The sequence below is a fragment of the Sphaerodactylus townsendi genome, linkage group LG05 (genome assembly GCF_021028975.2).
Source record: "Sphaerodactylus townsendi isolate TG3544 linkage group LG05, MPM_Stown_v2.3, whole genome shotgun sequence".
NCBI lineage: Eukaryota > Metazoa > Chordata > Lepidosauria > Squamata > Sphaerodactylidae > Sphaerodactylus > Sphaerodactylus townsendi.
This window is the reverse complement of record NC_059429.1, coordinates 119,427,944-119,549,839: the sequence shown is the minus strand read 5'-3', so window position 1 is coordinate 119,549,839 and position 121,896 is coordinate 119,427,944. Positions and strand designations below refer to the sequence as shown.

The 121,896-nt window shown below is 45.1% G+C and overlaps 4 protein-coding genes across 7 annotated transcripts; 1 reads left to right on the top strand and 3 right to left on the bottom strand.

Moving 5' to 3' along the window:
- Positions 1-266: 266 nt before the first annotated feature.
- Positions 267-39,569, bottom strand: CASS4 (Cas scaffold protein family member 4). 2 transcript variants are annotated; one of them, XM_048497736.1, is made up of 6 exons: positions 39,359-39,569; positions 13,064-13,477; positions 8,193-8,297; positions 5,236-5,382; positions 1,906-3,231; positions 267-845 (listed from the first exon to the last, which is right to left on the bottom strand). In XM_048497736.1, the coding sequence occupies exons 1-6, from the start codon at positions 39,392-39,394 to the stop codon at positions 432-434; spliced, it is 2,442 nt and encodes an 813-aa protein (XP_048353693.1). In that variant the 5' UTR covers positions 39,395-39,569; the 3' UTR covers positions 267-431. The 2 variants fall into 2 exon arrangements, with proteins under 2 accessions (XP_048353693.1, XP_048353692.1); XM_048497735.1 differs by lacking the exon at positions 39,359-39,569 and adding an exon at positions 36,397-36,554.
- Positions 39,570-44,112: 4,543 nt separating this feature from the next.
- Positions 44,113-67,262, bottom strand: CSTF1 (cleavage stimulation factor subunit 1). 3 transcript variants are annotated; one of them, XM_048496040.1, is made up of 8 exons: positions 66,090-67,261; positions 64,882-65,064; positions 63,114-63,309; positions 61,806-62,083; positions 59,254-59,451; positions 56,494-56,884; positions 50,418-50,462; positions 44,113-44,625 (listed from the first exon to the last, which is right to left on the bottom strand). In XM_048496040.1, the coding sequence occupies exons 1-8, from the start codon at positions 66,207-66,209 to the stop codon at positions 44,366-44,368; spliced, it is 1,671 nt and encodes a 556-aa protein (XP_048351997.1). In that variant the 5' UTR covers positions 66,210-67,261; the 3' UTR covers positions 44,113-44,365. The 3 variants fall into 3 exon arrangements, with proteins under 3 accessions (XP_048351997.1, XP_048351998.1, XP_048351999.1); XM_048496041.1 differs by lacking the exon at positions 50,418-50,462 and having other exon boundaries at positions 66,090-67,262; XM_048496042.1 differs by lacking the exons at positions 64,882-65,064; positions 66,090-67,261 and adding an exon at positions 64,408-64,556.
- A 214-nt stretch (positions 67,263-67,476) lies between these two features.
- AURKA (aurora kinase A) lies at positions 67,477-82,836 on the top strand. Its single transcript, XM_048497901.1, has 10 exons — positions 67,477-67,573; positions 68,782-68,841; positions 71,657-71,778; positions 73,271-73,380; positions 74,001-74,082; positions 74,727-74,918; positions 76,384-76,522; positions 78,474-78,622; positions 79,997-80,171; positions 82,170-82,836. The coding sequence occupies exons 2-10, from the start codon at positions 68,788-68,790 to the stop codon at positions 82,359-82,361; spliced, it is 1,215 nt and encodes a 404-aa protein (XP_048353858.1). The 5' UTR covers positions 67,477-67,573; positions 68,782-68,787; the 3' UTR covers positions 82,362-82,836.
- A 6,268-nt stretch (positions 82,837-89,104) lies between these two features.
- On the bottom strand, positions 89,105-102,173 carry FAM210B (family with sequence similarity 210 member B). Its single transcript, XM_048496044.1, has 3 exons — positions 101,571-102,173; positions 90,710-90,885; positions 89,105-89,341 (listed from the first exon to the last, which is right to left on the bottom strand). Exons 1-3 carry the CDS (start codon positions 101,895-101,897, stop codon positions 89,125-89,127), a joined length of 720 nt encoding a protein of 239 aa, XP_048352001.1. The 5' UTR covers positions 101,898-102,173; the 3' UTR covers positions 89,105-89,124.
- Between the last annotated feature and the right edge of the window lie 19,723 nt (positions 102,174-121,896).

Sequence of the window (121,896 nt, the reverse complement as noted above, 5' to 3'; positions counted from 1 at the left end):
AAACAGCTACAGTACTAATGTAGGTGGAAAAACTGACACATACTCTTTAATAAAAAGGAGCCTCTCAGTCACAGCTAGAAGAAGAAGAGTTGGATTTACACCCAGCTTTTTTCTACTTCAAAGAGTATCAAAGCAGCTTACGAACTCATTCCCTTCTCCACAACAGCCACCTTGTGAGGTAGGTGGGGCTGAGAGAGTTCTGAGAGAACTGTGGCTAGATAACAGTCACCCAGCAGGCTTCATGTGGAGGAGCAGGGAAACAAATCCAGTTCAGCAAATTATAGAGTCCATTCCTCAAGTGGAGGAGTGAGGAATCAAACTCGGTTCTCCAGATTACAGCACTCTTAACTACTACACCACCCTGGCTCTCTAATCTCAGTTGCTGCAGTCACAACACTGCATATCCTCAGGACACCAGCAGAAAGGGCACTTCATTCTATCATTGCTTGGAACTGCTGTGTGTATTTAGATAGCCCATCAGCTTGATATTGAAGTTCCCTTGTGGCCTCAGCACTTGGATATTGCATAGCAGCATTTTTGGTGGCAACGGCCACAGTCTTCAGAAGACTGCAAAACTTGCTGCTGTAGCATAGGACCTCATTCCGCGTGGTCTTCTCCAGGGCTTCCTGACACAGGGCGTCCACCAACTTTTGGCCCACCATGATGACCAGTTTGCTGTGCGCTATGAAGCTTTCTGGGGCTTGATTTCTGTTCAGACTGTCTTGGAGAACGCCAATAGCTTTCTGAACAGCGCCGAAATACAGTCTGCAGAGATCAGAGAGCTCCATTTTCTTGGCAGGATCCTGCTTGCTCAGAACGTTAGGCTCCATTTGAGACGGGGAACCCTAGAGAGGGAGAAATGAAATAAGAAATAAATGCATAGGTCTTGGTGATGGCTTTGTTTATCAACGATATTGTGTTTCAACAGAAGACAGGTCCAAAAGCAATATTGCTAATATTATTGATAAATTAGGTTGAAATTGCTGTGTCCTTGGAGTTCAACTGGACAGCTCTTACCAGTCTGAACGTGGCCAGTGATGCACACCCAACCTAACCTACCTCTCTGGGTTGTTGTGAGGATAAAATGAAGGAGAGGAGAATAATGTAAGCTGCTTTGGAGCCTCACTGGGGAGAAAGATGCGGTATAAAGGAAGTAAATCATAAATAATAAAGACAAAATGCAGTTATTATTGGCTGTTGTGGGTTTTCCAGGCAGTGTGGCAGTGGTCGGGTAGTTTTAGCTGCCAACGTTTCGCCTTTATCTATGGCTGGCGTCTTCGGAGGCATGTCACTGTGGGATGCATTTCAAGAAATATATCTAATCATAATATGCCTCTGAAGATGCCAGCTATAAATATGGGTGAAACGTCAGAAGCAAAAACTATCAGACCACTCTTAACCACTGTGGTACGAGCTCCATAGGACGCTGGTTTGGGTGAAGGGCTCCCCCCCCCCCCACCCCGACTTCCAGGGCTTTTCTTATGTTCTTAAGGAGTTTTAGGTAGGATTCCCAAAGTTCTGAAACTCAGGATCAAATCAGACATGATGCTGGGAGTCACACCAATGTGCTCCCAAGCACTGGTTTCATTGCTAAGGTTTTTAACTCAGCAATTCCTCAGATTCCTTTCATATCTTGTCTGTTCCCTTATAACACTGGAACGATTAATGCTTTGGAGTTACTTATATTATTCACTATGGGAACAGCATGCCACATTCCCCCTTAACATATTTTAATGACATTTTTGTACTTACAGGGTTATTACAGAAAAGTAAAATGTGGGTTTCCCTTTTGCTTGTTTCTAATGTGTTTGGGAGGTGTTAGATTTTCTGGTTTGATTTATCAGGAGTGGGGTGATGGATGTGTTTTCCATGTATATTTGCTTCTATAATCAAAGCATCACTGACCAGTATCTGCACATAATCACAGTCTTCAGTAACTTCTGCTCTTGCCCTCTCCACATTCAAGCTGTTTTCTTTCGATTTATCCAAAACGTTCCTTAGAAGCGAATTGTCTTCCCTTCGCCGTTCAAGGCTGTCCTTCGCCATTCTGCGTCTCGGCTCTTTGCCGTTCGTTTCCCGGCAGGTCTTTCTGAAAAGGAGCTTCCCGTTTGCAATGACTATAGAGACAAATCTCTTGATGTCGTCTGGGATGGTGCGGGCCACCATAACAAACCGATCCAGGTCATCCGGGCTGCTCTGAGGTTTTTGAATCACCAGGACCTCGAGTGACCATGCGCATTTATTCAACGCTTCTCGCATTTCCACCAGAATCTGAAACGAGGCGGTGAGGATGCTGAGCTGTTTTGTGATTCGCACCCGAAGCTTGCTGTCAGAGGCCCAAGCAGCGTTTTCCTCAATGGTGTGAGCAAAATCCAAAAATTCTCCCAAGGAGACTTTGATGTGATCGACCGCACGATGGATTTCCTCTATGTTCCCCTCTAGATGTTCCTGATACCTCCACCTGCTGCTCACAAAGATCATGAGACTTGCAATGGAACTGGACACACTGTGCTGCAGTTGGGTCAAAGTTTCTATGGCCGTCTCAAGTTCCATGGTTGGTTGTTTGCTGGGTTCATCCGAAGATGACGACGGGCTGGATGAGAAAGACTCGGTGGAAGCGCTGGAGGACGTTGATATGGTGCTGGTCCGGCTCTCGACACTTGAGACAGACAATCTGTCTTGGTTTGATTTGGCATCTCTTGGTGAGTGTGAAGAAAAATTGGAAATGTCTCTGGAATTATAGCTACATTTTTTAACCCCATTCTGTTGCGGGGAAGCAATTCTTTTTGGAACATCGTAAAGTGTCTGCTGCTGGTCCTCCTTTTCAGTCCTGGAGGACACAGCAGCTGGAAGGACATGGTAGTTCCTATTTTGACGCACAACTAGAACGTCATGTGTGGATGGTACATCATATAGAGGACTCTCTTGAAGGCTTAATTTCCTTTGGACAGGTGGAACATCGTATAATTGTGGATTTGTTGATTGACATCCACTGTTGATTGGTGGGAATTTCTGTGTGTCAGACTCAAGCCTCGATGGAGGGATGTCATAAAACATGTGTTTATTTGATGACTGGCCCTGTGGAGTTTGTTTTAAACCTGTTTTTTCAGGTATATCATAGATCCAGTCTGATTTACGAAGGTTTGGCAATGTATTGTAATGACTCAAATGCTTTCCTGCTTCTATAGCTTTTCCAGGATCTCTTGAAGCTGTGGGAAGTATGTCATACACCTAGAAGACGGTGAAAAAGAAGCCCAATTATATACAGAATTAGGAATATATCCAGATTTTCCTCTAAGGCCACAACCCCAATTCTGTGTGGCTCTGCTTCTCTGTCACCCTATTAGTCCTATTGTTATTTCCCTCACTACCCACAACTGGCATTCAGAGGTATAGTGCCACTAAACAAAGAGAATGCATTTAGCCTAAACTGCCTGATGGGGTGGTTGTAAAAATAAAATGAAAGAACAAAAATTGATATTTGTGTTCCTGGGCTCCTTGGAAGAATAGCCAAGGAACTGTGGTTAATGTAAGGTGGAGTCTAATATACACTGTGGATTTGTCCTGTCCTCCATAAAGCTATCCACGGAAGCTGCCATCACTCACTGTGGCACTGAGTTCCACAAGTTGATTTAAGTATTGTGTGAATAACTTTCTTAATTATCCAACCTGAATCTACTGCCCATCAACTTCATTAGGTGTCCCCAAATTCTGGGATTACTGGCAAGGAAGACAACATTATTTTTCTCCATTTTCTCCACATCAGTTGTAGAAGAAGAAGAAGAGTTTGGATTTGTATCCCCCCTTTCTCTCTTGTGGGAGACTCAAAGGGGCCTACAATCTCCTTTCCCTTCCCCTCTCACAGCAAACATCCTGTGAGGAGGGTGGAGCTGAGAGCGCTCTGAAGTACTGTGACTAGCCAAAGGTCACCCAGCTGGCTTGTGCTGGAGTGCACAAGCTAATCAGGTTCATCAGATAAGCCTCCACAGCTCAAGTGGCAGAGCAGGGGAATCAAACCCTGGTTTTCCAGATTAGAGTGCACCTGCTGTTAACCACCACACCACACTGGCCCAACGAAATTTAAAGCAAGTACTATGCATTTTACACAGATGACACAACACTGCTTGCAGAGATCGAGAGCGATCTGAGACAGTTGATAGTGAAGATCAAAACTGGAAGCGAAAAAATGGGCCTCCATCTCAATATGAAGAAAACAAACATCATGACGACAGCTAGCATAGATCGGGCCCAAATTAGCATTGACAATGAGGACATTGAGTGTGTCCAAGACTTCATCTTCCTAGGCTCAAAAATTGACTGTAATGGAGAAGTAATTCCTGAGATAAAGCGGAGAATAGTATCAGGATGTAGTGCAATGCTGAGCATGGATACAATTTGTAAAAGCAGAGACATCAGCATCAATACCAAGCACAGGCTAGTCCAAGTCATCATCTTCCCCATAACGATGTATGGGTGTGAAAGCTGGACTATAAAGAAAGCTGACAGAAGAATAGATGCTTTCAAATTGTGGTGTTGGCGAAAACTACTGCGCCTACCATGGACAGCTAAGGTGACAAATGCAGAAGTCTTGAGCCTCATAAAACCAGACACATCACTAGAAGGAAAAATAACCAGGCTCAGACTTACATACTTTGGTCATGTGATGCAATCAAATTCACTAGAAAAATCTATGATGCTCGGACTTGTCAATGGCGGGAGAAGACCTGGACGCCAAAGAACACGATGGCTAGACACCATAAAAGCTGATACAGGCATGAGCATCAACCGGCTGAAGGAAGCAGTACTTAATCAAAAAATGTGGAAAGAGTTTGCATATCGGGTCACCAAGGGTCGAGAACGACTGAATGGATAACATAATCACACTATGCATTAGATATAGAGCAGTTGAAAATTCCCCACAAGTCTTTAATGGCATACTACACGCACCTGGGAGAAAGACCATTTCATTCTGTAGCTCGATATCTGTGATAGCTGAGTCTCCCTGGATACTCAAACTACTCAATGCAGGCTCCTGCTTAACCCCAGCCGCCAGCTTCTCACCCTGAAGATCTTAGATGGAGATCCGGGCTGAAATGGAGTTCAGCCAACCACAAACACCGCCCTGGCCCTTTGAGGAGTGCAGCTCTGTCGACAGAGATACGGACAGTAGAGTGTAGCTCTGCTGATAGAGCTATGGGCAGGCTTTTGACTTGCTCTCCCCCAAGTCATACTTACATTACTCACGGCTGGTTCCTGTGTACAGATGCTTGTTTTTTGCACATTCAGTGGGACATTATAAAGCCGCGGTGACTCTTCCAGGCAATTTTCTGCAGAGTGAAGAACTTGGGAGCCCTTTCTGGATGAGGGCGGAGTGGCAAGGCCCTAATCAAAAGGGTAAAAAATTTAATCTTTCCAGCAGGAATAATATATCCTTTAACCCATTCACAGATACAAGGTGTTATTTATTTGGTTGTGGATAAATGCCGTAACTTTTCCCAGTCAAAAGTAAAACAAAGAAATGAGAGCACAGAAGTCACTGTTCCAGAACTGGCCCAAGGTCACCCATACGTTTAAGCATAAGCATTTTATTGTCATTGTGCACGCACAACGAAATTTACAGCAGCATTCCTCGATGCACACAATTTCAGACTCATACCCCATTCTCACTTTCCCCCTTCCTCCACCAGTCCCTACACAGCCCCAAACACATCAACACGAAGCCATGGAGTTCAGCATAGCCACAGCTCTAGAGTAGAAGCTGTCTCTAAGCCTCTTTGTCCTAGTTTTGATAGACCTGTATCGTCTGCCAGATGGTAACAGTTCAAAAAGAGAGTGTGATGGATGAGACGGGCCTCTCAGAATATTTTGGGCTTTCTTTAGGCTTCGGGAATTATAGAGTTCTTCCAAGGCGGGGAGAGGGCAGCCGATAATCCTCTGTGCAGTAGTGATCACCCTTTGGAGCGCCTTCCTATCTGCCACTGTGCAACTGGAGAACCATACACAGATGCAGTAGATACCTAACCCAGGTTACAACATAGTATGCTACTTTAGTCATGAAATATATTTGTCCATATTTTCATCCAGCTGTTTTTCCATTGCTGCCCTGGATAATTTTTGCTGTCATCAATACATTCATAAACCGCTGAAGAACTGTTTCCCTCGTACTTCCTTTCAAACACCGTAGCCAACAAGCCTGGATTAATAATCCAGAACCAGTAATTTAAATCAATGAACTCTAGGCAAAGCCTGTGAAATCAGGACTTTTGCAAGAAGGCTCTAGATCAGTTGTTCTCAACCTTCCTAATGCCACAACCCTTTAATAGTTCCTCATGTTGTGGTGACCCGCGACCCTAAAACTTATCCATTTTACAGATGGAGAACACTGATGCAGAGAGTCTTAGGCGACCCCTGTGAAAGGGTCCTTCGACCTCCAAAGGGGTCGCGACCTACAGGTTGAGAACCACTGCTCAAGTTCTTGATGAAAAATATGGTTGTGCACATTAGACCATGAACAGTCAGCATGGTGTAGTGGTTAAGGTAGCAGACTAAGACCTGGGAGACCAGGTTTGAATCCACTTGTGCCGTGGAAACTTTCCCGGTTCAAATCCCACCTTGTGCCAAATTCCACTTGTGCCGTGGAAGTTTTCCGGCTGACCCTGGGCCAGTCATACACTCTCAGCCCTGACCCTGGACAGTATTTGGATGGGAGACCTCCAAGGAATACCAGGGGTGTGACATGGAAGTAGACAATGGCTAATCATCTCTGAATGTCTCTTGACAATCCTGCAGGATCACCATAACTCAGATGTGAACTGATAGCAAAAAAAAGTTAGACCATAGAGTTGTAGTGAAAGAAGATGGCCCCTAGATGGCAAAATGGTCTAATGAACAGAACTTCAGATAAAATAAACAGCAACAGCACATGGGCTCCCACCAAATCAGTAACAGCCAGCGTGGTGTAGTGGTTAAGAGCAGTAGACTCTTAATATAAAGAATCGGGTTTGATTCACCACCTCTACATGAGTGGTGGACTCTTAACTGGTGAACTGGATTTGTTTCCCCACTCCTACATTCCTGCTGGGTGACCTTGGGCCAGTCACAGTTCTCTCAGAACACTCTCAGCCCCACCTGCCTCACAGGGTGTCTCTTGTGGGGAGAGGAATGGAAAGGAGTTTGTGAGCCACTTTGAGACTTCTTACAGGAGAGAAAGGTGGGGTATAAATCCAAACTCTTCCTCTTTACAGATATTGCCTGCATTTGCTTATGCCTATTGACCAGAAGGGTTCTGGGAGTTCTGTGTTAGATGTTAAGTAGCCAATCAAACAGCCAAGTGGGCAAGACCCATTTTGGCCCACCCATTTTCTAAAACTGCCTGGTGACCACCAAGAAAGGAGGTGGGAACCATGGTGCCCTGAGAACCATGTTGATGATTCCTACTCTAAAACATGTTGTTGATAGTCACAATTATGCCAGATTAGCTGAGAGCATCAGGGAATCAGTGGCTACCAGTGTCAGGGACAGTCTCCTGTCCTCCCTGGCATCACATGATTCAGGCCCCAAGGCCACACCTGGGCAGAAGGACATCCTTTCATATATACCTATCTATCATGTGTTAATGGACCTTTTGTTCTCAATTGCTGTGCTTGGTAACATAGCTAAGTAGGCGACCTCACCAAGGGCCTCCGGAAGGGGGGAGGAAGGAGGTTTCAGGCAGAAGACTATCGCTCGGTTTTGAGACACTCAAAACTCCACAACAAAGCTTTTCACACCTTGTTGTTCTATCAATCTGCGGGAAGATGGGAGGGGGTGTTAAAGCAGGAAAAGAAGGGAATAAATGTGTTTGCAGGAGCCAGGATCCCCAGATCTGGCTTCCTGTCACTTGAGTCCTTGCTGACAACCCAATAAAGACTTCTGATTGTATATCCAGAGTCAAATTTATTGATCGTTGTACCAAGACCTAACAACTAGCCATGGAGACAAAGAGGAACCCGTGCACCAGTGCCAAGAGGTAATGTCAGAGGAACACCTTGTCCTCTGTGCCCTGCTGTTGCCTTCCACTGGTTGTCCACTGTGCGAGACAGGATTCTGGACTATATGGATCACTGATCTGATCTAGCAGGGCTCTTCTTAATTATTTTTTAATCTGTCCACTGCTGTCAGAGGTTATCAGCCCCCAAGCTAAAGAGACTCACCTGTGAGAATAAGGCCCTGTGGCGCTGTGGTGATGGGACATCATATATATCACTTCTGTTAGCCAGCGCGAAGGCCCAGCTTGCTCTAGGAAGCGTAAAGAGGTGCTGAGAAGAAAAGAAAAAGGAAGACTTACAAGTTTTTCAAAAGCGGTCGCTATTGTTGAAAAAAAGCCTTTGGAGGGTTTCATTAGCCTCCCGTCAATAGTCACCTGACCCTGCCAGATGGTTCCCAACCTCAAAAACATGCTCCGGGTCTGCTTTGTGAAGTTGAATTTCCTTTTCACACAATAATCCCCTCCTGGTAGCTTCTGTCTGACTGTTGTGCCGAGTTACTGATGTGCGAAAGACAGGCTCACACAAGAGGTAAAAGAAAAAAAAAACCAATAACCTCTCCTGGCAACTGAACAGGCAGGGCTCAAAGAAGACGACAAGGGACCCGATTTGCTCACAGTTAGGAACTGCAAAGTCAAGGAAAGGAATATCTATTCCTATTTAATCCTGCAAACATTCCTTCCTTAATACAAATAGAACTGTGGTGATCTTGGTTGGTCAAAATTATACCCTAGTCAGAAAGACCTGAATAATGAATTTAACGTAGCGCAACAAATGCCTCACTGGGCTTCAACTATAAGCCATAAGATGGCATGCAGAAAAACAACCTGCGTGTAATGCACCAGACTATAAATAAATTACAACTAATGAGAACTCCGCATAGAGTTAGGAGAAAACAAAGCCTTAATTATAGGCACAAACAAAATTTATCTGGGGAACAAGTGTCCTCCAATGCTCTTGTTGCAATTAGAGCCAGAGCCTCTTGCAATTTGCAGTGCCTTTACAACTGGGAAAGTACCCCTTTGCAATATAGAAGAACGAACACCAGTACAATCCTGTACAGACTTAAATGCTGTCTAATGATGTATAAGTGCAAACAATCACTTCAGATGTGTACACAATTTCGCAGAAATAGCTTCATCAGGGAGAACAAATGCATGCAGGCCTGGCTTACTTCCCAGGGGAAATCCTCCTGGTAGCCCAGCCCAGAGGCATAGCTAGGGAAAATGGAGCCCGATGCAAAATCTGAGTTTTGCTGCACACACCCCCCCCATGTTCATTTGTGTTTTTTTTAATTTTTAGTGTTTTTCAGTTTTCAGCCTGCAGGGGGCACAGTTTTTAGGCTAGCAGCATAACATTTTCAGGGAATCTTTAGGAGACTATCCTGATGATACCAGCCAGGCTTGGTGAAGTTTGATTCAGGGGGTCCAAAGTTATGGACTCTCAAAAGTGTAGCCCCATCTCCTATTAGCTCCCATTGGAAACAATGGGGGATGGAGGCACCCACTTGGGAGTCCATAACTTTGGATCACCTAACTTGGGTGAGGAGAGTCCCCCGAAAACTCCCTGAAATTTTGGGCATGCTGGCAAGGGCTGATGGGAATTGTAGTCCATGAACATCTGGAGAACCGCAGGTTGCAAACCCTCTAGTAGAATTATCTTAGAATCTGGTAGTATACATAACATAAACATAAATAAGATGAATCATGTTTTGCCAAAATAGGTTACATTTGGGAGACGATGAAGGCTCAGTTACGACAAAATGCCTCAAGCCTGCAGTGTGGCACATTGAGATCTTCTTGCCCACCAGAGTCATGTTGGAATCGGGCCTTAGCTTTTCAACCAGACAGACTCTGTCCAGCTGCTCAGGGAACAGCTGATTGTCCACCAGCTGCCTCAGAGCAATTCAGTCCACCCTGTTTCTATTCCTGCCCTCAGCTGGCCTGTTTGCCTTCCATATCCTTTCAGTATGGTCTGTGATACCTCATTTGGGCACAGTTGTTCTTCGCAAGCAGCAACTGCGACACAGCGCAGGACGCAATCCTAGCAAAGCCACAGTTCTAAGCGTTAACATCTGAAAGATCTGACTGCATCAAAGTACTCATAAGCTTCAGAGGGAGATAGCTAGGAGCACTGCTGTTCCTCATTAGCTTTATCAGTCACTTGAGAACACATGAACCATCTTGACACTTCAGACTAACATTGATCTCATTCAATGACCTATCTCCATCAACAGCCAGCGAAAAGCTTCTGGAAAACCTCAAAAGGTCTGCTCCCGACAGGAGATGAATGTAAACTACTTGAGGTACCCATTAGAAAGAAAATCATTGTACAAAAAGTTAAATTAATAAACCACAAATTAGCCACTCAATACTGCCTCTGAATATGGAGATCCTGCTTCTAAGCCTTATTTTTCCTTGACTATCTGGTAATTTAACACTGGCCTTTTCCGCACAAGTTGGTTAAAATGTTTCAAGAACATTTTCCAACCCTCCCCCAATCCCCACCCCTTTTATCATTATGTTTGTCTGCAGTCACTTTCTCCAAATGCTTCATGGCTGCTGCTGTGAGGGTTTTTTTTACATTTTTATCTTTTGCTTATCCGTGTAAAGGATGCTTCATAGATTCACCTCTTCAATGCTCTGTAGCTTCCGTTAATTGATACTTTGTTAATTTACCCAAACAGCCAAAAAAAATATCCCCCATGAAATGATGGAAAATAAAGAGGCGAGGGGGAAAAGATCAAGGACAGGAAGAAATGGCACCAAGGGAGAAGTTGAGCGATGGCGCAGAGGGGTGGAAAACATTTTTGAAATGACTGCACAGCAAGAGAAGATATCTTCAGTGGTGTACCTAGGCAAACTGGAGCCCTGGGCAAAACCTGAGTTTGATGCCCCCCCCCCCGCCCATGTGCAGCCACCCTTCCCCACCGTGACCAAACAATGATTTTTTTTCCACCAGGTCATTTCAAAGTCACCATCACATTATAGAACATGCCCCAACTCACAAATTTGAACACAGCAATGGGCCATGCCACACAGCAGAAATAATTTGTGGAAAACATTTTCAAAATGTTTTCAAAATGTTTTTATTACTGCTGTGAAAACATTTTATGGTGTTGTATCCAGTCCCCCCAATTGGGGGAAACAGCATCACTTTCAATGTCATTTAAACTGGGGACCCCAGATTCTCCTTTTAAGGTGGATTTAAAAGGAGAATCTGGGCTCCCTAGTTTAAACAAGTGATGCTAGAATCCACCCCTAAACAGCATTATTTTCAACTAGGGAGCCCAGATTCTCCTTTTAAATCCATCTTAAAGGGAGAATCTGGGGTCTCCAGTTTAAACAACATTGAAAGTGATGCTATTTTGGAGTGGATTCTCCCCCACCCTGAAACAGCATCACTTTCGATGTTTAAACTGGGGACCTCAGATTCTCCCTTTAAATCCATGCCAAAGGGGGTGGATTTTTAACAACAACAACAACAACAACAACAAAAACAATAACAATAACAATAATAACATAACCTTTATTAGGCATTGCGAGAATAAAAGAAAGAAAGGAAACAAGCATTGGCAGGAAGGGGGTGGATTTAAAAGGAGAATCTGGGAAAATTTAGGGGGTGCCTGCTGTCAGGGGTGCAATTATTTAGCAGCACCAAAATTTCAGAGTATCTTTGTGAGCCCCTATTGATGATAGCACCCAGGTTTGGTGAAGTTTGGTTCAGGGGGTCCAAAGTTATGGACCCTCAAAAGTGTAGCCCCCATCTCCCATTAGCTCCCATTGGAAACAATGGGGGATGGGGCACTCCTTTGGGAGTCCATAACTTTGGATTCCCTATACCAAACTTCACAAAACCTGGGTGATATCAGCAGGAGAGTGTCCTGAAAAATCCCTGAAATTTTGGTGCTGGTAGCCTGAAAACTGTGCCCCCTGTAGGCCAAAAACAGAAAAAACACTGAAAATACAAAAAATCCCACAAACGAACCTGCATTTTTGGCGCCCACCACAAGGGGGAGCCCTGGGCAACTGCCCACTTTGGCCAATGGGAGGAACGCCTCTGGATATCTTGAAAATGTTTCATGCAAAAGAATTGTTGTAAAAAGGGTTTCAGGGAAAAAAAACGTTTTCAGGTTAGAAATAAAACCTTTCCAAAACTTACATCTTGTTTCATTGTTATGCTTTATATTTTTTAAGATATAGCATCACTGAGGAGCAGGCTTCAGTTCATAGCTAATTTACACATCAGGCAGTGGCAAACTCAGTCCTAGCCTGGCCCATTTTTCTTTCTCCCTCCTGACCTTGTGACTCACCTGCAGGAGAGTTGCAGCCCAGTTTTGGGTCCCCACCTGCAGTTTGAGAACTTAAGGCCTAGTTAAGAAACAAACTACTTTTATGGTGCTGGAATTCCAAGATGGATTTCCTATTGTGTAATTTGGTCTTTTAAAAACCTTCGGTTGGATCCGGACTACAGTCTGTGCAAGAACAAAGATTTCCATCTTCGGAATGTGATTTTCCCACCCACCTCCTGTGGCAACCTAAAATACCCCCCTGCCAAATCTGTTTTGGAGGTAGAGTGGACTCCCAGGAGCAGGATTTCAGGCAGGCAGTTCAGGCTGCCACAAGAGGAGGGAGGCAGGAAAATTGCACTCTTTGGGAAGAAATCCTTGTAATGTCTACTCTACATCTAAGTCATGGGGGGGAACAGCAGCTCATTGGTTGGCAGCTCACTGGTTGATGCTCACCTTCCTTGAATGCAGAAGATCCCACATTCCATCCCCAGCATCAAAATGGATCAGGAGATTACAGATAGCCAGCCCTGGGTTGGCATCTGGCAAGTCTTTGAGAGGAGGGTGTGGCATTGCTGTTGGCCAACAGTGGCCCCAGAAGTGCCCCCAGAAGTGACATCAGTTCAGAGAGGGAAGGGAAACCCTATCCACATCTCTTTATAGCTCTCCATGAATGCTATTTGTGGCTCACGGTTACTTCCTCTTTTGAGGCATTGTTTTTCTCTTTTGAGGCATTGTTTTTTATCTTTACCTGGTTTGATGAGCTCTGAGCTTTTTCACTGAGCAATCTGGCTGCCAACGCTGGCACTTGGTACGTTTCTTGGTTCGGCACAGAAGAGGAACGAGGTTTGATCCAACTGTCCATTCTCTCGTAGACTGGTGCTGCTCGGGACGGAGACTTGTGCTTAGAGGGAATCTGATAGATGGTTCCTGGGGCGGTCTGAAGGCCTTGTGAGTCATGTAGGGCGGAAGAGGCTTGTGAAGGCACCAGAAGCTGGAGACGATTTGCAGGAGCAAGGCCTTGCTTCCCAAGGTGGGAACATTTCCACCATCCTTTGTTCCCAAAGGGATCCTGCTCCAGAACTGTCAGGATGTCTCCTCTGCGGAAGGCGAGCTCATCTGGACACTCCGCTTTGTTGTCATACAATGCTTTTGCCAAGGCGTTCTGGGGAGAAGAGGGAACATACAAGGCAATAAATGGGTTGTTCTGTAGCTACCAATGTTCATATAGAAAACCCTACCTAACACAAAATTTGAGCCATGGTCAGTGGCGTATCTAGGGGGGGGATAGAAGGGGCATACAAGCCAGGCAACAATTTCAAATGTCACTCGGGGATGCATTTGGCTGATCTCCCCGCCCTCCCACCCCAGGAGAAAGCAGGGCTTGGCATGGCAGCAAGGTGCCCAACCAGCTCCACCCCACCCCCCAAGAAGTAAGCAGGGTCCAGCAGCCCACTCTTCTGTGGGTGGGGAGGCAGCCACTTCCTGGGTTCCAAGGAGCTGCTTCTTTCTTCCCAGCAGAAGTGAAGGTGGCCCACAAGTCCAAGAGGAGCCTTGGAGTGAAGCAACATGTTAAGGGGCACCAGAGAGAGCAAAACATGGGGCGGAGGAGAGACCCAGCCAGAGTGAGCCAGCATGGAGGGAAGGAAGCTGCCCGCCCACCTCCCCCCTTGACTGCGTGGGCAATACAGAGAGCCAGGGAAGAAGAGCAGGGAGGCTGGCAAGCAAGAGGCACGTTTGTTTGGTCACCTGCAACTGCGGAGGTGGGGTTGGAAGAGCCTGACCACCAGCCAACCTGGCAAATTATCCCTCCCATGCAGCAGCCATTTTGGCTTTTTTGAGGTTCCCCCCAAAAACATCTTAGCAAAGCATGTTTGGGACCTATCGCAGGAAAGGTCGAGAAAGTCTACTAGGCACACAAAGCGCCACAGTGTTGTGTGGAAGAAGGAATTCAAACCTATTCGGAAGTGGCGTGCATCAGTTTACAAGCTGCTGTGGGTTAATGCAAGTGGACGTTTTTGTTTGTTTGTTTGGGCCTGCCGATTTGGGCAACAAGTGGGAGGAACTTTAATAATCATTTCTGGACCTCTGTCCCTTTTGCATTTGAGATAGCAAGCAAGCTACTCCTGGTGTAATGGTGTGTGTGTGTGGGGGGGGGGGGGAAACAGGGCCAGAGCAAAGGCTAGAAGGAAAAGTTTTGCAAGCCATCTGTTGCAGGTTCCTGGGGTGTCAGCGCTCCTCTAAGGGTGAGAAGGAGCCATCAACTGAGAAACCACAGCAACCGGTAGAAGCAGCAGAGACTAGTGCACGGGTCTGCAACCTGCGGTTCTCCAGATGTTCATGGACTACAAATCCCATCAGCCCCTGGTCATGCTGGCAGTGGCTTATGGGAATTGTAGTCCATGAACATCTGGAGAGCCACAAGTTGCAGACCCCTGGGTCACTAGTGACTTTTAAGCCCGCCCCTTTCATCACATCAACTTCATGGCCCTGTCTATCAAAGTCACTATTGCCTACAGTAGACATTTCTGTGTCTGGCAGTAACTCTCCAGGGTCTCTGCCAGAGGTCTTTCATATAATCAACCATCTGACGTTTTAAATTGGAGATGCTGGGGATGGTGGGACCTGCTATGTGCCAAGCAGATGTTCTGCCACTGGCCACAGTCCCTTCCTCGAAGGCTGCTGGTTGATGATGTTACTTTCCCAGCGAAGCATGATACTTTTCTGTTGCATCCTATGTATATTATAGTACTATTATCAGGTTTCCTGCAGCTTATTTCCTTCTCTTCTTTCACAAGAGCCCATCCCCCAGCAATATTGGTGCTAGGGATCCTACTGTTAGCACTAAAAGCTGCAGGGACATTGCATGACTCATTTTGAAGGTACTGCCCTCATCCCTGGTACTTAAACTGCCGTCGTGCTGATGGTGGTTTGTGGTTAACGGAACGGCATAGCCGTTCCTAGAGGTGAGAAAACGAGTAAAGAAATGAGGGAGGGAGCAGACAAACCAGCAAGGGAGAAGCACCGCAAATGGTTTCTGTCGTGTGCAAAGAAGCCCCAGAGTTCTGTGAAAAAGAGAGTTACGACTGTAGCCTTACAGAATAAGGTTTGGCAAAGGCCTGACCGGCTCTTGGATGTGTTATTGGAGGGCTGTATTATCTCCTTTTTTCCTCATGATATCTAACATGGGAATTCATCCCCTGACCTGGATAGCCCAGGTCAACCTGATCCTGTCAGATCCCAGAAGCTAAGCAGGGTCAACTCTGGTGAATATTTGGAGGTAGACCTCCAAGGAATACAAGGGTCTTAACCTACTGCATCTGTGTATGGTTCTCCAGTTGCACAGTTGCAGATAGGAAGGTGCTCCAAAGGGTGATCACTACTGCACAGAGGATTATCAGCTGCCCTCTCCCCTCCTTGGAAGAACTCTATAATTCCTGAAGTCTAAAGAAAGCCCAAAATATTCTGAGAGATCTGTCTCATCCAGCACACTCTCTTTTTGAACTGTTACCATCTGGCAGACAATACAGGTCTATCAAAACTAGGACAAAGAGGCTTAGAGACAGCTTCTACTCTAGAGCTGTGGCTATGCTAAACTCCGCGGCTTCGTGTTGATGTGTTTGGGGCTGTGTAGGGATGGGTGGAGGAAGGGGAAAGTGAGGATGGGGTATGAGTCTGAAATTGTGTGCATCGAGGAATGCTGCTGTAAATTTCGTTGCGCATGCACAATGACAATAAAATGCTTATGCTTATGACGTGGAGGCAGGTGATGGCAAACCACCTCTGGACGTCCGTTGTCTTGGAAACCCCACCAGTCAGATGTGACTTGATGGCAACAAAACAAAACACAAACAAAACACAAACTTGAGTCCAAGGAGATAAAGTGAGATAGCAGAATGGTAGAACATAGCCCAGTGGGTTGGATCTTGTAAATCTACTAGCTGTGGCACCACCCCTATCCAGTGTAAGGACCCTTCCATTATTGCAGAAGCTACTTTTGTGGGAGGGAAATTAGCAGGATGGATCTGAGGGACTCAACCCAAAGGGTTGAACTGACTAGCTTCACAAATTCACTTGCCATTTTTCTATCACCCCAATGCAACTGGGGATTTATTTTGGAAGGCTGAGTGCTACTCCACTAAATAACTCCCCAACTGCATTAATCTAACCACTGGTGTAAAAACTGGGAATGGCAAAGAATCCTTCTGAAAGTCCTCCATGAGTGACTTGATGTCCTGTCACCACTGTTAAACAAAGGCCCCTTCCGCACATGCAGAACGCTGCACTTTCAACCCACTTTTAATGTACTTTGCAGCTGGGTTTTACTGTGCAGAACAGCAAAACCCACTTGCAAACAATTGTGAAGATGGATTGAAAGTGCATTATTCTGGATGTGCGGAGAGGGCTGAAGACTTAAATTTCTTCAGTGTAATTTCTAACGGGCTCTCGGTTTTAGAAACTTGAATCGACCGTGTGTAACATCTATCATACTGCAACCCTTTAATTACGTTAGTTCATTTTCTTGCGCTTCAGACAGCTGCTTCCTTGATTAGCTGTAATTTTCCCCGCTTCATCACACTTTTGTGTATCTTTAGCTCACGAGGGGGTGGCTGGATCTCTGACCTCCCCCATCATCCATTATGAGCAATGGCCTCATCTGTTCCTGTCCCTTACTCAGGCAATCATATCTGAGGTATGGCACTAAGCCTCTTCTTATTTTATTTCTATTGCTTCATATGTACCCTGTCTTGTCCCTAATGGAAACCCAATGGCAGCTTACATCCTTTCCCTCTCCTCCATTTTCTCTTCATAACAACCCAATGAGGTTGATTAGGCTGAGCATCAAGATCACCCAGCAAGCTTTTTAACCTCACAACAACCCTATGTGGTAGGTTGGGTGAAGCTACCCACAAACTTCCATAGCCAAGGCGGGATTTGAACCTGAGTCTCCCAGACACTAGCCAGAGGTGGGATCCAGCAGGTTCTCACCAGTTCCCAAGAGTGAGTTACTAATTATTTGTGTGTGCTGAGAGGGGGTTACTAATTGGGTCTGCTTTTCTGTTAGAAATTCCATTAGATCCAAAAATCATAAAGTCCTGTTGTTTCCTATGTGGCTGGTTAGCGAAGGTAGAAAACGGGATAATTCTCCCTGTTGGGCTGTTTTAAAAAACATGTTTTAGAAATATGGTAAAGTTCCTTGTTTAAGGAAAGTTTAAGGAAAGTATTTCTTTTGATTTCTAGAAACAAAATTAAGTATTTGAAAGTATTAAGTATTTGACAGGCAGTCAACTAGAGGAGAAGTAGTTGTTTCTGTTGGCAGTAGATGATAGGACTTGCTATAATGAGTTTAAATTATGGACAGAAAGATACCAGCTGGAAATTAGGAACTTTTTTTTTACAGTAAGAGTTTTTTACAGTAACAGATGAATTATTAATGCCCTGCCCCCGGAATGCCCCGCCCAGCCCCATTGGCGCTACGCCACTGTTTGAATCCCACCACCTTGGGAACCTGTTACTAAAATTTTTGGATCCCACCTAGCTCAACAATATAATGTTAATCTTTAAGGTCCCACTGACCTTCTGTCTTACCAAATTCAGATAGCTATATAAACTGGCCCACTGCAAACACTGACTGCATTTCTACCAGAGAAGAAGATATTTTTATACCTTGCTTTTTTTCCCTATAAGGAGTCTCAAAGCAGCTTACAATCATCTCCACCCCCCCCCCAGCCAAAAGGCAATTTGTGAGGTAGGTGGGGCTGAGAGAGTTCTGAGAGAACTCCGACTTGCCCACGGGCACTCAGCAAGCTTTATATGGCGGAGTGGGAAAACAAACCTGGTTCAGTGTATTAAGAGTCCAGTGCTCTTAACCACTACACTGCACTGGCTCTCCCAGTGTAACTGTAATATAACTTATGTGTGTGTTTTTAATGTAATATATTGGAAACTGCCCTGAGTTTGTGAAGGGAAGGACGGCATACTAGATAGATAGATGGAGGGATAGTTAGATATATAAATACATACATAGTGGAGAACAGAAAAAATCTATCTGAAAAGTGTGAACTTAGAAAGCTCATGGTCTACAGCAAATTCTTAATGTAATGCAGCTCACATGGAGCAAGGGTAATACACTGCCCTGCACATGCCAACACTACTTACAAACCCAGGGCAGGAATGGGGTGTGTGTGCCTACTCAGTCCCAGAACATCTCAAACTGAACAGTACACCCACAGCCAGTCCTGGTCCATTACACCACCAGAACTCCACTCTGAGCTAAGAGTTTATTCCCCTCTAGAGAGTCAGTCCTCCCCATGATACAAATGGCACCAGGAACGGGAGGCTTGTGTTTTTAACCCCTAACATTTGCTGAGAGATGACAGCTGCGCGTGGGATATATGCAGAAGAAACGTGTTGGCCGGCTCAGAGGATAAAAGCAGCCCATTGTTGACAGCGTCAGTTTCTTTTCCAAGGAAGGTCTCAGAACAAGGGAGCACTTATGATGCCTGGAGTTGCGACACCCTCCCTTGCCAACCACCCCTGCAGCTGTCAAGAGACAGACAGCAGCAGCCCTGGTGATCTCCTGCAGCAATTGACCGTCAACCCACCTGTCTCTTCTGACCAAGCCAGCGTCATTTTTGATGATTCAAAGCAGGCCCTGAACTAATGACTGCATTTGGAGGCTTTTCACAAAGTGTACCTCATACGCCCACCTTGCATTTGATTCACCCTTAATGGAAAGGATCTTGTGACTGGGAAGTATGACCAAGACCATCCAATTAGATGGCTCGAACGACAACAACAACAGACACGTCTTTGGGGAAGGGGGCCAGCGGTGGCTTTTGACCATAACAACTACGTGGAACCTCCATCCGCAGAGATAATACCCAGGCTATGGTTGTCATCTCCAGGTTGGAAAACTCCTGGAGATTTAAGGGCGGAGCCAGGAGAGGGTGGGGTTTGTGGAAGGGAGGGACTTCAGCAGGGTATAAGACCAGAGAATCCTCCCTCCAAAGCAGCCATTTTCTCCAGGAGAACTGATCGTGGCCATCTGGAGGTCAATTATATTCCTGGAGATGTCCAAGTCCACTTGGAAACTAACAGTGTTCCTCTGAATAGCAGCTCTTGGGAAGCAATAGCAGTTTTGGTCCATCTGTGCCCCACCTGTGGGCCACCTAGAGCATTTGTCTTGGCCACTGTGGGAACAGGACATGGGCCCATGGTCTGATCAAATAGGGTTCTCCTTATGTCCTTATCCCTAGCATGTTCGTGGACACATGCAGAGGAATTAGTGTTGCTGAAATTTGCCCCTTTTAAAAAATGACTAGATTTGACTGCACATCAAATCAGGAAAGGACTTAAAACTCTGAATTACGTAGATAAGGGCTGCATGACGTGGAAACGTCAAAGTGTTCCATTTTGTAGTTCAGTATTATAAAGGAAGTTCACAAAATGGTACTGTCCTTTGTGGGGGTCAGAGTCATGTTATTTATTATTTGCTGCATCATAGGAAATATGAAATAAGGGAGAAAAAGGATGATGGGAGTGGAAGACATAGAAGTTCATGAACTTCTGCGTGGGTTGGAGGAAGTGGGCGAAAAAAATTTCTCCCTCTCCCGTAAGGCTAGAGGTCAGGGGCATCCAATGATGGGCAGTAGCTTCAGGATAGACAAAGGGATGTACAACTTTACACAAAAAGAATAATTCAACTGTGGGATTGCAGTGGCAGTGGCTGTCGTGATGGCCACTAACACAGGTGGTTTTTAAATGGAATAAGACAGATTCTTGCAGGATAGGACCATTAATGGTCACTATCCACACTGACTAAAGGGAATCTCCACATCTGGAGGCAGCAAACCTCTGCATAACAGGCCTAGGAGGTAACATCTGGGGAAGGCTTTGGCTCCTATGTCCAGTTTGTTGGTCCTCCAAGGTGTCTGGTTGGCCTCTGTGTGAAACAGAATGTTGGGCTAAATGGCTCATTTGTATTTATTTATTTTGTTTTATTTATATATATCAGACCAGCCTACTGGCCTGATCCAACCGGACTGTTCTTATAATTTCAGCCACTTGCTGGTGGAGCAAATAACTCGAGTGCAGAAGATGCCAGCAGTTCAAGCCCACATGTCTTGTTAGAAAGTTCTGGTGCCAGAGAGAGAGCTTTCAGCACTCAGTTTGGCAGACCAATGCACTCACAAAGACCTCTCCGAGTTCAGTGGCATACCTAGGGGGTGGCCTGAGAGGGCCTGAGACACAGGCGCCCCTTACCTGGGTCATGGTGGGGGGCATTTGGCCACCTGAATGCCACTGCTGCTCGCTTGCCCATCTGCCCTGCTTGCCCGCCCTGATCTCTGCTGGCCTGCTAATTGCCCAGCTGGAGCTCAAGTACTGTCTTGCCTTCTGCCTGCATGAAATAGTATGGAGGAAGGTTCAGCCGCTTCAGGCAGTGCCACATGCAGGGGCCTTTTGTGCCTTGACTGTGGATCCGGGGCCAAGGAGGAAGGCAGCACTCCCTCGAGTGGAGGCAGTGGTGGGATCCAAAAATTTTAGTAACAGGTTCCCTCACCAGCCCCCCGATTTTTTGCACCAGGTCATTTCTAAATCTTCATCACATTATAGAAAATGCCCCAACTCACAAATCTGAACACAGCAATGGTGAAACACACAGGTTCTTTGATAGAGACTGGTGAGATAAAAGGTACGAAAGGCTGAGAATCAATGAATTGCAGTACCTGGAAGGGATTAACCCAGTTCAGGGAGTTACATTATTAGTCGCAATTGCTCTATGGAACCTTCACATTCAAAGGCAGTATGCCTCTTTGGGAGGCGAGGGCATGGAGATGGAAAAGTGGACCCAATTAGTAACCCCCTCTCGGCACACACAAATAATTAGTAACCCACTCTCGGGAACAGGTGAGGACCTGCTGGATCCCACCTCTGGGTGGAGGTGACCAATTCTCGGTGGCCTGATTTCTCTGCAAGGACTGTAGTTGGGGGAGCAGTGGTGCACCTTCAGTGTGGGGGGGGAGGACAATTTCAGAACTTGCCCCCAGGTGTCATTTTCTGAAGGTACGCCACTGCCCATGCTGCAACGACATTCTACATGGACAGCATGCTAGCAGTCAGCAAATTACAGGGTTCAAAACTACACTGTCTCTTCTGTACCAGTCATCCAAAAAAAAACCCACGCTCAGTTCTTGGACTATGTCTTGATGTACCTGATGACACATCTATGCAATGGACTTCAAATGGCATTAAAATTGCAGAGCTGTCCTAAACGGAGTTAATTTTATTATTTGTTTGTTTGTTTGTTCAATTTATATACAGCGCTCCTCCAAGGGGTCTGGGTGGTTCACAACAATTAAATACATTAAAAACATGAACAGCTAAAACATTTCATCCTCACAAAGTTAAAAGAACCATAATTTGTTGATGGCGTCAGAAAGAAATTATTTTTTCCCCCTCCTTCTCTTCCTTGCACCACGGGAGGCCAGATGTTAACATATGGTGAAATTTGATGTTACCCTGGCTGGCCAAAAGCCTGGCGGAACAGGTGGTCCATTTTGCAGGCCCTGCAGAAACTCTGTATGTCCCGCAGGGCCCTGATCTCACCTGGGAGCCTGTTCCACCAAGTAAGGGCCAGGGTTGTAAAAGCCCTGGCCCTTGTAGAGGCCAACCGGATCACTTGGGGGGCAGGGATCACCAACAGGTCCGCCTCTGAGGAGTGGAGGGGCCTGCAGGGCAATTTGGGGTTTACCCTGGTGGCTCCATCAATCAATAGGTTTATGCATGTGTAACCCTGTTTAGGATGGTACCGCCACTCACAAACATTATCTCATTTCACCAAACACAAACACAAGCAAATCACACCGGATTTGATTCTACTAGGTCTGATCCTAACTCAGTGATGGCGAACCTTTTCGAGATCGAGTGCCCAAACTGCAACCCAAAACCCACTTATTTATCACAAAGTGCCAACGCGGCAATTTAACCTGAATACTGAGATTTTAGTTTAGAAAAAATGGTTGGCTCTGAGGCGTGCGTTACTCGGGGGTAAGCTTGGTGGTAGTTGTTGGCTTGCTTTGAAGCAACCGTGCAACTCTTCCGTGAATCACAACCCTAGGAGGGTTTACTTAGAAGCAAGCCACATTGCCAGCAACTGAGCTTACTTCCAGGTAAAGAATCGTGCTTTAGTTCTTCGCATGAAAATCAGTGGGGTTTAACAGCACTTAACAGGGTTACCTACACTGCTTCACCAAAACTAGGTCTTAGGTTTGATGCTAATAATCAAGCCCAGTGGCCCAGGCCAACCAAATGTGTGTGGAGGGAGGGACAATCCCCCCCCCCCACATGACGAACTCTATTTGTGCGTGCCCACAAAGAGGGCTCTGAGTGCCACCTCTGGCACCCGTGCCATAGGTTCACCATCACTGTCCTAACTCCTTCCTTATCCAAGCCATATTGTGCAAAGGCATTTATTTGTGTGCCAGATTCTGTTGGCCTTGACCCCAAGAGGCCAACCAATTGTGGTTCATCCCAATGACAAGGCTTGTCTCTCATTCACACACAAAGAAGGCCCGCAAACCAGCTTCCCTCCCCTGCTGTCCCTGCTATGGAAGCCAATCAATGAGTCACGGCCCAAAAAGGAAGCCTGTGATGAAACCCAAAAAATTACTCCAGATCAGCGTAGTCCAAAAATAGGGCTTACAGCACAGGACTTTCCAAGCTTCACTGGTGAAAAATAGCATTTGCCCATCATCCAAACCTTCAGTCCCAGATTTGACTGGTTATTTCAAATCCATATAGGAACGGCAGCCATCCTTTGCACTGGGGGCCACTTGTGCCTGCATGCAGAGGCATAGCTACAAGGGGACCAGGGGGTGCGCATTGCACTGGGCTCGCGCCAGGGGGGGGGGGCAGCAAAAATTTCAAGTTTGTTTTTTGTATTTTTAAGTGTTTTTCAGTTTTTGGCCTGCAGGGGGCGCAGTTTTTAGGCTAGCAGCACCAAAATTTCAGGCAGTTTTCGGGGGACTCTTTTGATGATACCACCCAAGTTAGGTGAGGTTTGGTTCAGGGGGTCTAAAGTTATGGACTCCCAAGAGGGGTGCCTCAATCCCCCATTGTGCCCAATGGGAGCTAATAGGAGATGGGGGCTACATTTTTGAGAGTCCATAACTTTGGACCCCCTGAACCAAACTTCACCAAGCCTGGCTGGTATCATCAGGATAGTCTCCTAAAGATACTCTGAAATTTTGATGTTGCTAGCCTAAAAACTGCACCCCCTGCAGGCTGAAAGCTGAAAAAACACTAAAAATTACAACCCACGGATGACAAAAGCCATTTTACAACTGCACTCGGGCCATTTAAAAATGCCGCAAGGCCCAGTGAGTGAGAACCCATTTCAGAAGTGAAGCAAGCCTGCACCATTTCGGGTGTCAGTTGAGACAACTAGACATTCAACACCAGGTGTCATTTGGGACAAAATTGACTCAACACTTGAAGTCACTCAGGCCGTTTCTGCACAGCCAATTACAATGTTGTGCCATTGGTGTTTTTGGCAACGCTGCAGCAATGGAGCGTTTGCATGGCCGGCCGCTGTGTGGACAGGTAGTGCAGCAGCTGAACTGCGGCGCTTCACACAGCTGCACTTCGCAAACGGCATTTTTTCCCCCAGGGTAGTCTTCACAGGTGCTTGGCACCAAGATGGGCCAGTGTGGGCCACCAGAGTGGGAGGTGGGCTCTGTGGCACCAGTTCCTGGCGGGCACTTCGCACAACACCGGCTGCAGAGCGCCGTTGTTGAAAAGACTCGCTCGTTTAGCGATTTCAAATACACCGGTGTGAGGCCACTGGAGTGTTGCTGCATCTCTGTCCATAATGCTGTTTTTACCGTCATTTTACCAGCTTTTTTTTTGCCCTTGCGGAAACGGCCCATGTCCCCTTCCTTATACAGCCCCCATCCCACCTGGTTTTTGTTCATGCAGGTGCCATGATCCCCAGCTTAAGTCTTTTCTGTATGGTCAACAAGGACCCCCCCCCCCCGCACCTATTTTCAGCAGCAGAACGGCTGGTTGCCTTCAGCCCAATGTCAGATTGTCTTGACTATCTTGTAACAGGAAGTAACAGTACAGATTTTACTCATCACTTTGTTGAAACTGCTGCATTCATTTCCAGGAGTCAAAATGTGAGAACCTGAAAAACTAGAGAACACAGAAGATAAAACTGTAAAACTGAGCTGTTCCACCGGGCCTTTGGTGAGGCTGGCCGCTGAGTCCGCCCTTCTTTGTTGCTCTTTACAGCTCCATATGTCATCTGCTGATTGAATATCGGTCAGTCCCCTCCCGGGGGGTTAATGCCGGAAATCATCTACTTAGTTTAATTGTGGAAGATTACTGCTGCTAGTGTTTTAATGCTTAATTTATTTATTGTTTTAATTGAAACTATTTGATATATTTAAGTGATTGATTGTTTTGTGAACAATCTATTAAACTGAATAATCTATTAACTTGAATAATAATTGAACAATCTATTAAATTGAATAAATAGCAACAACAACAACAACAACAACGATGATGATGATGATAATAATAATAATAATAATAATGATGATAATGATAATGATGATGATGATGATGATGATGATGATGGTGATGATGATGGTGATGATGATGGTGATGATGATGGTGATGATGGTGATAATGATGATAATGATAATAATGATGATGATGATGATGATGATGATGATGATGATGATGATGATAATGATAATGATAATGATAATGATAATGATAATAATAATAATAATAATAATAATAATAATAATAATAATAATAATAATAATAATAATAATAATAATAATAATAATATAAAAAAAAACAAGGTCCAGAAGGTTGGTGAGAATGATGAAAGAAGCCCATGATCATGATGATCATGTTGAACATATGAAGTTGACTTGTACTGTCTGCTCGGTACTGTCTACTCAAATTGGCCAACCAGAGATCTTTCACAGCACCTGCTCTGTGATCCTTTTAACAGGTGATCCCAAGCATTGAACCGTTGATCTTTTGCACACAAAATCCTGCCACTGAGACACAGAACTGTCGTCTGCCTAAAGCTAGAATTGCAAAGGCTGAAACTAACCAAGACATGGCGCAATCCAACCTGAGTCATATCAAATGAGTACTCTAGGGCACTGCCAGTCTTGGAAATTACCACGGGAACCCAAGAAATATCTTTGATTCCCCTAGGAGAGCTTTAGTCACTGCCCCGCCTCTGTTCCGGAGCAGCTTTTAATTTTTCCCTGTCTATTAATAAAGGATGGTAAGCACTTTTCAAGCCACCTCCTCCTCTTTCATTTCCTTCTTTGAGGTTAGTCATGATGACTCATAGCAGTAGAAATACGTGCTTTTGCAGCAGAAATCCTTGGTCAAGCAGCCCAAGTCTTGGTGGCCATCCTATTATCACCTTAAAACACTCACATTTGGGGGTTTTTTTGCAAGCATCCTTGTTGAACGCTTTTTACCTGCCAAACCTGAAACACCTGCTATGAGGAAGGGCCCTGGCTCAGTGGGAGATCGTCTGCTTGACATGCAGAAGTTCCCAGGCTCAATCCCTGGTATTTCGGGTAAGGATTGGGCAGGAGCTGCTGTGGAAGACCTCAGACCTTGGAGAGCTACTGCCAATCGGGGGTAGACAGTAGCGACCTTGATGAAACAATGGCCTGATTCAGCAGAAGGCAGCTTCACTTGTGCGCTTGTGGGTGCGTATGTGTGTGTTCACTGGGAGGACCGTATTGATGGGGCAAACAGTGTGTGTGTAGAGGACAAGGGGGAGTTCATTCTCTTGCCTCTTGGTCAGAGCCCCAATACTGTATACACCCAACTGTTTTTTGTTTATTTGTATGTTCTGCAGTGCAGAAGCGTACCTCCTATGGCGACGTGGGGGCACCTATGACACTGGGCGCACGCCTGTGAGGCGCCCAGCAGGCTCCTGCCCACCCCCACCCCCCCGCCCACCAGCCAGTCGGCTGTCCCCTCTCATCCCCCTCATTCACCCTCCCCCAGTAGGCTCTGAGGCTTGACTTCTGGCAGCCAGCCTCCATGACTTTATTAAAAGGGCAATTCTCCAAAGATTGCTTAAAGATCGTTTTTCCCTTTAAGCAATCTTTGGAGAATTGCCCCTTTAAGAAAGTCTGGCAGCCTGGAGCCAGCCTGGGTAACTCCGGGGCGGCTGCTGGGGAGAAGGGGCTATGTGAGTAAGCTGCGGCGCTTATCATGAGTAAGTGGGGCTCCGCTGTGCCGGGGCCCGGAGGGTTTTTGGTGTCCGGGCGCCATTTGGACCCGGTACACCTCTGCTGCAGTGTAGTGTAGTGGTTAAGAGAAGATGAACTCTAATATGGAGAACCGGGTTTGATTCCTCATTGCTCCACGTGAGTGCAGATTCTTATCTGGTAGATGAATTCAGTTGCTAACCAGTTGCTTTCTATACTGGCTCCAATACTCTATTCAAAGGAGTTATTTAAACCAGCAAAGAAATTATGAGAATCTGGGGAGACGCTAGGTTACAACCTTTTTGTAGTGACAAAGAAAACTAGGGTCGTTCCATGTGTAGTTATATACTACAACAATTTTGTCATGGTTTCAATAAAAATTCGGGAAAACTATGAGGAGTTTGGGTTCAGGTTTTATGGTGACAATGGCCAATTATGCACAAGATATCTACCGCATCTATCTACGGGGACAAATGTCCATCACTGCAAGATTTCTTGTATGGACGTATTTCCTCAAGCCCCACTTTCATTTTCATTTTTTTAAACTGGGGGGAACTTTATTTTTTTCCAATTTCCAGATTTTTCTGCAGATTTAAGGGATTTCCTAAATCTGCAGAAAAACCCATTGGGTAATGTCCTGTGGATTTAGGTATCTGTTGGCAAAAAACAAGTGTAGGAATTAGATATATACATAATTCTTAAGTGCACATATGACATATTTCAAGGATATACGTATTGATTAACGTGAAGTATTTAGCCAACAATAAATATACTGTAAGGTGTTTAATTAAAATAGAACTTGGCATCCTCACTATTATTGACTTCAAACTTGATGTTCAAATATTCTGGTCGCACTACCAGTTGTTACTATATGGAAGTGGTTATGACCAAACAATATATTTCCTTTGGTTTACTACAGAACTTATTTTTCTACATTGAACTCCTTTCCCTTCCCCCCTCAGCCATTGCCCAATTCTTTTAGGGTATAGAAGTTTGCAGCTCTTTCTCTTTTATATTCTAAGTTGTAAATGATGTAACTTAAGTTGTTAAAGGAATAAAATAAGTTTTGGTTGGAAAGGGAACTATGTGCAATCTTGTGTTTACTCTAGCCTAAGCCTACCAAAGTCAATGGATTTAGACAGGAAATTTCCATAGGGCTGCTCTTAAGTATTACAGATATTTCAGTTGCCCCCTAAAATTCCATTTCTTCTAGGGGAGAGAAGGAAGGGAGAGCCCCCATGGTTTAAAAACTTCAAGAAGTGCTACAAATAACTAGGCATGCCTGTTAAAATACAGGCCCCTGTAGGCTGAAAAAAGGGGTCTGACTCTTAATTTTGGGGGCTTCCAAAAAGTCAAATAAAACTTACTAAGGCCTCTTTTATCTGAGTGGTGGGATGTGTGGAGTGAAAAAGATAATGACCCAGATACCAAATTGTACATCACATTCAAGAGTTCATGCTTGTACATGGAATTCCAAGCTTGAAATCTTGACCTTAAGAGCAGCTGTGATGGGTGAGGCCAATGGTTTATCTAGTCCAGTGTCATGTTTCATACAAAGGTCTACCAGCTGCCAGTGGAAGGTCCACAGCAGAACAGGCAGAACAGGCTGTAAATCAGAAGGCTTCTGATTCTGAACATAGAGAGTGCAATTAGTCAGTGTGGCCACCATAACCTGCCCATCTACATCCAAACGATGTCTCTGCCTTTAAATCTGTCATGCAAACACCCTATTTGCTATTATCAACAGAAAAACATTTGACTGGTCCAGAGGCATTACTACAAAATGGGAAGCAGAAGCTATTTAAAGACATGTTACTGAGACATGTTTATCAGCATCCCATAGTACAGGGATCCACAACATGGTTTCCGTGGGCACCATAATGTCTGCCAACCCCTTTCCTAGTGCCTGCCAAGTGCTTCTGATTGCCCACTGGATATTTGATTGGAGGTTAAAATATTTACTTTGGCAGTAGTTTGCCACCACAGCACAAGGATCTTTATTGGGATTGAAGGTAAGATGTGGCAAACATTTCGTGGCTGTGCCCATCCCCCAGTATCAGAATTCCAAAGGTTCCACGGGCTCAGAGAGGTGAGGATCTCTGCTGTCAGATGTCTGTAGGATGCTTAGCGGAGCACAGTTGTGCACAGTTGTGACTGAGCACAGTTCAAAGGGCACAGTTTGTGACTAGCTGTTTGTGTAAGGTGACCAGATTGTCACCTTTGTAAACCGGGTCCTAAATGGGCGGCCGGGCGGCTGGGTGCGCATGTGCACGCAGCCGCAGGAGCGCACTGCCTTCTGGGGTACTCCCGTTTCCTGGCCTGTGACAGGGCGGGAAATGGGAGCGCCCCAGAAGGCAGTGCGCTTCTGCGGCCCCGTGCGCGGGAGGCTGCCGCACTGCCTTCTGGGGCGCTCCCAGTTTCCCGCCCTGTCACAGGGCGGGAAACCAAGAGCACCCCAGAAGGCAGTGCGCTCCTGCGGCCGCATGCACAGGAGGCTGCCGCACTGCCTTTTGGGGCGCGCCCCAGAAGGCAGTGCGGCAGCCTTCCAAAAATTGGGACGGTTCAAAAAACCCATGGGATGCGGGACAAATTGTTTTAAGGTGGGACTGTCCCGCCAAAAGTGGGACGTCTGGTCACCATTTGTTTGTGCCCCCAGCACACTGAGAAGGCAAAGGAAAGATGGAAGCCATATGACAACTACTCCCTGATGAAATAGCCTTGGATTAGCTATCAAGGGACACTAGAAACTCTAATATAACATCCCAGCAACACAGAGGGAAGTCTGTTACACACAGTGTGTAACAGACGTGATATATCTCTGAAGATGCCAGGCGAAACATTAGGAATAAGATCTACCAGACCACGGCCACACAGCCCGGAAAACCCACCACAACCAGTTGAATCCGGCCATGAAAGCCTTCGACAATACCCTTAACATTATGCTCTCAACAAGAGGAAACACATTTGAACGCTGCCCAAAATAATTATTTTCATTGGACAAGTGAAACTACGAACACATGAAACTGCCTTACTGAGACCACTGAGTGAGACCTTTGGTCCACCGCCTGGCCCTTTTAATTGGAGATGCTGGGAATTGAGCCAGTGCCATTCAGTCAGATGCTCTCCCACTGAGCCATGCCCTATGAGGTATGCTTATGGTGCACTGACAATCTCACAGAGCAGCAGCGGTTCCCAACCTTTTTTCATTGACAATCATATCCCTCAAAACAATCATATCCCTTGGCAATCATATCCCTCAAACTGCCCTCATTTTTTGAAAAAAACCATTGCATAATTTTTTCCCATAACTCCAAATGCTCTGGTGTACACACCTGGGTGTACGCATTCCCCAGATTGGAAACCACTGTAATAAGCTCCTCCAATAACCTGAGACTGAACCACCCAAATGTACAAGGTTCAGTTTCTAGACCAGGTGTCTGCAACCTGTGGCTCTCCAGATGTTCATGGATTACAGTTCCCATCAGCCCTGCCAGCATGGCCAATTGGACTGATGGGAATTATAGTCCATGAACATCTGGAGAGCCACAGGTTGCAGACACCTGGTCTAGACATTACATAATTATCATGTACTCTTGTCACAAGCCTTGAATACTTTTCTGTCACAAGACATACTCTTCTGTCACAGTCCTTGAATAGTAGAAGTCCTCTAATCCAGTGGTTCTCAACCTTCCTAATGCCGCGACCTTTTAATACAGTTCCTCATGTTGTGATGACCCCCAACCATAAAATTATTTGTGTCTCAGTTCCTAAGACCATTGGAAATATGTGTTTTCCAATCGTTTTAGGCAACCCCTGTGAGAGGGTCGTTCGACCCCCAAAGGGGTCGCGGCCCACAGGTTGAGAACTGCTGCTCTAATCAAAACAGGTTCATTATTGGCAAGAATAGACTTTTCCCCTGGGACACAAATCATGGCCCCACTGTCCTTATATCTACACCAAGGCAGAATTTACGAACACTGGGTCTTACTACAGGGAACTCGCTGGGAGCTCATTCATGATTTGTCATCCAATGTGTCATATTTATTTATCTTTTAATAGTTCACTTTCTCACAGGGACTCAAAGCAGATTATTTATTTATTTATTGGATTTGTATCCCACCCTATCCCCAGAGGGATAAATCGAGTCAATGCAATCAGCAAGATGGGAGGGACATTCAATAAACAACAAAATAGAATTTGGTTTGTAGAACCCCGACCAGAAGGCTAAAAAAACCCACAACTGAAGCAAAACATAAGTGTCTACATAACACATTAAATAACACAGAAATCATATCACAGGATCCAGCTTGTAGGAAACAGAAGTATAGACCGTGGTCCCTAACAATGTATCCAAATAACTTTGAGAAGCATTTTGTACAGTGCTGCCCTATTGCCTGCATAAAAAATTGCCCTTGAATAATTCAGCTTTGCATACCATCAACGGCTGACAATACCTTTGTATTATCTGTATGAGACAAAGATCAGTCTCTGCCCAAAAGAATAAACAGATAGACACAAATCTGACGTCAAAAATTGCCACTTTCAGAATCCACTGGAATTTTTCATCTTACACCTCACTTTTCTCCCCAGTGCAGACCCTAAGAAGCTTACACCATTGTGCACCCCTTCTTCAGGTTATCCCCACAACATCCCCTTGTGAGAAAGGATGGTCTGGGAAAGTGACTAGCCCAAGGTTCCATGACAAAGAGCATAACCCCATGATACAGCTACATGATACAGATTTGTGTTGGTTCATGGGTGTGCTACAGAACATGCAAGAAGTCACCCTTAAAAGCACTCATTTGCTCAGTGCTGGAAAAGAGAGGGGTGAAGAAACTTCCAGTTTCCCTCCTACTGCACTTCTACCAGCAGAAGGGGTGATGGAGATGGCTTTTTGCCCCTTTCTCTAGCTTTATGCACCCTAGGGAGAACTTTGGCAAATCTTTTTTATAATTGCAGAAACTCAGTTTTGAAGCAATCCTGTTGCTGTCTGCCATCTTCTCCCAGCAACCCTGCGAACTGGGTTCAGCCAAAAGACACGGAGAGTCAATGCCCCCAAGCAAGCTTTTCTGGCTAAATGGAAACTTACATCTGAGTCTACCAAATCCTAAGCCGATGCACTGATCACTATACTGCACACTGCGTTTTATGAGGTCCCCTTCCCCCCCTAACCTTTTCCCTCCTCTGGCCAATATGTATCGTGTGACATGCTGCAAGTTTTGAAGCAGGAAAGCCAATGCTGCAAGGAATCTGTGTGGTGCCCCAGGCCTCTTTATTGGTTTGTTTTGGTGGGCGACTCCTCTGAAGTTTGCTGAACTGTTTACTCTTTCAACTACTTACCTCTGAATAAACAAGCAGCCTTGGAATTCCTGTTGAGATAAGGACTGAGGTTCTCAGGCAAGTCAGTCGGAAACAGCATCCTAAATTGAGTCAATTAAGTGTTCAACAGGCACCCATTGATTTTAAAGGATTGTAGAACAAAGCCGGGTGAGGGGAAGAGTTAGAATGCTATAATCACTGAAATGGCTAGATTTCCTCAGGCTGTGATCCACCACTTACTTGGGAGTAAACTGCATGGAATACTTATCTCTCAAATCAATGAGCCGGAACTAATTCCCAAGATTCTTAATTTTCAGATTAAAGTAGGGATAGCCACATATAAGAGCCCTGTGGTACTGAGTGGTGAGCTACAAAGCTGTAATCCAAGCTCTGCTCATTACCAGAGTTTGATCCCGACAGAAGTTGGTTTCAGGTAGGAAAACCCCTCCTTCCCCTTCATCCCAGGATGGTGGGTGATGACCAGATGAGTCACCCTTCAAGGGTAACTCAGCCGTCCATCCTTCCAACTAGGTTGGTCAAATAAGTACCCAACTTGCTGGCAGTAAAGTTTAGACCACTGGGAAAGGCAATAGTAAACCACCCCTTAGACATAGTCTGGTGGTAGTGGTGGTGGTGGTTATTGTTGTTATTTATTCGAGTTAATAAACCGCTCTCCCCCAAATGGCTCAGTAAATGTTGTGATGTCACGTCCAGAGGCGGAGCTACCAGGGGGCCGGGGGGTGCATGTTGCACCAGGTGTGAGCCAGCCCCCCGAAAAATTACTCCCCCGCCCTCCCCCCCACCTTCGATAGTGCCGGCTGGAGAAGCAGCCTGTTCCCTTCAGGCTGAAAATGGCCAGGTGGGAACTACATTTCCCATGAGATCTTGGGGCTTGCAAGGTCTCATGGGAAGTATAGTTCCCACCAGGCTGTTTTTGGCCTGAACGGAACTGACTGCTTCTCCAGCCTGCACTGTTTATGGAAGGTAAGAGTGTAGTGGGGGGGCGGGAGGGGTGCCGCGGGGTGTGTGTGTGCGGAAAACACAGAATGCCTCTGGCCCAGCTACGCCTCTGCATCGGTCAGTAACGACCCAGTGATTGCACAGGGAACTTTATCTTTACCTTTTAAACTATATATATAAAACACTCGGGGCTCCTTGGAGGGAGGGGATTAATTGGAGAGCGCTTGTTGCCCAATGTACCCAGTTGCAGAACTAAGTCTCAGTAAGCAAGTCCACCCTTTTAGGTTTGTCGTGAGAATAAAATACAGGAGGGAAAAACTGATGAACGCCACCTTGAATTCCTGAGTGGGAGGAGTTCTGTGAGTATTTAGAATGTGCCCTAGGCTTAAGGTGACCAGACGGTCACCTTTGTGAACCGGGATGGGCGGGTAGGTGGCCGGCCGCGCGCGCATGGGCGCAGAAACCGCAGGAGCGCACTGCCTTCTGGGGCACTGCCTTCTGTGACAGGGCAGGAAACGGCAGCGCCCCAGAAGGCCATGCTCCTGCGGCCGTGCGCGCAGGAGGCTGCCGCACTGCCTTGCGCCCCAGAAGGCAGTGCGGCAGCCTTCCAAAAATCGGGACAATTGAAATAACCCGCGGGACAAATTGTTTGAAGGCGGGACTGTCCCGCCAAAAGCGGGACGTCTGGTCAGCCTACTTAAGCCCCCCCACAGAAGTCTTACATGCCCAAAGCTTGCCACAGGCACTGTCAATGCTCAATCTTGGAAAAGGGAGGTGGGAAGATAAGAAATTGGAAGGCCCTGCAAGTGGAAGAGCAGAGGCTGCCTTGGCCAGAGGGAGGAGGGAGATTAGTGAGGCCAAGGAAGGTTACTACGTCTTCCAGTTCCACTGCGCCGAATTTGACACCTTTCACCATCTCCTCAGGAACTTTTAGCTCCCTCTCCTCTTTAGCTCCTTTTTAGCTCCCTTAGATCCTTAGCACAGTCTTGTCCAACTAACAGCTGCTGCCTTACCAAGGGCTGTGCCTTCCCTCTGAGGGCCGGGGTCTCCCCCTTTCTTCCCCCCACCCCTCCAAGCAGGAGCCTAATCGGAATGAGCCGTGTCTGATAGGCAATTGAGCCTCCCCAACCTCCTAGCAGCATATTTGGGGGAACAGAGTCCACATGCACTGCAGAACAAGTAATCTCTTCTGGGCAATGGAGCCTCCCCCATTTCCTGCCACCCTTCGCTCTCTTTGCATCACCTGGGGCATCTGCCCCCCTCACCTCCCCCCCCACCATATCCGGCCCTGTTTTCACTCTGTTAATACTGACATGAAGGAAAGTGTTCCTCTTTTGAGCACACTGAGTCATCATCCCAGTGACAATGACTGGCAGTTGCTTTCCGCATCGATGCCTTTTCACACAACCAGCTACTGGAACTCACTGACACAAGATATGGCCCTACCTTTGACACAAACAGTCACATAGTAAGAACCCTCACTGGACTGTACAGACGGCAACTGGCAACTCGCATATTTGAATGCTGCCTCTCTGTAGAGTAAAACTCCCTGCACGCAGAAAAGTAGCAAGTCAGGGGAAAGGCTCTACTATACCAATTCTGCAAAAGTGACAGTATTGACCATCATAGAGGTAGGTGGATGATAAAAGGGAGAGAAGGAAACTGAGTCTGAGGCAATGGGGGGGGGGTCAAAAAAGACACTGTCGAAGGCAGCTGTCTGTGTTGAAATAGAGAAGAAGAAGAAGAAGAAGAAGAAGAAGAAGAAGAAGAAGAAGAAGAGGAGGAGGAGGAGTTTGGATTTATATCCCCCCTTTCTCTCCTGTAGGAGACTCAAAGGGGCTTACAATCTCCTTGCCCTTCCCCCCTCACAACAAACACCCTGTGAGGTAGGTGGGGCTGAGAGAGCTCCGAGAAGCTGTGACTAGCCCAAGGTCACCCAGCTGGCGTGTGTGGGAGTGTACAGGCCAATCTGAATTCCCCAGATAAGCCTCCACAGCTCAGACGGCAGAGCTGGGAATCAAACCCGGTTCTTCCAGATTAGATACACGAGCTCTTAACCTCCTACGCCACTGCTGCTCCTAGTCACCAGTCACAAGTCACCAGGAAAACCTTGGCGAGCTCCATTAGATGTATTTTTGCTGCTCCCATGTTGTAATCCTAGTCTTTGCTGTTTGCTTGAATTGCTTTTCATATTTTTATAATCCTCCTTGAGTCTCAGTGAGAAAGAGAAGCCAATAAATGAACTTCACTGCCACAATAACAACTTCCTAGTGGATTCCAGTGGGTTGGCTATGCCATTCTGCACATGCAAGCACAAAGAGGAGTCCTGGGACACTGAAAAGACTGATTTATTGTGATTTATTTACCAAACACTTATCCCACAGTAAACCACTAAATCTTTCAGATGCTTCAAGCTTCCTCTTTAACATTCCTCATGGATTATGTCCATAATGCTGATCCTTGGGGGGAGGGGGATTTTAAACCTTCCCCCTCAAAATAAAGAGGAGGGAGATATTTGTGACTGAGCATTAGTCAACAGACACCCATCCCTACAGAAGCATCCCTTGCCAATTTCAAGAGATTTTTCTTTTCAGACTAAGGTTGAGAAGGGAAAGTCGGCTGCACATATTGGGCTGGATCCAGACTAAATGTCCCATCAGTGGAACTCGCCCCCTGCCCATATCCCTTAAATCAGTGGTGGCGAACCTATGGCACAGGTGCCAGAGGTGGCACTCAAAGCCCTCTCTGTGGGCACGCACAGAGTCACACATACACACACACACACACCACATCTAGGCTGGCCTGGGCCACTGGGCTCGATTATTAGCATTAAACCTAAGACCTAGTTTTGGGGAAGCAGTGTAGGTAACCCTATTAAGCGCTGTTAAACCCCACTGATTTTCATGTGAAGAACTAAAGCGTGATCCTTTACCTGGGAATAAGCTTGGTTGCTGGCAATGGGGCTTGCTTCTGAGTAAACCCTCCCAGGGTCGTGATTCACCCATTGGAAGAGTTGCACGGTTGCTTCAAAGCAAAGCCACCGACTACCACCAAGTTTACTCCCAAGTAACACACGCCTTGGAGCCAACCGTTTTTTCTAAACTAAAACCTCAGTATTCAGGTTAAATTGCCGTGTTGGCACATTGCGATAAATAAGTGGGTTTGGGGTTGCAATTTGGGCACTCGGTCTCGAAAAGGTTCGCCATCACTGCCTTAAATGATGCTCCCTGAGGAATGACAGGCCTCTGTGGAAATTGCCGGTTTGGTCCGGATCCGACCCGTTCGCTTTTCAGAAGAGCAAAGAAACAAATCAAGAATTATCCCACACTCTGAACATAGTCTTAATATCCTCTCTGAAACTGGCAGAATATGGGAAGGATGAAGAGAGATCTGATCAGGGATGAAAAAGCATTGGTCGTTCTTGAAGAGCCTTTGAAAGCACCCGTCCCACTAATCAAAATGATCTACCGGCTAGATCTCTGCAATAACCTGGTTGCAGCAGATGCAGCAGAGTTTAAAAACAGAAACGTGCAGTACTCACATGGACTTTCATTGTGTTGGCTTCTCCTAAACTTCTCTCAGCCCATCCCCTAACCATACACTCCTAGAGGCAAAAGGAGAGGGGTTGAATTCTTGCAAGGTTTGTTTGCAAACCTTGGAAGTCTAATGGTCTCTGCAGCCTTTGCCCAGTGTGGAGAGTGGGGTGTTGTTTTTTTTGAGCGAATTGAACAGCTTGGGGTGGGGTGTGGGGGAGAGAAGGATCCTCATTTACATACTCCATTCTTTCCAGAGTTGCAATTGGCCCAGCCTTATCTCCATGCAAATGAGGACATGACATATGGTTCTCGGTGGCCTCCCATGTCAAAGGGAGATTCTAAAAAACAAAAGAATAGGCTGTCTATCTTCACACCCACAAAACATCCCAGGAATGCGTGTGCTGGATTTCTCTTCTTTTGAAGGCTGGATTCTAGATTCTCATCTGAGAATCCAGATGAGCTTTAATATATATGAGCTTTAATATATATATATGATGAGCTTTAATATATATGAGCTTTAATATATATATATATCTCACTGTGCAGGCTGGATTAGAATTGCTAGCGCTCACTTGGCTGTATCTCTGCCCCCCCTCCCTGCTTATGAGGTCTATGCAAAACAGTGGACATAAGAGGATAGTTATCTGACATATTTTGAGAGGCAAAAAAGGGAGAGAAAAGGAAAGGGAGACAGCGTTTTGGAAAGAACAAAGCCAGACAGATCCATGAAAATGAAATACTTTCACTGGGGCCAGGCTATTCAAATTGGCCATCTGGTCCTCCTAAACTGGAATCTGGCGCTTAATAGCTTTTTTAACATCCCCAGTTATTGCACAACGGTCTCTGGTTCCTTTACTCATTACCCCTTTTCTTTGCCGTGGCTGTTCCCCCACTCACACTTGAATTAGTCCTTCCTCTTTTTCCTTATTTCTTTTTTAAAAACCCCCCTCCCCCCCACAAAACTCTTTCTTAGAATAACAATTATGTGTTTTAGGAGAAGCATCACATAAGCGCACACAGAGCATCAGTTTTAAGGGCCAATACCAGGAAACTAAAAGCGGTGTTAGATTTGGGCCTATGCTCGATTTTTTTAAAAAATCAGTCATACTAAAATTCATCCCTTTCTTCAAAAAGGTCAAGGGTGGGATGCGCAGGAGGCCTTCCTTTTTGTCCTTTTTTTTAAAGCGTCAAGTCGCTGCTGACCTATGGCGACCTCATAAAGTTTTCAAAGCAGGAGATGTTCAGAGGCAGTTTGAAATTGCCTGTCTCCACAGCTCACTCCTGGTATTCCTCAGAGGTCTTTCTTCCATCCAAATACTTGACAGGGTGGATGTTGAGCAGTGTGACTGGCCCAGGGTCACCCAGCAAGAATCCATGCGAAGTAGGTCGGATAGCTGACTGGCGCCCCACTTTACTTTGGCTTTACCCCAAAACCTGGGCAGCCTGCTAAATATTTGTACCATCTAACTGAGGTGGGTCATGACGAGGGCCAGATGCAATGCTGTGCCATCAGCTCTGCAGATAGAGTCTGTACAAACTACTTGTCCTCTGTTGAAACCCTTGAGCAAATTCTGTTTACTTGTCCAAAATATTCTCTGAGAGGTGGCTGCTCTCTCTTATCCAAGACGAATGACCCTTTATGCAACTCTTGAATAGTGACGATCCTCTTAACTTGGAGAAGATCGCCTAGTTTCTGTCACAGGTTCTGGATCTATGAGCTGACTGGCTCAGAGTCAGTTGGTGAGCATCAACGACTAATCTAAGATTTGAATCAGGACCTCCCTAGCCGAGGACCCAAACACTTAATCTGCTGGAACACAGCAGCTTTCTTACCGGTAATTAATGTACCACGTACCTTTGAGACCAACAGGATTTTGTGGGTATAACATTTTGAGAGTCAAAACTCCCTTCGTCAGACAATGGTTTGGTATTGTATCAGATGAAGGCAGCTTTTGACTCTGGAAGCTGAAATCCGCAAAACCATGTTGGTCTCTAAGGTGATACAGGTATCTAGCTGTTCTATTTTAGACCACCAGAGCTATACTCTGTCTCAGAAAAAGATGTTAGTAGGGATGTATATTCCTCCACCAGGGAACTCAACATGCTGGACCTTCTTTGTTGTAGAATGCTCTGCCTGGGTCCTAGTGCCTACCAGTTTGCAAAAGGCAAATATTGTTATAGTTGTTCGGTGAGCTATAAATGCTCTTGTATCGAAGTACCATGTTCAATAATGCACAAGATAATGGTTTGGGCAAAAGCAACACATAAAAATGAATGATCATTCTCATATTCATTCGGGACTATATTCTAATGCAGAAACATACAATTTTCTCGACTGCTGCACCTCAACTGACCAAACTAACATCTTTTTCTGAGACAGAGTATACGTTCTGAAACGGTTAGTCTTTAAGGTATCACCGGGCTCCTGTTGTATCTTTTTACAATTCTGTCTGTCACACCACTATTCCATACTTTCTGTGAGGAGCTCTGGATCCTTTGTACATGACTGTTTTCCATTTTATGCTCACCGCACCCCTGTAAGGTGGATCACACACACACACACACACAGAGAGAGAGAGAGAGAGAGAGAGCCTCAAAGTGTGATTTGACCGTGGCTCTCTCCAGGCCTACCCCAACACTCTAACCACTACACCATAGTGACTCATTTCCAATTTTGGCTTTGATATCTTTTGTCTCTTTTCCTGTCTGCAACTAATGGGGGAACCAGCAAAAACCAGCAAAATGTTCCAACTACTCACGGATAATTTCTCAACCAGCTTCCTTTCCCACACAGACACCCCCATGCCCATCATCTGAGCAACGTAGCAATCAAACACAAACACAACAAAGATGGTCAAAGGCAAACGCGCATTCTGTTCGTGTTCCAACGCATTGGTTATTAAATACTGCGGGTTTCCTCCCAACACTGACCTGCAGAACCTGACAGCTCAGAAGCCAGGAACATACCTTGATGAAGATGAAGGGCCCATGGTTTCTATCCATCTTCGTCGCTCCTAGTAACTGTGGCCACTTCCTTTATCAACATCAACTCTCACTGTGGTACAGCTGGGTTATGCAAAGCGTGCCAGGAACTCTTTCTCAAGAGAGAAGCACCCGCTAACTGCATTCTTCGAAAAGTATTTAGAGGGCTGACGGAAAGGGACAAAAGGGTTTGCTAAGGCCGCCAGCCACTACATGCCTGCTTAGTCGGAGAAGGCTTCTTCGGGTGTGCAAAGTCCTCCTGACGGGTCGAAGCCTCTCTGCAAACGACCACACACAGGAAAAAAAAAGACACTTTTTGCTTTGCTTCATCTTCCTGTAGTTCCTATTTTAGACAGCTGATAGGAAGAATGGCACAACTACTCGCTAGCTGCGGACGTCTCACAAGAATGTGGAATATAGCTTGCTTTTTAAAAAAGAGTTGTTTTTTTTATACCCTGCTATTCTCTACCATAAAGGAGTCTCAAAGCGGCTTACAATCACATTCCCTTACCCCTCCCCACAAGAGGCACCTTGTGAAGCAGATGGGGCTGAGAGAGTTCTGAGAGAACTGTGACTGGCCCAAGATCGTCCAGCAGACTGCATGTGGAAGAGTGGGGAAACAAAACCCAGTTCACCAAATTAGAGTCTGCCGCTCTTAACCATTGCTTCAAAAGAAAAGGAATGGCTTCTGGTCATTAATCAAGCCGGCCACTCTTTTCTGCAGCAGGGAGCACATTGGACGGACCAGGTGACGGAGGATACAGCTCCCATGGATGATGGGTGAATGACACCTTTTGCATTTATCTGGACCTGAAGCTGTTGTAGCATCTGTTTACAAAATATGCTACTCTTTGGCCAGTCATCTCCTGGGACAGCAAATAGCAGACAACAGAACAGCATGGTGTAGTGGTTAATAGCGGTGAGCACTAAGCTGGAGAATGGGATTTGACTCCCCTCCACATGAAGCCTGCTGGGTGATCTTGGGCTAGCCACAGTCCTCTCCAAATTCTCTCAGCCCCGCTTACCTCACCAGGTGTCTGCTGCGGAGAGGGGAAGGGATTGATTGTAAATTGCTTCGAGTCTCGTGAAGATAGGCCCATTATACGCTGGCGCTCTGCCCTGAGGTGAAGGTAGATTCTCTTCGGGGCAGAGTTTCTGGGACCTAACCAGTCTAGATGACTGGAGCCCCACTGAAGTAGAACGCCAGATTCCAAAAGCAACACAGCGGCATGTCAGATTGAATGCCATTCTACCTGATATAGAAGGGGGGGGATCCCCCCATAACCTATGGTTACCCTTATAGATAAAAGGTTAGACTGAATACCATAAAGAACATAAAAGAACAAAATGAAAATGTATTAAGTCGAACCAGAGACTGGCTGTGGTGGGTATCTCCAATTGATCTCGAGACATTCAAGGACAGTTCGCCTGGAGAAAATAGCTCATTTGGAGGGTGGGCTCTATGGCAGTGGTGGCAAACCTATGGCACGGGTGCCAGAGGTGGCACTCAGAACCCTCTCTGTGGGCACGCGCAGAGTCACCCCCCCCACACACACACATCTAGGCTGGCCTGGGCCACTGGGCTCGATTATTAAACCTAATACCTAGTTTTGGGGAAGCAATGTAGGTAACCCTGTTAAGCGCTGTTAAACCCCACTGATATTCATGCGAAGAACTAAAGCGCGATCCTTTACCTGGGAATAAGCTCGGTTGCTGGCAATGTGGCTTGCTTCTGAGTAAACCCTCCTAGGGTTGTGATTCTACCGTTGGGAGAGTTGCATGGTTGCTTCAAAGCAAAGCCACCGACTACCACCCAGCTTACTCCTGAGTAATGCACGCCTCGGAGCCAACCGTTTTTTCTAAACTAAAACCTCAGTATTCAGGTTAAATTGCCGTGTTGGCACTTCACGATAAATAAATGGGTTTTGGGTGGCAATTTGGGCACTCGGTCTCGAAAAGGTTCTCCATCACTGCTCTATGGTGTTAAGTGCTAATGTTGTCCCTCCCCAAACTTGCCCTTCCTAGGATCCACCTATGACATCTCCAAGTGTTTCCCAAACCAGAGCTGGCAACCCTAGGATGCCCCGGAATTTCAGTTCATCTCCAGATCATAGAGTTCGGTTCCCTTAGAGAAAATGAACACTTTGAAGGGTGGACTCTATGCCACTGTATTCCACTAAGTAAGGTCCCTATCCTCTCCAGGCTCCATCCCCAAATCTCCATCCCCAGCCTGGATCTGGCAACTCTTCCTGTCCCCCAGTGATGTTCAGGGTGGGACCTAGCAAACCTAAATCACATCCTAACTAAAAAAAAAGCCCACTTGCTAATCAGTCCTCCTGATATGCCACCCCAACACAGAACAACAGCCAATCAGGATAGACCCACCAAGCTGCTCGTGTTTTCATGGGGAGCGTAACATTGTTTGAATCCGTGATAGACATCGGTGTCTTCGCTAGAAACGTGCTGCAGTGAGGAGGGTGAAACCTCGATGAAAAGGGTCCGATTCTTTTGAAACCTGGTTGTATCTGTATTTAATTTTCTAGTGGGGATTTGCCCATAGATTATTAAAATGACAGGCAAGAAACCCTCAGAAGGAGCTTTCTAAAACATTAGATGCATATATGTAAATATCAATATCAAGCATCCCAATTTCCCCAGCGCAGGTTGCAGAAGCTGTTCGGGGCAAGGCCAATTCATTCATATGTGTAAACAGCGCAAAGCATCAGTGATCAATCAAGAAAGGTCTCCAGCCATTTTTCACATGCCCCATAAACTCCCGTCCCCTTCTGGCTTGTTCCTTGCAAAATAGGTTGCGGTCTGAACTTCCCCAGGAGGATTTCAGGCTTGAAGGAGTCACAGAAAGTAGTTCCCCGTTCTCAATACTCCTGCATGAAGCAACATGAATTGATAGCATACAGAATCTATCACAAATCTTGGGTTTTTTAAAGCCCCCGACGTTTTTTGGTCTTACCTCTTACCAATCTTGCTCGGCCCTTTCTCCCCCTGCTGCTGGGCACATCTGGTTAAGGCAGGCTGAGAGCAACGCAAGCAGCAGGGGAGATAAAGGAAACAGCTGCTGGCTTTTCTCATTTATATGCAGACAGCATAGCCAAGAAAAGGGTTCAATCCGTCACCTGGAGCAACTTACTTGAAAAACACACGCGGCCCAATTCTGCAACTCTGTGTAGCCAGGATTCTGCTGGATTACACACGCAAATAGAAAACTAGTTTCCTATCCTGATTTTCAATTTGCAGGGAAAGTGTTAATGTAAGGGAGGATTCCAAAATGGGATTTGTCCACGTAACCGTCTGACAGAGCAGTCTATTCCACCACTTGGACTTTGTGACCGCCACTGCCAGCTGTCACGATCCTAGGCCTAAGGCTAAAGAATAAGTGGCCAGGAAGCCTCGAGGAAAACTCTGAGGCCTTGTGTACATTCTGCTAAGCTGCAGCGAGGTGGCGTTTTGCTCCAAGTGAGGCAAGTCTGGCCTACTTGGATGATGTATTGAAATGAAGAAGGGGCTAAGTAACTTAAGCCTGACCTAATCTGATAAGAACATAAGAACAAGCCAGCTGGATCAGACCAAAGTCCATCTAGTCCAGCTCTCTGCTACTCGCAGTGGCCCACCAGGTGCCTTTGGGAGCTCACATGTAGGATGTGAACGCAATGGCCTTCTGCGGCTGTTGCTCCCGATCACCTGGTCTGTTAAGGCATTTGCAATCTCAGATCAAAGAGGATCAAGATCTCAGAAGCTAAACCAAGTTGGCCCTGGTTTAGTACTTGGATGGGAAACCACCAAGGAATACCAGGATCACTCTGCAGAGGAAGGCGATGGCAAACCATCTGTGAGTTTCTTGCTTTGAAAACCTTACTGGTTACCATAAGCCGGTTGCAACTAGATGGCATTTTAAACACACAGAGACTAAGTAAGGTACTGGAATCACTTCAGAGATCAGCCTGACTTCTTTCTCGGTTTGTTTTGCTCTGCATTAACTCCCCTTTTTACTTACCTGCTATAATATTGTTTAATAAACTGTGCATTTGTTCATTCAGCCTGAGCTTGTGCTTAAGACATCAAGCACTCAGAATAATTCATTTATAATGAGTTCTCGACACCCAACATCTTATCGTTTGGATTACCACAAAATTAGAGAAAATGCAAGCTCTGTAGCAGTGGTTCCCAAACCGGGGTACACGTTTGGGAGTATGGGAAAAAATTACGTAACGGGTTTACTAATCTGTGGATAGAATTTTAGGGAAATGGATTGCCAAGGGGTAAGAGAAAAAGCTGGGAACCACTGATCTACAACAATCCTGAGAGCTATATTTAGGTGTGTCAGTACAACGAAAACGTAATTTGAATTGTGTTCCAGACAAAGACTTCTGGGTTTTGCATGACAGGATCTGTGCAAACTTGCTGAAGAATGTCAGAGGTATTGTACGTGTCTTCATGGGGTTTATTTTCAAGATATATCTATATCCGTTTTTGTACTGCAGTCTGAGAGATCCAGGATTGAATCCCTACTTCCATAACAGCCTGCCGGTTGTCCTTGGTCTTTTCTTACCTTCTCAGTCTAGTCTGCTTAACAGGGTTGCTGTAAGGATTCAATGGGAGGAGGAGAAAGGGACGGAATCCACTTGGCCCCCTCGGTGGAGAATGGTGGGAAGTAAATGAATATGCAGAATGAGGGTGGGAGCAAATTACAAGAAAATTAACATAGCATTCAAAGCTCAAGATTTAATCAGAACTTTCAGTTTAATTGATCTGCAACATTTTAAGAACAACAAGTTGTTAAAAAGTCCAAAAGAATGACGGAAAAATCTACTTCGTGGCCAGATGACCAGAAAGTACAAACAAGGAATTTTTTTTGCCTTTTTTGTTATAGAAAATTTAGTCCAAACTGTTTAAATTCAAAGTAAAAAAAAAGAAAAATAATTTTTGTAGGAAAAAATGCCATAAAACCCAGGCAGCTATTTAACTAATGCAGCTTCAGTCCGTGGTTGACCTTCGGTACCAAAACCGAGCCCTGTAGTCATCGCTGCACGTCATGAAACCAGGATTGGTGGGAGAATGAACTATGCAGCGGACGATGCTGTTATGCCCCAAGGAAAGGAGATTCCTTCGTTCTGCTGTTCTTGAGTCCCAGCAGCAGAGGCTAATGGTTCTTTCATCGGGAAGAAGGACGTAATCTTCAGTGTGGTTGAAGACTGCCTGGGTCCTATGAACCTGACGTCCACTTAGACCAGCTCCTGCAGATGCACCAACATAGGTCATGCCATTAAAACAGCTTCGAAGCAAAAATATCAACACTTCGTCATATTCTAGTGAGCCTCACATTGCTAAGGTTCAGATTCCAATACAATTCAAAGTTCCCCTAATTAGCAGTGGCGTGCTAATGGGGTGAAATCTGCAAGGTCATTCCTTGTAAGCTGCCCTAAGTCCGACTCTGGTCGGGAATGAGAAAGAAATCCAATAAAATAAAAATAAAAAGGCAAGGCTTTCCAATTTTGCTAAATGCTTGCACAGATCAGCTCAGACAAATGTCCACAGCTCAGGGTCCATTGCAGAAGTTGCTTTGCTCTCAACGTTCATATAAATGAACGGTGCCTGAGAGCATGTAGACAGGTTGGCTTCTTAATGGGAACAGGACGAGAGCCATTTAGGACATCAAAAAGACTGCACCAATATTTCAAATTATAACCTAGGGGTCTGCAGCCTGCGGCTCTCCAGATGTTCATGGACTACAATTCCCATCAGCCACTGCCAGCATGATGATGGGATGGGGCTGATGGGATTTGTAGTCCATGAACATCTGGAGAACCGCAGGTTGCAGACCCCTGACCTAGAAGCTAATAGGCAGCTGGGGTGGTTGTGCAGTAGCCTATGTTTCATTTCTCCACAACAGAGGAGGTAGGCTGCTGCAGTCTGTCATTTCTGAAAGCTCCTGAATGGGTAACCCATATACATTAAATCGACCCCTCGTGATACAGTAGTAGGACTGCTAGATCATTGATTCCCAGATCAGGAAGCAGCTGATGGACCAGATGCCAAGTGACATTATGATGTCTTGTCCTCAACGCATGCCTGACCTGTCTAGGACAAAGGCCAGGTTCAAGACACCTTCCCACCAACTGCAAAATGATTAAAAGAGGGCAGGCCCAATAAACCAATGAATGCTTTTCCATTTTTCCAGAACACAGGGATCAGCAATCGCTATCCCTTTCATCTCACTGGGACTCAGTATTCAAAACTCCTTTCACCAATTATTCTCATTCCTCAGTACCAATACCAAAGTTCCTTGATTCAACGGACAACAAAAACTGAGTTGGTGCTATCGACATGTTGTTCGCGCCTCGTTCCATTTACTATACCTGATCTCTCAACAGCCTCATATGTAGATCGGAAAACAGTGAAATAGAATGAAAACTAGGCAGTCTATAATTCACCTCCGTAAGATTGGCCTATACCTGCCTGTCTTCACAATTTCTGGTCACAAGCAAATGAACTGGGCGGGGCCGTTTCACACAGGATCCAAGAAGACTTGACTGGTAGTCTTAAAGGCTGTTGAGAGATCTACTAGGATCAACACAAATTGCCCACTAAGTCTATGAAGGCAGTCTTGGGTCCTGTACCCAGATTAGAAGCTGGACAGAAAAGTGAAAATATCCCAGAAAGCCAAGAGTTCTGTTCAACCATCTTTCATAAAATGGCAAATAATATATATATATATATAGGAATGGCCGGTCAAGCGTCAAGGCTGGCAGTATCAAGAAATAGCTTTTAAAAATGGGACCTGGGTTCAGAATCTAAAGGAATTCAAATTTCCTCACTGTGTTACAGAGTTCTTACACCCAATGGCTAACTTTTTGGTCAGCCACAAAACCTTAACAAACCTACTTGATTTAAATGTATACACATGCTTATTTTTAAAAGCTTCACCTGCTGATTTCTAGACCCCCCCCCCCCCCCCGACCCCAAGCCAGCCAGCCAACAATCCTATTCAACAATTTCCATTACTAGCAGCCTCTCCCATCTGGTTTTCACCATCTGATGCAGATAAGGCCCTGAGCTTCCTACATATCGTTCAAGGATGGTAGATCATCTGAAAATAATGCAACCAGGACCAACACAGTTGAGTAAAAGTTATTACACCAGGCAGGGGTTGGGGGAACATTATTGAGGTGAGAGCAGTTCTGTGGAAAGATCCCACACAGATAAAACGACAGCAGAGAAATGCCATCTTTGCCACCAACACTGTCCTCGAAATGGCCTTTCTGCCAAGTTTTGTCAGATTTGCCGCAAGTCTTTCGCCACCTGTACTGATATTATTGTACGTTTCAGTACTCACAAAAAAGGGAGGTCCAATACATAGAGAGAACATGGATGCCAATAAGCTACTGTGTCAATAGTCCAAGTCAGCCTCTCCTTACAGGTTCTGACAAAGTCATTGATAGAGCAGCCATTGGCATCAATAAATGGCAATTTAGATTCATATACCTTCGAGGGAAGATCATCTGTAATAGACTCACCAACCTTGTGAAAGAACTGAAGAACAAGAGTTTGTCTTTCATCAGTAGTGATCCTCTCACTACAACAAAAATGCCACACAATCTTGCCTACAACCAAAAACCCAAGAAATTTCCACCTTTTACATTGCCCTTTCTATGACCCTTAAAAAGGGACCATGTTTGAAATGGGAGGGGACATTGGGGCTGTTATTGTTGGAATAGCTGAGAGAAGAATAAATTAGGGGTACTGCTAAAATTCCTTCGTTCATTCCAGGTTATTACTTTTACAATGAGCTCATACCTGCAAATTAAATACTTTAAAGTCTATTGATGAAATGATACTCCTGGTTTATATGTGAAGATATATATTCAATATGATTTTGCTCACAGAGATCTCACTTAATGTAGAATTACAGAATTTGAAACCCAAAGCTTGAGAACAGACTTGCACTAATAGGAAAAGGAGTTCTAAAAATGAAACAGAAACTGAAAAATTAAAAGGAAGTTGGACAAAGGATAGTGACACACTTGGGAGAGAAAGCCAAGATCCCCCCAAGGGGATGTGATACCTAAAAGCAAGTCGGCGCAACTTTTCCACTGTGAGGTAAACTGGTTTTCCCCCACCTTCACAGTGAAAACAACAAATATACTTGCCCCCAAACTAAATACTGATTTCCTGTTTCAGTTTGCCACACGTTCCATGTTTATGGGCTATCCATCTCTGCCCCATCCTTTTAAAAAAAAACCCAAAACACCTTACTGAAAACACCACTTTTATGTTCATGCATTTGAAAGTCTGTTCAGCGTTTTATTTTTCCTCCACAACCCATTCAGACCTTTAGAAGCTGAAAACCTGCTCTGGGGAAACAGCGCATTTGTGACCTCACATGCCTAGAAAGATCTGTGATATCATTAAGTGTTGACCAATCGCTGCCATCTATAGCCAACTTCTTCTGCCATATGACGGAACGGGCTTCCCCTGAGCTTGATCCTAGAAAGAAAACTGACCAATGCATGGCGAGTCATTGTCCACAGTGGTCCCAATACAAACAGGACAGCGATCAAAGAGTAGATTTCAGGAACTTGGGAGTCAGAACAAGGAGATTTCATGAGTGAATGGAAATTGGCTCACAAGTAATGACAAACATTTCAAAAAGGCTTGAGGTTAGGAAAATGACCTTTTGCTTTTGCCAATACTAGCTGGAGTAGAATTGTAATTCTAGTAGGCTAATTTGAATTGTTTTCAATGAAGATTTCTTTGTGCAAAAGCAGCTAGTATCAATACTGATAATTTGCGGCATATCCCCCCTCCTATAATAAACAGAAATTCCTCTAGACCATACTGGGGGATGAAAAAGGAGGTACTTCAGTGAAGTTACTGATCTTAGACCTAAAGTGATGTAGGTAACAAGGCGTAAAATGTTTTCCTATGAAATTTCAACATAGACTTCGTAGCTTTAACTTGCTGATTATGTCCTAAGGAAATATTTGATATTCTCTATCAAATCATGTTTTTTTTTCCTTTTTCCAAAAATCATGGATCAAGCAGGTGCTCTTGTGATAGGCCATGTAAAACACTCTGGCTACGTCACTGTCAAATTGGAATTCTCATATTTGCATTCCCTTCTTTCACCAATGGCTGTCACAGCTCAACAAGGTGAGTTTGGCTGAAACAGAGCAGCTTTTCCAAGACCACTCAATTAGCTGTGTCATTAAGAAGGGGTCAGTACCCAGGGCTCCCCAACTCAGCACTACTATTTCCATTATAACATAGTAGTAGAATTAGGTTATCTCGGATCAGCTGCCCTGGTATTGAAATAACTATTTTACTGATCTAATCACAGCCTGATTGCTACAGAATTAGATCTTCAAAAGGTGAACACAAATACCTGTTGATTTGCCTTACTTTGTTTCAAAGATTGAAGACGGCAACCTGCGTTCAGAGTAAAGTTTTTTTAAAAAAACTTGGAAAGGAATTATTCCAGTAAAAAGTCTGAAGATTTGTACTAGAGGGCGAAAAGGGTGATTTTGCACATTTCCCCAATCAAATTATAAAGCATGATAATGATAATCAGTGTTTGTAAAAGACCCCCACTGTCATGGTAAAATCAGGAGACAGAAATCTTTACGTGTAGATGTTACCACTGGGGTGGTGAGACAATTAGAATGGTGTACCCATGGATTCCATGGAATCTGCTGAATTCCCTACCTCTTTGGAACACATTTTCCCACTGCTTTGGCCAGCTATTGTGACAAAACAGCAGGTTGATGTCAGCCATCAAGACAATTGCCCCTAAGCTGACTTCTGTAACAGTTTTGTTAGTACAAATGCACCGATTTCACACGTGGCCAGTGCTGAACGAGACAGAAGGGAGAGGATTGGAACATGCACGGCACTTGACTTGCGCCAAAGCTGACCGGTTATGACATAAAATTTTGCTAAAACTTGTGGCATTGGCAAGTAAAATCCTTTTTTTCCCCTTGGCTGCCGTCACATATGCAAAGTCTCATACAAAGCTACTCAGGGTGGTGAATGGCTAAAGAGGAGCTCTGACTCATCTACAAAGGCTCCATGCCCGATGAGGCTGCCATCCACTTTCCAGAAGGAAAAAGAAATGCCTTGAATTCCTTTCCAACTGGCAGCTGCCATTCCAAACACAGAACCAATCTGAGGTGTCACAGGGTCAGTTTTCACTCCTGCCAAAACAGACCGTGTTCTTGGGACAAAAAACAGCCAGCAAGACTCACACGGACTGGTTGGTCAAAAACAGATGGGAGAAGGGCTCTTGCTAGTCCAGGGTGATTGAGTCCACACTTCTTTTCCTGTGCAAACACAATCAATAAAATAAAATAAAAAACCTAGCACGTCACTGGATGTATTTTTAGTGATCCTTTTTGGAAGCTTGTTGAGCAAGAAGCTGCTCTCCCAACTTCAGGCACGGCTGGATAATATTTTCCGCAATTCCCGCCAATTGAGTTTTTGACCTGTGTACAGCACTCAGACTGCCTTTATGAAGTTGAATATTGTCACCTGTCAATCAACAGGGGCACTTAAATATTTTCAACCCGTCGGTCAACACAGAACTAGCAACTCTCATGTAAGTGAAATCTCAATGGGCCCTTTTGCACATGCAGAATAAAGCACTTTGCAACAGGATTTTACTGTGCGAAATAGCAAAATCCACTCGCAAACAACTGTGGAAGTGGACTGAAAGTGCATATTCCACCTGCGCGAAAAGTGCCCAAGGCTAAGCTACTCAGATCTGCCCTATGTAGCATTAACTTTAGTGACTGCCTGGAACTTTCAGTCATTTCGTGGCAAACTTTGTTTGGCTCACCTTTCATAGCCAAGGTTAAACAGGAGCAGGATAACACTGTATATACTTTACTTTTTAGAATCGGTTATTGTCCTTTCTTTATCTAAAAAGTTACCTGCCCTGAGACCTCACACTGGGGTGGGACAGGAATGGAAATGGACTGAATTTTGCCAGTACTGGTTATATATTATTCACAATTATACAGGTCTGACTCACCCCAAGAAAAAGAGGTTGATGCCTTTCTTTCTAACGTCCAGATTCCTAAAATTTCAGACGAGGAAAGGAATAGGTTGAACCAACTAATGACAGTACAGAAAGTAAGGCAGACCGTTAAGACAACTTACGAGTAGCAAAATACTAATGGATTTTCATCAAAGTATGACAAATTGTTTGCTAGGATCTCAGCAAACCCACTGGCTGAAGCAATGAACAAATATATTTCATCCATTCAGTTGTCACCTTTTTGCAAGGGGGCTAATCTTGCTTTGATACCCTTAGGAAGACTGTTTTTTAAAGGATGAAGTCACATCACCCTGTGTCTCTTCAAGTCTAACTTTTAATTTTTCTTTACTTCTAGCCAGGCATGAGAGCAATGGAGTCTTTCAAACCTCAATGCATCATGAATGACATAAGTAGGATTTACTCACAGTTAGCGACTTTTAAAAGACATTGTTTGAAAAGTCTGCTCATAGTAATCAAATTAACTAAAAGGAGAACGTTCTCTGGTCATATCCTCTCGGGAGCGGGGAGAAAGAAAGCAAAATATTTAGTTCTTTGCAAGTTTTGGTTGGGATCTGTGTTGGCTACAAAGATGTGTGATGATAAACTAGTTTCAGTTTTGGTCAACGGAAACTTAGGACCGAGAGGTGAAGAGGATACTCCTTTCACCTATTTTATTACTATGTATGTTTTCATACATTTAGAAGGAATAAAAAGCAAGCCTAAAGGTCAAACTGCACCATCAATTATCAGAACCTAACAGGGAATAAACATTTAACAGAAGCATATGGATTTTTTAAAAAAGGGATGATTGTTCAACCTTTCTTGGTTGACGTTGTTACCTCACCACCATCATCATCCACCTTTTTATTGGCATAAAACGTCGTTACCTCTTTTTGTCATATCCTGCAGAACCTCAAACCCCATCTCTGCCTCCTTCCAAAGTAAAAACTTGAAATACTGTAACCATTACTAATGTTCTAGACCAGACCTGGGCATTATACGGCCCGCGGGCCACATCCGGCCTGCTGGATGACCCTGACTGGCCCCCCGCCGTTGCCTTGGCTGCCGGCTTCTGCGGGGCTTTCAAAAGCGCCTTGCCCCCCTGCCTTGCTGGGGAGCGAGGAGTCTTTGAAAGCCCCGCAGAAGCCGGTTGCCTTGGCTGCCGGCTTCTGCGGGGCTTTCAAAAGCGCCTCGCCCCCCTGCCTTTTGGCCCGGCCCTCCACAATATTTTCTGTTTCTTATGCGGCCCCATGGAAAAAATAATTCCCACCCCTGTCCTAGACAAAAATGTAACGTAATTATGCTTTAGGACAGGGGTCTGCAACCTGTGGCTCTCCAGATGTTCATGGACTACAATTCCCATCAGCCTTGCCACTTGGCCATGCTGGCAGGGGCTGATGGGAACTGTAGTCCATGAGCATCTGGAGAGCCACAGGTTGCAGACCCCTGCCTTAGGAAAACTAAAGTGCCTAAAGTGGCAGATTAAAAAACAAATCATGGCACTCATGGGTTTCCTGAACCTGTGGTTGGAGACTCTCTGGTATAAACATTACGCCAGTGAAAATCAAGTCCTATACTTCTATACTTATTAGGACAGCCCCAACAAACTCAGTGTCACTTACTTCTGAGTAAGCATCCATGGGTTAGCACTAAATATTTCTGAACTTGCAAAGTTGCTATGTAAGTGAAGGAGATAAATCAAGTGTGACATTTCTACTGGAATCGCCATCTGTTAAAGAGTTTGGAAGCAGAACTTGATATCTCATAACCCAAGTTTAGACCCTATATGTATATACCAAAGACTTTGCAACCAATAGACTTATTTAAATACTCAGAGGGCTAGGATTCAACCAGGATCTACAAAGTAGCCATTTTAAAGAAAACGGGATTGCTTTTTATTATATATCTAACATATTCTGCTGGATCAGACAAAAATACCAATTTAATTCCGCACCATGGGTTCCACAGTGACCACTGAGATGCTTCAGAGAAATTCCCCAGCAAGGTTTGAGGGCAGGAACCCTTCTTGAAATAGCCCCAGGTACCTGGAATTCAGAAATATGCTGCATCTGAACTTGGAATTCCACGATCAGTAGTGATCAGTTCTAATCACTGTTGATGTGTCTACCTACCCTTCAAGAATTATCTCCTTTTAAAGCAGTGGTTCTCAACCTTCCTAATGTCACGACCCTTTAATACAGTTCCTCATGTTGTGGTGACACCCAACCATAAAATTATTTGTGTCTCGGTTCCTAAGACCATCGGAAATATGTGTTTTCCGATGGTCCTAAGCGACCCATGTGAAAGGGTCGTTTGACCCCCAAAGGGGTTGTGACCCACAGGTTGAGAACCGGTTTTAAAGTAATGTAAACTAGTGGATACATTAACACCACTCAGCAATGGTAAATTCCACAAGTTAATTTCATTTTGGGCGAAAAAAGGTATTAGATGTACCCCTTAAAACAACAGAAAGAATCATGAAAAGAACATGGGTTCAGCTGTACACATTTAAGTCGGGGCTTCTTCAACTTAATAACTGTTTATTCTTTTTATTCACTGTTTATTCACAGGAGCAGCAGTGGCGTAGGAGGTTAAGAGCAGGTGCACTCTGATCTGAAGGAACTGGGTTTGATTCCCTGCTCTGCCGTCTGAGCTGTGGAGGCTTATCTGGGGAATTCAGATTAGCCTGTACACTCCCACACACGCCAGCTGGGTGACCTTGGGCTAGTCACAGCTTCCCGGAGCTCTCTCAGCCCCACCTACCTCACAGGGTGTTTGTTGTGAGGGGGGAAGGGCAAGGAGATTGTAAGCCCCTTTGAGTCTCCTACAGGAGAGAAAGGGGGGATATAAATCCAGAACTCTTCTTCTTCTCTTCCTCTTTGCACATTGCTTTCTTAAATGATAATAATGAACATTTTCCATTACCTTGACAGACGTTAGTAACACAAAGAGCAATTACCTCAAAGAGCAAATGTGCAGAAAGACATTGAGATAGTATAACAAATTTATGGCTGTTTGAAGGTCAGAAACTCTGAGTCCTTGAAGAAGGGAAACGGTTCATTTCAGATGTAACGATGATAGTAATGAATGAAAACCTGATATAAATTAATTACATTACAAAATAGTAAAGACGTGTACGGAGATGGATCCCAAAAAAAGTAAGCATATACAGCGGAACCTCGGAAATTGGCGCCTTCAGAAATCGCCGATTTTGGTTTTCACTGGTTGCTGCTGGCTGTTAGAATGTCTCGGATTTCGCCAACGTAAATGACGCAATTTGCTACGCTGTTTGTGCATGCGCAAACAACGCAGTTTCGGAAATCGCCGATTTCGGATTTTACCGATAATCGCCGGACGGATTATCGGCGAAATCCGAGGTTCCGCTGTATGTTTTTTTAAAATGTGCATGATGCAATATCCTAATGCAAAAAAAATAACATTGGAATCAGTCTAATGGGAAAGTGGTATTACATTGTGCTAAAGGTGCAGTGTTCCAAAAAGAGCCTCTTAATCCCATATGATAATCTTGACCAGGGGTTAAAAAACAGGATGAATTTCAGAAAGTGGACTTAAAAAAAAGAAAAAAAGAAATGCAATCATATTTTTGAATTCATAATGGCCCTTGTGACATACTTGATAGCGATCAGGAATAGTTCATTGGCAGGAAACATTTAATTGCACAGTACTAGGAGCAAAAATCTGTGTTGTCTTCAAAATGTAACTGTACTTAAAGACATGGAGACTGTATTGACAGCCCTCACTTAGATGTACCTTCACTTAACTTATGGTAGAATTGAGGAGAAGCACTATGTATTTACTCTGTGCTCCAACTATGCCATAAATGTATTGTCGAAGGCTTTCACGGCTGGAATCACTGGGGTGCTGTGTGGTTTCTGTGCGGCTTCAGATCCTCTGAAGATGCCAGCCACAGATGTAGGCGAAACGTCAGGAGAGAATGCTGCTAGAACACGGCCATACAGCCCGGAAACCACACAGCACCCCCATGCCATCAATCTCTAAGTATTCAATACGTAGCAGGTATGATTACATAAACAGTCACAGTGATTACTATGAAATCCTTTTCCTTTGAGACATGCAGTTGTTAATCTTATCAGGGTTCATATACTTCCAGATAAGGGTTAACTGTAGCAAATTACTTCCAACACTTGAGCAGATAACAGCCATAAGTGCTAAACTATACCGCCCAAAATTCACTGGGACATCATTCCTCAGATTCTGAAATTTAGAATCTAATTCTGTAAATCTGCACAGAACCACAATGATAAGATTTTCATGTATTTGATCGTTCATTAATGACATCCAAGAAGGAAAACTCCACCCTCCCCAGGCACGGTCGCCACCACTCTGGCATTTGCCGGCACAGGGCTGGAAGCCCTAACTGAACACAACAGTTTGGGAGCACAGTGCACGACACATGGAGAAAATTCTGTTCTCACGGCACTGTGGACCAAACACTAGGTATTATTAAATGAATTTTGTCCCTTCGTTTCATACATATGCCATTCAACCAGACGAAAATATTTGCTGCTTTCCAGATTGGATCCAACAAGGTTTTCTGCTGGTGAAAAAGGGAGGAGAGAGTCTTCCTTCATCAAGAAGACTATGCAGGGGGATCATGGGACCAACATGGATAAAAGCCATGTGGTACAGGAGGCTGTAGAAATCAGGGGATCTGGGTGAAATTCAGCAAAAAAAAAAAGCAGTCAGGATCCAACCTAAAAGAAGACAGTCAGGAGCATTTTTTCAACTCACCTAACCACATGTCAGTGAAACTGGCTTGGCAGGTGAGCAGTTCATTAGGACCAAGAATGTTTTCAAAATCAAGATGCTTTCCCAAAAGGATACGGTCCAAATGCAATAGGCAGATATGAAGGAATACCTTGAGGGAGGGGCTGAGGCTCAACAGAAAAGCCTCTGCAAAGCCTCTGCACGTTCAATCCCCAGCATCCCCCCCCCCCCCCCCAAAAAAAAAAAAAAGGATCAGGCAGTAAGTGATGGGAAAGACCTCTCTACGAGAGGCCCTGGAGAGCCCTTGGCAGTCCGTTGACGGACCAACAATCTAATTCAGACTAAAGCAGCTTCCCATGTGTTCACCTTTGACCTACAGTTCCTTCCAACAACAACATGTGAAGACTTGAGCACACCCTGCTGGTCTAACATGTTATATACTAGTTTTAAATTACTAGGTAGATTTGTCTAGTACCGGTAGTTTCTTTGGATAAGAAAATTCAAACCATAAGTTTCCTTGCCCTTTGGAACCCCCTGTTACTGCACTAGCATTTCACAATGGCAGTAAAGGGAGAGGCAACACAGAAAAAAATAGAACAATTGTACTTGGATGCTGCTATAAGCGAGACCAGGTCCGGGTCAAGTGATATTGGTGGGATGCAAATCAACACAAGGACCTTCCAGGAATGTTTCCTGGCCTAAATAAAGAGTTATGGCAGACACCACGCATGCTACTGGGCAACAGACCATACCTTAGATTTTTTTCCCTACTTGTAGGAGCAAACGTTATTACTCCACATGGAGTTATTGCTCGTGGACAAAAGAAAAGCATCTAGATTTTAGCTCGATTGTGAACTTTACAGAGAGTACTTGCAGACTATTTACGATTCCCAACCCCAATAACCCTGGCAGACGGACGATCTTACAAAACGGATAGGGATAAACGGCAAGATACCCAAAGCAAACAAATAACCAAGGTCTGCTGGGTTACATAACAATCTTTTACCATCAAAGCCCACTCTTCTGTTTTAGACTGCAGTACTGCATGTAAATTGGTTTACAGGCGTGCTGCCCACCTCCCCACCCCCACCCCCCAATAAGCATCCAATTTTGGGATGCTGAAGTTGAAAAACTCAGATCAAGAGCAGCCAGACTTTTGTGTAGAGCACAAACCCCATAGCGATCAAAAGGGAATATTAATGCACATTTAGTTAGAGGCAAGAACCTCTGCAACAAGAGATAAATCTGCATGAAAGAAAAAGTCTGCGTTACTTGGATCTTTCAAGAACTTTTTTTTTTGGTGAGGTTAACTCCTACTCACCTGTATATTTGACCAGGGTTCTTCCAGTGGATATCTCCCATAGCTTCGCTACGGAGTCTTTTCCGCTTGACAGGATATATTTGGAGTTCTTGGAGAAGATGGCAGAACAAACTTCCGCTCCATCGTGCGCCTTCTCAAAAGTCGTAATGCAGCGATTTGAAACACCATCCCATAGTTTGATGCATCCGTCTTTACCTCCCGTCACATACATGTTAGCGCTTGCGTTGTAATTAACTGAGCATATAGCATCGGTGTGCTGGTCTTGAGGGTTGCAAGACACGAAACACTGGAAAGTATTGACATCATAGAGTCGCAAGGTAGGATGCTGGGTACCAACAAGTATAAAGTCTCCAGAAGGATGGAAAGAGATAGAACGTAGCATTTCTGCTTCCTGTTAGTTGGAAAATAGGCAATTAAGCGTTAAAACAGGCATCATACTGTTACTACTACTCCAGATCGAATTGTCAAATGTTATGCTGGCTGCTGTACGAAGTACAGAAAAAATTCATTCCCACTGAAGATGTATAAAAATCAATGATTAAAAAAATCAGATTAAAAAACCTGGATTTTCTTTTATAATCTTTTAGGCCAAGTCTACCTTAAAAGAATTTTTAGCTATGACACAACATTGCTCCAAGATGTATCATTATGGAATACGAATTATCAATGTGTATTGCGGGAAATAAATGCATTCATGTAAGGATTTAAAAAAACCCATTTTGTGAGATTCAGTAAATTCATTGCCAATTCATTGTGTTTCATTGTGGTCTAATTTCATGTGTTCCAAAGGCTTCTATAAATATTACTTAGTGGGGTGCTGTGTGGTTTCCGGGCTGTATGGCCGTGTTCTAGCAGCATTCTCTCCTGACGTTTCGCCTGCATCTGTGGCTGGCATCTTCAGAGGATCTAAGATGCCAGCCACAGAACTGTAACATCGGAGAAAATGCTACTATGAAATACACCGCTTAATGGCTTCTAACCTATCGGCTTACGTGAAAGCCTTCGACAATACAATATTACTTAGGTCAGTGATTCCCCAGTGTTCTAACAGTAAAACCCAAGAAGAAGAAAAGTTCATACCCAGTTCTTCCCTTTCTCTTGCCACAGCAGACACCTTGTGAGGTAGGTGGGACCGAGAGTTCTGTAGAACTGTAACTAGCCTAAGGTCACCCAGCAGGCTTCATGTGGAGGAGTGGGAAAACAAATCCAGTTCACCAGATCAGAGTCCACCTTCTCTTGTCCACTACACCACACTGGCTCTCAGGACCATTGTGAAGGCAGGACTGGTGACTGGCTGAACTTTATTTATAAGAAGGAACTTTCCACCTAGATCTTTGGACCCATGAACAAGCTGCAAGGCAGCGGGGGGAGGGAGTACCAACAAGAGCCCTCAGATCAACTGTCTGGCTGTGGGGAGGAGAGAGCAGGGGGCAGGAAGAGCGGCTTGATCAACTGTCCAGGAGAGGAAGAGCACCGACGGCACCCATCTCAGCCTACCAGCCTGGGGGGAAGGAGCACAGCGAGCAGGTTTTGAAGACAAGGACATTGATTAAAAAGTTACGGCAGCCATACCTAATACTTCCCATTGTGTACCTTTCCCAAAGACCACATTCAGCCCTTCGCAAAAAGATTCATGCTTCAAAGCAACTGCTAAAAGCTCCGTAATTCATTTTAGGGGAAAACAAAGAGATTCAGAACAATTTTTTCCCCCGACCCAAAGATATAATGAGATGATTAAAGCCCACCAAATCTACAACCGATCTAGGTTTTCAGGGTAGGACGTGCATTTCAGAAGTCTTGAGTTCCATTTTTTCCAAAAACTGCAGGCTAGGTCCAACCTTGATGCTACGCAGGAGGATGTGTTAAAAACCTTGAAACCTTTCCTTTTTTCATCCAAAATAGTTTTGGCACACTGCCCTCAGAGCAAGAAGTGGGCACAGCAACCCTAGTTCAACAGATATCTACAAACTGCTTTCCTTACTGCAGGAGAAAGATGCGGACACAATCAGCTCTCTGAAGGGCTGGCAAGTAAATTCTGAAAATAAATAACTTCTCCCCAGGAATGGGAAAGCAACATGAGGTAGGGGTAAATCTGAGAAGATAAATCTTGAAGAGATAGACTTAAGCAAGCCCTTTTCCCCATCAAGGCAGCAACATGAAATTCTACACTATTTCTACATTTGGCCTTTAGGCAACAGAAAACTAAATAGCTCATACTTGTGAGCAGGCATTAGCTAGGCCCAAGTATTATTACCCGATTAGCATTTTATGGCCCTCGCCCTCCCTTCCACGCGCCGCCGGGTTTGAGAACTTTTTCAGGCTGCAAAAGGCCTGTTCTCAGTAAAAACAGGCTAATGGGAACTGTAGTTCCTTAGGCGGTTTTTACTGAGAACAGGCCTTTTGCAGCCTGAAAAAGTTCTCAAAAAGGAAAGGAACTAAGGGAAGTGTGGGAAGGGGGGGCGCGTGGGGGGCGCCACGGAGGGGGGAGGGGCCTGGGGGTGATTTCCGCGCCCCCAGGCGTGTGCCCAGTGCACCCCCCTGCCCCCTTGGAACTTCACCACTGCTTGTGAGCATACAAGTTAACAGACATTTAAGTTAATTTCTTTACGAAAACTGTGGAAATGAGGTTACTTGAACACCAGGATGATGTTGATACTGCAAACACTTGTAGACATAGTCAATGAAATAAACAAAAGTATTGCCAAGTGAAAACCAGCTACTTCTATGCCGTGGTCTAAAATGATAGCCCAAGTGTCTAACCTGGATATATTTGAAAGCTCTTTTAGCAGATGGTTTTGAGTAATCAAACAATTTAAGTGTGTAATCCCTCGATCCAGAAGCAAGGATCTGTTCTGTTGGATGAAACGCTAAGCATGTCACCTCGTCCACATGATCGTAAAGAGTTCTGATAACAGGGTGGTTCTCCATGTTCTGCTGTGCAGTTTCATTCATCATGACCTGAAAAAAATAATTATAGTGCCAGAACTGTAGCATCTTGGCTGTAAGGACTAAGAACAGCATGAATTAGAGTTTTACCTAAATAGAGCCACCTCCCTGGAAGCCGCAGCTACTCTGCGGGATCTACTGAGTCCCTTTGCAGCATAGGTTAAACAGCTCTTTTTGGAGTGCTTAAGAAATGCTCTGGTATATTCTCTTTAAGCCTCTCCTAGGCGGAAATTAACTAAACCATTCTTCAACTGGGAACTGAAACTGTAAGAGTTCAGAATTCATTCAAATCTTGCAAGCCTGTAGTTTTGTTAGTGTAAGAGAGGTCCTGATAGGTTAGATCAGTGGTCTATCTTTTCCAGTATTGCCCCCTAGTACTAATGTTCACAAGGTTATTGCCTCTGAATGTCGGTATAGCATAAGAACATAACATTTGAAGCACAGTTTGACACTGCCCACTGGCTGGGATACCAGAGGATTTCTGCACAAGGAAGAGTAGCAAACCATTATGGTCATCTTTGGAGGCTATGCGGGTGTCCTCTGTCATGGCACAATAGGTCCAGAACGGTCTTCCTAGGGAGATGCGTTTGTTGCCATGTTCTGCTGGGGTGTAAATACTTGCTTTGTTTGGCCTTCCCTGTGATTGCTGGTTTCTATCCCATGTTTTTTGTTTTGTATTATTTTAACTATTTTAATACTATTTTAACTGTTTATTTTTAAAAAGGTCTGCTTGGGAGGGGAGTTTGATTCAATTACTTTGTAATGTATTTTCTCATGCACATTTTAAATTGTTAGCTGCCTTGGCAGCCCTTGTGTAGACAGAAAGATGGGAGATAAAAATGTAAATAAATACATTTTAATTGATTGCCTCCTTGCGCTGTACTTTTGGAGTATAGATGGGTGGCAAGAAAGTAATGATCTGCTGGCAGAAATCCCTTCCATCTGTGAAAAACTGTGATGGCTCCAAGTCACTGAAACATCCGCACATTATTATTATTATTAGTTCGATTTATTAGACCGCCATACCCCCGAAGGGCTCAGGGCGATTTACAGGCAACTGTACACAATATATTACAACTAAAACAATAGAATAATCCCAATTAAAACAATAAATACAATAAAAACAGTAGCAGCAATCACCTTCCATAATTAAGGTGGATGACGTCGGGTACTAAAACCCAGGAGGGAACCGGCAGATTTTCAGATAAGCCGATGATATATAGGGCAACAGAGAGGGGCAGACTCAGTGGCCAGCCTCCCCAAAAGCCCGGTGGAACAGCACGGTTTTACAGGCCCTGCGGAACTCCCCAAGCTCCCGCAGGGCCCTAATTGCTGAAGGAAGAGCGTTCCACCAGGCACTGGCACCAAATACTGCTGTATCAAGACAGTGCCTCAGCAATAAAAACGTTGCGTCTTAAGAATCAGGTTACCATAACACGAGCACGCTACACAAATCTGAACACAGCGCTTAAGTAAACACACTAGCAGCGAGATACTCCATCAAACCACATTGCTCTAAACAAAGCTTTTCTCAGAGATAATTATACATTTGCTTCCAAGAAACTGGAGACAAGCGCAAAGACTCCATGTTCTCCTATAAAATCTGCCCCGTACAATCTCGCAAGGCACACAGCATAGTGAATGGAGAACAAAGCTAAGTAGGTGTGTAGGAGGCAGCTGCATGCCAAAGAAATGGAAATCAGATGCTTAAGACACAGCGAACTGAAAGAACTGGCTTGACTGAAGCATACTCATTTTTCAAAAGAAGTGTAGTGAAATTTGCAGAACGTTTCTGTCCTTGGCGCTAATGGCCAGATCCAACCAGAGTTCTCAAAAGGAAAGTGCATAAACAACAGAAAGGTTACAGAGGGACAATGCGACAATTTCTTCTCTGGATCAGTTAGAACTTTGCCCTTGTCAGCCTTGAGATTGTACGACTTTATCTGGGCTACTGTTAAGACAGCTGAGGCCAAGGTGCACCAATGGACAGAAAGCAAAACTCAACTGGGAAATTTTTCAAGTGGAGGAAGGAGTATGAAGCTAAGCCCAATCAGATTAAACAAAAATTTTAAACTGGTTGTGGTGGGTTTTCCGGCCTGTGTGGCCGTGGTCTGGTGGATCTTGTTCCTAACATTTCGCCTGCATCTGTGGCTGGCCTCTTCAGAGGTGTCTGTTACAAACTTCCCTCTCTGATACACCTCTGAAGATGCCAGCCGCAGATGCAGGCGAAACGTTAGGAACAAGATCTACCAGACCACGGCCACACAGCCCGGAAAACCCACCACAACCAGTTGAATCTGGCCGTGAAAGCCTTCGACAAAAATTTTAAAATGTAAGCTTTCTTGTATTATTGTTCCAACCATTACCTCAATAGGCATAGCACTCTTTGCCAACATTCTCTCCGTATCAAGTATTTTAATTGACGCATCAGCAGATCCTGTAGCTATTAGCTGTCCATCTCTGCTATACGTAGCGACACGACACGGTCCTTTGTGAGATGTGACATAACATGTCTCGTATTCAGAAGCCTCTGGGGACATCGTTTGTACATCTGCATCAAATTCCAAGTCAATGCCTGTACCTGGAGCGACTGTGTCAGAGCGTCCAATGGCATACTGCACTGCACTGTCATCATTCTCCATTCCTGGAAGAAGAAGAAGAAGAATTTTCCTAAAGCAGAGACATTTAAACTTTGAACAGGCAAGACATTAACGAACGGTAATAACAGCAGTGCCCCGACCTTAATAGCCCCAGGCTCGCTTGATCTCATCATAAGCTAAGCTGGGTCGGTCCTGACTAGTATTTGGATGGGAGACCTCTTGGAAATACCAGGATCGTGACAAAGAGGCAGGCAATGGTAAACCACCCCTGTATGTCTCTTGCCTTGAAATCCCTACTGTGTTGCCGTAAGTCAGCTGTGACTTCCCAGCAAAACAAAACAAAAAAAGCAGATGCTTTCAAGCCTATTTTGGAAGCCTGGCACCAATAGACTGCTATAATGTTAATCCAGCAGTATATACATCTGACTTCAAGAGTACTCTTAGAACTGCAGCCTGAGGCAGTGTATAAGGTTGCAGCTCAAACTCTCCCCTTAAGATAAGTTACAGAGCAACCCAAAGCAGACCTGCAGATCTCTGATGGATTTAAAAGGGTGTAACTCTGATTTGGATTGCACTGTATTACCTATGCTGTCGTTTCCTTTCAATTTACATCACTGAAGAGCTGGTGCAAGTAACTGAAGAGAAACAAAATTACTGAGTAGGCAAACACTGATCTACATTATCGAAGGAAACCGATTTTGCACATATTAGATGCTTTTCATTTAGAGAGATGAAGACTGAAAGCATCTCCAAGAGTTCTGTACAATTTAGCTGAAAACTTATAAAAGCCTTAGAAACAGTAAATACTGCAGATGTAGATCAGTGTCAAAGAGTTTGGGAAAAAAAGATTTATTCTGTTTTCTTCTTTTAATTCTGGAGCAATTATTGGTGCTATTCAGTCAGCATAATTTCTGGAGTGTGTGAAGTGGTAATACAGAAAGCCCCGAAACAGAAATATTTTGATTCTTGAAATGCCAGTTGTGACAGCTGTCAAACTGTAAATAATATTAAACCAGTTCCACAAATTTTGTCTTAAGCGCAATATTCCAAACTCCTGCTGGCATTACAACTTACCCACTTTAATAAGATGTAACAGCTGCTCAGACGGTGCACAGACAGACTGTGGCTTCACCTCGTTTATCAAACCGTTAGCAATGTTAATGTATCCATCATACAACAACTGACTAATGATGAGCTTGTAAAGCTGTTGCCTGTCTTTTAGGCTTACTTTTGGTCTATACATTGTGAGCATAGGTTGCCTTCCAGTAGTCTGAAACAAAGAGAAAAGAATACAAATATAGGAAGACAGCATATACATTCAAATCAATGTACATAACTTCACAGATTCAGCATGATAATGAAATAGTATGAAATAATGTGGAAAAACAGTATGATTTTTTAAAAAAATCTGCACACAATTTAACTAGCAACAGCTGCTCACTAGATAAACTGATCAAGTTAATACATCAGTGGGAGGAAAAACTTTGGACCAACCCCCAATATTTTAAATTGACAAACTACAGTCACAAACTGACTAGTTTACTTGAGCATTTTCAGTGCAGAAGAACTTGGTTCCATGATTGTTTTCTGTTTGTGATTAATCTTTTCTACTGAATTCACTTTGATATATTCTTCAAAGTTACAGATTATGTACTCATGTCTTATCTTTTTAATTATAATTTTAAAATAATTAAGAAACTATACTTAACAAAATAGGTAAAAGCATCAAATACAGTACTATAATATGCAACAATTGTAACAAACATAACTGTGATAATGTATTCAATTAGTTAACACAAAATCACAAAAAACACAAAATCACAATTAGTTAACTACAAAATCACAAAAAGAACCATTTGGAAAGTATTTCACTCATAAAAAGTATGGGAAGTAAATGAATGTCAAAAAAAGGAATACAGCACTTCTTATGGATTTTGCAAGATATAGTGATGGCTAGTGGCTTGGATGACAATGAAAAGGGGCCACATAGGCCCCTTCCGCACATGCAGAATAATGCACTTTGCAGCTGTGTGGAACAGCAAAATCTACTTTCAAACCTCTGAACAAGTCAGCCACAGATGCAGGCAAAACGTCAGGAGAAAATGCCACTAGAACACAGCCATACAGCCTGGAAACCACACAACACCCCACTTTCAAGCCATTGTGAAAGTGGACTGAAAGTGCATTATTCTGCATGTGCGGAAGGGGTAATAGATTAACTGATGGATAGCATATAAATGGGTACCAGGCCCTGAAAACTCAAAGTAAATTGCTAGGAAGCCAAACAACCAGAAAGGGTTGTGGCTCTCATACACTCCTTGCAAGCTTCTTAAAAGTAATTTGTTAGCCATTGATGGAACTACATTACCAGACTAATTGAGCATCCCGTTCTGGTTTATCAAGGCTCTTATGTTCATATGAGCAGAAACTGAATTTAAAAAGTTTACTATGCAACCAGTTTCAGAGAGTAGCTGCATTGATCTACAGCAAACTGCGAGATCCAAGTCCAGCAACACCTTAAACACCAATAAGATTTTCACGACACGAGCTCTGGATAGTCAAAAGTCTGGCGAAGGATGGTTTAACTCTCGCAAGCTTACACCCTACACATCTTGTTGGTTTGCAGGGTGCTACTAGACCCGAATGTAAAAGGTTTAGGCATCTCAGTGAATGAATGAGTCTGTCCACACAATCCAGTTTTCCTAGCAACAGCCTTTAAAGATCTCCCACGTGGCCCACGCTCCTCTCTGGATCCACGCGGCTTCCCACGTTTGCTCCGCATCTTCCTCAGCAAGAGGAGACCGAAGCCTTAGGAGGAGGCGCGCTCAACCCAAATACTCACCAGCCCGTCTTTCGGCCTCGGTCTCTCCCCGCTTAAAATGGCTGCGGGAGGCCCGAGAGCATCGATCGGCGGGTGCAAAGGCGGCGGGAGCGGGGCGGAAGGAGGCGGCAACAACCTGGACCGAGGGAGGCTGCGCCGAACAGGCTGCTGCATCGAGCCCGCACACATCGATTGCAGCCGCAGCTGGAAAAGAAAACAGATTGGCCAGGGAGGCGCGCAGCGGATGACTGCGCGCATGCGCCCTCGGGGAACCCAGCTACTGGAATAAAACCTTGCAGATTGTGGTCGGAGGGCTGCTGAGAAAGGATTTGAGCCTGACAGGCATGCATGGGGCTGTGAACTGTTCAGAGAGAAACAGAAGCACTATATGTTTCCTAAGTAAAGGGGAGTCAGCAACCTTTATGAACCTGGGGGGACATTTTGAAGTCTGGCCCGGAATGGTTGGGTTGCAGCGATAAAACGGCTGCTGCAAAACAGCTGCCGCAGGAGGCGAAGCCAGCCACTAAATCAGGGGTCTGCAACCTGCGGTTCTCCAAATGTTCATGGACTACCAATCCCACCAGCCCCTGCGAGCATTGCAGTCCATGAACTACATTGTAGTCCATGAACACCTGGCGAGCCACAGGTTGCAGACCCCTGCACTAAATGATGGCCACAGCTTTACTTCGGCAGATGCTTGTGCTGTGGTGGCGGCAGCTGCCAAAACAAAACTGCACAGCCAATCAAATCTACAATAACCAATCATAAGCCTTATTGGGCAAAAGCCCTAACTGACCACTTCCTGAAAACACTTGACAAGTGTTGCAAAGGATGCCATGGTGCTCACAGGCACTACGTTGGGGACCCCTGCCCTAAATAAATAACAGATATGCCTAAAGACTGGTGTTTTTTTTCCTGGCAACCTTACTTAAAGCCAGAGCCTAGGGACATTTTTTGAGAGCTAAGCATCTAATGCAAGAGGTCTTACTCTTGTTTAAGTGTACACCAAATTGCTGTGGTGCAGCCCAATACTACACATGTTTACCTGGAAGGAGGTTCTGTGTAGAGCAATACTCCCACATAAGTATGATCGGAATTGAAACCATAGTTGGTGTGGGGAAAAATTGGTACCAACAAACTAGACAGCTGCCGTAAGTATTACCTACTCTATCTGCACATCAGTACCAAATTAACCCTCTCCCACACCCTCCAGGAGCAGTTTTACTCACGTCAGCCTCAAGAAATGGCAGTCGCATTGGCCAAGGTTCATTGGTAGGGGAGCACATATTATTCATCCCCCATGGGAAGTGCCATCTATCACCTGCTGGAGACATGTGGTGATTCGACATTCTTCTCTTAAGAAATACTATTAATCTATTCCTTCGAAATCTTTTCCTCACTTGCAGTTCTCATGAAATCAGCCTTCTACCACATCTCTTTTAATGGATCACAGTTCACTCCTATGGCTGCCTGTGTCCCTAACCTTGCAGCCCTTTCATCCTGCCTTTCCAAAACATTTGGATAGTGGGCTTCCTAAGTTGCCTATCAACAGTTGCTTACTGTCGGACAAAAATTATTGACTGCTAGTTTATTCAGAGAGCACAATATCCACCATGACTCTTAATAAGGAAAGTTAGCCTGTTTTGTTATTCTTTCACATGACTGGGGGGCAAAAGTGACTACTCACTGCAAGTTGGTTCTAGCTTGTGCCTGTAGCCAAATGTCCTTGCTGCTTATAATGTTTTGAGAATCTAACACCACTGCTTTGCAACAGAGGCAATGTCATTTCTTGAGAACTTAACAGTTGCTGGCAGTTCAAGAGATCGCTTTTACAGTGCTCTGACTGAACTCATGGGCAGAAGCAAGGAGACACCATTCATAGCTCTTAAGATTACCATTGCAATATCAATCTTTTGCAACATCAAACCCTTCCTATTGCAATGTCAATCTTTGGTGCTCAATTCTGTCTAATGCTCTTTGACAACAACAAAAAATGCTACTAGCCTACCATGCTCACTCTGCCACACCTGTGCAGTGGACCACTACTCTGCCACTACTCAGTTTGGGGTAGCCTACTGTCCCTCCACTGTCCCACAGGACTTGGCTACTGTGCCACACACAAGGCCCCTTCCTCATACAAGAAGGTGCTTCATTTGGCCCCGAAAAGGGGAAAGTTTAGAGCCCGCTTCCCAAGCTTGGACAGAACCCCTCCACGGGTCTAAAGAGGAAAATAAGCTGCTCTTCCGCGCCACTATTAGGACCAGCAGCGAAATGGGGCGATACGCGAATAGCGTAAACAAGAAACCCCCCAGAACGCATACACAGCAACGGATTACACGCGCAGCGGCAGTACGCAATCGGCGTAACGTTAAAAACCGCAAGCGAGCTAGGATGAAACCAACCAGCCAACCCAGCCTATCGGAAAATAATGCACAAGAGTTGCGCATGCGCCAACCTTCTGCCACCTCCCTCCACAGCCACAATCTTCCCCCGCCTCTTCTTTCAGCAGTGAGCCAATGAAAGCCGTCCGCTGCGGTAAAGAAGCCAATGGGCGCGCGACGCCTTCGGCTTCCGTTGCGGCCGGTGATGGGAGGCGACAAGCCAATCAGAACGCGGCGGCCGTTTAAAGGGGGTTGAAGGGGGCAGGCGCTAAAAGGTTTGAATTCAAAAAGCGTTAGTGGCCGCTGGAGGAGAGTGGAGGAGGTGTCGAGCGGTGAGTCTCCAAGGGGGAAAGACACAAGAAGGGGGGCGAAGTGAAGTGGGATGTGTGTGTGTGCGTCTCGGGGTAATAGCGTGAGGAGGTAACCCTCAGGAATACTGTAAATAGACCTCAAACTGGGAGCGGGTTGCCCAATGAAGGTGGGCAGACATTATTGCCTTGGGGTTATTTTTCTTAAGCTGTGGGAACTGCTAACTAGACCTGCAAAACGTTATTCATTTGCTATTTATATTGTTTATCCCTAATCGGGAATGCTAAAGATGTCATATCCTCCTAACAACCCTTTGAGGTAGGCTAGGCTGGGAGAAGGGTTCAGCGAACTTTCACGGCAGAATGGGAATTTGAATCTGGGTCTCCCAGGTGACTTATGTAGTCAGATCTGGAGGTAATTGTTGTACCCTGTGCTTGGAGGAGTATTCATGCTAATGTCTGCAAAACACAGTCTGTATTGAGAAATCCTTTCTTCTCTTCTGCCTTTGTCCTGGCTTTCTTCCAAGAGAGCTTGGAATGGTTCACATCCTGTCCTTCCCTATTTTACAGTCACAGGAAGACTGAAGTAGTTCAGGCTTGGATAGTGTTAGTTGCTCACTTGATGAGCTTTGTGGTTTTCACTCAGGTCTGATCTGGGACACTAGTTGATAGGCCATACTTTCTTTTGTGGGCTGAAAACTCAATATCCTTTCTCATTTAAAGTGTCATATGCACACACTTTTCCTTTGTTCTGTTTCATGTTGCTCCCTAGTACAATAGGCCTAAAGTAAGTTACAATTTGGAGGGGAAATAGCATTGCATGACAGCTCTCACTGTCCTCAGATTTGGTCCATGAATATTCTGTATAGTCCTGCACTGTGTGATAACTGATATAAAAATGGTCTTGACATTTTCTGGAAACTTCCACATGAATTGGTTGAGGGAAGAGGAAGCTTCATGTCAGGTTCATTAACGGTGGGGGCAGTGCAGTGTGGCATGTAACTCAGCTCATTTTATAATGGGGGCTGCTGTACTTGGCTTGAAGAAGTGTGGAAAACACTTTAAAACAATGTCTAGGGCTTGGTGCTTAACTTTTTGAAGGTGTGCTAGTTTGGGAGTTGGGAGGAGTGGAAATAGTAGTTTCAGGTGATTAAAGGAGTTTTGAGTGTGACTTTCTGCTTATTAGTAATCTCCACGCATTGTAAATGACTGACTTAATTTCACCTCCTTAGGCAATAATGGACAAATCTGGTAAAGAGAACTTGAATGGGCTTCCAAATCATAATGTCAAGGTAAGTGTCCTATTGTACATATGTATTGTATGTATTGCAATAGTAGGAGATGTAGTTCTCATTCAAGGACTCTTGGCGTGAAATTAATGATAATGGGTTACTTTTTCCTGTTATTCTGAATGAACTATCATCTGTTTCATGATTTCAGCAGGTCGTTATTTTTGTTTTGTGTTTATTACCTAACTTGGCTCCATCAGGAGACAGGTGGAATATATAATTGTGTTCTAAAATAGTAGACTTGTGAAGATACAGGGCTTGGAATTTTGTCTGAACTGTTTTCTTGATGTTAATCAGATGCACAATCTGGAAAGTTGAGAGGAGGGAATGGGAAAGGCCATGTGTGACAACTCAGGGCACGGCCCAAGTCTGAGGCGATCGTTTGTCCCAAACTTGCAAGCCACTCTTATGTCACTAATGTTAGCAAAAGCACAAGCAGGGGCAAAGGAGAAGGAGGGAAAAAGAAATTCCCCTTTCCCTGACACCAATTTCAGAGTGCCAAGCCTTAGGGAGATATTTCCCTCAGGAAACTGGTTCCTCTCTAGCTGGAGGAATCTCCCTTAATAGAAAGAAAAAATATTTAAGTTCGCTGCCACCAAAACTATAATCTGTTCTTTAGCCCATACACTGATAAATGGACACCACTCTTTCTAGGAACACACACAGACAAAATAGACTGGAACGGTTGTAACTTGAACAAAACTTAAGTTTATTACTGGCTTAAATGTAGGCTTCTCAGGTAACTTGAGAGGATTTTAAAGCTTGTTGGTTTCAAAAACTTATTGGTTTCATTCAGAGATGTTGTTGGCACTTCAATTTCAAACGTTCATAGACACACGCAGGTGTCACTTAAGAAAAGATTTTTCTCCAGAAAAAGATTTTACTTTAGAGTATCACACTCCCTCTTCTGTCAGACACTAGTCTTCCTGTACCTAACTACACTAAACCAACACACCCCAGTCTACGCCCTGTGGGATTCTGGCACACAAGCCTCCCTCTCCCACAGTCCAAACTGGCCACACTGCCACTGGACTGGGCCTCCTAAGACTGGTGTTATACTGTGGAGGACAGACTTTAGTTTGGACAGAGGTTTTCTGTCAAAACACCTGAGTGGCGGGTCACTCTCCACCAGACTCAGGGCTTCCTCAGCTTACAGGCTTCCTCAGCTTACAGAGTACACTGTCTGACTCCTGTCAGACCAACAGCAGTGACAGATCTCTGCTTGATCTGCTCACTCTGCCAAAACGCACCCTAAAGGCACACAGAATCAAAAGAGGAAGTATGCTTGAGCCTCACTAGGATAGAAAACGAATAGGCTCAAAAGGTTGTCAGGTGCAGGAAGTACACAGTGAGATTTGCTTGTATCAGATTCATAGTGGTGGAAACTTCCCTGGGCCATCCAGGTCAGGGCTCAAGAATTTTACAGCAACCATTCACAGTAGCAGTTAACAGGCAACATCTTGAGTTTTGCTAATGCCAGAAAAGGCTGACGTCTGACATTCTGCCAAGAGTGACTACGACAAACTAATCTTCAGTCACGTTCAGTGGATTTTGGAAGACCTTGCTGTGCTCACACAATAGTTTAGAGAAATGCCAGTGTGGCTATCTGCCACAAAAGCCACATGATTACTGTGTATCCTCCCACCAAACACACAGAATAATGTAAGGTACAACTGTTAATAATTTTAACATGTTATGTATTCACCAAGTATCTCTGATCCTATAGGGTTGTCAGCATGGTGTAGTGGTTAAGAGCAGGTGGATTCTAATCTGGAGAATCGGGTTTGATTCCCCACTCCTCCGCTTGAGCTGTGGAGGCTTATCTAGTGAACCAGATGTGTTTCTGTACTCCTACATTCCTGCTGGGTGACCTTGGGCTAGTCACAATTCTTTGGAACACTCTCAACCCTACCTACCTTGTGGGGGGAGGGAGGGAAAGGAGCTTGTAAGCCACATTGAGTCTCCTTACAGGAGAGAAAGAGAGGGTATGAATCCAAACTCTTCCTGTTGAACTTCAGCCAGCCCTTGTGCATCTGGAGTGAGGGGAAAGGATTCCCCATCAGCCTTCTTGCTTGCTTAGCACGAGGCCTGGTAGCTTAGGTGAGAGAGTGTGATTTTCAAGGCCTCTGGAGGTCAGCAAGCTGGCTGTGGAGAAAATCATCACCACCTCCTCTCTGAGCAACTTGCTCTCTCCTGGCAGTTGTCTCACATTCTGGGTTAAGAGTGCAGAATCTTTGAAGGGCCTGTGGTTGGAGTGGGTGCACTCTTCCATCTCTGGTACAAAGCCTGCAGCTTTGAGGGGCTTGTAGCTTACCACCTACCAGTCACTCCAGCATTTCAATGTGGGAACCACCTACCAGCCTTGCCCACTTTCCTGGAATATGAACAGATGTCACACTAGTGAACAATGCTTCCTCAGGCGCTGGGTGAATGTCATTGCTGTAGTCATTATAGACTTCACAATCATTAGTTTGGGATAAGTTTGAGTCTTGTGTCTTTTGCAAAGGTCACACTGTCTCTAGTGAATGCTTTTCATATCGCACTTTATTGTCAAATGCTGTTTTATAAATGCCCTTGGTGAGTGAGAAATTTTACTTCTGTACGGGCTGCACATTGACCTTTCATGCTTGAGCAACAAAACGTTCGATGCAATTTACTGCTTGTCCTTATCATCAAAATCCATTCTACTTCAGCAGCATGTCATGCGCAATGTGCAATTGCTGAGGGTAATTTTGGCGCTTTTCTTATAAAGGACATATGATGCTGCTCTCAATTGCCTTTTGTGATGTTTGCCAATAACATATGTGCTCCTTTTCAGACACCTGCTGCAAATGGCCCAAAGCGAGTTCCTGTGAGTCAGAATCGGGCAGCTGGAGATGCAGTCCAACCACAGCGCGTTCTGGCTGCATCAAATGTTCCTCAAAGAAAGCTCATTCAATCGTAGGCAGGGAAACAACCTGGCAACCCATCTAAAGATCGCTCCTAAACCAGCTACATTGCAGCGGCAGCCGCCAACGTTCCATCTGCTTGAGCCAGTAATCTGTGCACTTGAAACAAAACAAACTGCAACCTTAAACTCTTCAACAGGCCTCCACGTCTGGTAAGTACTGCTTTATGACAACTGTCAGTGTCTATTGCATGTAATGCCTTTTTTGTTTTTGCCATCGAGTCACAGTTAACTAACGGTGACTTCACAGGGTTTTCAAGGCAAGAGGCTGTTGGAGGTGGTTTGCCGTTGCCTGCCTCTGCGTCACAGCCCTGGTGTTCCTTGGAGGTCTGCCATCCAAACACTAGCCTGGGCCGACCCAGCTAAACTTCTGCTATCCAATGAGATCAGGTTATCCTGGAGCTACTAGGTCACGGCATGTACTGCAATGCACAGATTAAATGTTAGATACATGCCTATTATTTCACCTAAAATGGGAGTGCATGTAGAGAACAGTTTGATGAAACTACAAATAATGTCAACTGTAATCAGCTTGTTCTAGTCCAGTGGTTCTCAACCTTCCTAATGCCGCAACCCTTTAATACAGTTCCTCATGTTGTGGTGACCCCCAACCTTAACATTTATCCATTTTACAGATGGAGAACACGGATGCAGAGAGTCTTAGGCGACCCCTGTGAAAGGGTTGTTCGACTCCCAAAGGCGTCACGACCCACAGGTTGAGAACTATTGTTCTAGTCTAAGGAAAACATTCTCTTAATATGTTTCACTGCTGATCTTTCCACCTGTAGTTCAAGATGGTACTCAAGGAGTAGATACCAGGGGTGGACTTTGACATGGGGCATCCAGGGCAGGTGCCATGGACTCCATACCGGGGGCACCAACTTGCAGCCAAATGCCCTACTACTTTGAGGCTTTGTAGAGCAGCTGTGCTGGCAGTAGGCAACTGTCCTCAGAAAGCCTGATCTTTCCTTTCCCCGCCCCCCTTCTTTCTGCTGGCTGTGGTGGGTCACTTCCCAGGCCTGTTTTTTCCCCTAGTCCTCCCCGGCCAGGGCCTAAGGGAAGGAAAAAGTTGCCCCTGAAGGGCACAGCTCACCTCTGCCTCTTCACAACTGCTGCTGGCACAGTGCTGCAGTAGGGATGCCAGCCTCCTGGTGGGACCTGGCGATTCCTTAAAATTACAGCTTATATCCAGTTTACAGTAATCAGTTCCCCAGGAGAAAATGGCATTGTACCACACTAAGGTCCCTGTCCTCCCGAGGCTCCATCCCCAAACCTCCAGGGTTTCCGAAGTTGGAACTAGCAACCTTATTATCCCACCCCCTGCCAGTGGCCAAAGGGGACCTGGAACATATGCTGCAGTGATGCACCCCAAACTAAGGAGACAGCGACCAGAGTTAGCATGCCTCCATTTGCAGCCATGCTGGTAGGGATGTCCTGGGGAAGAAGATTCAGCTCCCTGCTCCCCCCTTGCCTCTTCCTCAGCAGTTTCAGTTGTGTGGCAGTGGAGGGGGACATCATTGAATTTTCCCAGGTTTCCAGAATTGTGAAGACTCCACCGCTGTTCCCCTTTGTCTTAGCTAATATGGGACATGTATGCGGGAAACTTTCGGTTTGAATTAAATGCTCAGCCATGAAGATGGAATGGAGAGCATAATATGGCCTTGGAAATAACTCGTGTTGGGGTTCTTGAGTGTTCAAAGTGCTCCTTATGGTAACTTCATAGTGTAGGCCAAAGTTCTCCTCATACTTCAAACTGAGGGGCTTGAACTCAGATGGCCACCTTTGGCAAGTCACTTAGCAGGCTGTGACAAATGTGATTCCTCCATGAGGAAGGGCCCTGGAGGGTGCTGTGTTTTAGATTTGATTGGTAAGGTGCCTTGAGACAAAAAGGAAAAAGTGGGATAACATTATTTTAATAAATAATGACTGAATGAGAGTTGGATCAGGAACTCCCCAGTTTTCCACATCAGCTTTCAAAGGGCAGAATGCAACTGCAAGAAATCTATGGACTACAGAAGACCTCCTAATTCCCCTGCCTGGCTTTTTGGATGACTGGGTGCTTAAATCCTAAAATTCTAATTCTGAACTGCCTGCGAAGCATAAAAATTTCTAATCCTCCAGGGGGGGCTTTTGTGTTCTTCAGCAATTCTTGTTTTAATGCTAGTTTTGAAGGCATCAGCTTGATTCCAAGTGCTCATTTTTTCCCCGTGTGCAGCAAAAAAGCCTGAAGCAGAAAGCACAGTGAAACAGAAGACTGAGACCACTAACACATCAAATACAAACAACGAGGGGAAAAAGTAAGCTTGTATCTTTGGCCTGTTCTGTGGATAGATGTGAGGCAAAATAAGTTAATGCAGAACGGCTTTGCCTCTGGAGGAAGTGCAGACTTATGGCCTACCCTGTAGGGTTTTGGGGGTAAGAGGTGCCTTGCGGTTGCCTTCCTTTGTATAGCGACATGGGTGTTCCTTGGAGACAGCCCATCCAAATACTAATCAGGGCCAGTCCTGCTTGGCTTCTGAGATCTGATGATAATAGGCTGTGTGTTCCTGACTACCTTTTGATGGGTAGCAGGAGAAGTTGTCTACATGTAGCTTGAGAGGCTTACCAGAAGCATGGTGAACTATAGGGGCTTAGTCTGCTTTGGTAGGGCTGCACTCACATAATTGATTACAACCCATTTCTTGTTTTATATCTAAGTATGGAGATCAGGGCTTATGGCTGTGTGTGTGAAGAAAAGGGATTTTATAGCCAAAAGCCGCTATCCATAAATACTGAAAAGCATGCTAGCATCTATTTCTATGTTGCATTTAGAAATTTTTCATGTGGTTCTGAGTTACAGTGGGTCACATAGGGGGAATGTACACATGGAGAAAATAGCAACTTTGGAGCAAAAGAATTTCAGTCTCTTCAGTGATCTAATATGTAGTTCCAAATCTTTCAGAAAACAATGGTCTCTTGACGATTTTGAAATTGGCCGTCCTTTGGGAAAAGGAAAATTTGGAAATGTGTATCTGGCTCGTGAGAAGGAGAGCAAATTCATCTTGGCCTTGAAGGTCTTGTTTAAAGTACAATTGGAAAAGGCAGGTGTGGAGCATCAGCTGCGTCGGGAAGTAGAAATACAGTCTCATCTTCGGTAAGATGGATATCAAATGGTTACATTATAAATGTTACAGGATTATTGGTTCTCAAACTAATTTTTAAAACACAAACAGCTAGGATTAAGGTATGCATTCTTTCCTTGTAGCAGTCATTGGAAAGCTTCTCTAAATAAATGGAATTGTCTGGGCATGATAGACCTTAAGTATTCTAATTCATACTTTTACAAGGGCTGTCGTTACTGTTTCAGTTCACTGTTATTAAACAGATAGTAAATCATGTGACAGCAGTGTTCTTGTAAATCAGATTTTTATCCTCTCCCACCCAATGGTGTTTCATGGTACCCCAGGCAAATGCCCTGCTGAATTCACAGGCTGTTTTTAAAAAGATGAGGAAAATAAAAGCATTCTCAGCCTCAGAGTTGATGTCTCATTGACTCTAAGACCTGTGTAGAACTATTTTCTCTAATACCCCTTTTTCCTGTATATAAATAATTTTTTTGTTACAAGTGCACTGGGCTGATAATACCCCAAGTAGAACACTACCCGCAGCTCTGCATAACTTCTCCATCCCTCAAAGAAAAGCAATCTCTTGCCACCTTTTGGCCTGGAACTAATAAAAACAACAGGAGAACCAGCCTCCTAAGAAAAGCTTCTGTGTCTATTTATGGATATTGAAGGGCATAACTTTGCTTTGGATTGCACTCTTGATTGATAGAAAACATTTATTTATTAGATTTAATATGCCAACCCTCCACTTTTGGCCTTGAGATGGCACACAGTATCCATAAAAACATTCTAGTGAATGATAAATAATAAACATACAATAAAAGTATAACTAGCCAGATGGCGGTCAATTTCAGCAACCATTGCACTGAGGGGACCTTGAGAACTAGTTGCATGGTACGGAGTCAAAGATAGAATGTAAAGATCCTATGTAGATGTTAAATGTGTTGGTATTGAGCTGTTCCACTGGGCCTTTGGTGAGGCTGGCCGCTGAGTCCGCCCTTCTTTGTTGCTCCTTACAGCTTTGTCACCTGCTGACTGAATATCGGCCAGTCCCCTCCCGGGGGGTTAATGCCGGACATCATCTACCTATTTTAACTGTGTAAGATAACTGCTGCTAGTGTTTTAATGTTTAATTTATTTATTGTTTTAATTGAAACTATTAGCTGTATTCAAATGTTCATTGTTTGTAAACCGCCCTGAGCCCTTCGGGGGTAGGGCGGTCTATTAAATTTAATTAATTATTATTAATAATAATAATACCGGTAATAATAATAATGATGATGGTGGTGGGGGAGACCTAGATGTTAACCATGGCTGCCTCAACCCTATGCCTGGTGGAATACCTCTGTCTTACAAGCTCTACAGAACTGCATGAAGTCCTGCAGGGTCCTGGTCTCTTTGAAAACTTGTAATCTTGGCAAAGGAGAAAGGAAATGGAAACATCACACTTTTTTTTCTGATGCCACACTTGGGGGAAAATGTGCTTTCTTGTAGGCATCCCAATGTTCTCCGACTATACGGCTATTTCCATGACACTACAAGAGTCTACCTAATCCTGGAATATGCATCTCACGGGGAAGTCTATAAAGAGCTTCAGAAGGTTACCAAGTTTGATGAGCAGCGTACTGCTACTGTAAGTTTGGCTGTGGATTAAGCCTTTCTTGTATTTGCAAAATGGTCCTCATTTGAAACATAACATTATATTTTACATCCAGCATTCTTTTGGTGGCAAAGAATGTACAGGAGCCAAATTGTCATCTTCTGTTGATTGGAAGCAGGACTGTGAAAATAGCTTTGGGGATTGTTTTGGTGGGGAAATAGCTTCTTGAGATTTCCTTGCCCCAGCACAGGACAACAAAAAGAGGGATTTCCATCTTACGATGTGAAGCATACTGTTATGCTTACTCCAAACCTCCATCTATGCATGGCTGCTTGGGCAGAGAATCTTTCAGCTGAAGGCTAAACTAAAATGGAGAGTTCTCTGCCCCTGTGGTCTTTGAGAGAATCCTCATCCTGTCACCCTAAAGAAATACTTGCCAGACCAGATGAGATGTGTGGCTCTAATTCTATAAAGTTAGAGCAATTGAATATTTTTTTTGATGGGGCACTGAGTTTATAACCCCACAAATTTCACACACTTAAGTAAAAGCATATTTTTCTTTAGTAGCTTCACAGTGTGGGTGAGAATTAAAAACAAATCAGAATACAAAGTTTTACTTAGACAAAAAAGGTTTATCACCAAAACATAACTATAACGGCATTTCAGTCAAAGAAATAATGCTTCTAATAGCTTCTAGAATAATAACTTCTAATAGAATAAAGCAAATCTGGGCTTGTCCTAGATAGTAATGGAAAGCTTTTGGGCATTCAGTTGCCCAAAAGAGATAAATAGAGGTTCATACGCATCTTTTGGTTGAAGAGATGGCTTTTCCCTTTTAATGATATCATGAATTTTAAACAGGTTTTATTGTTACAAGTTGTGGTTCTTTTAAGTTACTGGATTTTATTACTTTTATGAGTCTTGCTTTGTAATCTGAAACCTTTTGAGTATAGGGTGGGATGAAAATGTATATAAATAAATACATTTTAAAACTTTTGTATTTAATGCCTCATAGATGTTGGCCATAGTTCATTCAGCTGAGAAGAATGAACTCTTCCATAGCTGGGAGGTCTTTTCTTTTAGCCTGCGCAATTTAAACAATGTCTGCTTAATGACCCAACCTTTTTGCAACGAAATCTTGTGCTGGCATTTTCCAGTGTTTTTGGCGAAAGCTATGCATACTTCTTATAGCATGGGTTAGTGCTTGACACTTTGCAGTCGAATAAATGAAGCCTATACAGCTGCTATAACAAGGATGGTTCTGCAACTAAACAAATGTCGAAGGTAAAACTGGTGGTATTTTTGTATCACTTCAGAGTTCCTCTAAGTAATAAAACTGGTATCTAAGATACAGATGTATTTTGTAACCTTGAACCTTTAACTCTTTGCAGAATGGTAAAAAGGGTGTTTTGTAACTGCTATGATGGCAGCTACAAATGTAAATGTAAAGTTGATCTCTGGGTTCATTGCTATTTTGTGGTGGGGAAGAGGTTCTTTAATTACTTGATAGTATTGCCTTACAATGTCATCTAGTGGTGTGGCAAATGCCAAGGCGTTCTGGCCTCCCTTTCCTTTTTGGCTTTTGGGCCTTGATTCTATGACATCATTCCCCTTGCATTTCTCTCCACCTGTAGTAGATTCCACCCCCCACCCCCTTCTCTGTTGTGGCACTTGCTTCATTTCTCACTAACACTTGGGCGTGCTTATAGGCTCCTTGAAAAACCACGATGATCTTGTGCGCTCAAAGTGCTTGCGGCAAAGAGCACGAGTGCCACAATGGAGAAAAACCTGCAGTGGTTGGAGAGAAGCCCCAGGGGAGCAATGCCATTGGACCCAAACCTTGCTGTTTTGTTAAAGTTGTATCCTGTATATGCAGCTTCTGCTGCAATATCATGTGCCTCTAAAACATATGAGCATTATCCACAAATGCTTAGTACGACAGGATAAGAGAAATATGTTCCATCTCAAATGTTTTGGTCTGCAGTATGTCACTGAATTGGCAGATGCACTGTTGTATTGCCACTCAAAGAGAGTAATCCACAGAGACATCAAGCCTGAAAACTTGCTCCTGGGATCAAACGGAGAACTGAAGATTGCTGACTTTGGGTGGTCTGTGCACGCTCCCTCCTCTAGGTAAGACCATTTGGCGCTTGACTTTCTGAGAATTAATGTTTACACTGTGAGGATACGGCAGCAGCAAAACTTGGCTGGCAACAAGGACTTGTTTTCTAGAGGCAGTGAAGATGTGTGAAAATCCCATACCCCTTGTTTCTCATTCTGCGAGTTGAGTGGAGTGTGGAAAATTGTTGAATGGAGCAGCAGTGGTGTAGGAGGTTAAGAGCTCGTGTATCTAATCTGGAGGAACCGGGTTTGATTCCCAGCTCTGCCGCCTGAGCTGTGGAGGCTTATCTGGGGAATTCAGATTAGCCTGCACACTCCCACACATGCCAGCTGGGTGACCCTGGGCTAGTCACAGCTTCTCGGAGCTCTCTCAACCCCACCTACCTCACAGGGTGTTTGTTGTGAGGGGGGAAGGGCAAGGAGATTGTAAGCCCCTTTGAGTCTCCTGCAGGAGAGAAAGGGGGGATATAAATCCAAACTCTTCTTCTGAATAAATTTGAGATTTTTATTTAAAGCATATTTCAGCTGCCTAAATTGCAGTGTTAATGCTAAGGAGATCGGTCTACAGATGTCTGGATTAGATCCTGGTTATTGCAGCTTGAATGTCGTGTTGGGAATGAAGAGGCAGCGGTTCATATCTGTGGCTGCTTTAATTAGTTTGTCTCAGCCAGAGCATCTTGCGGTATTCTTGTCAGGGTGAAGTGAGTGGAAGGGAGAACAATACATCCTCTCCTGAGCTCCTTGGAGGAAGCATGTGATAAAATATGATTCTTACTGAAATTTTCCAATCAGAGGCTATTTTGAGCTTTTAAAGGTAAAGGTTGCCTCCTATGCAAGCACCTGGCCCAATGGGGTCACATCACATCAGACTATATTTACAGGTGATTTGCCATTGCCTTCCATAATCCTCTATGCTTCAACCTCAGCAAACCAGGTACTCATTTTATTAACATCAAAGGATGAAAGGCTGGGTAGACTTTGAGCTGGCTACCTGAAACCAACCTCCGTCGAGATCAAACTCCGGTCGTGAACAGAGCTTTTGAGTGCAGTACTGCAACTTACCACTCTGTGCCATGGGGCTCATCTGTTCAGAGCATTCAGCTGTGGTCAATTAAGCCAAACTTACTATGCTATTGATCTAATCTCTGTTCATGAGAACAACGGGGTGACAAAAGCATAAACTGTGTGCATGCTTTAGAGCAGTGTAAATCAGCTCATCTTGAATTGGAATAACTGGAAGAAAGGAGTCTTAATAAGCATGGCGAATGCAGATATAGAAGAGTTCACAGGGGGAGGCAGTTTAGTAGCTGTGTTTGCTCAGAGTATCTAATTTCTCTCGCTAGTAACGTTCAATCTGCTATGCTGAACAAGTTTTCCATATTCCAGGCGATCAACTCTGTGTGGTACCCTCGACTACTTACCACCAGAAATGATTGAAGGGAGGACGCATGATGAAAAGGTGGACCTGTGGAGCCTTGGTGTGCTTTGTTATGAATTTCTAGTCGGAACGCCTCCCTTTGAATCAAAAACGTATCAGGACACATACAGAGCCATTTCAAAGGTGGGTTGGAATGCCACCGGATTATCTCTTCGTTATTTTATCTTCTAAAGAGAACTCCCTCCTGTGGCTCTTTTGGAACCCCTGGGTTTCTGAGACAAGGTAGAGCTTCAAGAAACCTACCCCAGAGATGCAGCAGCCAGACAGTGCTTGAAACCACCCACAGGGGCTGTCTGGGGGTGGAGTTAGAAGCCAATGGGGGAATGTTAATTTTTGGAGGTTGGGAGGCGGATGAGATTAGGCCAGTGGTGGCGAACCTATGGCACGGGTGCCAGAGGTGGCACTCAGAGTCCTCTCTGTGGGCATGTGCAAACAGAGTCGCGCCCCCCCCCCCCCACACACACACATACATCTAGGCTGGCCTGGGTCTCTGGGCTCGATTATTAGCGTTAAATCTAAGACCTAGTTTTGGGGAAGCAGTGTAGGTAACCCTGTTAAGCGCTATTAAACCCCACTGATTTTCATGCGAAGAACTAAAGTGCGATCCTTTGCCTGGGAGTAAGCTCGGTTGTTAGCAATGGGGCTTGCTTCTGAGTAAACCCTCCTAGGGTCGTGATTCACCCATTGGAAGAGTTGCACGGTTGCTTCAAAGCAAAGCCAGCGACTACCACCAAGCTTACTACAGAGTAACGCACGCCTCGGAGCCAACCGTTTTTTCTAAACTAAAATCTCAGTATTCAGGTTAAATTGCCGCGTTGGAACTTTCCGATAAATAAGAGGGTCTTGGGTTGCCATTTGGGCACCCGGTCTTGAAAAGGTTCGCCATCACTGGATTAGGCTGACGGGATTTGAGGGAAATTAAGTGTGCTGCAGAATTGCAGTTGGTCAGCAGGATTTTGCTGGGAGTGAATGCGGTGGAGTGAAACAAACCTGCTTGGGAATGCTTCCCTGAGCTATTCAGAGTAAAACATAATACATACATCCCGATTCATTGTTAATACTTTTTCTGTTTTTAAAGTAAGTTTTATTCTTTGCTTTACGCAGAAACCTTGTGTCTGTCCATTTTACCTCAGTGCCCAATCCAGGCTTGGGTGGGTTCCTCTCAGGCCCAGAACCTGTTCCTTGAACCCAGTATGTTCTTCTTTTCCAGTTCCTTCTGGGAACCCTGGTGCAGTGAGAAACTGCAGCTGTAATGGGACAACTTGTTCCCCTCTACAGGACTATTGCTATAAATGTCTTACCTACAAATATCTAGCCCAGGAGTCTGCAACCTGAGGCTCTCCAGATGTTCATGGACTACAATTCCCATCAGCCTCTGCCACCATGGCCAATTGGCCATGCTGGCAGGGGCTGATGGGAATTGTAGTCCATGAACATTTGGAGAGCCGCAGGTTGCAGACCCCTGAATTCTAGCCATTTTCCTGCTAGATCACAGTAGCAAGAGGTGGGGATGGTTTTACTGATGCGCCTCCAGTTTCCCATTTGAATTCTCAATAGAAAACCAGACTGCATTGTGCAAGCAAGGTGATGGATTCCAGTCTGAATTAGATCAAGATCTGCAAAGGAGAGGGAAGGAGCTGGAGCTGGTTAGGTAATAGGATGTCTAGTAGGGCTGTAAGACTACCGCCTAGTAGGGCTGTAAGACTACCGCCAAAGGAGCAGCAGTGGCGTAGTGGTTAAGAGCAGGTGTACTGTAATCTGGAGGAACCGGGTTTGATTCCCCACTCTGCTGCCTGAGCTGTGGAGGCTTATCTGGGGAATTCAGATTAGCCTGTGCACTCCAACACACACCAGTTGGGTGACCTTGGGTTAGTCACAGTTCTTCTGAGCTTTCTCAGCCCCACCCGCCTCACAGGGTGTTTGTTGTGAGGGGGGAAGGGCAAGGAGATTGTAAGCCCCTTTGAGTCTCCTACAGGAGAGAAAGGGGGGATATAAATCCAAACTCTTCTTAGCGATAAAGAGGGTGGAGAGCTAATGGCTAGTGATCCTTGAAAGAGTTCGCATCTCTTGAAATGGCTTTTCTTTATGCTTGTATCTAATAGCCGTTTCTTTGGTTTCAAGGTGGAGTACAGATTTCCTCCTTTTGTAACAGAGGGACCAAGAGATCTGATTTCCAAGCTTCTGAAACATAATCCATACCACAGGCTGCCACTGGAAGAAGTCCTCAAACATCCCTGGGTTACAGCCAACTCGACAAAATCTCCCAGGCACGGAATTGCCGAAGCTGCAACTACTAAAGTAACCCAGTCCTAGCGTGTGAGCACTGCAGTATTGTAGTTTTGGGCAACCAGCAGTTGTCTTTGCAACTGTTGGAACACATCCAACCTAGCTGCTTAGACTCAAAAAAGGCAGAAGAGAATTTACGCTGTGGACTGTTGATTGTAAGCCTTCTAACATCACAGCTCAAACTTTAAGGGGCTTCCCACTGCAGTTTCACAGAGCATGGATATCTCTTACTTGAAGTCCAGATGCACGTGATCCCAACGCACCCCGGCACACTTGGTCAAAGCCCTCCACCATTTGGCCGGTATTCACAAGTTTCCCTCTTTGGGTTATTGGAACAAGTGCAATAACAGCGAAGACTACAGTCAGTGCGGTGATGTGAAATTAATTGGATTTGCTTTTCTAAGTGTGTGCTAATGACTGTTGTCTCTTTAATTGTCTGTCCTGTCCTTAGTTGTAAGACATTTGAAGCTTTTATTAAATAAAGATTTGATTATTGGCACAATCCTGAGGTCTAGGAACAGCTTTTAAAAAAATGTTGCCCAAGCTATTAACTGCAATCCAAGAGCTTTGGAACTAGTGTAATCCCTGTGCTGACGTAAGTGACATCGATGATGCTGGTATTAGGCTGCCATGAGGCAGCGCAATACCTGGGCATTGTCCAAACCTCCGTGCTGGCATTCCTCCAGTGCAGGAGCCCAGGCCAGCATTCTGGGCGTGGAGCCAACTCTAGTTGGCTTCCACTGGGCTTTCAGCCTAGGAACACCCACTTTTGATGGTGGACTAGCATATCTACGGGACCGTCTCTCCCTATATCGCCTCTCTAGGCCCCTCCGCTCATTGGAGGCAGCCCTCCTGGTGATCCCTGGCCCCAAAGTGATCCTGCTGGCCTCTACAAAAATCTGCTATAATGAACATCTGCTATAATGAATCTGCTATAATGAACATCTGGCCTCCCGTGAGCACAAGGAAGGGGGGAGAATTTTTAAATGCCGTCTGAAATGATGTAAATTATGTTCTATGGTTCCTTATTTTAGTGGGGTTGATTGCTTTTAAAGGATTTTAAATGTCTGTATTTGACTGTTGGACACTGCCCTGAGCCCTCAGGGGGAAGGCGGTATACAAATTCAAATAAATAAATAAACGTATATCATCAAAAAGACAGGTAAAGCCCATTGAAGAGGTTAGCGTGGCAGCTGGGGATCTTTTCTAGTTTTTGTGCTTGCCACACCTCTTTGGAGCTGGCACGACTGTGCCTCTGTGGTGCCAGCCCCAGGCACTGTGATGCTATCCTCTCCCTTTGGGTTGGGCTGCCTGTTATCCCAAATATCAATATGTGGGTTGGGTCCCAGGAATCGGATCTGCTAGTGCAGAGCCTCAACACTATGCAGGAAGACTCCTCTGCTAGGAGAATGAACTCAGAATCTATTCCACTGTTTGTGCTGAGCAAAAGAGGTGGCAGTAGGAAGGCTAGAAGGTATAAAGCAGTGTTCCACTGGGGAATACTATCTGATCCTATCTCTCTGTTCAGAGAGTATGAAGATGTAACAATGGTGGCTTATGTTGGAGCCTCCTCACATGCTTTGAAGAGAGGCAAAGCTCCATGTGCTGTAAAGATTAATTCAGTGGGCCACTGTTACCTAAAGCAGTTTGAAGTACATATAATAAAAGTGTTATGAAGTATCCACTGGAAGATTTGGGCAAAGGATTGTGAGCTTCAGAACTTCAAACCAACTCTATGGATTATTGCCCTATTGATTCGGGAGGAATTGCTCCTAAGCGGTGCTTAGAGGATTTGTTGAAGATAACTTTGTGTACACTGTACCACTGTGCACTTGGCACACAGGGCTGGCACTATGCCTGAACTATTGAGGTGAGCCCCTGAAATGCACTGGCAGCACCAACAGGACCACTGGTGGAGACAACTGGGGTGGCTCCTGACTGGGTAGGGTCTCCTGGGCCAGGGCAGCTGCCAGTCAAGACTCAGATGCTGGCAGTGTTGCTAAGGTTAGACCTGCTGCTCTTCTCTCCACTTCCAACCTCGTCTTGTTGAAGGCACAACAGTGTTTTAAGAGGCGGACCTGTGGGAGAGAGTGCTTGTTCAAATTAGATTTCTAGAATGTGGCTTGCAAAAAAACATGGGGTGTTTCAAGAGCTTTCCACAGGATGTAGTGCCTGTGGTGCTTTGTTCCATAGGGGCCTGAAGAAGGAAAGGAAAACATCAATGCTTACTTCTGTAGTCAAATTTTGACCTCACGGGTTGAGGGCAAGCTGTTTTAGTTGACTTTTCAGACCTAGTTGAGTTCCATACTGCCCTCAACTGAGGGCCCGTCTTTCAATGGCCAAACAAGCTCCTCAAGTTATATCCAGGAAATAGCTAGGTTAATTATATGAAGGTGAGTGGCAGGAAAGTTTAACCAGGCCACCTGAAGCCATGTCCTTCATTTCATTTGTAGATATGTAATCCTACATAAAACTGTTAATCATTTTGCTGATAAAAGTGCTTTCTGTTTCCATGGTTTGAGTTGGAAGTACCAGTTGCGCTATTCTGCTATAATTGCTGAAATTACTTGACAGCTGCATTGATCAATTCAGAACCGTAAGAAAATGAAGGCAGTTTTTGCCTGCCCGTCACAGGGGGTGATTTTTCCAGCAAGTTCCCAGTTTCCCTCTTTGAAAACCACTACTAACAAACATGCTGGATGTCTCACTGCAGCATTAAATGCAGATACTAAAATTCTACCACCACCACCACCACCCCTCCCCCAAATGTCCTCTTTGCCCTAACCAAGCTAAGTTCCAAAGATTGTTTTGGGGTGCAGATGGGCCCTAGTGTCTATATGCGCACATGCTTTGGCACCTCGTTCGGGGCAGCTGGTCCAAGAACTGGGCTTTGGACTAGGACCAGCATATCTCCTCTTGGAAAGCAGTTTCCTGAATGTGGATATGTGGTGGTCCAATCCTTATTTTGGGCCGTAGAGCTGTTAAATAGTCCTAAATATGTCATTGGGTATAAATCTAAAAATGAATGAATAACTAAGGAACTAGTAAGTGCAAATAAGGAACTGAGAACCAAAGTTTTGGAGGGAGAAGGGATAGATGTTCTAAACCAGGGGTCTCCAGCCCTTGCCCTCCAGATGTTTGTGGATTACAAATCGTAGTCCTCTGGAGGGCCAGGGTTTAACACTCCTTTTCTACACTAAGACTGTTGTGATTGATTTTGATAGGCAGTTTAAGCACTGTCCCCAGATAAAGTGAACTTGTTCAAGCAGTCTTGTTATTGTATTTAGGGCAGAACTGCAGAAAGGACAAATACTATAACTTCTGAGTATAGAATCCTTCCCAGCTCCATTAACTGTGCCAGACAGCAGGCTGAAGTGGGAAGGAATAACAGGTAACTCTTGAAAACTTCCAGATATACTCTTTTTCATATAAAAATGATAATTTGGTCAGTTGAGGTGCAATAGTTGAGAAAGTTGTATGCTTCCATATTAAAATATAGTCCCAAACAGATATGAATGTTCATTTTTATGTGCTACCTTTGTCAAAAGGCATTCTTTTGTGCGTTATTGAACATGGTATTTTGCTACAAGAGCACTCGTATTGCCAAATTGTATTTTTACTTTCAAATGAAGTCCAGCATGTTGTGTTCTGTGGTGGAAGACTATACACTCTGTTATCATTATGTGGAACAGAGTATAGTACACTATATTCTTTGTAGGAGCCAGGACAAAGGAGTCTGGATTTGAAACTGATAAACTCTCTACACAGGATTAAGGAATCCTGTGTGCCAATGTAGATATGCTAACAGGAATCCACTTTAACTCATATACCTAATGCTATCACTGAACCTTGTGTAAAAAATTAAAAGGAGGGTACAAATTTGCAGTTGCTTCATGTTGTCCAGAGCACCAACAAAGCTAGAAAGTTCTGTGAGCACTAATAACAGCTCCTGTTTACGGAAAGTTGCTGACAGTTGGTAATTCTGAACCAATTGCTGTGGATTTTGCTCTTCTATTATGTAAGCAACTTTGGCCTTTGGACTTAACCAGGAGAATAAGTCAAAAAAACATTGGTTGTCAGTTCCCTATTAAGTTCACTCTGACGCAGCTTGGTTTAAACAAAAGTCTTATTCACATGTTATTTAGAACACACATCGATCCATGTACAGTGTACTCTTGATCTTAATACATGCACTGAGTAATCCTGATGGGCTGTAGATTCAGGATGGACAAAAGGAAATACTTCTTTACACAAAGGATGTAGTGATGATCACAGGCATAAACAGTTTTAAAAGGTGACTAAAGGAAACCCCCATGTGTAGAGGTAGTCAATCTCTGAATCCCAATCTACATCAAAGGCCTCTATGCTTTGTTGGACCTGGAGGAACTGAGTAGCCAATGTGTGAGAATGGACACTAGCTTAGATGGACCACTGGTCTGATCCTGCAGGGCTCTTCTTTTATCCAGCTCCCAAGTTTCACCTCTAGATTGACTGTTTGTTGACTCTCTTACAACCATGAAGCTGACATTCTCCTTGCTGGGTAACTTATACAAAACATGTTTTCCAGGATTAGCATAGTAAAAAAATGCCTGCAAGAAATCACCAAAGGCCGCTTCCGCGCTGACGCAGCGAAACTGAAGGGCGTTGTCGGGCGCTTTGCGCCGACTGAAGACATGTGGACAGTCCGTCTTGCGACGGCGGTCTCCGGAAGAGGCGGCAGCCGGCGCCGATTCAATTAACAACGAGTCTCCCTTGGGCCTCCAACGCGTCGCCGTTGAAAGCCACAGGGGACTCTGGTCCCTCGCAGCCTGCTTCGCTCGAAAGCCGGGCAGGGCAGGGCAGGCGGGGGGTTGCATCCCCAGGAACGCGACGCGCGACGCGGCGGCCCATAGGGACAAGGTGAGGCCGGGTGGGGAGTCGGAAGGAAGCCGCTGCGGTTAAGCTTCGACGGCAGCGCTTCACTAACGCGCGCTTTCAAAGAGCCGCTTAGGAAGCCTGGGAACGCACTTAGCCGTCTCCAGGCCGACGGACGGGCGCTGGCGGCGCGCTGCTACGCGCTGCAGCGCCTGGTCGTATGTAATGGCGTTTCCTGGAGGATGGCATTTTTTGCAGATCTCCAGGCCGCCATTTTTCTGCCCGGCATGTGAGCGGCCCAAGTTTTAACCACTAAGGGTTTTATATTCATGGGCTTTACTTCTCCCCAAATAGCTTATGTAGCTTCATGCCTTTATCCAAGACTCAAAATCTTTGCTACCACTTCACCCATGAGAACTAAATAGTTTAGAACTAGGTGTTATTATCACTTTTCACAAATTGATAAACATGGACAATCCATGTACATTATATATCTAATTTTCTTTGTGCTGAATAAGTCTCATGTTGCATTCAACAGGTACAGCCGAGTACATAATGCGCCACATTTATCCAGATGCTAATCTTCAGTTTCATTTGTAAATTGCATGTACGTGAAATATGAGTGTGTATTCACTGGCATGTGAACAGGGCTAGAGTCAACTCCTAGTAGTTCTCTATATGTGAATTTGGACTGCTGGGTTATGGTATTAGGACCCTTAATGGGAGACGGTACAGGTATCACACCCATCCTGGCCGTTCCAGCTCTGCTTATGTTAAATGGCAGCTTGTGTGCAGTTAATTGCATACTGCAGGAAACAAGCTACTTACCCCATATCTGTAATGCAATAAATGTTGACTCTCCCACCATGTGTACATCGGCTTATGTATTGTTAAGGTGCTTAAAATGCAGCTCACTTGATAGAACTGTGCAGAAGAATTTGGATTTATACCCCGCCTTTCTCTCTTGTAAGGATTCTCAAAGTAGTTTACGAACTCCTTCCCTTCCTTTCTCCTTAACAGACATCTTGTGAGGTAGCTGGGACTGACAGAGCTTTGACAGGACCATGACTGGACCAAGGTCACCCAGCAGGCTTCAGCAGGGAGAAAACAAATCCAGTTCGTCAGATGCAGCTCATGTGGAGGAGTGGGGAATCCAACCCAGCTCTCCAGATTAGAGTCCCCCTCCTCTTAACCACTACACCATGCTGGCCATCAATACAGTAGCTCATATGTGTAAACTGCTGTCAAGTTGCAGTTGACTTATGACAACCCCATCAAGGGCCTTTCAAAGCAAGTGCAAAGCAGATGTGATTTGCCTTCGTCTGCAGAGTCTTTTTTGGTAGTGTCCTATCAAAGTACTTACCCTGACAAGATTTGACTCACATACTATGCCGCTCCCCTCCTATACTTATTTATTATTTATTTTTCTATCCCACCCCCACAATAGGACTCAGGGTGACAAACAATAAAACAACCATGAAACCATTCAACACTCATAAAATCAATAAAACCAACCACAGATGGCGAAATCCCTTCCCCTTTCCGCACGCACGGGAGGCCAACGATGATAACGTTCAAGTCAGTCCGGCTGGCTAGATGGAAATGCCTGGCGGAACAGCTCCGTCTTACAGGCCCTGCGGACACAGTTTAAGCTCGCAGGGCCCTGATCTCACTCGGCAGCTTATTCCTGTAAGGGCCTGGCCCTCGTAGAAGCCTTAGTTGCTGTTAATCCATACCTTGAAGAATACCTTATTTGTTAGTAATCCATGCCTAGACATGAAGAGAAATGCTCTTCCCCACCCAGCTTTTTACATGCACCCCACAATAAATTAATAATGCACTGCTCTGTGCCTCCAGAGGGCAGCTGCATCCCCCACACAATTTTCAAAGGCTTATGGTAAGAAATGAGGCATCAGTCTGTTCTCTGAGGATTTAATCAAGGATTTGGGGTTGGAGGTTTGAAGAGGCCCGTCCTCCGAAAATATCTGACCAGGAATGGCACTGAAACTAAGGTGATGCTGATTCGGACCGGAGCAAACAGTTTGTGGATAGCGTAGGCCAGTACAAAAGTGCTTGTCCCAGCAGCCAACTTGGATTGTACAAGAGCTTCATCAAAGCCCAGCTTGAAAAGCAGCGCAGTCATATCCACTCCACTAAAAAAAGAAAGGGAACAAATATCACAATGCCATTAAATGCTCAAGCATTTTTAAAGACTGTAGTCAAACTACTACAGTAAAATATACCGTATGCTGTCTGCCTTCTCTTTCAAGGGGCCTCAGAGATATAGGTTCAAAAGCCCACATTGCTATAGTTTAACCTTGAGTCACTGTAGCCCTGCTCACAAGTCACAGTGACCACACACGTAATCCATGTACAATGTACACTTGATTTTTCTTTACATACATGCTGAATAATTTTCATGTCACATTCAATACATGTACACGTGAATGTTTGATATTGCACATTTATCTAGATCGGTCTCCAGTTTCCTCTGCAAAGTGAACATATGGTAACTCTTCCTTACAAACAGATGTATGCAAATACAAGCTGAATGTACACAAATTCCCTGTAAAACATGAACAGGACTTCATTCTTTATTTCATGGGGTTGCTATAAGAATGAAATGTGTGTGGGTGGTAGTGGTGAGATCCAGGCACACAGCTCTGAGTTCCTTAGAAGAGCAGGATGAAAGAGTGGTAGATCACAGAATCATAGAGTTGGAAGACACCCCAAGGGCCAGCAAGTCCAACCCCCCTGTTGTGCAGGACACACAATGAAAGCACTCCTGATAGATGGTCACCCAGCCTCTCTTTAGAAACCTCCAAAGGAGGTGGTACAGTAGCAGGCTGTGGCTTATAGTTCCACTTAACTAAACACGGAGCCTCCCTCCAGAATATTAACCTCTTTCATTGGAAGCAGGCTCTGTGCTTTAGCTGATCAGAGTGATGCCATTCAAACTTGCATAAGCAAAAACTGGATCAAGTCATGGAACCAGCTGTTAAAAGTGTTGCCTGTGTTTAAAGGCAATATTCCTTGGATCCATTTTTGCTGAGGACAGATAAAAGGACTGCATTTGGCACACACACCCGAAGACACAAATATCTCAGGAGAATTAAATGTAGACGCACAAGTATAGTTCTTCAACTGCATTCTAGCTCGACCTGTTGCTAGCTAATAAGGGACAAGTATACATTCCATAAGGAGCTAACTGTTAAGCCGATTATGCACAACGTGCTTGCTGTGTGATGGGGGTGAATGTCCGTCGCAGCAAGATTTCTTGTACGGACCTATTTCCTGGAGCCCTCTTACACTTTCCCTTCTCTCCATGGCAGATGAGCAGGGCTTTTAATTTGCTTGTTTTCCATGTGCATGCCTAAATCTGAGCTAGAACCATTGTGTTTTAATGGTTGGAGTGCTGGACTACAATCTGGGTTCAACCCCCCCCCCCCCCCGCAATTGAGCTCACTGGGTCACCTTTTTTGACCGACCTCCTGCCCTCATGGCAGCTGTGTAAACCATACCTTGTCACAGCCAAGTAGAACATTCCCAGAGACATCAAGGAAATTCCAACGTGAAACCCAACTGCTACCGCTCCATATTCCTTAAAAACTTTCTTCAGCTGCTGGGATTTGTTTGGCTTCTTTCCATTCTCCTTGCTGGGATCCGGAACCTCATTGCCAGGGGAACTGCTGGCGTCCTACATAGATGGAAAGAAATGACGCTGTAATTCAAACACAGAGGCTGCATTCAGACATTGCATCAAGCCTGGATTATGGCTGCAGAACTTTACCTGCGTGAGAAGGGAAGAGCGAGACTTGAGCATGAGCCCGGAAACAAAGCCCAATTCTGTACAGGCAAGGGAATGTCAGCTCAGCGTAATGTCTAAAATGATTGTCTTTAGCATTACAATTTCTATATCACATCCAGGCAATTCAAATATAGTTTCTCATAACACATACAGTGCTCTGTTCAAACTTTGGTTGTGTTTTTATACTATAATATGTGGTACTGGAAAGTGCCTTCTTCATGGTGTCCAAGTAGTGTTTTCAAGGAAAAAGATTGCCTCTGCGTGGGCTGAGACCGATCCAAGAGACCTGTGATTGACCCAAGGTCACTCAGCAGGCCTCATGTGCAGGAATGGGGAAACAAATCCAGTTCACCAGATAAGAGTCTGCCGCTCATGTGGAGGAGTGGGGAATCAAACCCAGTTCACCAGATAAGAGTCTGCCGCTCATGTGCAGGAATGGGGAAACAAATCCAGTTCACCAGATAAGAGTCTGTCGCTCATGTGGAGGAGTGGGGAAATCAAACCCAGTTCTTTGGATTAGAGCCTGTCACTCTTAACCACCATACTATGCTGGCTCTCATACACCATAATATACAATCCCCTTAATCTTCTGGCAGAGGAGAGACCAATGGGCTCAGCAAAGAAAGGAAAGCACTTGGTTTGACCTCCCCATCAGCACCACGCATAATCCTTTGGGTTTTCTGTGCTGCACTAAGGTAACTGATTTTTTTATTTTAATTAGCTGCCTTGAGCATATTGTTGGATATTTGCCAGTCCACTGACTCACTTGGACAAAGGATAACACACTGATTCACTCCCTGGAATTCATTCAGAGTAGATATTTAACACACACGGTTAAGAGGCTTGATGTTAACTCCCAGGAATCCAGATCCAAAAGCCCACAAAAGTTTTCTTCTCAGAGGGATACCTCCTCCATCTCTGAGTCAGCTAGTTGCTCACCAATCAGAGCACAGGTCAACATACCCAATCAGGGCACTTTCCCATTGGGATAGCATCTTGTTCCACCGACTGACTTGTACTTTTAAACCTCTATTTTATTTTGCAGCCCATCACAGCAGGATATTCTCCAGCCGTCTAACTCACTTGCACAAAGGATGACTGCTTTCTAGGGGCCATTTCACAAGGGCAAAGAAGAATAAAGGGAAGGGCAAAAGAGCAGGTAAACCCCAGGGTCAGTTCTTGGCATCCCTAGTTAAAAGAAGGGCAGCTACCAGGCCTGGGAAGAATCACTACCCAGGTCAGAGCAAACTGCCATCACGTTCAAAGGTCTGGAATCCATGCCCTACGAAGAGAGGCTTAGGGAGCTGGGGATGTTTAGTCTGGAGAAAGGAAAGTTATGGGGGGACATGATAGCGATGTTTAAATATTTGAAAGGAAGCCATGTCGAAGAGGGAGCAAGCTTGTTTTCTGCTGCCTCAGAGACTAGGACACGGAATAATGGATTCAAGGTGCAGGAAAAGAGATTCCACTTAAACATTAGAAAAAACTTTCTGACTGTCAGGGCTGTTCGACAGTGGAATTCACTGCCTCCAAGAGTGGCGGAGTGTCCTTCTTTGGAGGTTTTTACACAGAGGCTGGATGAACATATGTCGGGAGTGCTTTGATTGTGTGTTCCTGCATGGCAGGGGGTTTATTTATTAATTTGATTTGCTAAACCGCCCACCCCCGAAGGGCTGGACTTGATGGCCCTTGTGGTATCTTCCAACTCTATGATTCTATGTTACATGGCCCAAGGGACCAACTCACATCAGAAAACAGCTGCTGTATTTACACAGAGAAGGCAAGCTGTAATTGAAGATGATCCCCTTAAAATGTTATCTACGGTATATAAAAAAATTATTGGATGTAACTGTAACTTGTACGCAAATGTAAAGCAACCCCATCTTGTTGACAAACCTGGGAAAACACTAGTAATTTGCGGAAATACTGTAGATCTTTTCACAAAGTAAGACTTGAATCCAGATCTGGGTCTACTACTAGTTTTCTCCCGAGGAGAAATGGGGCCCAGATGCACAAGCGCCTCACAGGCCAGCACTGCACAAAGGCAACTGTGCAAACCAAATCCATGCTATTATACCATAGGATTTTTTTTGCTATTGCTTCACGCTTCAGTGGCTCAGTCAAGGAGCGCAAATCCTGTGGGAGAAGAAGAAATGCTGTAACGCCACAGGCTGCATGACTGGTAACGCGGAAAGCCATTTGACACCACTTAGAGCGAAGAGTGTAAAATAACTCAACTCTCCATAAGGTTCTCAGGCCCTGTGCTGTTATGCAATACGCTTGCAACACATATGGCAGATTCTGGAATGGATCACTGGAGACCAGCTGTTGTCTATGAGCTAAAAGCTAAACAGTTCCTTTGCTGAACTAACGCAGCTACTAGAAACAGATCTGGAAGAGGACTTCCAGACAGGCAGCTGCATTAGGGCCAAAAACAATGAAATATTAGGAGGTGATCTCTGATGAGACATTTACTGATTGATTTGATTTCATGGATTGCTCTTCCCCAGACAGGCTAAGGGGGGTGGCCCACACACCAATTAATAACAATCAATAAAGTATTTTATAGAATCCCAGTAACATAGACGGCATGAACAATTAAAAGTCAAATTTAAACTATACCCCTTCAAATCCACATTTGTACGTATGTTGGGGGGAAATGGAAGGGAAGAAGTTGGGAAGGGAAGGGGCAGGACAGAGAAGGGGGGCAGCTAGAATAGATACCACTGATATCCTCAACCATAAGCTAGACCAGTGATGGCGAACCTTTTCGAGACCGAGTGCCCAAACTGCAACCCCAAACCCACTTATTTATCACAAAGTGCCAACACGGCAATTTAACCTGAATACTGAGGTTTTAGTTTAGAAAAAATGGTTGGCTCGGAGGCGTATGTTACTCGGGAGTAAGATTGGTGGTAGAAGGTGGCTTTGCTTTGAAGCAACCATGCAACTCTTCGAACAGGTGAATCACAACCCTAGGAGGGTTTACTCAGAAGCAAGCCACATTGCCAGCAACCAAGCTTACTCCCAGGTAAAGGATCGCGCTATAGTTCATTGCATGAAAGTCAGTGGGGTTTAACAGCACTTAACAGGGTTACCTATACTGCTTCCCCAAAACGAGGTCTTAGGTTTAATGCTAATAAGCGAGCCCAGCAGCCCAAGCCAGCCTAGATATGGTGGGGGAGGGCGATTCCCCCCCCACATGATGAACTCTGTTTGTGCGTGCCCACAGAGAGAGCTATGAGTGCTACCTCTGGCACCCGTGCCATAGGTTCACCATCACTGAGCTAGACACAACAACTCTGTCTTATAGAGCACTCGGGCCCTTCCGCACATACAGAATAAGGCACTTTCAATCCACGTTCACAATTGTTTGCAAGTGGATTTTGCTATTTTGCACAGTAAAATCTAGCTGCAAAGTGCACTGAAAGTGGATTGAAAGTGCATTATTCTGCATGTGCGGAGGGGGTCTAAGTCCTGCAGGTTTCCCTCGATTGAGTGTTCCCCCAAGCTGCAACCAAAGCTAAAATTGTCCTGGTTGGGGCTGGTTTTGGGGCCAGGGACTGCTGGTAAGTGGAGGACAAGAGTCAGAGGAGGGGGAAGGTGAACAAGTATGGATGGGAACAGTGGCACGGGAGGAGTGGTTTAACTCCCCGCCCCAACCTCCAACGAGCACATGAAACTTTTTATGCCAAGTCAGACCAGCGGTTTCTCCAGATCAGTACTGTGATAGTCAAGAGCCCAGGCAGACAGGTCTGTCATATCACCATTTACCTGAGCTTTTTTCTACCTAAGCCTTTTAACGAAAGATGCAGGTGATGGAACCTGAGACCTTCTGAATGCCAAGAAGATGTTCTACCACCAGCCATGGTCTCTCCCTTAAATCTTCAAGAGATTAGCTCACAATGCCTGGTTGTGAAGCGATATTGCAAGCAAGGAGCAAAGTTTGTCTGAATAATCCTGGATTGAAGAAGCCGCATCAGATCTGTGGCACTAGCCAGTTGGTCAGAAGCTATTTCAAAACACTTCTTCAGGGTCAAGCTGCACGAGATACGGATTGCACATGAAAGAAGCTGGAGTCAATGAGGAGATATGGGAGAAGAGATTACAAAGAATGAACTTACTGCTGGCTGTTTGATAAAACTATGGAGAAAATACAGGGGGAAGGGGGGAAAGGGGAAAATGTATTGTTTGAAAACGAATGAAGAAGTGTATTAATATAAAATGGAATATTCAAATGATACAAATGATACAAAAAAATATTTTTTTTAAAAAGAGATACGGATGGCACCAGCCACTCGCATCACACAACTCGTGGGCTTTCAAACATTCGCTTAGAAATGAATCCTTAGCCAAGGCACAGTAGAATGGATAATTTGTTTTCAATTTTTTTTTGAAAAAAATATCCCCCAACAAAAGAGACTGTGGGATCTTTCACTGACTACACAGTCACGAGGAAAGGACAGACAGTTTCTTTTCAATGCAATAGTGAATTTGGCAATGGCTGTGCCAGATGGATACACAATTTGGTTCTCATTTATCAGGATGATCAGACTGAACAAAGTCTAAATGAACACTGATCTGGGGGCCTGGGCTGTAGATCTGAAGGACCACTATCCAGATGAGACGAAGGCAAGCCCCCTGACTTCCTCACTCCCTACTTTCCACTGAATAGTCAAGAATTTTTCAGATCACCTGGTCCACCTTTGCCTCACTCTGGAGGGCATCCCCGCACCTACAGTAAAAGGGACAATATCTCTGATCAGATCACAAAGCCTGATCCCTGAAAAGCCTCCTTTTAAGGGGTGCATCCTGGTGTCACTATAGCAGACCATAATGGGGAGGGGGCAGCTAGAAAGAAGGCTTCCTTTTTTTTTTTAATGTTTTCATTAAGATTTATTAAATGACATCAAAAGTAATATTCCAAAGACAACAACAAAATCACAGTACATAAAAGGGAAAAAGAAAGAAATACACGCAACAGCTCCTGATTTCCTCTGCACTGAATACAGTCACACGTAAAAGCTTACCACTTGCTCCCTACTTAAGAGTCCGAAGAAAAACTAATTCTCAGTTAATATCATTAACATACTTTTCTCTCATGTCCTTTCCCTTGATCTTCTCAAAGCCACAAATCATTGTTTCATTATTATTTTTTTCTGTTTTATGGGGAAAAAATCCAAGAAGGGCTGGCTGAAAGGAAGGGTTTTGAAGTGCTAGCCCTCAAGTTCTGGGATCTTCTGCCAGAGAATGCTCATAAAGCCTGACCTTTTGAGGCTGTGGAGATGACGCACCACCAACAATGTAATTGTACCCGCTGAACTCACGAAGCTGCCTTAGCTGCAACAGTCTGTTGATCTATCAAGGTCCATATTGTCTACTCTTAATTGGCAGACGTTTTCTAAGGTCTAAGGTTCTCCACACAATCTATTATTACCTGTTCCTTATTACAGGAAATGCCAGGGACAGAATCCGGAACCTTCTCCATGCAAAGCAGATGCTCTACCACTGAACTATGACACTGACAGGAAGAACTGTGGCTGCATGGCAGACCATCTGCTTGGTATGCAGAAGGTCCCAGCATCTGGGACCTTTCTCAGCATCTCCAGAAAAGATGCAGGGGAAGGGGAGTGAGGGGAGTGAGTGAGGGGTGGCATGCAAGAGAGGGGTGAGGGGGCTCAGCATCTGGACATGGCCCACCCACTCTAGCAAAGAGAGGGGTGGCATGCAAGGGAAGAAGAGGGAGGGAGGAGTGGCATGCAAGGGAGGGGAGGGAAAGGGAGGGGTGTGTCATCTCCCCTCCCCTCATTCCCCTTCCCCAGCATCTCCAGGAAAAGGGACCAAATGTGAAAGACCTCCACCTGAGACCCTAGAGAGCAGCTGCCAGTCTGAGTGGGCAATTCCGAATTTGGGTCTGAGCCTAACTCAGCATAAGGCAGCTTCATGTATTCATGTGATGTTCGATCATGGCAAATTGTTCACCTGGTGGCAGATACCTTTGGAAGAAAATCTTCTAATATATTGTCGAAGGCTTTCACGGCTGGAATCACTGGGGTGGAGCTGTGTGGAGCTGATTAGTCACTGTCTTCTCTAGTGTTTTTCAAAACTGGCAGCCAAATTCTGTTCATTTTCATGGTTTCTTCCTTTCTGTTGAAATTGTCCATGTGCTTGTCCACATGAAATCCACAAACACATGGACAATTTCAACAGAAAGAAAGACAGTGACTAATCAGCTCCACACAGACACAGGATAACTATAGACAATCAAAGGGAACAAAGGCCAGACTACTTCTATTCAGATGCCTCACTTATTGACCTTGCTATCTCCATTTGTTACTCACATGCTACACTTCATTGTTACTCTCTTGCCAGGCCACTCCTATTGACCTTTACTCACAGGTATATATACTCCACTTGCTTTCCTTTACAACTATCAGATCCTCTGAAGATGCCAGCCACAGATGCAGGCAAAATGTCAGGAGAGAATGCTGCTAGAACACGGCCATACAGCCCGGAAACCACACAGTACCTCCAAATCTTCTAATAGTTTTCCATTAAGGGAATACAGAGAGTAATGCATCATACCTTATATTCCCAGGTCTCACCTGTCATTTCTTTATTTAATTCCTTAAACGCACAACAAAACACACAAAAATATGTTTCTTTTAACATGACTGGTAACTTCCCTTCATGAAATTATAAACTCTTTCCAGTTTTTTCCTCTCTGTCATTTCAAAAAAGGCCTCTATCTCAAGGTAATACATTTGAGAATAACTTTGGTTGCCACAGAAATGAATGCTGAGCTTGTGCATTGCTGATGTCACGTTTCCAGGCAAAAACAGCATCACACTAAGGCACTTACTTGGAACGGCATGGATGGATGATAATTTTCCCCATTACCCCCAAGCCAATAATTTTCCCCATTACCCCCATTACCACATAGAAAACTGGGAGATGCTCAAGCTAGTAAAACATCAAGTTTTGAGAACAGGTACATTGATTTAAAGTTATTAGTTAAAAGACAGGTGATCCAACAGCTAAACATGAAGCCATTTTCCTCTGCTGATGGCAGAATCGTCCTCTAGCACACCATCTGAAGGTGGCTCTGCCATTACCAGAACAGAATCACAGAAGACACCAAATGTACTTCTTGGTCGACAGCTAAGGTTTGCTGTTCAGTATGGCAAAGTCGTTTTAAAACTGAGTTTTGAGGCAAAAAAAATGTAAAACAGCTATCATAAAGCACCACTATTGGGCAGAGGGGGAGATTCTCTTCAGCTACAAAGCTATTCTTTAAGTTGTCATTTCTAGAAACTGATAATGTTGGGTTGTCCCCTAAAAACAATTTCCTTATGTTGAGTTGAATGGTTTCAATACGGCAATAAGCCAGCCATCCACAAACTCTGTACAATATAAATTACAAATATAAACATATTACAAAATACATATAAAACAGTTGCAAATTGGAATATTACGTTACAAATGAATAAATCTCATAACAGTTTGGACACATTAATACTTAATCAGCTTTCTATTTCAACAAAATCTTGCGCTTTTTATATGCTATTGCGCAAAACTTTGCTACCTGATGGGAGACATAAATGTCTTTATCTTCTAAGCGACTTATCATATCTGAAACATTTAGCAACCAAGGTCACACCAGGGGCTCCAATGAAACCAGCCAAGAGAAGGATGGGTGGATAAACAGTCTGCAAACTGGGTCCAACGAACAGGGAAACTGGGTCCAACGAACAGGGAGAGGGAGGAATCTATGCCAAGAGCTTTAAGTGATGGGAACTGGCAGCTATTCAGCGCTTCCTTACTATGCCGGCCTTCTTGGCCACTTCTGCTCAAAACAGCGTCAAGTGCCTCCGGCTGAAGAGAATCAGGGCAGCAATTTAAGATCCACAATGGGAACCACTATTGATTTTCATCAGGAACGGACACGAAGGGTCAGTGGAGGATTAGGGTCATCAGCACTGTACGCATCACAAGCAATCAGGTTTTGAAATAAGAGCAACCCTTTCAAAACAAAGCCCCGAACAACATTTGGACGATGCAATTTCCATTGTAAAACAGAGGCATGAAGCAGAAGGATCAGGAAGTAAAACAGAAACAAAGAGGCCTATCTCAATTTACAAAAGGAAGGGGCATTCACAGCGCATGGTTTATTTTTAAAGGGTGGGGGATTGGGGAGAATTTGTGCTTTTTTTTAAAGCAGTCAGGTAACTTTCAAAGGTATAAAAGACTGATCTCAATAAGACTGAAAACAGACACTGAAAAAACTCAGCAAAGAAACAAGCCTCTCATTTTGACAGTGTGTACACAACAGATAAATAAATTGCAGAATTCACTGCCAGTGTATACAGGCCTTGACATCCCCAACATAGCCTTTTTGGTGATTAAAGGGAACCCCCTTTTTACAGCAATGGAAGCTGGTTGGATTGAACACAATAATCTTCAAGGAGAAGAGTTCGGACTCATAACCCATCGTTCTCTGTAGGGAGTTTCAAACTGGCTTACAACATCCTTTCCCTTCATCTCCCCACAACAGACACCTTGTGAGGTAGGTGGGGCTGAGAGAGTTCTAAGAGAACTGTGACCAGCCCAAGGTCACCCAGCAGGTTTCCTGTAGAGGAGCAGGGAATCAAACCAGATTAGACTCCATCGCTCTTAATGAATATACCATGCTGGCTCTCTAGGGCTATGGATCTCTGGTCTACAAAGCTGTGTAGCAGCTTTGTTCTGGCTGCAGCAGTTTAAAATGCTATTTTCAAGAGATGTTTCTGCATAGTTCTTCGATTTGGATCAGGATCCTTACACATGCCCAATCTACACTGTCAGAAATTTGATTTACATACATGTTAACACTTTCCAGCTTGCGGAGGGATAGACAGTTGGGGAACGCAATGGGAAACCACCATGTAAATGCTCAGTAAATGTCCTGGAGTGACATCAGCCCATAGATCAAGTTTACTTTTATATTTACCTAACACTTCCAAATGTATAGAATATCTGCTGATGTGAGCATTTGAAAAATCACTAGTGGGTCTCACACACCTATTACGAACAAGCAAGATCCTGCAAACTTTATATGAGAAAAAACTCAAGTGAACTTTACCTGCTCATGCAATATACATGTACAGACACCACAGTTATCACGGCTAAATATATTGTTGGCTCCAAGAACCTGCCTGTATAGTGTAGTTGTTAAGAGCAATGGACAAATCTGGAGAACCAGGCTCGATTCCCACCTCCTCAGCATGAGCCGCGGACTCTTATCTGGTAAACTGGACTTGATTCCCCGCTCCTCCAAGTGAAGCCTGCTGGGTGACCTTGGGCTAATCACAGTTCTTTCAGAACTCTCTCAGCCCCGCCTACTTCACAAGGTGTCTGCTGTGACGGGAGGAAGGGAAACGAGTTTGTAAGCTGCCTGGAGTCTCTTTACAGAGAGAAAAGCGGGGTATAAATCCAAACACTTCTTCTTTCCATGCAGTGCATGAGGAAGTCAGGGAACAGAGGACTGACGAGAAAAAACACTACATAGCATGAATTCATTAATATATATTACTTGCCTCCTTTAATTCTTGGGTTTTCTAAAGTTATTTAACTGCACTCAGAACAGTAATATGTGGATTCTCCAGCACATGCAGAATAATGCACTTTCAAACTGCTCCCAGTGCTCTTTGAAGCTATGTGGAATAGCAAAATCCACTTGCAAACAGTTGTGAAAGTGGTTTGAAAACGCATTATTTTGCGTGTGCGGAAGGGGCCCCTCTGACTTTTCTGTGTCCCTTAAGCTCAAGGGAGTAATGGTCCTAAAAACATGTTGGTGACTCCACTGTACCAAGTCATGGTAGCTCTTCTGGACTAAAGTATTCTAGTTCATAGGTATTGCAGTTTTAAACAGGAATCCTACTTGCACAGTGGGCGTTTGCATTGCCCAGAAGCGCCAAGGGATCTTGCTCATTAACAAACTGGCTTTTCTCCTGAGCAACAACACAGAGGGAAGGAAGGAATGGCAAGGGAGACGTAAAACAGGGAGAGGGAGGTTACTGCTTGGCCCAGCCCTAAACCACGTGAAGCAATAGTAAAGTTGGTGCAAGACAACAGCTAAGAGCGTAAAGGCCTCTACCCAGAACTCGAGAGGAAGGAGTCCACAAATGCACTGCAGAACCACAAAGTACGTTGGGAGGGGATCTGTTGCCAGCCCGGTCCCATATGCGGGGTAAAAACTACCTTGCAGGGTTGTAGTGTCGATTAGTGACCTGATACAACGCGCGCACAAGCTCTCCAAACTGATGTATTAAAGGTCGTTAGTAATAATATTAACCCCAACGGCGCGGCGTCGAGTCCCCCCAGTGCCCTCTCGCCTTTACGGCGATTGAGTTTACTATAAATATCCCCCCCCCCACCCCCCAAAAAATGATGGGGCTTCAGTTTTGCTCGGAAGCCGAGCCCTGTCGCAGATGCCCAGAAGGGTCCACCTGTGGTTGGGAGAAAGCACTCTGCACATGTTCGGAGACTCTCCCCCACTGCCTTCTCTGACAACCCCACCCCCGGCCTCCACGCACCTTCTGCGATCCGGGGTGGCTCCCGCTGCCGACCCCACCGGGCATGCCGGTCCCGGTGGCTCGCAGGGCGGCCTCGGTGCGCAACTGGCCCGGCCCTTCTGGCCGCCGGAGGGGAACCAGTAGGAGGAGCTGCCTGCACTCTCGGTGCGGACCTTGCCAGGACACCGCGGCAGGCTGCACCTGGCCACGCAGGAGCCACACGGTAGCCCGGAGGCGGCGGCGGCGGCTGCTGCTGGCTTCCCGCAATGCTTCGCTTCTGGCCACCGCCCGGAGCAGCCCCGGTGGGAAAAGCGCGGCCAGGGCGCACGGAGGCCCCAGCCCGTGCATCGCCGGCGGCCGGACGCTGCTCCCGAGAAGCCACCGGGCGAGCCTGCCCACGGGAGGCGGCAGATCAGGCCCGGAGCCGGGTTGGAAAGCAGCCACCCCCCGCCTGGCAGGCAGGCAGGCACCCTCCTCCTTAAAGGCGCAGCGCCGCCTCTCCTGCTGCAAGGGAGCGCCCGGGGAGGCGAGGCTTCCTCTTGCACCAATCCTGCCACACAACTTCAACCGGGCATGCTCGTTTTTAGCGGGCCTGCTTAGGTTGGCTCTCCGGCCTGCGTGCTGGGTCCTACACGCTTTCTACGCTGTCTTTTTTTTCAGCCGGGGTGTGGAAATGCACTTTGCACGTGCTTGAGATCCCATGTTGTGGCTGATCACGTGCTGCAGCAACGGGAGCGGGTGGAGAGTGGAGTTGCCGACCTTCAGGTGGTTAACAATCCAAGCAAAGAGTGCTGTGTGGTTTCCGGGCCGTATGGCCGTGTTCTAGCAGCGTTCTCTCCTGACGTTTCGCCTGCATCTGTGGCTGGCATCTTCAGAGGATCTAGATGCCAGCCACAGATGCAGGCGAAACGTCAGGAGAGAATGCTGCTAGAACACAGCCATGCAGCCCAGAAACCACACAGCACCCCAGTGATTCCTGCTGTGAAAGCCTTCGGCAATACATTAAACCCACCCAAAGCACTTTTGTGGCTATTGGGATTAATATACCAGTGTCTCTAATAGTCATTGAATAGGTCATGCTTCGCAAGGAGTTCACACTTCCTTATAACTGGCTACCAAAACAACATGTCTGATGTATTGCCAACTGGTTGTTGTGGGCTTTCCGGGCCGTGTGGCTGTGGTCTGGTAGATCTTGTTCCTAACGTTTCTCTTGCATCTGTGTTGTGTAACAGACTTCCCTCTGTGATACACCTCTGAAGATGCCAGCCACAGATGCAGGAGAAACATTAGGAACAAGGTCTACCAGACCACTGCCACACAGCCCGGAAAACCCACCACAACTAACATGTCTGATGTATTGCCAACTGGTTGTTGTGGGCTTTCCGGGCTGTGTGGCTGTGGTCTGGTAGATCTTGTTCCTAACGTTTCTCTTGCATCTGTGTTGTGTAACAGACTTCCCTCTGTGATGCACCTCTGAAGATGCCGGCCACAGATGCAGGACAAACATTAGGAACAAGATCTACCAGACCAGACCATGGCCACACAGCCTGGAAAACCCACCACAACTAACATGTCTGATGTTAAATGTTGGCTCTTGGAAGGGGATCCTTCTGATCTTCAGTTATCTTCTTTAGACAGGTTGTTTTTTACTATCTCTTAGTCAAGGAAACTGCCAAACTTCCTGACAAATGCAGATGGGCTGATCGCAGCAGGGGGTTTCCTGTCTGGAAAAGCTAGCTTCCTAGAAGGTTTCCTGGGAAGGTCACCACACGGCATTAAAGGAAGCAAACAGTATGGGAGAGCACGGGATATATTCAGTGGTGGGATTCAGCCGGTTCTCACCACTTCGGCAGAACCGGTTGTTAAAATTGTGCTTGTGTCCAACCAGTTGTTAAATTATTTGAATCCCACCACCAGAACTGGTTGTTAAATCATTTGAATCCCACCATTGGATATATTCATTGCAAAAATACAGATGGGGACAGATGGGGGTTGAAGGAATCACTTCAAGGGAGTGTTGCATTCATTAAAGGAGAGACTGTTCTTGCAAAGTTTTATGAGCTGCAAGCACTGAATGAGGACATTTTGCCTTGAGGCCAAGCTTGGTTCTATATATCCAGATTCCTTTGAAGGAAGGGGAAGTCAGTGTGGTGTAGTGGTTAAGACTCTAATCTAGAGAACCGGATTTGTTCCCCCAGTTTTCCACACGAAGCCTGCTGGGTGACCTTGGCCACAATTCTCTGAGAACTCTCTCAGTCCCGCCTCAAACGGTATCTCTTGTGGGGAGAGGAAGGGAAGGAGTTTGTAAACCACCTTGAGTCTCCTTAAAGAAGAGAAAAGCAGGGTGAACAAATCAACTCTTTTTCTTCTATATAGAATCTGCCCCAGAATATCCTTATTTGCTTGGTACCAAAGGCCCCTTCCGCACACGCAAAATAATGCATTTTCAAACCACTTTCCCAACTGGTTGCAAGTGGATTTTGCTATTCTGCACAGCTTCAAAGAGCACTGAAAGCAGTTTGAAAGTGCATTATTCTGCATGTGCGGAATGAGCCTTAGTCAAATCCCTTGACTCTCTGCTGTGATTTGTTTAAAAAGTGCCACAAAGGGTTTTTTTTTTCCTTTCCTCATCTTCGGGTTCATTAAGAAACACGTTTCCCAGCAACCCAGAAAACACATTTCCACACTGAATTGTCTTAAATTAGTACATTTTGTGGGAGGCATATTAATAAACTCTTCCTTTCCCACATATTTTGATTAGACTGATTTGTTAGATTTAAACTATACAAGAGAGGGAATCATAGCTTGGGCATCCTCTGTTCAGTCTTTTTCATCAGCTTGGTTTTAAGGATTTTGACAGTAACAGTTGCATATGGTGTAGTGCGCAGGTCTCAAACTCGCTGCCCTCCAGATGTTCATGAACTACAATTCCCATCAGTCCTTGCCAGTATAGCCAATGCTCATGTTGGGAGGGACTGATGGGAATTGTTGCTCCTCAGTATCCTGGAGAGCCTAGTTAGATTGACCAACCAGCCTGTTGTAGTGTTTTAAAATGTTGTTGCATTGTGTTTAATGTTTGCTGTTAGCTGACCTGCACCTGGCTTCCCCCGGGAAAGGGTGAGGTATGAATCAAATAAATAAATAACTTGCTCAGCATACAAACAATGCTCACCCCTTGGTAGGTGCACCTTTCATATACCAGCATGTGTTCCACCTAGGCTGTGGCTTGCTATCGCATGAGAGATGTTCAAGAAGTCCAACATAGAAGAGAGAGAAGAAGAATTTGGATTTATATCCCACCTTTCCCTCCTGTAAGGAGACTCAAGGTGGCCTACAAGCTTCTTTCCCTTCCTCTCCCCACAACAGACACCTTGTGAGGTAGGTGGGGCTGAGAGAGTTTCGAAGAACGGTGACTAGCCCAAGGTCACCCAGCAGGAATGCAAGAGTGCAGAAACACATCTGGTTCACCAGATAAGCCTCCACCACACAGGTGGAGGAGTGGGGAATCAAACCTGGTTCAACCAGATTAGAATCCACCTGCTCTTAACCACTACACCACACTGGCTCTCATAGGGGCTTTCCTCACTACAGAAGGGAGCTAAGGTCGACTCAGTTCCCTTCAGTGGAGGGCGATTCCAGGCTGTCCTCACAGCAACTTAGTTGGCCCCCTGGAACTGAGCTAAGTGGGCAGGATCATCTTGGTGCCTGTTTCGCTCCTCGATCGTGATTGGAGCTTGTGTTACGGTTGGAAACAGGAGCATTTTTTTTTACAGTTTTTACAGTTTACAGTTACATGCGCTTTCTGCCTGCCACGACTTTCCCACTCGGGGATAGGGCGGTATAAAAATCTAATAAATAAATAAATAAATAAATTCTGCGCATGCCACAAAAGCGGCTCGTGATTGGTTGAACGGATGAGGTGTCATTTCGATGCTTCCCCCCTTCGAAGCTTTGAAGCGGTATCGACCTTGTTTCGGCAGAAAACTGTAGTTCATAACTGCGACAAGGATGTCGCAGTTCTGGGGAGGGGGGAACTGAGACAAAACAATGTTGAGCTCGGTGGCAGTGGGGATTCACTGAGGTGAACCTAGGTAGAAACCAGTTCAATTCTGTCAGTGGGGAAAGCCACATAGAGATTAAGAAAGCCTTTACTTTAAACATGATGGCATGGATCATGTGGCATTTTTTTGTTTCAGCTTTTAGCATTGGCCAAGCAGATTTTCACTTCTGATGCCCTGCAAAAGTTTAGTGAATTTTGTACCCTGTGACTATCCACACCCCAATAGGCACAAAAGTTTATTCAAGCACACAAGGAAACAAGAGAGAATGCTTGTGTTTATAATAGTGGAAGCACTAAGAAAATAATCCTAAGCAAGTCTTAGTTTCCTACTCAAGTCTGTTTAATGTGACATGTGCCCAGGAAAGTGTTAACAGCACTGCAAATGTTTCCCAAATACTGCGTTAGGACCCAAGCCAATTCTTAGTCATTAGCCTCACTTTGTGAACTATGGGGGCAGTTTTCTATTCATTCACCCAAGGACTAATTTTGCCCAACGAACAAATAACCTACACAGTGGAGAGGAAAACACCTGATATATGTCGTGCCTGGATGCAGCATAGGTGTATTGTAGAGGGAGCCAGCGTGATGTAGCGGTTAAGAGTGGGCGGCAGACTAGAGAACTGGATTCGACTCCCCCCTCTGCCATTAGAAGCCTGCTGAGAGGCCAGTCACAGTTCTCTCAGAACTCTCTCAGCCCATGTGGAGGCAGGTAATGGAAAACACCTCTGAACATCTCTTGCCTTGAAGTTGTTACAGGCCCCTTCTGCACGTGCAGAATAATGCACTTTCAATACGCTTTCGCAATTGTTTGCAAGGGGATTTTGCTATTTCGCCCAGTAAAATCCAGCTGCAAAGTGCATTGAAAGTGGATTGAAAGTGCATGATTCTGCACGTGCAGAAGGAGCCGCAGGGTAAGTCAGCTGTGACATGACAGTACTTTCCACGGAATTCTTTTCCTGGGGTGTCATTATTTCATTTGAGAAGAAACTATCATAATCCCTTCACTTGGTCACAGGGCTGATGGTAAATGGCAACACCAGCAGGGTTTGTCTGGCCTTAAGTGTTTATCTAAACTTAGGCAGTGGAACTCCTCAGTCTGTTGCTTTGACGATAAGCATGCAGGCTGCACCCTGGCTGTTGTCGTTCATGAGAATTAAAGCCTTTGCTAAGCCTGCTTGCTGTTAAGACAGGGACAAAGGAAATTGAACCACAGGGTACATAGCTGCAACTCATGCTTGGAACGAAGCTGAACCCCAGCCCTGGGCTGCAGTCTGCCAAATGAATAGACTCCTCTAGAGCAGGGATCTCCAACATGGCACCCAGGAAGTGCTTTTAGAAAGTGGGGTGGGATCCGGTGGGGCTTTTCCCAGTGAGCCAGCATGGTGTAGTGCAGTGGTGGGATCCAAAAATTTTAATAACAGGTTCCCATAGTGGTGGGATTCAAGAGCTGTAGGCGTGGCGCCCGATGGGGGGCTAGGCAAGGGGGGCCAGACTTGCGACAAAGGCATGGCTGGAGCATTTCAGAGTGCAGGAGGCATTCCTGCAGGCGAGACATTCCTGGGGCGGGGAGCTGTGGCAGGACTCAGCCCAGCTGGTATGGTCGCTTGGGTGGGGAAAGCGAAGATGCCGCGCGCAGGCACAGGTTGCCATGCACGCCGGTGCACCTCCTGCTAGACTGCTTCCAGTTCTGCGCGCTACTGCTGAGAGGAGGGGCGTAACTAAGGCAAAAATCACGAGCAAAATCACCAGTTAGTAACCCCCTCTCGGCACACACAAATAATTAGTAACCTACTCTCGGGAACCTGTGAGAACCTGCTGGATCCCACCTCTGGTGTAGTGGTTAAGAGCAATGGACTTTAATTTGGAGAGCCATGTTTGATTCTCCACTCCTCCACATGAGCAGCAGACTCTTATCCTGTGAATTGGATTTGTTTCCCCACTCCTCCACATGAAGTCTGCTGGGTGACCTTGGACCTGTCACAGTTCTCTAAGTATCTCTCAGCCCCACCTACCTGACAAGGTGTTTGTTGCGGGGAGAGGAAGGGAAGGGGTTTGTAAGCCGCTTTGAGACGCTTTGCAGGAGAGAAAGGCGGGGCATGAATCCAAATTCTTCTTGGCGATTGGATATTTGATTGACTTTTAAAAATACTGCTGTGGCAGTGATTTTCTGACCGGCTCTACTTTTTATGTCATCCATTTTGTGCCTGCGCCCATGTTATCACAACACAAGAATAGTCACGTTGCATCAACCGCTCTTTATGTGAACTAAAGTGCATAACATCACTGTGAATAAAGTGCATTAATAAATATCTTACAAAACAATTAGTGCAACTATTTTTCTGTATAAGAGTCAATTTCACTTGTCCTTGAAGGCACAAAGCCTTTCGTATTTGAAACAGTCAATTGTTATAAGAGAATCCAGGGAACCCGTCTGCACGGAATGGATGAACGGAGTACATGTTCTGTGCCGTTTTCGATCATTCTTCATCAGATAAGATTCTCATATTTCTCATCAGCCGCTTCCGGGGTAAAAAGTTATAGTGAATCTATCACATCTCTATAGATCCCCATCCAGGGCCATGTTATGTCAGAATTGTGACGTTTGCAGGCTCAAAAGGTTGGAGACCCCCTCCTCCAGCAGAAAACAAAAATATGAGGTTTATTGAATATCTCACAGACCACCATGTGCCCAGAAGCTGTGTTTGGGTCAGTGAATCACAAGAAAAACTGCTCCAGAATTCTGCCTCTGATCAAAGATTTAGTCATGTCCCTGATTTGCATATACCCGGCACCAAAAGTAGACTATGCTGTTTCCCAGGCCCCATTTCCTTTGTGGGGGCCCTTTGATCTTGTTTGAAGAGCACAGTCCAACTGTGATCAAGTAGCCTGGAAGGGAAGCACCTCATTATGCAAAGCCCTGCCCACATCAATGCTATTTTTGTTCCCTCAACCCCCTGTCCCCTCAATTTTCCTTGCAACTGGAGCGCTTTCCTTGGATTAAAAAATAAATAAAACAAAGATAGCTTGATGGCTATTGCATTTTAAGGGCAGCAGTGTATTAGTCCCGCTTTCACTAAGGGGGACAAAGTAATTCTCTGGCACATTTCCTGTTATATCTTCGCAAAGAGAAAAGCCAAAAGTGTATTTTTTTAAAATGAGAATTTAATGGAGCTAGTTAAAGCAGCATAATACTAACAGCCTAATCTGGAGCTCCAGGCAGCTGGGGACAGTGCTGCTGCTGCATGGCCTCGCTGCCCCCAAAGAGCATTCAGGTGGTGGGGGAAGGTGACACAGCACAGACATATAAGAGACAGCTCTAGTAAGTGGAAGTTAGAGGAGCAGTGGCGTATGGTCCTAGGGACAGGGGGTACCCTCTATCAGTGGGCACCACTAATCTGGTCACATGGGAGGTGCAAAATCGCTCCCACCACATGACCAGGAAGATGGCAAGGCAGCGCCCTTGGCCCTGCCTATGTCATCATTGCCGTGAGCGGGGCCAAGGACGCAAGCCTCTGGCAGTCCCTTCTGTCCTCCCCTCTGGGGAGAGCAGAAGCAACTGAGGCTCCGTCTTTGGCTTCTTTGCTTGTATAAGCATGGGGGCAGGGCTGGGGGCCAGGGCCATGCCCCAGAGGGGTGGAGCCCCGCTCCAGTGCTTATAAAGTAAAGGAGACAGGGACAGAGCCGCAATTGCTTCTGTTCTCCCCAGAGGGGAGGGCAGAAGGGACTGCCAGCTGCTGGCTGGGAGTTGGGAACCAGGAGCCAGGAGGGGGCGGGGTTTGGGGCCCACCCCCCTGAGTCCTGGCCCCCCTGAGCATAGTGGGGGGGGGGGGCGCCCGGAGAATGGCTGTCTCATGCGCCATTTTCCCACCATACGGTTCTGTGCAGGAGCAACATTGTTGAAAACCTGACAGCCTTCTGAGAGCCAGTGTGGTGTAGTGGTTAAGAGCAGGTGCACTCTAATCTGGAGAACTGGGTTTGATTCCCTGCTCTGTCACTTGAGCTGTGAAGGCTTATCTGGTAAACCAGATTAGTTTGTGCTAGGTGGGTGACCTTGAGCTAGTCACAGTTCTTCAGAGCTCTCTCAGACCCACCCACCTCACAGGGTGTTTGCTGTGGAGGGGAGGGAAGGGAAAGGAGATTGTAAGCCCCTTTGAGTCTGCTTACAGGAGAGAAAGGGGGGATATAAATCCAAACTACTCCTCCTCCTCTTCTTCTTCTGCTGCACACCTGTTCGCAGATTCGGAACTCACTTGGACCGAACTGCCTGACCTGTTGGCCCTGGACTGCCTCTTCCCAGTGTAAGGCTGCTTTCTTCCTCTCTCACGCCTATGCCTGCTAGCAGATGTAACCTGACTCCCTGTGAGCCCCACAGGCCAGGACACTTGCTCTCTGGAAGTAGTTATGTGGTCCAAGGAGGAAGGACAGAGTTAAATGCTCTGTGCACTCTGCCCACAACAATTGGGTGGTCAGCCGCCCCCACAGACTCTGGCTGTCACAGCTGCACCCCTTTTTGACCAGTGCCCGGGGCAGCCACCCCCCTCAGCTCCCTAGATCCAGCCCTATGCTGCTGTCATGGCTTGAGCACACAATAAAGCCTGACTTTAAAATTGGCGTATAAAATCAATTTGTCATTTGAGTGCATTTTTAAAAAATATTCCTTTTCTATGCACAGCATGAAACTCTGATGGGTGTGTGGGAGGCATCACCATACCAAACATTCTGTTCTTTGATGATGATCATGAACAAAGGATGCAGGGTAAAACATGGGTGACTCACATTCAGGTAAGGAGTGATAGTTTTGTAGTGAGAGAGATGCTGGCGCTCAAGCTTGCCTGGAAATTATATACCAGGCACAACCTTGGAACATGGGAAAAAAATAATAAGAGGCTAGCTCTAAACATGTGCAGAGTATCTTTTCTTGCTTGGCGAGTACAGCACCTGCCACAACACCCCTGGGACAAACCGGAAGGATTTGCAGGATGCGCTTGGGTTCAAATTTATTATACATACACACTGGAAATGCAAATTTACTGAGAATCCACCAGGTTCCTAAAATTTAATTTTATTTCATAACTAAGAACATCTTTTTAAATGTATTGTCGAAGGCTTTCACATTAGAATCATTGGGGTGCTGTGTGGTTTCCGGGCTGTATGGCCGTGTTCTAGCAGCATTCTCTCCTGACATTTCGCCTGCATCTGTGGCTGGCATCACTATCAGATCCTCTGAAGATGCCAGCCACAGATGCAGGCGAAACGTCAGGAGGGAATGCTGCTATACATTCTGGCTCTACAACCTTCCTTTTAAATATTTGTCGTGAGATTGTTTCTCATTGTATGTGACTATTTGGTCTAGTACAAGATGCATTTTTGGCATCAGATTAATATTATCCTGTGGTGCTTGAACTGGGGAGCTTAACCCTGCAGTTTGTGGTTCATTCTTTCTGGGTAAAATATAACATCCTGAAATTCAAATGAAGACTGAAGAACTGTTGCCAAGAGAGCGCAGAGCAGAAAGAAACCAACCAGTAGATTAAAAACAAATGTAGATAACTGGGTAGTTATTTTTTTAAAAAAATTAGCAAACATACAGCCTGTTGTGGGTTTTCCAAGGTGTGTGGCCATGGTCTGGTGCTTTCAGCTCCTAATGTTTCACCCGCATCTGTGGCTGGTATCTTCAGAGGCAAAATGTTTCGCAGTGAAACATTAGGAGCTAAAATCACCACAACACGGTCACACTGCCAGAAAACCCACAACAGCCAGTTGATTCTGGCCATGAAAGCCCTCGACAGTACATACAGGTTGCACTTTCACAAATAACATGAAAATGATTGTTGATCCCCCTTTCATGTTACTGCACACTTTTATCATTCTTCAGACAGGGATTATTATAAAATTTATATACCTGTACTTGACATCTATGAATGTTTAGGCAGTAGTCAATACTGCGTTGCTTCTATCGCTGTTGTTGCATTGTTCTCCTGTTTCTGAAATCCACTTTTCTTGAATTGTTGATTGTTTCAATAATTGACAACAGCCGCTAGAGTGGTACTTGCTGCAAATTGGAAGATGGACGAATGCCCCAGCCAGGAGAGCTGGATCAACAAATTAAGGGAATAGGGAACTATGGCTAAACTAATGAACTTGGTCAATAAAAGACCTAATCATGAATTCAATAAAAGACCTAATTATGAATTCCAAGATAAATAGAAAAATGTACTTCTCATATTATTCATAATGTTAAAAGAAACAATGACGCAAAATTGACGCTGGGGGGGGAAGAATTAGGACTAATAAAAGAAAACGCTTCTTCACGCAACGTGTTATTGGTGTTTGGAATATGCTGCCACAGGAGGTGGTGATGGCCACTAACCTGGATAGCTTTAAAAGGGGCTTGGACAGATTTATGGAGGAGAAGTCGATTTATGGCTACCAATCTTGATCTGAGATTGCAAATGCCTTAACAGTCCAGGTGCTCGGGAGCAACAGCCGCAGAAGGCCATTGCTTTCACATCCTGCATGTGAGCTCCCAATGGCACCTGGTGGGCCACTGCGAGTAGCAAAGAGCTGGACTAGATGGACTCTGGTCTGATCCAGCTGGCTTGTTCTTATGTTCTTATGTTCTTAAAATGTGAATCATGGACATGCCAGCATGGTGTAGTGGTTAAGAGCAGGTGGACTCTAATCTGAAGTTTGATTTCCCACGCCTCCTGATGAGTGGTGGGCTCTTATCTGGTGAACTGGATTTTGTTTCCCTGCTCCTCCAAATGAAGTTTGCTGGGTGACCTTGGGTCAATCACAGTTCTCTCAGAACTCAACCAGCCCCACCTACCTCACAAGGTTCCCGTTGTGGGGAGAAGAAGGGAAAGGAGTGTGTAAGCCCCTTTGAATCTCCTTACAGGAGAGACAGGGTGGATATAAATCCAAACTCTTCTTCTTTTATATAAATAATTACTGGCATGTGTAGGTGTTAGTATTGTAATATTTGTGCAGGAGGACAGAGGAAGCTGATAACTCGATAGAGTTTATAATTTTTGGAAAAAATATTTAGAATACAATAATAATTGTGACTGAATATCAGTTGAACATTTAATGTCCTTGGAGACACCATTTGTATAACTCTACTGGCTCTTTCTTCACATTTATATTCAGAATTGTAATTTTTAAGTTTAGTTCTCAGTGCTCATTCTTTTGTTTGTTTAACTAGTTTTATATTGTTGTTATGAAAAACAAAAATGAAAAAAATGTTGACTATGTACTATATTGCTTTTAGTACTTTGTTCTCTAATTTTTGCACTTCAGTTTTATTCACTGTCGACTGTACGTTTTATCCTGCTCTTACCACATTGTATTAATTGTGTAATCTGCCCTGAATCTCAGCAGGAAAGGTGGACAATAAATGAAGTAAACAAATATCAATAGCTGCTTTGGAAACATTTTTTTCAAGCAGAGGGATTACATTTTTCAGAATGTATATCTAATATATAGATAAATTAATTGATATTTTTTCCCATCACATAGTGCAGTCCTAAACAAAGTTACACCTTTCTAAATCCATGAAAGGGCATAAGTGCATGGAATTAGTGCGTTGACCACCAGTTTATGTAGCCCTGAGTAGTTAACAGGTGGAGTTGTTTGTGCAACATCTAAACCTGGCTTAATCCTGCTACATCATTCCTGCACACCAGCAAGATAAGGGAATACTGCAAAGCGGTTTGTGACCTCAAAGTACTCTTTAATGCTTGAGCTCAGCTCATTCATATTTAATGTCTATTTACCTTTGATGTTGCTCCCTTACATCCCAAGTCTCTCCTAGGGCTTGTAAAGTATTTATCCAGCTTAGTGTTACAACTCCCAAAGGGGAACACGGAATTCCAATTACAGAAAGGATGGTAAATGTGCCTCATGCATATTCATAAAGATCAACATGAGCCTCTGGTTCTCAGGAATGGTATTTTCTGGGGAAATGTTCCAATCCTGTTTGCCTCGGCTGTTTTGAAGTGAAGGCCATATTCACTGGGGGTGGGGGTGGCACATAATAGTTACAGGAAACTATGCATATAATGGCCATCGTATATCATGTATCTCACCATTCTTTGCAGGATATTAGGTAGGTTTTAGTGCTCACTGGCAGGAATTCTTTGGCAGGCAGACACAGAATAAGAACATTCTGCACCAGGGTAATAAAAGCGACTGCTTTGTTTAATTGGACTTGATCAAAAAATTTGCAACGCCAATGAGCCAGCCCATTCCATACCTGTTTGTTTATTTATTTGACTTGTATCCCACTCACCGAAGCAGGTTCAGAGTGGCTACCAAAGCATCCATATCAGAAATACTCAAATATAAAACCAATAAAAGAATAAACACCCAACAATAAAATCCAGCATGGTACATAGGTAAGTAAGATGAGCCATCACTGCTCTCAACTCTGCACCTGGTGAAACAGCTCTGTCTTGCAGGCCCTGCGGAATTGAGATAAGCCCCACAGAACCTTGGCCTCATTTGACAGGGTGTTCCACCAGGCCAGGGCCAGAGCCGAAAACAGCTGGACGTTTTTCAGGTCAAGGATCACCTAGTCACAGTGGAAGAGTCAGGCTTCCTCTGTCTGTACATCCCAGATTTCCACAGACGAGGCCACTTTGGGTCTGAGCCCTGAGCCATCAACTATCTGTGGATCAATTGTGTCCTTGCCAAGTGTAATTATTGCTTGAAGGAGATTTGTGCCACATCATTTCCCCCCATCTGTGAGGGGAAAATGGCCTCTCCCATCAGGGTTCTGTCCCATTTCCATGAAAGTACCAAAGCCACAGTCCCTTGGTATGAAGATTGTCCCTCACCCTACTAGTGGATGTCTCAGGGTGTTCACCTAAGCTTTACCATGTACCATTCAATCAGCTCCATCCTCACTGACACCATATGAAAATACTGGGATTTTAAAACTGGCAAGTCTGGGACTTTGTTGTGCTACTTTTAGGGTAGAGCAGGGCTCTGCCTCCTCTCCTTGCTTACACAATTGTGTCAAAGGGGGCAAAATCCCTACTTACCCCAAACCAACAACCAGCTGGCACCTACTGTGCAATCAAGAGAAGGGAGGTGAATATCACTTCTGTCCATTGAACAAAGAGAGGTGAAGTTGGATATTGATCCTTTAAATGGGCTTTCTCCACACACACACCCCACGGCTGGATTCACATTTCCATCCATCCATCCATCCATCCATCCATCCATCCATCCATCCATCCATCCATCCATCCATCCATCCATCCATCCATCCATCCATCCATCCATCCATCCATCCATCCATCCATCCATCCATCCATCCATCCATCCATCCATCCATCCATCCTCCTCCTCCTCCTCCTCCTCCTCCTCCTCCTCATCTATCTATCTATCTATCTATCTATCTATCTATCTATCTATCTATCTATCTATCTATCTATCTATCTATCTATCTATCTATCTATCTATCTATCTATCTATCTATCTATCTATCTATCTATCTATCTATCTATCTATCTATCTATCTATCTATCTATCTATCTATCTATCTATCTATCTATCTATCATCTGTGTTCTTAGGACTAAGCTTTCCTGTCAACAAGGGAATAGGAAATAAAAAGTTGATTTTATACAAGTTTCTTAAGAATAACAAATGGTATTAAAACTTCTTGAAGGATAAATGACATGCAGAAAGAAATTAGTACTATTTGATCAATCTATCCAGTACTGGGAGAACACAGATAAAAATAGAGTTTTGGGATGAAATGCTCTTGCCGTTTTCAAAATAGTGTGTGATTGAGAATAATTATACCTTTCTGTATTTTCATATTCTCATTTTTGTTTGCATTTCAGAGGAGGTGTTCTCTACCTTTCGATGAAAAATAGTTTCACAAGTACTGGGTGGGAACAAATTGCACATGAGCCGACTTTCTATGTAGCTGAGAATTTGCTTCCTGTCTGCTCTTTCTGATGGGGCGAGCAGATGTTGAGCGGGGGCTCAGAGGCAGAACACCTGCTTGTCATGAAGAAGGTTTTGGTTTCAGTCCCTGGCATCTCCAGATAAAAAAGACCGGATTCCAGGTGATGTAAAAACATTTTCTGTGAGACCACAGAGAGCCACTGTGAGTCAGAACAAGTGACACTAACAGACCAGCGACTGGACTCAGTAGCCCGTATAGATGATCTGTTCACAAATACATACATACATACATACATACATACATACATACATACATACATACATACATACATACATACATACATATTCTTAAGAATAACAAATGGTATTAAAACTTCTTGAAGGATAAATGACATGCAGAAAGAAATTAGTACTATTTGATCAATCTATCCAGTACTGGGAGAACACAGATAAAAATAGAGTTTTGGGATGAAATGCTCTTGCATTCATATATATAGCTGCATTGCATATATATAGCTGAGAATTCTATATAGCTGAGAATTTCTCAGCTCTCTCTCTCTATATATATACTAGCGGGCCCTGCCACGCGTTGCTGTGGCTCAGTCTGGTGAGGTGGAAAAGAAAGAAAAGGGGAAGCGAACGGTTCGAACATGTATCATTGCACAATGCTTGCAAGGGAGGGGAGGGGCAAGGGGCCCCTCTCTCCCCTCCCTCTCTCCCGTTCCCTTGCATGGCACCCCGCCCCATCCCTCCCTAACATTTCCCTTCTTCTGCTAGGGTGGGTGGGCCATGTCTAGGTGGCTGTCCCTGTCCCTTTCACTCCCTTCCCTTGCAGGCGAATTACCTAACTTAAAACACACTGGGAGGCATGAGCTATGTTTTGTCAGAGCGTTTGGTCCAGCAAATCCCCAGACCCTCCCTCACCTTCCCCTTCCTCCGCTAGGGTGGGTGGGTAATGTCCAGATTGCGGGGCCCATCCCTTTCACTCAGACTTGGCAGCAATTTTTTCAAAGGAAGAGCAGTGGTTGGTTCTGGAGGGTTTTTTCCACGGATGTATTATTGGCTGTGGTCTGGTAGATTTTGTTCCTAGCGTTTAGCCTGCATCCTGTGGCTAGCATCTTCAGAGGTGTATCACAGAGAAAAGTTTGTTTCTTACTGGGTCTAAGGGTGAGAGGGAAAGTTTAGTGTGGTATATTGTCCATGTCCCAGGGTGGGAGACCAATCATTAACTGTTTGGGTGGAACTTGCTGTATATGCAAGGTGTGGTTGAGTGCATTGTATTTGCAGGTGGGGTTATCAGTCCATTTTTTAAATTTACTGGGAGCCAGGCCCTGCTAATCTTCAAAGAAGTCTCTTCTTTCTTATTGAAATTGTCCTGGTGGTGTTTGTGAGATTTCAATGGCCTCCACTGTACCAGTCCTGACATGAAAGTAGGCTTCTGAGAATTGTCAGAATTTAAAAATTGCTAGTACATGTTCTGCAGCTGCAGGATTTTTCAGGATGGTTAAGCCAACAGTTTCTTTAAGTGTTCCTTAATACAGGTCTGAATGCCTGCGTGTCATGTGTGGTTTCTACTATGTAGACCTTTCCACAGCTACAGGGGTGTGCGATATACTCCTGCAAGAGAGTGGAGGGGGGTCTCTCTTGTCCCTTTGCTGGAAGCATAGCATCCTGCTATATTTTCCTGAGTGGGTTTTGAAAATGGTTTTGTAGGTAATGCTTTTTCATCAGTTTCCCCATTTTGATCTGTGATTCCCCTTGATGTATAGGTAGAAATATTTTTCCTGTGGTAGGCTGTTTCTCCTTAGTCCTCTTGGTTTCTCTTGGTCTTAAAGCTCTTCTGATTTCTGTTATTGGAGTAGCCATTAGCTACCTGCTGCAGAGCCCAGTCTAAGTGGTTGATTTCATCCAGGGAGGAGATGGGACCGTTCAGAGATTCATTCTGCACAATCTGGAAGGACTTGGATTATGCCCTTCTTTTCTGTTGATGGATGATGGTTGGGTTTATATGTGGCCAGGTCCATGTGTATTAGGTTTTCTGTATATGCTGTAGCGGCCCGATTGGTGGTTGGGTCTGCTTGAATAGACCAAGACATCTAAAAAAGGCAGTTTCCCTTCTTTTTTCAGCAGTTTCTATATGGTAAGAATTGTATGTTTGAATTGGATGCTGTTAAGATGGTTCAGAAAATTCAGCGAGGACCGCCCTCACCATGGCTCCAGATTGTAAAAGTGTCATTACAAATCAGAACCAAGTTGCAGGTTTTCCCGCCAGGTGCTGAAGTGTTGAGGGCTTCTTTCTCAAAATGTTCCATGTAAAAAGTGGCTATCACTGGGCTGAGGGGGGGGCTTCCCATGGCCACCCCATCAGTCTGCTCATAATAATCATTGTCCCCTTGGAAGTAGCTGGTTGTTAGGCAGTGTTGAAATAAAAGCAGTGATGTCATCTGGAAACATTTGACCCCGGCTGATGAGTGCAAGTATGTCTTTCACTTCTGGAACTTTATTGGTGAACAGTGAGACAACATTAAAAACTGATAAGTCTGGCCAGCTAGGGTTGAGATGGAGAGTGCTTTAATTTTTTTTTCGATGAAGATGGGCTGAGTCTTTTAACATAATGTGCTGTGTGTCCAATGTGGCTTTGTAACTGTGAGAGTCAAGGATTTTTTGCCACTTCATGTATTGGGAACCAATCACACTCACAATGGAGTCTGAGGTGGGGATGGATTCCTTGTGGATTTTAGAGAGTCCATATAACCCGAGGTGGAAGCGCTTCTGACTTGCAGAGTTGTTGGCATGTATACGAAGTTGAATGGAGGAGCTGTCAATGTGTGATGGTTTGGTGAGATGAGTTTCCTGGTTGAGGTCTTGTTTCAGTTTTTTGGTATGTTGTGGGATCCAGGAGTTCTCTGATTTTTTTTCTTTTTATATTGTTCACAGTCTTCATGGTTACTGTTGCATTTCCCTTGTCTGCTGGAAGGATGATGATTTCTGGATCTGAGCTGAGATTCTTAATAGCATTTAGTGTATGTAATAGTGGGGGGAAGTTTTTAGCACCGCTTAATATTCTTGCTGTTTCTCCTCTTAATTCCTCTGCTGTTTGTGTGGCTGGCTTAGCGTCTTTCTCCATTTTTCTGTAGGTGAGGTTGTCAATTTTATTAGTCACAAAGCTACTTCATTTTTTGACTGATGTGGATGAGGAGAAGTAGTAACACCTTGTCTATGGCTGCAAGTTCTAACTGAATTTGGTAGAATTCTCTCACATGCCAATGCACATTCCAGGCGGTCATATATACGGTTAGCCTGTAGGGATCTGAAAGTCCCTTTTGCTTTGAGAAAGGCTGGAATAGTCTGGAATAGTCTGGAATAGAAGGCATGTTTGTTTCCCTTGTATCAGAGATTGTTGCTTTGGCCAGCCAACCAGATGAAGTGGCTGTTGCTTGAGAACAGAACTGTGGTTCCAACTGTCACAGTTGTGGCAGATTCACAATAACGGCCACAGTTGTGACATGTACACAACAGGATGTGTGGAAACGATATGGAAACCTACAATTACTTGCGATGAAGTGCGGCGTTGATAATGAAAATTTCAAAGCAATCGGTCCAGTAGTTTGGGAGTTCACTTGTCAGGAGAAAAACGAACTGTTAGATTTTTATATATATAGACTAGCGTGGCCCGGCCACGCGTTGCTGTGGCTTATTGTGGTGAAATGGGGAAGGAACAGTAGCAGCAAATCAATTGCAGAGGCCAGCAGTACATGCTCATGCAAACATGCAGCCTGATACTGTGCGATGTCAGTGATGTGTGTGCCCGCATTCCTGGGGGGGGGGGGGAATGGAAAGGCACCCCTCCCACACATCTAGGCTGGCTGGTCATGATCCTTTACCTGGGAGTAAGTTTGGTTGGTGGCAATGGGTGTCGCTTCTGAGGAAACCCTCTGACGGGTGCGACGCAGCCATTCAAAGTATGTCATGGTTGCTGTACTGAGCTTACTCCTGAGTAATGCGTGCCTGGTTTTCTTAACTGTAACTGCAGTATTCAGGGAATCTAGGGTGCCTGGCCCCTCCCTCCCGTCCCTTGCAAGTCGCCCCTCACTCTCTTCCCTCCCTCCCTTCTCTTCCTTTGCATGCCACCCCTCCCCCTCCCTCCCTTCCCTTTCCCTCCGCTAGGGTGGGTGGGTCATATCAAGATGCTGGGCCCCTGCCTCCCCTCCCTTGCATGCCACCCCTCACTCTCTTCCCTCCCTCACTTCTCTTCCCTTGCATGCCACCCCTCCCCCTCCCTCCCTTCCCTTTCCCTCCGCTAGGGTGGGTGGGTCATATCAAGATGTAGGGCCCCCCGCCTCCCCTCCCTTGCATGCCACAGCTCACTGTCTCCCCTCTCTCACTTCTCTTCCCTTGCATGCCTCCCCCACCGTCCCTTTCCTCTCCCTCCCTCTCTTCCCTTGCATGCCACCCAGTGGTGGGATCCAAAAATTTTAGTAACAGGTTCCCATGGTGGCGGGATTCAAACTGTGGCGTAGCGCCAATGGGGCTGGGCGGGGCACGACGGGGGCGTGGCCGGCCATTCCAGGGGCAGGGCATTACTGGGCGGGGCTGTGGCAAGGACGCAGCCGCTGTGCCGGTCCTTGGGTGGGAAACGAATGCACGCAGGCGCAGGCTGCCACGCACGCTGGTGCACCTCCTGCTAGACTGCTTCAAGTTCTGCGCGCTACTTCTGAGAGAAGGGGCGTAACTAAGGCAAAAATCACATGACAAAATCACCAATTAGTAACCCCCTCTTGGCACACACAAATAATTAGTAACCTACTCTCGGGAACCTGTGAGAAACTGCTGGATCCCATCTCTGATGCCACCCCTCCCTCTCAGTGGCAGTGGAGGTTAAGAGCTCGTGTATCTAATCTGAAGGAACCGGGTTTGATTCTCCGTTCTGCCGCCTGAGCTGTGGAGGCTTATCTGGGGAATTCAGAGTAGCCTGTACACTCCCACACACGCCAGCTGGGTGACCTTGGGCTAGTCACAGCTTCTCGGAGCTCTCTCAGTCCCACCTACCTCACAGGGTGTTTGTTGTGAGGGGGGAAGGGCAAGGAGATTGTCAGCCCCTTTGAGTCTCCTACAGGAGAGAAAGGGGGGGTATAAATCCAAACTCCTCCTCCTCCTCTTCCTCTTCTTCTCCTCCTCCTCCTCCTCCTCCCCCCCTCTCCCTCGTGTGTATGTGTGTGTATGTGTTTCACTTGCACTTGAGTTACTGCCTATGTGCTGTTTCCACTGCTCATCTTTGGCCATCTGAGTGAACATTCTAAGCGCACGAACATTCTAAGAGTGACAGTTACACACAGGCCCCTCTCTGTCCTTCACCAGGGAGCGCCAGGAAAAAGGCGTTTTTACTTGGGCCAGGTATGAAATTTCAGGTATGTGAACATCTGAAAACACTCTCGCCTGACTGACTATAGTGGCTGGGAATTTTCAGAGGAATTGGCCCAGCAGTTACTGAGGTACCCTGTCATCAACACATACACGGTTAGCTTTTTATATATATAGACTAGCGTGGCCCGGCCACGCGTTGCTGTGGCTTATTGTGGTGAAATGGGAAAGGAACAGTAGCAGCAAATCAATTGCAGAGGCCAGCAGTACATGCTCATGCAAACATGCAGCCTGATACTGTGCGATGTCAGTGATGTGTGTGCCCGCATTCCTTGGGGGGGGGGAATGGAAAGGCACCCCTCCCACACATCTAGGCTGGCTGGTCATGATCCTTTACCTGGGAGTAAGTTTGGTTGGTGGCAATGGGTGTCGCTTCTGAGGAAACCCTCTGATGGGTGCGACGCAGCCATTCAAAGTATGTCATGGTTGCTGTACTGAGCTTACTCCTGAGTAATGCGTGCCTGGTTTTCTTAACTGTAACTGCAGTATTCAGGGAATCTAGGGTGCCTGGCCCCTCCCTCCCGTCCCTTGCAAGTCGCCCCTCACTCTCTTCCCTCCCTCCCTTCTCTTCCTTTGCATGCTACCCCTCCCCCTCCCTCCCTTCCCTTTCCCTCCGCTAGGGTGGGTGGGTCATATCAAGATGCTGGGCCCCTGCCTCCCCTCCCTTGCATGCCACCCCTCACTCTCTTCCCTCCCTCACTTCTCTTCCCTTGCATGCCACCCCTCCCCCTCCCTCCCTTCCCTTTCCCTCCGCTAGGGTGGGTGGGTCATATCAAGATGTAGGGCCCCCCGCCTCCCCTCCCTTGCATGCCACAGCTCACTGTCTCCCCTCTCTCACTTCTCTTCCCTTGCATGCCTCCCCCACCGTCCCTTTCCTCTCCCTCCCTCTCTTCCCTTGCATGCCACCCAGTGGTGGGATCCAAAAATTTTAGTAACAGGTTCCCATG

What these genes read in the sequence shown, in the direction of transcription:
- CASS4 (XM_048497735.1), bottom strand. Translation starts at nt 36,453, where the DNA reads ATGGTTAGGGGATGGGCTGAGAGAAGTTTAGGAGAAGCCAACACAATG. An exon ending in CTCAGAGCTCATCAAACCAG is followed by an intron (nt 8,298 to 13,063) that starts GTAAAGATAAAA and finishes TTTTCTTCTCAG; the next exon opens with CACCTCTTTACGCTTCCTAG. An exon ending in GTGATTATGTGCAGATACTG is followed by an intron (nt 846 to 1,905) that starts GTCAGTGATGCT and finishes CTCCCTCTCTAG; the next exon opens with GGTTCCCCGTCTCAAATGGA.
- FAM210B (XM_048496044.1), bottom strand. Translation starts at nt 101,897, where the DNA reads ATGCACGGGCTGGGGCCTCCGTGCGCCCTGGCCGCGCTTTTCCCACCG. An exon ending in GCCACCCCGGATCGCAGAAG is followed by an intron (nt 90,886 to 101,570) that starts GTGCGTGGAGGC and finishes CCATCTATGTAG; the next exon opens with GACGCCAGCAGTTCCCCTGG. An exon ending in TTCTACTTGGCTGTGACAAG is followed by an intron (nt 89,342 to 90,709) that starts GTATGGTTTACA and finishes TTCTTTTTTTAG; the next exon opens with TGGAGTGGATATGACTGCGC.
- AURKA (XM_048497901.1), top strand. Translation starts at nt 68,788, where the DNA reads ATGGACAAATCTGGTAAAGAGAACTTGAATGGGCTTCCAAATCATAAT. An exon ending in AGCTAATATGGGACATGTAT is followed by an intron (nt 73,381 to 74,000) that starts GCGGGAAACTTT and finishes CCCCGTGTGCAG; the next exon opens with CAAAAAAGCCTGAAGCAGAA. An exon ending in ACAAACAACGAGGGGAAAAA is followed by an intron (nt 74,083 to 74,726) that starts GTAAGCTTGTAT and finishes CAAATCTTTCAG; the next exon opens with AAAACAATGGTCTCTTGACG.
- CSTF1 (XM_048496040.1), bottom strand. Translation starts at nt 66,209, where the DNA reads ATGTCGAATCACCACATGTCTCCAGCAGGTGATAGATGGCACTTCCCA. An exon ending in TGCCATTTCTTGAGGCTGAC is followed by an intron (nt 65,065 to 66,089) that starts GTGAGTAAAACT and finishes TTTCTTTTCCAG; the next exon opens with CTGCGGCTGCAATCGATGTG. An exon ending in AACCCTGGTCAAATATACAG is followed by an intron (nt 50,463 to 56,493) that starts GTGAGTAGGAGT and finishes CTGAAATTTTAG; the next exon opens with GAATCTGGACGTTAGAAAGA.